Source organism: Dipodomys ordii, unplaced genomic scaffold (assembly GCF_000151885.1).
Source record: "Dipodomys ordii isolate 6190 unplaced genomic scaffold, Dord_2.0 Scaffold13, whole genome shotgun sequence".
Taxonomy (NCBI): domain Eukaryota; kingdom Metazoa; phylum Chordata; class Mammalia; order Rodentia; family Heteromyidae; genus Dipodomys; species Dipodomys ordii.
The window spans coordinates 16,139,819-16,275,548 of record NW_012267229.1 but is presented as its reverse complement, the minus strand read 5'-3'; the positions used below and the strand labels follow the sequence as shown (position 1 = coordinate 16,275,548).

The 135,730-nt window shown below is 46.6% G+C and overlaps 6 protein-coding genes across 12 annotated transcripts in view; 3 read left to right on the top strand and 3 right to left on the bottom strand.

Annotated features, from left to right (window-relative positions):
• The window catches only part of Nfs1 (NFS1 cysteine desulfurase), a 17,343-nt gene extending 9,617 nt beyond the window's left edge, over positions 1-7,726 (top strand). The window contains exons 8-13 of the mRNA XM_013011037.1: positions 785-942; positions 1,651-1,756; positions 1,838-1,919; positions 4,109-4,192; positions 6,259-6,348; positions 7,055-7,726. Of these exons, the coding sequence (XP_012866491.1) occupies positions 785-942; positions 1,651-1,756; positions 1,838-1,919; positions 4,109-4,192; positions 6,259-6,348; positions 7,055-7,118 (584 nt within the window). The 3' untranslated portion in view covers positions 7,119-7,726. The remainder of the gene's footprint in view (positions 1-784; positions 943-1,650; positions 1,757-1,837; positions 1,920-4,108; positions 4,193-6,258; positions 6,349-7,054) is intronic.
• Positions 7,727-14,565: 6,839 nt separating this feature from the next.
• On the top strand, positions 14,566-60,443 carry Cpne1 (copine I). 6 transcript variants are annotated; one of them, XM_013010880.1, is made up of 17 exons: positions 14,566-14,741; positions 20,128-20,212; positions 53,101-53,229; positions 53,327-53,506; positions 53,629-53,703; positions 53,786-53,857; positions 53,958-54,038; positions 54,170-54,259; positions 54,359-54,445; positions 54,746-54,832; positions 54,929-54,988; positions 55,068-55,201; positions 55,296-55,350; positions 55,861-55,912; positions 59,229-59,362; positions 59,723-59,959; positions 60,117-60,443. In XM_013010880.1, the coding sequence occupies exons 3-17, from the start codon at positions 53,101-53,103 to the stop codon at positions 60,258-60,260; spliced, it is 1,617 nt and encodes a 538-aa protein (XP_012866334.1). In that variant the 5' UTR covers positions 14,566-14,741; positions 20,128-20,212; the 3' UTR covers positions 60,261-60,443. The 6 variants fall into 6 exon arrangements, with proteins under 6 accessions (XP_012866334.1, XP_012866332.1, XP_012866335.1 ...); XM_013010881.1 differs by having other exon boundaries at positions 14,572-14,741; positions 20,160-20,212; XM_013010884.1 differs by lacking the exon at positions 20,128-20,212 and having other exon boundaries at positions 14,589-14,741; positions 60,117-60,134; positions 60,186-60,443.
• A 4,798-nt stretch (positions 60,444-65,241) lies between these two features.
• On the bottom strand, positions 65,242-69,346 carry Spag4 (sperm associated antigen 4). Of its 2 annotated transcripts, XM_013010786.1 has the most exons (12): positions 69,043-69,346; positions 68,448-68,558; positions 68,162-68,228; positions 67,927-67,988; positions 67,665-67,708; positions 67,452-67,477; positions 67,223-67,331; positions 66,963-67,038; positions 66,772-66,887; positions 66,209-66,376; positions 65,517-65,606; positions 65,242-65,406 (listed from the first exon to the last, which is right to left on the bottom strand). In XM_013010786.1, exons 1-12 carry the CDS (start codon positions 69,344-69,346, stop codon positions 65,248-65,250), a joined length of 1,332 nt encoding a protein of 443 aa, XP_012866240.1. In that variant the 3' UTR covers positions 65,242-65,247. The 2 variants fall into 2 exon arrangements, with proteins under 2 accessions (XP_012866240.1, XP_012866239.1); XM_013010785.1 differs by lacking the exon at positions 69,043-69,346 and having other exon boundaries at positions 67,927-68,068; positions 68,176-68,228; positions 68,448-68,848.
• An 8,391-nt stretch (positions 69,347-77,737) lies between these two features.
• LOC105981598 (fer-1-like protein 4) lies at positions 77,738-105,922 on the top strand. The gene is made up of 45 exons (XM_013010812.1): positions 77,738-77,816; positions 78,133-78,188; positions 78,770-78,858; positions 78,943-79,042; positions 80,633-80,724; positions 80,910-80,951; positions 81,222-81,386; positions 81,878-81,938; positions 82,051-82,182; positions 82,409-82,471; positions 82,570-82,654; positions 83,149-83,305; positions 83,398-83,581; positions 83,665-83,851; positions 84,613-84,983; positions 85,787-85,895; positions 86,073-86,250; positions 86,342-86,462; positions 86,883-86,983; positions 87,490-87,577; positions 87,650-87,766; positions 89,418-89,570; positions 91,150-91,303; positions 91,426-91,550; positions 92,240-92,374; positions 92,475-92,648; positions 93,374-93,490; positions 93,571-93,732; positions 95,652-95,850; positions 95,993-96,051; positions 96,128-96,259; positions 97,051-97,093; positions 97,186-97,286; positions 97,367-97,504; positions 97,583-97,699; positions 99,532-99,659; positions 99,815-99,985; positions 100,614-100,768; positions 101,320-101,480; positions 102,111-102,196; positions 104,198-104,296; positions 104,475-104,716; positions 105,158-105,426; positions 105,515-105,615; positions 105,702-105,922. Exons 1-45 carry the CDS (start codon positions 77,738-77,740, stop codon positions 105,904-105,906), a joined length of 6,003 nt encoding a protein of 2,000 aa, XP_012866266.1. The 3' UTR covers positions 105,907-105,922.
• A 1,735-nt stretch (positions 105,923-107,657) lies between these two features.
• On the bottom strand, positions 107,658-118,049 carry Ergic3 (ERGIC and golgi 3). Its single transcript, XM_013011083.1, has 13 exons — positions 117,894-118,049; positions 117,687-117,757; positions 117,489-117,576; positions 117,172-117,291; positions 114,898-114,991; positions 113,796-113,961; positions 113,603-113,660; positions 110,171-110,202; positions 109,072-109,168; positions 108,930-108,994; positions 108,212-108,348; positions 108,072-108,127; positions 107,658-107,879 (listed from the first exon to the last, which is right to left on the bottom strand). The coding sequence occupies exons 1-13, from the start codon at positions 117,979-117,981 to the stop codon at positions 107,800-107,802; spliced, it is 1,152 nt and encodes a 383-aa protein (XP_012866537.1). The 5' UTR covers positions 117,982-118,049; the 3' UTR covers positions 107,658-107,799.
• A 10,301-nt stretch (positions 118,050-128,350) lies between these two features.
• Positions 128,351-135,730, bottom strand: part of Cep250 (centrosomal protein 250kDa) — a 54,943-nt gene continuing 47,563 nt past the window's right edge. The window contains exons 25-30 of the mRNA XM_013010695.1: positions 135,502-135,730; positions 133,858-133,971; positions 133,534-133,689; positions 132,860-132,961; positions 131,265-131,327; positions 128,351-129,062 (exon numbers count right to left, since the gene is read on the bottom strand). The exon at positions 135,502-135,730 is cut by the window's right edge and continues 2,366 nt beyond it. Coding sequence (XP_012866149.1) covers positions 128,796-129,062; positions 131,265-131,327; positions 132,860-132,961; positions 133,534-133,689; positions 133,858-133,971; positions 135,502-135,730 — 931 coding nt within the window. The 3' untranslated portion in view covers positions 128,351-128,795. The remainder of the gene's footprint in view (positions 129,063-131,264; positions 131,328-132,859; positions 132,962-133,533; positions 133,690-133,857; positions 133,972-135,501) is intronic.

Below are 135,730 nucleotides of genomic sequence, written 5' to 3'. Positions count from 1 at the left end.
TCTCACGGTCTCTCCTGCCCGGGCTGGCTTTGAACCGCGATCCTCAGATCTCAGCCTCCTGAGTAGCTAGGATTACAGGCGTGAGCCACCAGCGCCGGCTTACTTCTGATTTTCTTGTAGTTAATTGGAGGTAAGAGTCTCACTGACACTCACAGACATTCCTGCCCAAGCTGACTTTGAACCGCAATCCTCAGATCTTAGCCTCCTAAGTTGCTAGGACTACAGGCGTGAGCCACCAGTGCCTGGCTTAAGCATTCATTTTTTTGTGACAGGGTTAAAATGGGGCAACCCCCCCATACATACATACATACATACATACATATATACATATATATATACATACACACACACACACACACACACATATGTAGAGAGAGAGAGAGAGAAACATTTCCTGTTCTCCATGCATGAAATGGGAGCTAAAGACTCTTGGAGCCAGGCACCAGTGGCTCACGCCTGTAATCCTAGCTACTCAGGAGGCTGAGATCTGAGGATCGCAGTTCAAAGCCAGCCTTGGTAGAAATGTCTAGCTCAAGGCTAGTGCTCTACCACTTGAGTCACAGCACCACTTCTGGCTTTTTCTGCTTATGTGGTGCTGAGGAATCAAATCCAGGGCCTCATGCATACAAGGCAAGCACTGTACTACTGAGCCACCTTCCCAGCCCCTCTCTCAGCTTTCTTTTATTCAACTTAGGCAGAAAATTTTAAATGCTATTTTGATTCTTTGGCAAGTGGTATCTTGTATTATCTGTGTTTCTCGTTTTTAACAAACTTTGCTTCCTAGGAGTTGGTGCCATCTACATCCGCCGCCGGCCCCGAGTTCGTGTGGAAGCCCTGCAGAGTGGAGGGGGGCAGGAGCGGGGTATGCGGTCTGGGACAGTGCCCACACCCTTGGTGGTGGGACTAGGGGCTGCATGTGAGGTGGCACAGCAAGAGATGGAGGTATGGGGAAAGCAATTCCCTTCCATACTTCTTACCCTGTGCCCAAGTTTCTTCTTTAGTTGCATTTCAACAGAGAGACCGTCAGATCTCTGTTGGAAGAGGAGGTTTAAGAAAAGCCTATTGCTGGGCACCAGTGGCTTATGCCTGTAATCCTAACTACTCAGGAGGCTAAGATCCAGAGGATCACAGTTTGAAGCCAGTCTGGGCAGAAAAGACTGAGATTTCATTTCCAAAATAACCAGCAAAAAATCAAGCTAGGATTGAGACTCAAGTGGTAGAGCTGCAGCCAAGCAAGCTAGCTGAGCAAGCATGAGGGCTTGAGCCCTATTACTGCTAAAAAGAAAAAGAAAGGAAGAGAGAAAGAAGAAAAAAGAGAAAGAAAAAACAAAGAAGTAAAGAAAGAAAAGAGAAAAAATCTTGACCTATCCAGGTGCTGCTGGCTCCTTATCCTGAGGGAGGTGTCAGGGGTTCTAAAACCTATACCCTGTTAGTAGTCATCACCTCATTTGTTTCTGGGCTGTTGCCAACTTGTGTTTAGTTAGTAAGCACACCAGACACTATTCAATTTTGGAGATGCAGTGGTCTTCACCAGAAATATATGATGGTGTTTGGGTCTGATTCCTGAGTAGAAGAGAAGAACTTTTTAAACTATTTGTTTCCAAGATGGTTGGTGTCACTAATGGTTGGTCCTCCCTTACTTCTCCTTAGTATGACCACAAGCGGATCTCAAAGTTATCAGAGCGGCTGATACAGAAGATAATGAAGAGCCTTCCAGATGTAGTGATGAATGGGGACCCTGAACAGCATTACCCAGGTATTGACATGCCCTCTCAACCTGCATTCTGGAATAGGCTGAGACTTTGAGTCCACTCTCATAAGTGTTTCTCTTCTCTAGGGTGTATCAACCTCTCCTTTGCATATGTGGAAGGAGAGAGTCTGCTGATGGCACTCAAGGATGTTGCTTTATCCTCAGGGAGGTGAGCCCAACAGATAGCCAGAGACTGTGGTGGAGATAAGTAGTCTGGCTTCTTAGTACTGAAGAGGTTAAGTTACTAAGACTACTGTTATGGAGAAGACAGATACAAGAGGTCTTTTTTTTTTTTTTTGCCAGTCCTGGGGCCTGAACTCTAGGCCTGGGTGCTATCCCTCAGCTCATCAGCTCTTCAGCTCAAGGCTAGTGCTCTTACCACCTGAGCCACAGGGCTACTTCCAGCTTTTTCTGTTTATGTGGTGCTCAGGAATCGAATTCAGGGCCTCATGCATACAAAGCAAGCACTCTACCACTGAACCACCTTCCCAGCCCCTTGTTTCCAGCTTTTTCTTAGTAGTATATTGGAGATAAGAGTCTTAAGGCTAAGTCTTGGTTCAGAGCCAGCCTAGCCAGGAAACTCCATGAGACTCTTATCTCCAATTAACCACCAGAAAACCAGAAGTGGCATTGTGGCTCAAGTGGTGGAGTGCTCTCCTTTAGGTGAAGAACTAAGGGACAGCACCCAGGCCCAGAGTTCAAGACCCATGATGACAAAAAAAAAAAAGTCTTGGGCTGGGAAGGTGGCTCAGTGGTAGAGCACTTGCCTTCCCTGCATGTGGCCCTAGGTTCAATTCCTTAGCACCATATAAACAGTAAAAGCTGGAAGTTGCTGGGCGCTGGTGGCTCACGCCTGTAATCCTAGCTACTCAGGAGGCTGAGATCTGAGGTTCAAAGCCAGCCGGGGCAGGAGAGACCATGAGACTCCTATCTCCAGTAAACCACCAGAAAATCGGAAGTGGCGCTGTAGCTCAAGTGGTAGAGCACTTGCCTTGAGCTGAAGAGCTGAGGGACAGCACCCAGGCCCAGAGTTCAAGATCCACAACCAACCAAAAAAAAAAAAAAAGTCTTAAGGCTTTTCTGCCTGGCTGGTATCAAACTGCAATCCTCAGATCTCAGCCTCCTGAGTAGCTAGGATTATAGGCCTGAGCCACCAGCGCAGGCTCTAAAAGTCTTGATTCATGGGAAAAGTTACCTTTTTCCTGTCAAGACACAGCCCAAGCTCACCTTAGAAGGGCTTTTCCTTGCAGAATTTATTTTATTTTATTTTGGTCATGAGGCTTGAACTAGGGCCTGGACACTGTCCTTGAGCTTTTGTGCTCAAGGCTAGTGCTCTACCACTTCAAGCCACAGTACACTTCCATTTTTCTGGTGATTAATTGGAGATAAGAGTCTCTCAGACTTTCCTTCCTGGGCTGGCTTTGAACTGCAATTTTCAGAGCTCAGCTTCCTGAGTCACTAGGATTACAGACCTGAGCCACTGGTACCCAGCTTCTTGGGGAAAATTTGATCCTTTTTGTGGTCCCAAAAGTTGTATCTATTCTAAAGTCATGCTAGGAGTTCTGTTGCCCTCTTCCACCAAGGGTTTAGTTGTGCTCTGGACTCATACACATAATCTCTTCTATGCTGGGGAGTGAAGACAGAGTTCTTTGCTTCCTCTTTTTTTTGCCGGTCCTGGGGCCTGAACTCTTGGCATGGGCGCTGTTCCTCATTTCAAGGCTCAAGAGGCAGAGCACCATTTCCTGCTTTTAATGCTTATGTGGTGCTGAGGAATTGAACCCAGGGCTTCATGAATGTAAGGCAAGTACTCTACCACTGAGCCACCTTCCCAGCACCCCCCCCTTTTTTTTTTGTCAGTCATGGGACTTGAACTCTGGGCCTAGACGTTGTCCTTGAGTTTTCCAGCTCAAGGCAAGCACTCTACCACTTGAGCAACAGTGCTACTTCCAGTTTTCCTCTAGTTAATTGGAGATAAGAATCTCCCAGACTTTCCTACCTGGGCTGGCTTTGAACCTTGATCCTCAGATCTCAGCTTCCTGAGTTGCTAGGATTACAGGCGTTATTCAACTGACCTGGCTTGACGCTTCTTTTTGTGAGATGAAAACATGGGGTATTATATGACTTGGTGGTATTATTCCTCAAGGAAGTTATCCACATAAGGGTTAGAGGAGGTAGGTGCACATCTTAGAATGTACAGGGCAGTATCAGGCCCTTTGGCCCTGGAAAATTAGATCTCTTTTGTTCCAGTGGTACAACTGAAGGTCACTGTCAGAAAAGAGGAAGACTTGGGGGTGGGAGTGATGTGCTGGCTGAAATCAGGTGTTGCTGATGAACTGAGAGGCTGGTGTCTCTCCTCAGTGCCTGCACCTCTGCCTCCCTGGAGCCTTCGTATGTCCTTAGAGCAATTGGCACTGATGAGGATCTAGCACATTCTTCTATAAGGTCAGTGAGTTCAGCTGCAACATTTTTCTTCCCAACTCCCCCCACCCTCTCTTGCAATTTTTTTTTAGTATATATTAGCTATCCAGAGGGATTCATTGTGACATTTCCATGCTTACATACAAGGTACTCCAATTAGTTACCTCCTTTCCTCTCCCTTAACTCCCTCTCTCCTTCCTAATACAATTCAGCAGTTTTCACCACTGTTCTATTTTCATATATGTTGACAGTCTGTTATAATCATATTCATCTTTTACCCTCCTTAGCCCAAGCACCCTCCCTTTCTTTTTGAGATAGCGTCTCCCTATGTAACAAGCTGTCCTTGCGCCAAAATCTCCCTAAGCCTCCCAAGTGCTAGGATTATGGGTGTGCTACACCACACTTTTTGAGCTGCATCATGGTTTTTTTTTTTTGTTTGTTTGTTTGTTTGTCGATTGTGGGGCTTGAACTCTGGGCTTGGGTGCTGTCCCTGCACTATTCAGCTCAAGGTGAGCACTCTTCCACTTGAACCACAGTGCCACTTCTGGTTTTCTGAGTGGTTTATTGGAGATTAGAGTCTCACAGACTTTGCTGCAGAGGCTGGCTTTGAACCATGATCCTTAGATCTCAGCCTCCTGAGTAGCTAGGATTACAGGCATGAGCCACTGGCGCCCAGCTGAGCTGCAACATTTCTTAGAAATGTCCTTTCTTTTTTCCTTTGATTTTTGAGATTGAACCTAGTGCCTCATGCGTTGCTAGGCAAACACTATACACTACACTACCAGCCCTAAAGACATTGCCTTTTTAGAATTTTCTTTTTTCTTTTCATTTTTTTTCTTTCTTTCTTTTTTTTTGTTTCTAGTACTGGAGTTTGAACTCAGGGCTTGAGCACTGTCATTTAGCTTTTCCAGTCTAGCCTGGTGCTATACCTCTTGCATTAGTGCTCTGCTTCTGGCTTTTTTTTGTTGTTTGTTTTTTGTTTTTTTTGTTTGTTTGTTTTGGTTTGGTTGGTCGTGGGGCTTGAACTCTGGGCCTGGGCGCTGTCCCTCAGCTCTTCAGCTCACTTGAGCTACAGCGCCACTTCCGGTTTTCTGGGGTTTATTGGAGATAGGAGTCTCACAGTCTCTCCTGCCTGGGCTGGCTTTGAACTGCGATCCTCAGATCTCAGCCTCCTGAGTAGCTAGGATTACAGGCATGAGCCACCAGCGCCTGGCTGTTGTTTGTTTTTTGTTTTTTTTTTTTGTTGTTAATTGGAGATAAGAATCTTACATACTTTCTACTTTCCTGCCCAAGCTGAGTTCAAACTGTAATCCTCAGATCACTGCCTCCTGAGTAGTAGCTAGGATTACAGGAATTAGCCACTGGTACCCAGTTGACATTACCTTTATTGTTCATCTTCTGTTTCTTTTTTTTTTTTTTCTGTTTTTCTCTATCTCTTCTGTTTTCCCTTTTTTTTTTTCCCTGCCAATCCTGGGGCTTGAACTCAGGCAAGCATTGTCCCTGAGCTTCTTTTTGCTCAAGGCTAACACTCTACTACTTGAACCACAGCACCACTTCTGGCTTGTTTTTTGTTTTTGTTTTTCTGTTTATGTGGTACTGAAGAATAGAACCCAGGGCTTCACGCATGCTAGGCAAGCACTCTACCACTGAGCCACCTTCCCAGTCTCCCCATTTTTCTTTTGTTGTTTTATTTTTGTGTTGGTGTGAGGAATTGAATCAAAGTCCTTGCATGTGCTAAGTTTGTGCTCTACCACTGAAATATACTCATTGTCCTTTCTTCTCTGTTCTTTATTTTTTTGGTGAAAGTTTTCAGTACAGAGGTTCTGAGACTTTACTGAGTATCACCTGGCAAGTTCATGAAAGATGATAATTTCTGAGTCCCCTTTCTCAGCCATTCTGCTTCAGTCTGTCTGCAGGAGTAGTAAGAAAGTTCTCAGGTGATTCTAATATCTTCACCTAGAGAACATGTTATGAAAAACTCTTTCCTAGACAAGTAGGACCCTGTTCTCTCTTTGAAGAACCTCAGGGAGTATTAAACAAGAACACTGCCCCAATGCCAGCTCTGACAGAGTTCTTCTGTGCCTCTTCAGGTTTGGGATTGGCCGCTTTACTACAGAGGAGGAAGTGGACTACACTGTGGAGAAATGTATTCAACATGTGAAGCGTCTTAGAGAAATGAGGTGTGCACAGATGAATCAGACTTTTTGGGAGAAATTGTAGTGCTTACTCTTCCTTGTCTTTAGACTGTGTGTTCACACTTTCAGAGACCAAAGAACTAAGCTGGGCACTGGTGGCTCATGCCAGTAAACCTAGCTACTCAGGAGGCTACCCAGGCGCTAAGTTCAAGCCTCAGTAACCCCCACTCCCATCCCTACCCCCAACTGAAATAGGTTTTAGCCTGGCGGCCAAACCACATGTGTTGTAGCTCTTAGTTCAGGAGCTGAAACTTGGTGCTTGAACCAGTCAAGAGTATTGGTTCCCCCAGGAAGACTGTCTTAGAAATGGGATGAAAATTTCAAGAATAATCTATACCTGATGAAATCTATTGTCTTAGGGTCTCCTTGATCTGAGGTACCTAGTTATTCCTGTTTGTCAGTAGAGGCTAGAACCAGGACTTTCAGGCAGTTGGGAAAGATTTAATTATTTATTTTCTTATTTTTATTGTTATCATTATTAAGCTGTTGTAAAAAGGGGTTATAATTCCATAAGTCAGGTTATGAGTACAATGCTTCTTGACAGTGTCACCCCTTTTTTAACTCTCTCCCATAGGGGTGCACAAGGGCAAAAGTTAGAGAAGAAAGTAAGTCATTGCTCAGGGCCTTAGAGCCAATATTGTCTATTTCCTATATAAGTCTTCACTCATTCAATGTCTCTTCTCTTTGGCAGCCCTCTGTGGGAGATGGTGCAGGATGGCATTGACCTCAAGAGCATCAAGTGGACTCAGCATTAGAAGTCTTTATGCTGGCTTGTCCTTCCTGCCTTATTGACCCATGAACAGCTTGGACCTTGCTAAACCCAGTGGATGCTCCATATTCAACCAATAGACTTCAACCAGTAGACTTCAGCACAGTGTACTTTCAAGTCAACCCATTTTTAGGGGCTGACTCCATTTTTCTTCAGCAGTCCTCTGATTATACAGGATATGGGCATTCTTATCCTGAAGCAGAAGATAAGCTTGCTATGATATTGCTGTTGGTATACCTCTCCTTTGTGGGGAAAGCAAGAGGTACCGGAGGAAGGCTCTTTGTTCAGGGATTGTGTTTTTCTATGTGGACATTCAAATCATCACTTTCTGCTGTCAGCTGGACTGGCTCCTTCAGCAACAAACATTTTTTTTTTGTCGTTCAAAGGACATCTCTTTATATTGACAATAGTCCAACAACAAGTTTATTAGAAGGCTTGTCTCCTTTTTGTTCTTATCCTTCCCTTTTTTGTTTAACTTACTAGAGATACCAATATCTTATCTGTGATACCACTCATTCTAATAATTTATGTTTCTTTTCTGAAAATTTGTTTAACTTAAACACTGGAGAAATAAATTTACTTTCTTTCATTTACTGTGTGATTGTACCAGAGCCTGAGCAACAAGTTGCAGCCACCCTTAGGAAGATTACTCCACCTGATGTCTATAAATTATTCAGCTTCAGATTTCTTCATTTAACAATTATTTCAAGGCCTGCCCTAACCCAGACTTGGTTCTGGGTATTGGAGTTATATTGTTTAATAAGGACCAAAAAGGATCCTACCTTCTTCAGTTTTCATACTAGTGAAAAGATGGAAAGTAATAATAAAGACTAATGTTGATTTTATTAAATGCTATGAGAAAAATTATATTGAGAAAAAAATCAGGTAGAAGCTATGAAGCTGGGTGTTTGAACAAAGACCACCCAGTGAAGGACCAGCCAATGATAGCTCACCTAAGAAGGAGTGAGACATAAGAGACCAAAAGAAAGAGCCTAGGGGCTGGGAAGGTGGCTCAGTGGTAGAGCACTTGCCTTGCATGCCAGAGGCCCTGGGTTCGATTCCTCAGCACCACATAAGAAAAAAGCTGGGGGGCTGGGAAGATGGCTCAGTGGTAGAGCGCTTGCGTTGCATGCCTGAGGCCCTGGGTTCCATTCCCCAGCACCACATAAGCAAAAAGAAAAAAAGCCGGAAGTGGCTCTGTGGCTCAAGTGGTAGAGCGCTAGCCTTGAGCTGAAGAGCTGAGGGACAGTGACCAGGCCCAGAGTTCAGGCCCCACGACCGGACCCAAAAAAAAGAAAAAAAAAAGCTGGAAGTGGCGCTGTGGCTAAAGTGGTAGAGCGCGAGCTGAAGAGCTGAGGGACAGCGCCCAAGCCTAGAGTTCAGGCCCCAAGACCGGACCAAAAAAAAAAAAAAAAAGAGCCTAGGGGTTGGGAAGATGGCTTAGTGGTAGAGAGCTTGCCTAGCATTCATGAAGCCCTGGTTTGGATTTCACAGTACCATACACAGAAAACTCCCGAAGTGGTGCTGTGGCTCAAGTGATAGAATGCTAGCCTTGAGCAGAGAGAGGCTCAGGGAAAGCATCCAGGCCCTGTGTTGAAGCCCCAGGACTGGCTGGGAAGGTGGCTCAGTTGTAGAGTGCTTGCCTACCATTCATGAAGCCTTGGGTTCAATTTCTCACACAGAAAAAGGCAGAAGTGGACTGGCTGGGAAGGTGGCTCAGTTGTAGAGTGCTTGCCTACCATTCATGAAGCCTTGGGTTCAATTTCTCACACAGAAAAAGGCAGAAGTGGTGCTGTGGCTCAAGTTGTAGAGCACCAGGGCTGGGAAGTTGGCTCAGAGGTAGAGTGCTTGCTTCGCATGCATGATTCCCTGGGTTTGATTCCTCAGCACCACGTACACAGAAGAAGCCAGAAATGGTACTGTGGCTCAAGTGGTAGAGCACTAGCCTTGAGCTGAAGAGCTGAGGGACAGTGCCCAGGCCCAGAGTTCAAGCCCCACAACGGACAAAAACAAACAAAATACCTGATAACATACATTGTATTTGAGAATTCATTTCTGGTAGTTAATAGCAGGTTTGGTTTGGTTTTGCTAGTCCTGGGGCTTGAATTCCAGGGCCTGGACACTGTCCCTGAGCTTTTGTGCTCAAGGCTAGCACTCTACCACTTTAGCTACAGAGCCAGTTCTTATCTTTTTTATTTATGTGTTACTGAGGAATCAAACCCAGGATTTCATGCATGCTAGGCAAGCACTCTACCACTAAGCCACATCCTCAGCCCCTAATAGCAGTTTTACAAAGGGAAAAAGGATGGGGATGTGGCTTAGTGGTAGAGTGCTTGTTTAGCATGCATGAAGCTCTGGGTTCGATTCCTCAGTAACACATAAACAAAAAAGGCTAGAAGTTAGCTGGGTGAGCCAGTGGCTTACACCTGTAATCATAGCTACTCAGGAGACTGAGATCTGAGGATCCTGGTTCAAAGCCAGCCTGGGCACGAAGTCCCTTATCTCCAATAAACCACTCAAAACCGGAAGTGGTGCTGTGGCTCAAGTGGCAGAATGCTAGCCTTGAGCTGAAGAGCTGAGGGACAACGTCCAGGCCCATAGTTCAAGCCCCACGACCAAAAAAAAAAAAAGGCCAAAAGTGTTACTGTGGCTCAAGTGGTAGAGGGCTAGCCTTGAGCACAGAGAAGCTTAGGAATGGAGCCCAGGACTGAGTTCAAGCTCCAAGACTGGCAAAAAATAAAAAGGGAAAATGTTAAGAGTTTATTGATTTAAAAAAAGAGTATATTAATCGTGTTTTTTGTTTTGTTTTGTTTTTTTGGTAGGTTGTGGGGGGCTTGAACTCTGGGCTTGGGCGCTGTCCCTGCGCTCTTCAGCTCAAGGTGAGCACTCTACCACTTGAGCCACAGAGCCACTTCCAGTTTTCTAGTAGTTTTTTGTTTGTTTGTTTTTTGTTTTGTTTTGTTTTTTGGGTCCAGTTGTGGGGCCTGTACTCTGGACCTGGGCGCTGTCCCTCAGCTCTTCAGCTCAAGGCTAGTGCTCTACACTTGAGCCATAGCACCACTTCCGGCTTTTTTTCTTTTTGCTTATCTGGTGCTGAGGAATTGAACCCAGGGCCTTGAGCATGCAAGGCAAGTGCTCTACCACTGAGTCATCTTCCCAGTCCTCTAGTGGTTTTTATTGGAGATAAGAGTCTCATGGACTTTCCTGCCTGGGCTGGCTTTCAACTGTGAACCTCAGATCTCAGCCTCCTGAGTAGCTAGGATTACAGGCGTGAGCCACGGACAATTATGGGGTTTGAATAGAGTCTTGGTTGTCTTTTTCCAAGCTGTCCTGGACCACCATTGTCTGTCTTTCCCCCATCCCACTGGTGCCAGTCCTGAGGCTTGAATTCAGGACCTAGGCACTATCCCTGAGTTTCTTTGGCTCAAGGCCAGCGCTCTACCATTTGAGCCACAGTACTACTTTCTGCTTTTTCTGGGTAGTTTACTGGAGATGAGTCCCACAGACTTTCCTGCCAGGGCCAGCTTCAAACTACCATCCTCAGATCTCAGCTCTTCAGTAGCTAGGATTATAGGCATGAGCCACCAGCACCTAGATTTCCTCCTATTTAAGCTTCCTGTGTAATAGGATGACAGGAGCATGCCACTGCACTTAGCTTTTTTTTTTTTTTTTTTTTTAAGTCGTGATGCTTGAACTCTAGGCCTGGGCACTGTCCCTCAGCTCTTTAGCTCAAGGCTAGCGCTCTACCACTTGAGCCACAGTGCCACTTCTGGCCTTTTTTTTTTTTTTTTTACTGTTTATGTTGTGCTGAGGAATCAAACCCAGGTCCTCATGCATGCAAGGCAAGCACTCTACCACTAAGCTACCTTCCCAGCCCCTGCACTTAGCTTTTTATTGATTGAGATGGAGTATTACAGACTTTTATCCTGTACTGGCCTTGAATGTCAGTCCTCCAATTTTCAATCTTCTGAGAAGTGGCTAAGTCTTAGGGTTTTCCTTCTTATTTATTTATTTATTGCCAGTCCTAGGGCTTGAACTCAGGGCCTGGACACTCTCCCTGAGCTGCTTTTGATCAAGGCTAGCATTCTACCACTTGAGTCACAGCACCATTTCTATCTTTTTCTGTGTATGTGGTGCTGAGGAATGAAACCCAGGGCTTCATGCATGCTAGCAAGCACTCTACCACTAAACCACATTCCTAGCCCTGTCTTAGGGTTTTCTACCCTTTGTTTTGTTTTGTTCTGATTGGTCTCACCCTATGTAAAAAGAGCACAAGACAATCAACTGGTCGGAGAAGACCTGTAATATCATTGTAGACCTAAACTGTAGTTTTCTATCAGATAGGTTCTATGTGTTCCCACAACTAGAATAACTGAACACAATGGAAAACTACCAGAAATGGAGGCAGAATTCTCAGCTATGGTTTTTGAAACAAATTTGCAAATTTCCAGGGTCTATCTAGTTGCTTGTCAGTTTGACATTGCTTTTCATGTTTACTGTTTTTTTCCCCTTTTATGTTGACTGTGTTTGAGTGTGAGAGAGTCACTTGGGATTGATAGAATTTAGGTTCTCAAGCACCACTTTCTTCTTCTTCTCCACCTTCCAGCTTTCTGAGTAGTTTATTGGAGATTAAGAGCCTTACATTTTTGCCTGAGGCTAGTGTTCTACCACTGGAGCCAGAACTCCACTTCCTGCTTTTTTGGTAGTTTATTGGATATATTAGTCTCAAGAACTTGCCCTGGGCTGGAATGTGGCTTAGTGGTAGAGTGCTTGCCTAGCATGGATGAAGCCATGGATTTGATTCCTTTGTACCACATAAACACAGAAAACCAAAAGTGGTGCTGGGGCTGAAGGTCAAGGGTCGAGGGCTGAGTTCAAGCCCCAGAAGATTCTTTTTTTTTGGGGGGGGAGGGGTCAGGTCATGGGACCTGAACTCTGGGCCTTGGCGCTGTCTCAGCTCTTCAGCTCAAGGCTAGCGCTCTACCACTTGAGCCACAGTGCCACTTCCAGCTTTTTTCTTTTTGCTTAGGTGGTGCTGAGGAATTGAACCCAGGGCCTCTGGCATGCAAGGCAAGTGCTCTACCACTGAGCCACCTTCCTAGTCACCCCTGCCCCCTTTTTTTTGTCATAGGGATTGAACTCTGGGCCTGGGCATTGTCATTCAGCTCTTCAGTTCAAGGTGAGAGAGCTCTACCACTTGAGCCACAATGCCACTTCTGGTTTTCTGAGTGGTTAATTGAAGATAAGAGTCTCACAGAGGGCCGGGAAGGTGGCCCAGTGGTAGAGCACTTGCCTCGCATGCCTGAGGCCCTGGGTTCGATTCCTCAGCACCACATAAGCAAAAGAAAGGAAAAAAGCCGGAAGTGGCGCTGTGGCTCAGGTGGTAGAGCGCTAGCCTTGAGCTGAAGAGCTGAAGGACAGTGCCCAGGCCCAGAGTTCAGGCCCCACGACCGGACCCAAAAAAAAAAAAAAAAGATTCTCACAGACTTTCCTGCCCAGGCTAGCTTTCAACTGCAATCCTCAGATCTCAGCTTCCAGTCCTGAGCCACTAGAATATTCTAGACCTAAAAAGCCCTAAGGCTAAGGTGGGGGGGAGGAGGATTCAGTAGAGGAAGGCAGGAGGGGGAAGGATGGGAAGGGATGGGAAGGGGAAACAAAGGAGGAGGCTACAATGCTTGATAAGAAATGTACTCATTATCTTGCCATGTAATTGTAACCCCTCTGTACAGTATTTTCACAATTTAAAAAAAAAAAAAGCCCTAGGCTGAAAGGACTGGACTGCCTTGATCGACGGGGAAGGGGGTTAGAGTATGAGCAGCAGCTCAGTGCAGTGTGTGTGTGGCTCCAGTGACCTGTATGCTGAGCTAGAGCATTTTGTGTTTGTTTTCCTGTCTTGCACTTACAAATATGGTCTATGAAGTGTCATGCAAAACATTTGCTGTTCCCCCTCTCCCCCATTTTTAAATTGCTTTTGTTTAAAATTTGATCACCTTAACTACTGTAAACATAGCCTATTTTTCGCTTAAGAATGGAAAACTCGGGCTGGGAAGGTGGCTCAGTGGTAGCGTGCTGTGAAAATAGTCTTGAAGCCTTTAGTTACTTGAGTTTCTAGTTTTTTTTTTAATAGTTTGTTAAAATAGCTTTTTTAAAAATTAATTTAGAGAAGACAATCAATGTCTGTGAGAAATCAGACTTTCTTTGGGATTTTCTTTTGTGGTCATTGTGAGCAATTGCTTTTTCAATTATTATTATTATTTTTTTGGGTCCAGTCATGGGGCCTGAACTCTGGGCCTGGGCGCTATCCCTCAGCTCTTCAGCTCAAGGCTAGTGCTCTACCACTTGAGCCACAGCGCCACTTCCGGCTTTTTTCTTTTTGCTTATGTGGTGCTGAGGAATCAAACCCAGGGCCTCAGGCATGCGAGGCAAGCGCTCTACCACTGAGCCACCTTCCCAGCCCCGAGCAATTGCTTTTTCTTGTATTTAAGTTGACATTCTTCCTCTATTCTGAAACTTAAGACTGACATCTAGCTTTGCAATCAGTATGTTTTATTTTCCTGAAGGAAGAATAACTAATTATGCTCTTTAGTTCTGTACTATTGGTGTATCGGTGAATTTTTAAATTGTGTGCTAACTGCAATAAATTATATGAACAGAAAACAAAACAGAAACTTCCCTGCTCGCGATTCTCCCATCTCAGTAGTGAAGATTACAGGAGTGAGCCACCGACCCTCCCTACTCTTTTTTTCCTCCCTCCCTCTCCTCCTCCTCCCTCCCTCTCCTCCTCCCCCCTTCCTCTCCCCCTCCTCCCTCTCCCTCTGTAACAGTGTAATACTGAAGTATTGCTGTGGTGGGGATAAGGTGGAGAAGCCCTCCTGAATTGAAATGTTTTTTGGAGTAAAAAATTGGTGTTGAGGGGCTGGGAAGGTGGCTCAGTGGTAGAGCGCTTGCCTTGCATGCATGAGGCCCGGGGTTCGATTCCTCAGCTCCACATAAGCAAAAAAGAAAAAAGCCGGAAGTGGCGCTTGGCTCAGGTGGTAGAGCACTAGCCTTGAGCTGAAGAGCTGAGGGACAGTGCCCAGGCCCCGAGTTCAGGCCCCACAACTGGACCCCCCCCCAAAAAAAAATTGGTGTTGACTCTCTTGTGAGGACAAGATTAATAACACAACTCCTGGGCCGTTTAATCCTCAGAACAATTCTGTCGGTAGGCTCTCTTTCCCTCCTTCCACAGCCGCTGGAAAGAAAAGCCGCAATCCGCTTCCAGTCCCGCCGCGGAGCAGGCTCAGCCACACATCCCCACCCAGCCCAACCTGGGCCCTAAGTCTAAGGAATTAAAAGGCCCTCACGGGCACTTCCGGTAACCCGCCCTAAACAATCAGTGCGCACGCGCCGCGCCGCCCACACAGTGACGCAAACGTTCCATCCCGCCCCTTTCTGGAACGCGGAGCGGCTGAACGGGCCGGCGGCCATTTTGTGAGGCAGCGGAGGAGGTGTTGGCTGCGGCGGTGGGCTCCGGGAAGCCGTTCGGGCTGGGGCTGTCGGCCGCGGGGCGGAGGCGCTCGCGCGGGGGGTAACTCAGGTCTGGGTTCTGGTGCCGCCCAAGCTCTCCCCGGTAAGACTCCCGCAGCCCCGGAACGGGCGGGGCTGTGCGGGGCTCGAGCCGCCCCTTGGTGGCCCGGGGCGGGGCCTTCGGAGGCCTCTGAGCCCGCCGCAGCGAGTGCCCCACACAAAGAGTCGGGGCAAGGGCTGCGGGGGTATTGGGGCGCCACTCGCGCCTCTGCGGCTGGAGAGGACGAGCCTGTGCTACGAAGTGGGGTTGAGGCCACGGCGAGGACGCCCCCGTGGTCGCAGAGAGGGAGGCGGCCCAAGCTGGATTGGCCCGCGGCCCGTGAGCTAACGGGGACTGCCGTGCAAACACACCTACACCCCGAACGGGCACGGCTTCCCTTGCCTCCAAATGGCCGCAGGCTGTAACTACACCTTTGCCTGGAAGTAGGGAGGAGCCCCCGAAATGGAAAGGCGGGCTCCGTGGCCTACTAACAAAAAGGGGACTCTAGTCTGGATACCTGGGGGGGACAGAAGGCTCTGGTTGGTACTCTGCTGTTAAGTCCCAAGAAAGAGGCCTGAGAACCGGCCGCCTTTTTGGCCTGCAGGCCGAAGGGGGTGTCAATGAATTTTCTTGAAGGCCCAGTGTTGGGAAGGGGTTTATCCTTGGGGATATAGATATAGACTAGTAGAGGAGCAAGTGGGGGTCAGTAGGCCTCCAGGTGCAGAGAATTTGCAAGGGTACTAAGCCCGTGGCCTCAAAGCAGCTTGGAGAAGGGGCTTTACTGCTCCCGTGCTATATGGAGGCTGGGTGTTTTCTGATGGAGTAAGTTTCCCAGAAGCTTGGCGGCGCTCGTTTGCAGCCACGTGAAATGGTGGAGGGCCTTAGAGGGATCTACAGGTTAGTGATGAGGATGGACATTTGTGCAGCAAGCTTAACGGCTAGTTAGTACGTGCCTGGACTTTGTGCCTTCAGCATGTGCTTCGTAGTGGAACGTCAGAGGGGCTCCTGTGTGGGCTTTACGCGGGTAGTGCTAACACGTTCATTTAGCTGGGTAGTTTGTATTGAGATTTGTAGGCATTGTGTTGAAGGTTCTGGGGCCTCGAAAAACTCATTTGCTCTTGGATTACAGAGGTGACTTGATGTAATTGGGGGCAGTTGGAAGGTACTGTTTTGTATTATACAGGAGTAGAATGATTCTAGTAAGTACATCCTCTGTGCCTTGTGGGGGAGGGGTTTGCTGAAAGGAGAGTTTTGTGAATATCTCTTGGAGCTTGTTGAATGGTGTAATTTTTGCAAGCTGCATTACTAGTGAAAATCAGAATTGCCTGGTGCCCTGTTAACTAGTGTGCGTTAATGTGTTTCAAAGCATTTGCAGTTGATAAAATCCCACAAGTCTAGACATGTAGAAAAATGACTGGTTTTGTTTTATATTACTTTCTTATGCTTGTTTGATGTTGATCACTTTGCTTATGGATTGTAATGCATAATTTCAGTTTATGTTCTAGTCTGTTAGATAAAAATATGAAGCTTTAGAAAACATGGTGTTAGTTAACTTATTGTTATCTGCTACTACCAGTACATTTTAGGCTTCTTTTACTTGGACATGACATGTCAAATGTTTTGCATTGAACGTCTGTGGGTTGTGTTGGTATGATTTAGAGGTTGTAAAAACTTGATTTTTTAGGCCAGTGTGTTCCAGCTGCTTGATTCCAATGACAATACTGATACTGCATTATTCTGTTTTGCAGAGATACATGCTGTTCTCATTCAGTTTTTTTTTTTTTTTTGTTTTTTTGGTCTATTTTTGAGAAGGAGTCTCTTGATGAAGCATACCTAGGCTGATGTCAAACTCAAGACTCTCCTGTCTCAGACTCCTGAGTTACAGGACTGTAGTCCTGTGTCACCATGTCAGGTCATCCTTCAGTTTGGATGAATGCCTGCTTCTGTAGGTGTTGTAGGTGTCTAATTGATTGCACAAAAAATGCTTTTAGATAACCCTCTGGAAAATGGAGTGGTTGTTCTGTTTTATATCTTCATGTGTGGTCTACAAGTTCTTTATAAATGTTTGTGGAAATGAATATTTTAGGTCAGTACACAGAAAAATCATCTAAACTCAATTGTAGTTTCATCTACTTTTTACTACCACCTATGATACTCTTCATTTTTTGGAGTAAAAGCCAACTTTTAAGTCTTAAAAGCATGGTGAATGGCGATGTGGTTGGTAGGTTAGAAGTAATATTTTTGCTTTGAAGTGAAATGAAGTCAGATAACATTTTTATTGGTGTCAAAATAATTGTTAAAGTTTTTGGCAGAAGAAATCTCTTTCTATTGAATGGGAATGTTGAGCAGTGATACATCTTCATCAATATCAGTAGAATTTTTTCATTAGGATTGATTCTAGAATATGAAATGTGTTCCATTTGGTCATGGGGGACAAAAATCAAGTGGATGATGCTGTAGTTTCATAATGCCTACCATGATGTGATTTTACTTCTTAATAGCATTGTGCCCATTGTAATTGATTTTCTCTGTTCAGATCTCTGATGTGATCTTTTGTAGGATTGCTGGTTTTTGTTCTTTGGGATCTAAAATACCTACTTCTCCTCTATCTTGGTTCTTGTTAAAGACTGATGACTGAACAGATTCACTTTGGGTGTTTATTACCAGATGAATAGTAGAAATAGTCAAGTTCAAGTTGTGCTTTAGCATCTTGATAATGTGGTTTGTTGTCAGACATTTTATCCTGAAATTCCTAGTAGTAAATAAGACTGCATTGTCCTAATGTGCTAAATTTTCTATAGCAGTATTTGTAATTTTTCTAGTGTATGGTTAGGTCTGAAATATACTGATGGATCAATACTAAACCATTTTCTCTTTGCCTATCTTTATAACTCTGTGTATAATGTATTTTTACATATTTTGATACATAGAATTGTTTGTCTTATCCTAAAGTTAATTAGAGCTTAAGATGATTGGGGTGGATTTTTTTTTTTCTTCCAATTTGGGATCCTACTTCCCGGTGGTTAACTGATATATAATATTATGAATAAGTGATTTCTTGGGAAACTGTGATACCACTGTGAAATTATGGTCTTTACAAAGTGAGTTGAGGGCTGGGAATGTAGGTTAGTGGTAAGAGTGCTTGCCTCACATACATGAATTCCTGTACCACATACACGAAAAGGCCAGAAGTGGTGCTGTGGCTCAGGGACAGCACCCAACCAGGCCCTGAGTTCAAGCCCCTGGACTAGCAAAACAAAGTAATTCAGTCCGGTTCTCATTTTCCATTTGCTTTCTTTTCCTTGTGAAAGAAGAGGTCTAGCACTGAGAGCAGTGAGGTTCTGACTTGTAGCTTTGACATTCTCAATCTTTCCCCCCTTGGTAGAATAGGCTTTCCCTTTTATGTTTGGATTGGTTTTGTGCTATAAATTGAACACAAAACTTTTGAGCAAAACATTTACCAAAATCACCCAGATGTTGAACCTTTGTGGAATAAGAATTTTCCTCCTTTCTGGCCATTTTGTTCAAGTTTTTGGGTAGAGCTTAGTGAGTTCCTTTAGGGTTTAAGTGGCTGACTTGAATTTATCCTCCCCATCAAGGGCATAGTATGTCTTAGGTTTGAAAGGAAAGAAAAGAAAGGAACCGGTTTGGTTTTCCCTTATATTCAGAGTATATGCCCTAGCCTCATACCAGACCTTTTGAATTAGAATGTGCAGTAGGTGTCAGATTTATTACAAAATTTAATTAGAAAATAACCCTGTTTTTGCAGTTTCTAGAATTGACACTGTACATTTAGAACTAAAAATTACAATAACACTTGACCTTTCTTATGGCTTTATTTGAAGCAAGTTTTTTTTTTTTCATTTCCCTTTGTGATCAGTTACAGAAACTGTTGGATTTGGCTTGTAAATGAAGAGTTTTAAAACTCTTTAGATTTAATTAGGATAAATTTGTATAAGTCAAAGATTAATTCAATGGTTTGGACTTTTGAAAATGTGTTTATAACATTTGTCTAACTTTTTTGGCAGTAGATAGGTTTGAAGTTAGGGCCTTGGCTTGGGTATACCACTTGACCCACACCCCCAGGCCATCATTTACAAAGCTTTTTGTGGCAAAACAGTCTCACTAATCAGTTTGAGTAAAGTACATAATAACACGATTCTTGAAATTTGCTTTACTTTTTGATGATGAATATTAAACTCATTTGTAACTTGATTTTTGAAAGACATTAAAACCATCATTCAGATAAGTAGTCTTCTATTGACATTTTATCCTTAATTATAGGACAGTGATCTGTTAAGCCAGATGTAGTAGTACATACCTGTCATCTATCCCAGCACTCTTGAGAGGCTGAGGCAGGAAGATCACCAGTTAAGATCCAGACAGAACATACTCTTTGATTAAAAATCTTTTTACTTATTAAAAAAGCTGGCATCAGTGGCTCACACGTGTAATCCTAGCTATTCAGGAGGCTGAGATCTAAGGATCAGGGTTTGAAACCAGCCTGGGCAGGAGAGTTCATGAGACTTTTTTTTTTCTTTTTTTTTCATGAGACTCATCTCCATTTAATCATCAGAAAGCCAGAATGGAGCTATGGTTCAAGTGGTAGAGGGTTAACCATGAAGAGCACTCAGGTCTGAGTTCAAGACCCAGGACTTGAACAAAAATAAATAAATAATCTTTTAAATATAATTGTTTAATCATTTGATTATGTATATTTTGAATTGCTTATCATCTCACCAATTTAGAGGAAATCCCAGTGAAAGATTGGTGGCTTTTACTTTTGGAAGTACCAGGCACTTAGGGAATTTTTCAAGCAGGATTTTTTTTTGGGGGGTGGGGGTGTTGTGGTATTAAAAGAACTTTACCTTAATGTGATGAATATAAGTGAAATTAGTTTATATACCCAAAACTTAAATATTTCAGTTACATTTTTTTTGTCATGATTGATGATGTTTTGTTGGAAAGGAAAATATGAGAGGAACTGCAGTAATTTCCATGAGTAACCTTGGTTGATGACTTACTTGTCCAGGAATTGTTATTATGTGAGCCTGTGCTTCTACTTTCACTAAAATTTGGTAGGAATCTGGGGACTAGGTTGAAGTTGGATTTGTGATTTATGAACTGGTATAATTATCAAGTGATAAAAATTACTATGAAGCTGAACTTTTATTGCTGTTTCAGTTTCAATTGATTTATTCTTGCATTGGTTTCTGACACTCTTTGCACATATGAAAATATTTTGAGTGACCTTCACATTTGAAAGCAATACCAAGTTAAAAGCATGTGTGGGATTTTGGTTTAGTCTTTTTATTTCTTTTCGATACGTGCATTCTAATGAAGTGCTTGTGGTTTCAGACTCGCCTTGGTAATGTACAGTTCAGTGTGGCCTGTGCGTGTTGTTTTGTTTCCTGAATTGATTTTTGCCTCCATTTATTCTCTATTGCAGTCTAAAAGTTGGTTTTAATTGGTTGCCCACAGGATTGACTTGGCCTCTTCTTCTTATTAAGAAAATACATCTCTTGTGTACTCAGGTAAGAGATTTTGAACAGGGGGCTTGTTTTTATACAAAATAAGATGAAAATAGCTTATTAAGAAACATACAAATAGGTGTAGTAACTATATTGTGTGTATACTTACAAGTTTATTATTATTAATCCTGAGGGGTGGGGCGGGATCATGAATTTTCCTATACTCTTTGAGGTCATGAATTTTCCTGCACTCTTACTGTTAAGTAGAAAGTAGCTGGTTGGTGTATGTTCTCCCTTAGAAGCTTTCTAGATGAATTATTAATATAGTTGGTTGTTATTGGTATGGTTATTTTAGAGTGTATTTTAGACTTCAGATGAAACCTTATAGTATAGTTGAATCTAACCTTTTCATTTAAGTATCTAAGCTAGGCTTAAGATAGATGGAAATGACTTGCCTCTTAAACAGGTACTTAACAGCAGGTAACAGATGCTATTTTATATTTTTCACAACCTAAAAATTGCTTTCTTCAGAAGGCTTTATCAATAAGTCAAGTGCTATACTTTGGTTTAATCTTTCGCCCTTTTGTAGTTGGTAATCTGAGGCAGATTTTTCAATATTGTGTTTTCAGCCTACCTTTGTACAGATTGTTTATTAAATATCAGTAAAAAAAGACTTCTATGACATTTAGCTTTCTGTTTAATTTTCTGTTCTTGAGACCATAATAAAGTTCTCATCTTAATGTTCATGTTTGAAGTAATGTATCTCGCTGTTTTGAGTACCTAGATTTTCTTTTATAGGAAGTTGTGTTTTTTAATTTGAACAGAAATGCTGTCTCAATTTTACATACAGCCATATATTCCAGATTCAGTAAAGAATGTAAACTTGGTTTGATTACCTGGAAATCTATTCATAAATTTCCTTTTAGGCTGCTACATAGTAAATAAGGGGAAAGTCCAAGTGATTTTTTTTTCTTTTCTTTTTCTTTTTTTTGTTCATGAACTCAAGGTCCGGATGCTATTTCTGAGCTCTTCAGCTTAAGGCTAGCACTCTGTCAACTTTGAGCCATAGTGCCACTTTTGGTTTTCTGGTGGTTAATTGGAGATACGAGTATCACAGACTTTCCTGCCTTTGCTGCCTTTGAACCATGATTCTCTGATCTCAGCCTCCTGAGTAGCTGGGATCACAGGTGTGAGCCATGGGTGCCCAACATATGTGATTTTTTAAAAATTTTTTCTTACTGACTTGCAACCAATACATCTTTATACACCCTCCCCAAATTTCTAGTGTGTTTATGATGGTCTTACATTTTCTGTTTGCTAGTTCATCTTTCCAGATTAAATTTGAAGATTGTTTATAACTTTAAGAAAACTATCAAAATCGAACAATATATTTGCTTTATGTGTGCTACAATGAGATATCGATATAGATTTTATTATTAAATTCGTTTGCATACAACACTTGACTTTGAAGAACTCCTTGCAAAGAGTTGCATAATTGTTTAAAGCTTTTGTAACAGGGAACAGTTTTTTTTTTTTTTTTTTGCCAGTCCTGGAGCTTGAACTAAGGGCTGCCTGGTCACTGTCCTTGAACCTCTCTGTGCCCAAGCCTAGTGCTCTACCACTTGAGCCATAGCACAATTTCTGGATTTTTCTGTTTATGTGGTATTGAGGGATGGAACCCAGGGCTTTATGCATGCTAGGCAAGCACTCTTACCGCGAAGCCACATTCTCAGCCCCAGGAAACAGGTTTTTTGTTTGCTTGTTTTGGTCAGTTGTTGGGCTTGAACTCTGGGCCTGGGTGCTGTCCCTCAGCTCTTCAGTTCAAAGCTAGCATTCTACCACTTGAGCCACTGTACCACTTCCAGTTTTCTGGTGGTTTATTCAAGATAAAGAGTCTGAGCTGCGCAGGGCGCTGGTGGCTCATGCCTGTAATCCTAGCTACTCAGGAGATTGAAATCTGAGGATTGAGGTTCAAAACCAGCCCAGGCAGGAAAGTCCTTGAAACTCTTATCTCCAATTAACGACCAGAAAACCGAAGTAGCGTCGTAGCTCAACTGGTAGAGCGCTAGCCTTGAACTGAAGAACTGAGGATAGTGCCCAGGCCCACTATCAACAACAACAAAAAAAGAGTCTCAGCCGGGTGCCAACAACAACAAAAAAGAGTCTCAGCGGAGTGCCGGTGACTCACGCTTGCAATCCTAGCTACTCAGAAGGCCGAGATCTCTGAGGATCATGGTTCAAGGCCAGCCTGGACAGGAAAGGCTGAAGAGCGCAGGGACAGCACCCTCGCCCCAGAGTTCAAGCTTCACAACCGACCAAAAAAAAAAAAAGAAAAAGAGTCTCACGGACTTTTGTAAAGCCCAAGCTGGCTTTGAACCACAATCCTCAGATCTTAGCTTCCTGAGTGGCTAGAATTACAGACATGAGCCACTAGTACCTGGCTGGAAAGAGTTTTTTAAGCAGTTATTATTATTATTTTTTGGTTGTTTTATTTTTGGTGCCGATCCTGAGGCTTGAATTCAGGGCCTAGGCATTGCCCTTCAGCTGTTTTGTTCAAGGCTAACACTCTACCACTTGAGCACAGCTCTACTTCTGGCTTTTTTTGGTGGTTAATTGGAAATCAGTCTCACAGACTTTTCTTTCCAGGCTGGCTTCAAACTGTGATCCTTGGATCTGAGTCTCTGGAGTATCTAGGATTGCTGGCACTCAGGAAAATTTACTCCTTCTAATATTTTTGCTTCAGAAGTGATGAAACTAGACTGTAATTTCGTTGAGGTCTTAAGCCAGTTTAAAAGACTTATATTTAAAAGTTGATTTGACCATATTAATTTCAAATTGATATGTTTTCTGTTCTCAAGAGTGTCAACTTAAAAAGTTCGATTAAAACTGAAATACTGGGCATTTGGAGACATGGCTCAGGTGGTAGAATGGGAGCCAATGAGTGAAAGCATCAGATAGTGAATTCAAGTCCTGGTCTCAACAAACCTGATATAATGAAATTGGTTTAAATTTGGGAGAAAATTTTCCTTTGACCAAGTCAAAGTAGGTGTTATCTAAGAAGATCAGAAAATAACCAGTGATCCCACAGAAGTTAGAATGGGCCAGAGTATGTAACAATCACTGAGGAAAGTTTAAACCTTAGGGTTTGTTCTCTCTCTCTCTCTTTCTCTCTTTCTTCCTTCCTTTCCTTCTTTCATTTATTTTTGGTCGGTTGTGGGTCTTGAACTCTGGGCCTGGGCTCTGTCCCTCAGCTCTTCAGCTCAAGGCTAGCACTCTACCACTTGAGCCACAGTGCCATTTCTTGTTTTCTGGTGGTTTATTGGAGATAAGAATCTCATGGACTTTCCTTCCCGGGCTGTCTTTGAACGGTGATCCTCAGATCTCTGCCTCCTGAGTAGCTAGGATTACAGGCGAGAGCCACCGGTGCAGAGCTCTTATCTTTTTATGAAGCCCAAGCTAGTCTTGATTGCAGATTCTTCTGCTTCAGCTTTCAGTTTACAGGTACACAATTGTAATCTTTGCTTTTTAGTTTGTTGGGTTTTTTTTTGGTGGTATTGTTGGTTGTGGGCCTGGGTACTGTCCCTCAGCTCTTCAGCTCAAGGCTAGTGCTCTACCAATTGAGCCACAGGGCCACTTCCAGATTTCTGGTGATTTATTAGAGATAAGAGTCTTGATTTTTTTTTTTTTGGGTCCAGTCCTTGGGCCTGAACTCTGGGCCTGGGCGCTGTCCCTCAGCTCTTCAGCTCAAGGCTAGCACTCTACTACTTGAGTTACAGCACCTACTACTTGAGCTACAGCACCACTTTCCGGCTTTTTTTTTTTGCTTATGTGGTGCTGAGGAATCGAACCCAGGGCCTCAGGTATGCAAGGCAAGCGCTCTACCACTGAGCCACCTTCCTAGTCCCATCATTGTGACAATTCCATACATGTATACAATGTACTTCAGTCAAACTCACCCTCTCAAGCTAGGTGTTGGTGGCTCACATTAAAATCCAAGCTACTGGGGCTGGGAAGTTGGCTCAGTGGTAGAGCGCTTGCCTTGTATGCCTGAGGTCCTGGGTTTGATTCCTCAGCACCACATAAGCAAAAAGAAAAAACCCGGAAGTGGAGCTGTGACTCAAGTGGTAGAGTGCTAGCCTTGAGCTGAAGAGCTGAGGGACAGCGCCCAGGCCCAGAGTTCAGGCCCCACCACCAGACCCCCCCCCCCAAAAAAAAAAAAATCCAAGCTACCCAGGAGACTGAGATCTGAGTGTGGTGGTTAATAGCCAACCAGGGCAAGAAAGTCTATGAGACTCTTATACCCAATTAACTACTGAAAAGCCAAAATGGAGCTGTAGCTCAGACGGTAGAGTGCTAACCTTGAGCACAAAAAGCTCAGGGACAGTGCCCAGGCCTTGAGTTCAAGCCCTAGGACTAGCATTCAAAACCCTTCACCCTTTCTGTCTCTCCCTCATTCTCTCTTCTTCATTCTTAAAACAATTTCAGCAGGTTTCATTGTTCTTTTTGACACATGTATATAAAGTATTTTGACCATCATTACTCATTTCTGTGCTTGTCTTGGGGCTTAAATTTAGAGCCTAAGTGCTGTTGATGAGCTTTTTCTCAAGGCCAGCAGCATTCTACCACTTGATTTACATCTCCACTTCCAGGTTTTGGTGGTTAGAGATAAGTGTTATGAACTTTTCTTGCCCAGACTGACTTCTATGATCCTTAAATCTCCGCTGAGTAGCACGGATTACAGGTGCAAGCTGCTACTCCTGCCAGCTGTTGTTTTTTTTTTTTTCCTCTAGGCTACTGCTCTACCTCTGAGCCACAGTTCCACTTCTGTGGTTTTTTTTTTTTTTTTTTGCCAGTCCTGGCAAAAGCTTCTTTTGCTCAAGCTAGCACTCTACCACTTCAGCCATACTTCTGGATGTGGTACTGAGGAATCAAAACCAGAGCTTTATGCATAGTAGGCAAGCACTCTGCCACTAAGCCACATTTCCAGTATCCATTCCAGTTTTCTGGTAATTAAGTGGAGATAAGAGTCTCATGTATTTAGCCAGGCGCTGGGGGCTCATGCCTGTAATCCTAGCTACTCAGGAGGCTGAGATCTGAGGATCACTGTTCAAAACCAGCCTGGGCAGGAGAGACCGTGAGACTCCTATCACCAATAAACTACCAGAAAACCAGAAGTGGCGCTGTAGCTCAAGTGGTAGAGCGCTCACCTTGAGCTGAAGAGCTGAGAGACAGCGCCCAGGCCCAGAGTTCAAGCCCCACGACTGACAAAAAAAAAAAAAGAGTCTCATGTATTTTCCTGCCCAGGCTAGGTTTAAACCTCAATTCTCAGATCTCAGCCTCATGAGTAGCTAGATTACAGGTGTGAGCCACTGGTACCTGGCCTGCCTGCATTTTTTTTTTTTAAGTCAAGAGTTTGGGAATAAGTATTTGACCTGCATTTTAATTAATTAGAACATCCACAGTAATCATACTGTAAACAGTTTCTACTTTTTAGACTAGTATTGGTTAAATTAGATTTTGGCTATCTTAGTATTTCTTTTAGATTCTTAGTATGAATTAACTTTGTTTATAGTGGTAATTCCATAGATAGGTTTAACTGGAGTTTAATTCATTCTTTTGTTCCCAACTTAGTTTTTTTCACTCAAGTGGCACTTTACCACCTGAGCCAAACCTCCACTTTTGACTTTTTCCTGGGAAATTGGGATTAAGATTCTCAGATTTGTCTGTTTGGGTCGGCTTCGAACCAGGATTCTCAGATCTCAGCTTCCTATTAGGTAGGATTACAGTATGAGCCCCACCAGCAGCCAGCACTCAGTAGTGAGTGTGTGTGCCACTCTTAGGGCTTAAACCCAGGGTAATGTCCTTGAGCTTTTGTTTTCAAGGCCAGTGCTCTACCACTTGAAGTCACAATGCCATTTCCAGCTCTTTTGTAGTTATTTAGAGGTAAGAGTCTCATGGACTCTACTCAGGCTGACATTGAACTGTGATTCTCCTAAGTAATTGGTATTACAGGTATGAGCTACCCATATCTACCTTTCCATAGGTAGTATTAATAATCATAGAAGGAAGATTAATTTCCCCGACTCCATAGGTATTTTAATAAAAATAGAAGATTGCAAACTTTTTTTTTTGGTCGTGGGGCTTGAACTCTGCTCCTGGGCGCTGTCCCTCAGCTCAAGTCTAGCACTCTACCACTTGAGCCACAGTTCCACTTCTACCTTTGGTTAATTAGAAATGAGAGTCTAATGAATTTTTCCTCTCTGGGCTGGCTTTGAATACTCAGATCTCAGTCTCCTGAGTGACTGGGCTCACAGGGGTGAGCCACTAGTTGCTTGAAAACTTTCAGGATGAAATAATGGAATTAGTTTTTATTTAGGTCTTTTTTTTTTTTTTTTTTGGGCTGGTCATGAGGCTTGAACTCAGGGCTTGGGTTCTGTCGCTGAACCTCTCTGTGCTCAAGGCTAGCGCTCTACTCTTGAGCCACAGCATCACTTCCACCTTTTTTTGCTCGTGTGGTACTGAGGAATGGAACCCAGGGCTTCATGGGTGCTAGGCAAGCACTCTACTATTAAGCCAATTCCCAGCCTTGTCCTTAAGCTCTTTACACTCTACCACTTTGAGCTACAGTGCTATTTCTAAGTTTTAAGTATTTAAAATTACGGTTTTCTGCTGCTTTTGGATTTTGAAACTGACCTCTATAAAACCGTCAAGCGTATAGGGAAGATACTAAATCAGTTTTAAATATTAACTTGGATACAGTCTTAGATTTTCATCCCAATAGATTGTTGAATGTGGTCTCCTGATTTGGCTTTACATTTCTTTCAAATCTTACTAAGTATAAATAATTAGTGGTCTGAGTGATATATTTTATGATTTTATTGTCTAGTTGTTTGTTTTTTCTCTGAAACTCATTAGTCTTGGATGGGAACTTCTAATTGCTTGTAGAATGAATGTCTATGGAAGTTGAAATTGTTCAGGTTTTACGCTGTAAATTACACTTCTCAGTTTTTAAACTAAATTAATGACATTGCCTGTGATAGCTTGTGGGCCTAATATGGTAGCTGGCCATTCTTGCAGTTAAAAAGTTGGTATAATGAACAGGAGTCTGACTTGGCCGTTGCCTTTTCTCATCTGCAGGTGTGTGTGGTTTCAGCGCAGCATGGCTGTGGTCATCCGTTTGCAAGGTCTCCCAATTGTGGCGGGGACCATGGACATTCGTCACTTCTTCTCTGGATTGACCATCCCTGATGGGGGCGTGCATATTGTAGGGGGTGAACTGGGTGAGGCTTTCATCGTTTTTGCCACTGATGAAGATGCAAGGCTTGGTATGATGCGCACAGGTGGTACAATTAAAGGGTCAAAAGTAACACTGTTGTTAAGTAGTAAAACGGAAATGCAGAATATGATTGAACTGAGTCGTAGGCGTTTTGAAACTGCCAACATAGATATACCACCAGCAAATGCTAGTAGATCAGGACCGCCACCTAGTTCGGGAATGAGTGGCAGGGTAAATTTACCTACAACAGTACCCAACTTTAATAATCCTTCACCAAGTGTAGTTACTGCTACAACTTCTGTTCATGAAAGCAACAAAAATATACAGACATTTTCTACAGCCAGCGTAGGAGCTGCTCCTCCAAATATGGGGGCTTCTTTTGGAAGCCCAACGTTCAGTTCCACTATTCCGAGTACAGCCTCTCCAATGAACACAGTCCCACCACCACCAATTCCTCCAATCCCAGCAATGCCATCTATGCCACCGATGCCATCCATTCCCCCAATACCAGTTCCTCCTCCAGTACCTACATTGCCTCCTGTGCCTCCTGTTCCTCCTATTCCCCCAGTCCCTTCTGTGCCACCTATGACCCCACTACCACCCATGTCAGGCATGCCACCCTTGAATCCTCCACCTGTGGCACCTCTACCTGCTGGAATGAATGGCTCTGGAGCACCTGTGAATCTGAACAATAACATGAACCCTATGTTTTTGGGTCCATTAAATCCTGTAAACCCTATCCAGATGAACTCTCAAAGCAGCGTGAAGCCACTTCCCATCAACCCTGATGATCTGTATGTTAGTGTGCATGGAATGCCCTTTTCTGCAATGGAAAATGATGTCAGAGATTTTTTCCATGGGCTCCGTGTTGATGCAGTGCATTTGTTAAAAGATCATGTAGGTCGAAATAATGGGAATGGATTGGTTAAGTTTCTCTCTCCTCAAGATACATTTGAAGCTTTGAAACGAAACAGAATGCTGATGATTCAACGCTATGTGGAAGTTAGCCCTGCCACAGAGAGACAGTGGGTGGCTGCTGGAGGCCACATCACTTTTAAACAAAGTATGACACCTTCTGGACAAGCCCATCCCCCTCCTCAAACACTTCCCAGGTCAAAATCGCCTGGTGGGCAGAAAAGGTCAAGGTCAAGGTCGCCACATGAGGCTGGTTTTTGTGTTTACTTGAAAGGACTACCATTTGAAGCAGAAAACAAACATGTCATTGATTTTTTTAAGAAGTTGGATATTGTGGAAGATAGTATTTATATAGCTTATGGACCCAATGGGAAAGCAACGGGTGAAGGCTTCGTAGAGTTCAGAAATGAGGCTGACTATAAAGCTGCTCTATGTCGTCATAAACAGTACATGGGCAATCGTTTTATTCAAGTTCATCCGATTACTAAGAAAGGTATGTTAGAAAAGATAGATACAATTCGAAAAAGACTTCAGAATTTCAGCTATGACCAGAGGGAAGTTATGTTAAATCAAGAGGGGGATGTCAACTCTGCCAAAGTCTGTGCCCACATAACAAATATTCCATTCAGCATTACGAAGATGGATGTTCTTCAGTTCCTAGAAGGAATCCCAGTGGATGAAAATGCTGTACATGTGCTTGTTGATAACAATGGGCAAGGTCTAGGACAGGCATTGGTTCAGTTTAAAAATGAAGAGGATGCACGTAAGTCTGAACACTTACACCGTAAAAAACTGAATGGGAGAGAAGCTTTTGTTCATGTAGTTACCCTAGAAGATATGAGGGAGATTGAGAAAAATCCCCCTGCCCAAGGAAAAAAGGGATTAAAGATGCCTGTGCCAGGTAATCCTTCAGTACCAGGAATGCCTGCTGCTGGAATGCCTGCTGCTGGAATGCCCACTGCGGGAATGCCCACTGCGGGAATGCCTGCTGCGGGAATCCCCGCTGCGGGAATCCCCGCTGCTGGAATCCCTGCTGCTGGAATCCCTGTTGCTGGAATGCCTAGTGCAGGAATGCCCACTGCTGGAATGCCTGGTGCACCACTGCCGAGTGCTGCACTGCCTGGTGCAGGACCTATACCTGGTGCAGGAATACCTGGTGCAGGAATACCTGGTGTGGGAATTCCTGGTGTGGGGATGCCCAGTGCAGGGATACCTGGTCCAGGGATGCCCGGTCCAGGGATGCCCGGTGCAGGAGGTGAAGAACATGCTTTCCTGACTGTAGGATCAAAGGAAGCCAATAACGGGCCTCCATTTAACTTCCCTGGTAATTTTGGTGGGTCAAATGCCTTTGCACCCCCACTCCCTCCTCCAGGATTAGGAGGGGCCTTTGGTGATATTAGGCCTGGTATGCCTTCAGTTGGAAGCAGTGGTTTGCCTGGTCTAGGACTGGAAGTTCCAGGATTTGGAGGTGGACCAAATAATTTAAGTGGGCCAGCAGGATTTGGAGGGGGGCCTCAGAATTTTGGAAATGGCCCTGGTAGTTTAGGTGGCCCCCCTGGCTTTGGAAGTGGTCCTCCTGGTCTTGGAAGTGCACCTGGGCATTTGAGTGGGCCTCCAGCCTTTGGACCTGGCCCTGGCCCTGGCCCTGGCCCTATCCATATTGGTGGTCCCCCTGGATTTGGATCTAATTCTGGAAAACCAGGACCTACAGTTATTAAAGTACAGAACATGCCCTTCACTGTGTCTATTGATGAGATTTTAGATTTCTTTTATGGTTATCAAGTAATCCCAGGCTCAGTGTGTTTAAAATACAATGAGAAAGGTATGCCTACAGGTGAAGCTATGGTAGCCTTCGAATCTCGAGATGAAGCCACAGCTGCTGTTATTGACTTAAATGATAGGCCTATAGGCTCAAGAAAAGTAAAACTTGTATTAGGTTAGCTGTTCACATCAGTTCTTTATGGGCAGATTTTCATATTCCTGTGATTAATGCATCCAGATTGTTTTCTTAGTATTTCCAGGTTAGAACCTGTGGATTGTCCCAATTGCATTTAGATTGGTTTTTATAACATAGAGCATTGGTTGACTGTTTACAATTCACTTCCAGGATCAATATTGCTGTATGTTACAGTAAATTATCTGGAAAGAACACAAAAAATGATTTTGGCTTACCATTAGGGAAACCATTTGTAAAATTCAACGACATATATAGTTTATCAAGGAGTCTAGATTGGTTTTGTTTTATACCATATGGGATTAAGATAACAGAAATGTCAGTGGAGCTCATCAAGGGTGCTCTTGAAAGCTGATAAAAAACAGAAATTGGCTACTCTTGGAATTTGATTTAAAGCTGGACAGATTTGCTTTGTTATAGGGTCAAAGCTTTGTCTAAAATCTTCATTTTCTTTTAAAATTGAATAAAATCTCTGTATACAGATTCATTGTATGTACCTTTATTGCTTCTTAAAGGTTCTTATGTATAGACAGCCCTGCTTCAGATGTTGCTGCTTTGTTTGCCTAATTGACTCATTTGTAAATGAGCAGAACTGTTTTGGTTTTATCTCTAAATATAAAACTCCACACTTGATTTGTGCTATAACCCTGAATTTTGATTTCTAATGTCACACTTAAAATTGTGTGGAATGATTTTTGCCATAAAAAATAAACTATGAAGTCCTCTACCTACCAGAGCCTTTTTGGTTTGACCGCCAAGTTTTAGTTTAGTAAGCTTAAAAACTGTATGTTGTTTGGCTGGCATTGCAAGCCAGAAGTCACTTTTAGTAATTAGTGTTTTAGGTCCTTGATTAGAAGTCCTGTCTGTTATGGACTAATTGTTTTAGCAATTTTCTTTTGTCCCAACTTACCTTTTAGTAAACAGAGGGGTCCACTCATAAGAAAGAGTATAATATCTTGGCTTTAAAACTAAAGTTGAAAGTCTTAGCTATATGATATATGTGCTGGTTCATGATATAGGTTGATAAGTATTAATCCTGTTAACTTGGAGGGTTTTTTATACTGTGCAATTTTGATACTGTTTAAAAGAAAAATTCTTTATGCAGATGACAAGTGCAGTTGTCAGAAAGGAACAATTGAGATTCCTTGAGCTTTAATATTCTTTAGCATTCAGGACACTAAAGTAGGAGGACCACATAGGTTCTGGTGGTTAAGTTTCTTTCCTTATAAAACATTTATCTTACAATGTCTTACTGACACATTAGACACTAGGGTTTCTTTAGTTAAAATGCTCTAAAGATGTGTCACATGATAAACAAAATAGGAGATTTGTGAATTATTATGGAAATGTTATTGTTTACATGGCCCTTTTGATTTGAAATATCCTAACATCTTGCAAACCAATATGTTTATGAAGAGATTAGACTTATAAAATAGTATTTCCTATTAAAATATGTAGTGCCTTTTGGATGTAAAAGTTTGTGGAGCATTTGAAATACAGTGGCTTGTAATTTAGGAGTGGAAAGTTTCATTTGTGTGGTGAGATTTGAAAAAGCCTTTTCATCACTTCAATAGAGGATTGACAGCCCAGGAGTTTTGTGTAAGGAAAGGATTGTTCAGACTTTCAAAATGGGAGTTGTGTTGTGGGTCTTTTGTTAAATCACAAATATAAATTGGCTTGGCAGATAATTAGGTACCGCCTAGGTATTATGATTTCACATATTATTAATGATTTCTAATCCCAAAGATAGTGCAAAACAAACAAAAAATCCCATATCAGTGCTGTTTGGGCATTTGTTTCTAAAACAGATTATTTTATACTTTGAAAAGTTATTTTCACTTTAGAAAAATGGGTCCTATTATCCTTTTCATAATTTATTTTGCTTTTATGATCATACATTCTTATTAAATAATCCATACACTTTATGGCATCTAGTTTCTACATTTTGGATAAATACTAAAAAGGATATCTTGATCTCATTGTCAAATAAATTCAGAAAATAGTGGTTTGTGTAGAAATTGGAGAGAAAGTGTGCTTCCTATTTTGTTGAATCACAACAGTGCTGGTTGTGAAATATAATTAAATGCTTTGCCCTCTGGAACTTGATTTCTGTATACCTGAGACTATTAACATAGTGCTAACTGCTAAGCATACTGTTTTATTTTTTTTTTCTGGGCATTAGAGTTTCAGGCTTTTTTGTTTTTTGTTCTCTAATAATGAAAATGTGTTTGTGAAACTATTCATACCGTTCTTACAAATTGTCTCTTAAGAACTAGGTTGGGGGTAGAATTGAATTTGCATGATTTTCTCATTTCTTTTGTATGGTATGAAGGATTTGTAAAGCTTTGCTCAACGTAGTGTGCATTTGTAAACACTATCACGGTATTCTAAATTTTATGTGTACATTTTATTGTCTGTTCTTGGTGACTTAGACATTTTAATGGAAGATATTTCCATTAGGCTTAATTTTTTTTCTCCTGAGTTTTGGTGGTTATTTTTCTTGGTTTAAAGGATTAGAGAAACCCACAAATGTATTTTATAAATAAGAAAATTTGTAAATGTTTTTGAACTTCCGTGAAAGATTTAGTGCAAGAATAACTTGGGAATATTCTGTGTTTTATGCTATAGTTTGGGTGTACGATTATTAGTGGCTGCATTCTGTTTTTTTGTTTTGTTTTAATGCAACACAGTAAAATGTAGTTGCTAATCTTGTATTCCAACTTGTCAAAGCATTGACAATTAAAACTTCATTACAGACTTTTAATTAAAAATTTGAGGTAGTAATATTCAATAAAGTTAAGGTCAGTTTCATCCACTAGATGGAAATTTAGGACTGTCTATGGAAGTAAGCAAACATGGGTGTTGTTAGGTGGTTATCATCACCTTGAATAAAAATAAGGAAACATAAAAGCTTTATTCAAATTACAACTGTTTTACTGGATTTTGTGATTATGTACAATTTTGGGACACATTTGTAAAAATCCACTCATAATTTTAAGAACACTTGAAAGCCAAGTAAAGAATATGTAAAATTGCTAGTTAAAGCTTTTGGAAGAAATTTTTGTAGTGATCACTTAAAAATTTTTATTTCCAGCTGGGTGCCAATGGCTTACACAGTTAATCCTAGCTACTTAGGGGACTGAAACCTAGAGGATTGCAGTTCAAAGCCAGCCTGGGCAGAAAAGTGTGTGAGACTCCATCTCCAATTAAACAGCAAAGAGCTGGCCTGGCTCACATGGTAGAGCACCAGCTATGAGCACCAGCTATGAGCAAGAGTGCTGCCAGGTTCTTGAGTTTAAGGTTCAATACTGGAACCAAATTACCACATTTAAATTATTTTGCTTAAATTGTTTTATTGGCAGTTCTGTAGTAATCGAAACTTTAAAACCCAAACTCAGTTAAATGGCTTGTTGAAAATATGGACTCAGCATTGCCATCAAACACTGCCTTGGCATTATTCAGCACTATTTTGTTTGTTTATAAAGATGAAGTCTTTGAATACTGTTTAATAAACTTGTCACAAAATAAAGGCTGATACTTTTAATGCTTTAACTACACAAACTTACTTCACTGAGCTATCACATTACTTTTTCCCCTCCTAAACTGAAATATTTTGTGCCTTTGGAAATGTGGACTTGGTGGTTTTGGACATAACAATTGTTGCTTATTTCTTGTCTGCTAGTGCTGAAGTGTGGAAAGAAGAGGATGCCTGGAACGGCAGGGAGGAAACTTGATTCTAGCTCAAATCCTGTCTTTTCAGAATTTTATTGTGGGTGTTTTGCTAGCAAACGACTTCATTTGTGGACTTGGAAAGAAATGGAAGTGAGAAAACAAATCTTTAGAGTAGATTCTCAATTTTACACATCTCTGAAGCTTTTTTAAATTTACTATGAGATACTTGAGTGGGGAAGGAAGAGGAATAAAAAATACTGCTTTCTGACATTGATCTGAGTTTTGTATTGTTAAAGCTTCTGAAAAATTAAGCAAATGAAGTTTTTTTTTTTAATCCCGCATTAAAGTTGCAGGATAACCAAAGCTCTTAAAATTTTTACTTGTATCATATAAGTGTTTAGTCTCTACAGGGATATTGTTTGTTTTATAGTTTTTAGACTATGAATATATAATTTCATTTATTTTTTGTTGAGATAAGTGAATCTTACTCGCTCAGGTTGGCCTTGAACTCCTGGCTCAAGCAATCTTTCTGCCTGAGCCTCCTGAGTAGCTAGCACTATAGAGGTATTCCACTATTCTCAGCAGCCCTTTTTAAGTGATTAAGGTCAACTAATAAGTTTTTGGAAAATAACTGAAATCAGTTGCCCCTCAAATACCATCTGTGAAGGGTGACTGAAAGATCACGTCTATCATTTACTGCTTTTTGCTTCGCAGTATTGATCAGTAAGAGAGTATCAGTTGTGCATCCATCACTGTGCTCCCCAGAGTAGAATTTTTTCTCTCTCTCTTTTATGGGGCCTGAACTCTGGGCCTGGGAACTTTCCCTGAGCTCTTCAGCTGTAGGGTAGTGCTCTACCACTTGAGCTACAATGCCACTTCCCGGTTTTCTGTGGTTAATTGTAGAAAAGAGTCTCATGGACTCTCCTGTCCAGGCTGGCTTTGAATAGTGATCCTCAGACCTCAGCCTCCTGAGTAGCTAGGATTACAGGCATGAGCCACCTGTGTCCAGATTCAAAGTAGAATTTTTATGAGATATGGTGGAATCTAGATGTGGTGTTGCTTTTTTATTAAAATTTCAGTTTTATCTTTTTAGTATAAAATCTTTTCTATTACTATAAAATCTTTTGGAAAGAGGGTACCATGGCCATAGTACAATTCTCTGATGTGACTTCCTGAGAAAACGCCTTTTGTTCAACACCATAAAGCAAGTTCCTCTATTGGTAAATGTTGATACTTTATTCTTCCTGGTGGTCTGAACTATTTTGTGTCTGAGAATCTCAAAAGCATCCTAAAATATGGTTCCTTTTCTGGATCAACATAACTAGCAATAAGCAACCAAGGTGGCACACTATTCTACATACTGATAAGTTACTGAAGAGTCCAGGAGGAGAAAAAAGCCAGCTGATAACAAACTTTTCAGCCCCATATACAATATTGGGTCAGTACATTGTGGTAGGGAAAAGTTCATTAACCATATCACTTGGTCTCTGTTTAGCCCGAGATGTCTGTCCAGTGAAAATGTTGATGGTTCAAACATACAGGAGAACGTGCATAGTGAGAAAGGGGGGAAAGGACAAAGCAGGTCATTAGAATTGGCACCCTAGCTATCAGACACTTGGTTTAGTAACATTCATTTTTCCTAATCAATTGATGACTTAATGATGAGCTCCTCTGCTCATCAACTGATGAGAAGGCTGGGGGAAATGGAAAAGTAGAACAGAATCATAACTTCCCAGGAGTGAGCTAAGCTATATATGCTACATTTAAATGGGCCTACCCCCATTGTGTTTCAGCCCATTGTGCCATTTCTCCTTTTGCCTGTTGATAACACTAAATCTGCTGTAACCAGGACTGAGCTTTATTTGAAGTGTCATCAATGAGACTAAAGCTTTTAATGAATAAGGGCAGTCATATATATGCCCTGTGTTTCATATTAAAAGTTCACCATATTGTGCTTCCACAAAGGACCTGTTAATCTTTACAAACTATGAAAGAAGGGTTAAGAAATTCAACTGCTGGAAGGATCAATTTTTAGGGGGCAGTACTGGGTTTTATTTAACTAAGTGCCTTATACTTGCCATGCTGGTGCTCTACCACTTGTGCCATACCTACAGCTGTTACTTTGGAGATAGTGTCTAGCCTCAGTCCTTTAGTACTCAACCTTCTGAGTGGCTAGGATTATAGGCATAAACCACCATGCCCATCTGTTTAGAGGATCTTCAGTTGTACCATCAGGTGTTGCTGCTGACTTCCTCTTGTTCCACTTTGAAGTTTGTACACCACCCTCCACTTAACACATTGGGTTGGAATGGGAGGGTGGCACAGTCTATATGTGTGTGTGTATCTATGTGTGTATACACTATATGTGTGTATCTGTGAGTATACACTCTATTATGTGGCCTTTGAGCCACTGCTGTAAATCTGGCTACAATATCAGGAATCATACAACTGCTAACTGACCATGAAATTAACAGGTTGTACCCAGCAACATTCATTGCCTTCACATTTAATGTTACCTACTATGAATGAACAGCTAGCCATAGTTGAAACCATGTATAATTTTACATGATAAAATTGTAAAAATAAAATTTTGAGAAGTGTTGCACATCTAGCACATAATGGAAAAGGAAACACACCTATTTCTCAAGAGATGAGTTTCACCAATCTGTGGCTATAATGTAGTTGCCTGTTGAACTCATTCCTTTATTTCTGTATTTTGAGGCATGGAAATTTTGAAGAATATTCTTAATATCTTCTAAGTATCTCAAATGAGTTACTCCAGTGAGGATAGACATTATGAAGAACAAATAGGTTATTTTCCATGAACTCTCTTGTCTGCTGCTTGGCACGCTTGTGTGTGATGCAGATCACTGCACATTGGCTATGCGAAGGTTTTAGACAATGCTTCTGCTCTGAGAATTTTTTTTTTTGTCATGGTTCTTGAACTTTGGGCCTGGGCACTGTCTCTTAGCTCTTCAGCTCAAGGCTAGTGCTCTACCACTTGAGCCACAGCACCACTTCTGGTTTTCTGGTGTTAATTGGAGATAAGAGTCTCATGGACTTTCTTGCCCAGGCTGGTTTTGAACTGTGATCATCAGATCTGGGCCTCCTTAGTAGCTAGGATTACAGGTGTGAGCCACCGGTGCCCGGCCCTGAGAATCTTTGAGAATGGGATTTGATATTGCCTCACACCTTGGTGATAGTCCTTAAAAGGATGTAAGTTACAGCAGGGATTATGTGGGAGAAATTGACTACCCAGTAGATACTCATAAGTTTTGGCAGACATCACTTTTCTGAGGTGAATTCTAGCATATTGGTACTGTTAAAATGTATTCCTTTGGTGAAGTCCTGTAAATGTGATTTCCAGCAATTTCTCCCTTCTTGACCCAGTAATCAGATGTATAGGGAGAGTGATGAATATAGATGACTTTTCCAACTGTGTGCATGGTTAGTATAGATCTGTAGGTCATGGAGGTAGGCTACATGATCTTTACTATTTTAGTGGCCAAGAGTACTTCAGATTGGCTGAATGATGGAATTTTGTGAGCTATTGCAGAAATGAGTAGCCAGAGAAATCACATTTTTAGGGAATGAAGTTGTGGCTCCCATCAGTCACCGTGATTTCCTCCTTTTGGTTTCTACAAAATAGAATTAAACTACATTATCCTCCTACCCACTGGTAAACTTATGTGATTCTGTGAACCTGTTCTATTTCTGAAAATCTATAGTGTATTTGGATCATTAACTACAGAGGACCAAGAGAATGGAACTTAAAATTTTGATTTGTGTACTGTTGTATTGCTTTTTAAGCTACTGATGCATTTCTGTACTGCAGCTTAAAAGAGGAAGAGATTTTATTCCTTTCAGAGGTAGTCTCTGTTCTGCTGTCTAGGTCATCTGGAACAAGTAGAGCAGAAGCATTCCTTCTTGGTGTCCACATGAACCAATAAGGAGCTAACAATACTGCTCAAGGACCCAAAGGTTCACTTGCCCCTTTGTGAACACTAAAAGAACAATTGGTGCACAGTAGTTACTCTGTGCCAAGCAGGGAGCACTTCACATCACATTAACCCTGTAAAGTTGGTATTATTGCCTCCATTTTATAGATGGGAAAATTCACACACAGAGAAGGAAAGTAACTTTACTAGGATCTCATTGATAGTATGGAGCACACAGAATTTTCCTAGATGCCTCCATGACTTACAAGTTGCAGACTACTATTCCTGACTGGGTAAAGCATAGGAAGCAAAACTGGCAGCAGTACTGTCAGCTGAATCAGTGCTGGGTAGGGTCTCTTGCCCAGGTCCATCCATGTCTATTCAGTTCCTCAGTTCCAAGTATACTGTGGAGAGACAGAAACATTCCTTGTTGGTAAGACTTCTCCAGGTCCACAGTCAGATACCACAGAGTAGTACCCAAACTTATTTTGAAATGAGCAGGTAGAGGCTTTGTGTAAGCATGTTCAGGACTTCTGGGTGGAGAAAACCTTGGTACTAATGAATCCTGCATTCCTTGTATTCAATTGTCTCCACAAGATAGCTTCTCTTATGAAGAGTTGTGCATCGGTTTATTCCACTTTGGATAAATTTGATGGTGATAGAATTGGATTAGTGTTTTTTTTTTTTTCCCATTCAGTACAGCTGGATGGGAAATCCTTTGTCTATTTTCCTTTTTTAATTCTCCCCACTTTTCACTTGTTAGGAGCATATGAACATTCTAAGCCTTATAATGTTGCCATATGCCGTGGAAGCTAAGCTTTTTAATATATGAATCTATACTTTATTAAAGTTTTACTATATGAATATAATTTTAGCCCTATGATATGTATGAATAAAGAATATTAAGGATTTGTAACAGTGTGTACACTTCTCTAATCCCAGATTTGGGAGGCTGAAACTTGAATTCCTTGGAAAGCAGGATTTGAATTCCAGGACAGCCTGGGCCACATAACAAGATTCCGTCTCAAAAAGAAAGTTTGTAGTTTTGGTTTAGTTTGAGAAATATATTTGATTTTAAGTTTGGAGAATATTAAGTTGAGAGGTTTTCATGGTTAAGAAAACGTACCTTCTCCATATTCCTTGAGGAGGTTGAAAAGGAGAGAAGTGTGGTTATGAATGTGTCTCCAGTCTTACCAGAAATTAGTGTGTGGTGTTCCATCCATGGGGAGCCTATGAAGGATTTCCTAACTGGCTTCCAAGACTTGACCAGGATCTGTGAGCTGCTCCATCATGCCAAGGTAGGCAACAGGTGTGAGCATAACTTTGGTTTGATGAAAGGGTGAGCCTGTCACCCAGACACTTAGATCCTATTTTCTCTCCCTTGAAGCCTCTCTTAAAAGTACACCATGACCTAGAGTTGATAAAAGGAATTAGAAATTGGAGCTCAGTGCTTTTCCTTGATAGGCTTTTGATAATAAAGAAAGTAAAACACCTGAGCTTGAAAGATTGATGAATAAATCTCAGGTCATCAGGCACTGAGTTGGATCCAATAAAACCCAGAGTTAGAACTTCCCAAGGCAGGGGAAAGAGTGCCATGAAAAATGAAGTGCAAGTTACACCCTATTGGTGGAGAATGAGATTCTTTCTTTTCTTTTTTTTTTTTTTGTCGGTCGTAGGACTTGAATTCTGGGCCTGGGCGCTGTCCCTCAGCTCTTCAGCTCAAGGCGAGCGCTCTACCACTTGAGCTACAGCGCCACTTCCTGCTTTTTTCTTTTTGCTTATGTGGTGCTGAGGAGTCGAACCCAGGGCCTCATGCACGCAAGGCAAGTGCTCTACCACTGAGCCAACTTCCCAGCCCGGTTATCATTTTTTTTCTTAGCATTCATTATTTCAACAAATATTAAGAATATCTGCTTTGTGTCAGTCACTAGTCACTAGTTAAATTCACTTCCAGGTTTTTTGTAAGTTAAATTCTCAGAATTTCCTGCCCAGCTACAATCTGTGTTTCTTGAATCTCAGCCTGAATAACTAGGATTGCAAGCAGGAGCCACTAGCTCTCTGTGTGTGTGTGTGTGTGTGTGTGTGTGTGTGTGTGTGTCTTGAATCTCAGCCTGAATAACTAGGATTGCAAGCAGGAGCCACTAGCTGTGTGTGTGTGTGTATCTGTGATCCTCGAATCTCAGCCTGAGTGAGTGTGTGTGTGTGTGTGTGTGTGTGAATCTGTGATCCTCGAATCTCAGCCTGAGTAGCTAGGATTGCAAGCAGGAGCCACTAGCTCTGTGTGTGTGTGTGTGTGTGTACACACGTGTGCATGTCCATCTATTGCCACCAGCTGTGTGTGTGTGTGCGCGCGCACATGTCCATCTGTCAGTCCATCCCTCTGTCCTGGGACTTGTACTCAGGCACTCAGACTCTGCTTTTTTTGCTCATGACTGGGGCTCTACTACTTAAGAAAATCTCTAGCTGGGGCTTTTTGCTGGTTAATTGGGGTAAGACTATCTTGGATTTAACTGCTATCTTCAGTTATTAGCCTCCTGAGTAGTTAGGATTCTAGGTGTGAGCCAATGACTCCTAGCAAAGGAAGATGACTTTTTTTTTTAGCTGGAGTCAAATTTATAGTTTGTAGTAAAAATAGAGAACAAATTGTAGGAGACAGTGTGGAAATGGCAAGACTGTTAGATATTTTTTGTGCTGGTAGTGGAGTTTGAACTCACAGACTCTTGCTCTTATTTAGCTTTTTTGTTCAAGTCTGGAACTCTCTCGAGCTTTTTTTTTTTTTTTTTTCTTTTTTGCCAGTCCTAGGACTTGAATTCAGGGCCTGGGTGCTGTCATTGTGATTCTTTCCCACAATGCGAGTGCTCTACTATTTGAGCCACAGCCCCACTTCTGGAGATAAGAGTCTCACAGACTTTACTGCCAGGGCTGGCTTCAAACTGCAATCCTCAGATCTTAAGCTCCTGAGTAGCTAAGATTACAGTCATGAGCCACCAGTGCCCGGCTCACTTTCAGGTTTGCTGGTTGATTAGGGTAGGAGTCTGATTTGTCTACCCAGGCTGTCTTGGAACCATAACCTCAGATCTCAGTCTCCAGAGTAGTTAGGATTATAGGTCTAACCCACCAGTGTCCCAGCTATTATAGACATCATAATAAAAAATGTTTGCTAGCAGAAGGGAGTACATAAAAATCTGGTGACTACTACATATAGCTAGACCACTTTGTTTTTTGGTCGGTCATGGCGCTTGAACTCTGGGCCTAGACGCTGTCTGTCAGCTCTTCAGCTCCAGGTGAGCACTCCACCACTTGAGCCACAGTGCCACTTCTGGTTTTTAGGTGGTTAATTGGATAAAAGAGTTTCATGGCCTTTCCTGCCTCGGCTGGCTTTGAACCGTGATCCTCAGATCTCAGCCTCCTGAGTAGCTAGGATTACAGGCGTGAACCACCAGTGCTTGACTAGACCTTTTCTTCTTCTTTTCCCCTCCAGTCCTGGGGCTTGAACTCACGGCCTGGACACTGTCCCTGAGTTGCTTTTGCTCAAAGCTAGCACTCTACCACTTGAGCTACAGCACCACTTCCAGCTTTTTATATTTATGTGGTACTGAGGAATCGAACCCAGGGCTTCATTCATGCTAGGTAAGCACTCCACCCTAAGTCACAATCCCAGCCCCAGTTAGACCTCTTTTAAAATAGTTTTGTTTTAAAAAAAAAAAAGAAATGTCAGTTACGGGGTTTGAACTAGAGGCCTGGGCACTGTCCCTGAGCTTTTTTGCTTCAGGCTAACACTCTACCACTTGAGCAGCTGCCCCACTTCCTGTTGTCTAGTGGGCGGGGGAAGGGCAACTTTTCACCACAGTTCTCAGATCTCAGCCTCTTGAGTAGCTAGAATTATAGGCATGAGCCACCAGTGCTCCACAGTTTTGTAAATCATTGATCCTAAAAAGGTAGAAAGCTCATGTAGCTTTTTTCTTTTTCTTTTCTTTTTTGTCGATTGTGGGGCCTGAACTCGGCCTGGGTGGTGTCCCTCAGTTCTTCAGCTCAAGGGTAGTGCTCTACCACTTGAGCCACAGCGCCACTTCTGGCCTTTTCTGCTTATGTGGTGCTGAGGAATCGAACCCAGGGCATCATGTTTGTGAGGCAAGCACTCTACCACTGAGCCACCTTCCTAGCCCTTATGTAGCTTTATAATAGCAATGTATTAAAGGTGATTCTGCTTTAGAAGGTGCACCTGTTCACAAAATACAGGACTGAGGAGTGCTCAGGAGTTTTAACCACATTTACAATAAGAGACTGGCTTGAAAGCAGATAAAAGATACACATGATTTGGAAAAGATGTGGCTCAAAGAATGAAAAACAGCAAATTATAGCTGGGTAGAGTGGCACATTCCTCTGATCCCAGCTTGAATGCAGGGAGGTTGTGAGTTCAAGGCCCATCTAATAAAACTAACAGCACTTTCCTAACATGAGCAAGACCAGGTTCCAACTGTAGCTATATACACAAACCCTCTAAATATTGTTTATAAAGGCTTGATGAATCCAGTGAGACAGTGGTTGCACAAAGCGCTGGCCTCTTGGATAGAAGCCACATCAATATGGTTGGCATTTGACTATAGGCCAGCTTTGGGGAAAAGTGGTATATTGGTAATGATTAGGAGAGAATTTTCTTTCTTTTTTTTGTCGGTTGTGGGGCTTGAACTCTGGGCCTGGGCGCTGTCCCTCGGCTCTTCAGCTCAAGGCGAGCGCTCTGCCACTTGAGCTATAGCGCCACTTCTGGTTTTCTGGTGGTTTATTGGAGATAGGAGTCTCACGGTCTTTCCTGCCCGGGCTGGCTTTGAACCGCGATCCTCAGGTCTCAGCCTCCTGAGTAGCTAGGATTACAGGTGTGAGCCACCAGTGCCCGGCTTAGGAGAAAATTTTCTAATCCACAATAAAATGAGTCCTATTACAGAAACTAATGGTCCATTGCATGTGTTTGGCCAGATCAAGTCTTTTGTTTAGATCTTTGAGAATCCAAAAAGCATGACAGTGACATCTCTAGTGATAATCACTGAATGTTTTTGTACTTTACAGTCTTAGCAGAGGAAGGGTCTATACAGCCCATTTAACTTTCCAATGTTTTATTATATAAACTTTCTTTCTTTCTTTTTTTTTTTTTGGTCCGGTCCTGGGGCCTGAACTCTGGGCCTGGGTGCTGTCCCTCAGCTCTTCAGCTCAAGGCCAGCACTCTTCCACTTGAGCCACAGCACCACTTCCGGCTTTTCTCTTTTTGCTTAAGTGGTGCTGAGGAATCGAACCCAGGGCCTCATGCATGCAAGGCAAGCACTCTACCACTGAGCCACCTTCCCAGCCCTTATATAAACTTTCAACATGCAGAAAAGCTGAAAATTTGTACAGTGAATACCTATATGTTCACCATTTAGATTCTGTGACTTCAGTTTTCCTGTTTTTTACATGTCTACCTGTTCAACCATTTTTTTTGGTATATTTTAAAAAGTTTCAGGTATCACTATACTGAAATATTTCAACATGTCTTAAGTTCAGTATTTCCAGGTATTTAAGTATACTGTTATGTGCAGACACTCAAGTGATTCACGTTCCTATTATGATAGAGAACTTTTCTCTTCCTAGAATTCTCTTCATTTTGGTCAATACCTGCTCCTCCTCTGCAGAAGTAAGGAGCACAAGCACTGTTCTTTTCCTTATGGATTAGTTTTTTTTTTCTTTTTTTTTTTTTTCCTTATGGATTAGTTTTTGCCTGTTCAAAACTTCATAAGTAGAGTCAGTAGGTTTTAGCTTCCAGATGTATCTTATTACATACAGTAACTTTCTAGCCTGGCACTGGTGGCTCATGCCTGTAATCCTAGCTACTAAGGAGACTAAGAACTGAGGATCACAGTTCAAAGCCAGCCTGGGCAGGAAAGTCCAGGAGACTCTCCAATATAGAAAACCAGAAGTGGTGCTGTGGCTCAAGTTTTAGTGTGCTAGCCTTGACCAAAAAGAGCTCAGGGACACACAGTGCCCAGGCTCGAGTTCAAGCCCCACAACTGACAGACAAATAAAAACAAAACTAAAAAAAACAGTAATTTTCTTTGGTTGCTTGTTTTCTCTGAACATGACTATTTAGCCATTCTTTTTTTTTTTTTTTTTTTAAATTGGTCTCAGGGTTGAACTCTGGGCCTGAGCACTGTCCCAGAGCTCTTTTTTTTTTGGTCCGGTCATAGGGCTTGAACTCTGGGCCTGGGCGCTGTCCCTCAGCTCTTCAGCTCAAGGCTAGTGCTCTACCACTTGAGCCACAGGTTACTTCTAATTATTGTCTCTAATTAAAGTCTCATGGACTTTCTTGCCTGGGTTGGCTTTGAACTGTGATCCTCAGAACTTGGCCTCCTGAGTAGCTAGGATTATAGGTGAGCCACAGGCACCAGCTGTTGAGCCATTTTATTGGTGGGTATTGGAAGTTTCAAGTTTTTGGCTATTATGAATAAAGCTATTCTGAGCATTCTTTGGCAAATCGTTATGGATATAATTTACTTTTGGATTAAAAAAAATCTACTAGTAGAAATTCTCTTTGGCTACATAGATGTTTAGTAGTTGTTATTTTGTTGGTCATGGGACTTGAACTCTTGCTGTCCCTCTGCTCTTCAGCTCAAAGGTAGTGCTCTACTACTTGAGCAACAGTGCCACTTCTAGTTTTCTTGTGGTTTATTGGAGATAAGAGTCTCATGGAGTTTCCTGCCCAGGCTGGCTTTGAACCGTGATCCTCAGATATTAGCCTTCTGAGTAGCTAGAGTACAGGCATGAGCCACCGGCGCCTGGCCTTCTTGTTTTGAAAATAGGGTTACCAGATTGTTTTTCAGAGCGTTAACATTTAATACCTTCATTAACCATGTTTAAGAGTTTCATATCCTTGCCAACATTTGGCATTGTTAATCTATTCATTCTTTGCCATTATGGTTTGTTTATTGGCAGTACTGGCACTTGAACTCAGGGCTTCATGCTTGCTAGCAGGTACTTTTAAACTCTAGTTGTTTATTTGTTTGTTTTGGTACTAGTCCTGGGGCTTGGACCTCGGTGCTGTCCCTGAACTTTTTTTGCTCAAGGTTAGCACTTTGCCACTTGAGCCACAATGCAACTTCTGGCTTTTTCTGAGTAGTTTGTTGACGATAAGAGTATCACGTCCTTTCCTGCCTGGGCTGGCTTTGAACAGTCTGCCTGCTGTCACTTAGCTCAAGGCTGGCACTCTATCATCATAGTTCCACTTCCAGCTCTTTAGTGGCTAATTGGAAATATGTCTCATGGACTCTCTTGCCTTGGCTGGCTTGGAACTGTGATCATCAGATCTCAGCTTCCTGAGGAGGTAGAAAGGTAGGATTACAAGCATAGCCACTAGTCCTGCCTTTCGTTATGGTTTTATTTTACATTTCTCTAAAGACTAATGTTATAATTACTCCATTTGCTTTCTAATGTTTTATTATAAAACATGTTGTCCCTTGTGATATAGCTGGTCAAATTTTTACCTTTTCTTTTCTGGTGGTACTAGGGTTTAAACTTAGGTCTTCACGTTTGCTATGAGGCACTCTGCTGATGAGGCAAGCCTTTTTTTTTTTGCTGGTCATGAGGCCTGAACTCTGGCCTGGGCGCTGTTCCTCAGCTCTTCAGCTCAAGGCTAGCACTCTACCATTTGAGCCACAGCACCACTTCTGGCTTTTTCTGCTTATGTGGTGCTGAGGAATCGAACCCCAGGCCTCATGCATGCAAGGCAAGCGCTCTACCACTGAGCTACCTTCCCAGCCCAGGCAAACCTTTTTGTTACTGGTTCTCTTTGAAGTATGGTTTCTTACCCCACTGCTCACCTAAACCATGATCCGCCTATTTTAGGCATTCCTTTGTAACCAGAACTTCCCAGGCACTAGTCACCTTGCCCAATTTCTTTCTATTCAGATGAAGCCTCTTTTCTGGCCTGGCGTAGTCTTTTCAATTACAGCCTCCCACAGAACTCAGATGACAGGTACATACCATTGTACCAAGATACTGGTTGAGAAAAAGTCTTACATGTGTGCCTAAACTGGCTTTGAACTGTGATCACAGCTTTTCTTTTCTTTTTTTTTTTTGCCGGTCATGGGGCCTGAACTCTGGGCCTGGGCGCTGTCCTCAGCTCTTCAGCTCAAGGCTAGTGCTCTACCACTGGAGCCACAGTGTCACTTCCGGCTTTTTCTGTTTATGTGGTGCTGAGGAATCGAACCCAGGGCCTCATGCTTGCAAGACATGCACTCTACCGCTGAGCTACCTTCCCAGCCCCATGATCACAGCTTTTCAAGTAGCTAAGATTATAGACATGAGCCTTATTTTGTGTGTTGGTTCCAAAGCCTGAACTCAGAGCCTTGTGCTTTCAGCTTTGTTGCTCACAACTGGTGCTCCATCATTTGAACCATCACTCCACTCCAGCATTTTGCTGGTTAATTCAAGTTGGTGTGTCTGACTTAAAAACTGTGTGATCCTCCAGGACACACACTCACTCTCTCTGTCTCTGTCTCTCTGTCTCTCTCTCTCTCGTCATTTGTGAACTCTGGGCCTGGGCACTGTTCTTCAGCTCAAGGCTAGCACTTGAGCCACAGCACCACTTCTGGCCTTTTCTGCTTATGTGGTGCTGAGGAATCGAACCCCAGGGCCTCATGTATGCAAAGCAAGCGCTCTACCACTGAGCCACCTTCTCTACCTACCCCCCCCCCTTTTTTTAATATGGAGTTATAGGATTTCTACATTTAAATATTATTAGGCTTTTACTTGCTTTGTTTTGTTTCTCATGCTGGGGATCAAATGTAGGGCTTGTGCCCGATAGGAAAGTGCTTTACAATTGAGCTACATTCCCAACCTTCTGCATTTACATTTCATTTCATTTTATTTTTGTCGGTTGTGGGGCTTGAACTCTGGGCTTGGGCACTGTCCCTGAGCTCTTCAGCTCAAGGTGAGTGTTTTACCACTTGAGCCACAGTGTCCACTTCCAGTTTTCTGGTAGTTAATTGGAGATAAGAGTCTCAAGCTGACTTTGAATTGTGAGCTTTAGATCTCAGCCTCTTGTGTAGCTAGGATTACAGATGTGAGCCACTGGCACCTGGCTTGTGTTTACATTTTAAAGTTCAATTGTATAAGATCAGGATAGGGGAGATTTACTACTTCATTAGTTTAGATGAAATAGGCCTGAAGGTAGGAATTGAGCAAAATCATCTTCACCATTTGTTCACTGAATTGTTATACTAACTAAATACCTAGTGCTAGTTCTAAGTAGCCCATTGTTATGGGGGAGGGGAGAGAGTTCAATTAATAATTCTGGTATAGTAATTTACTGTATGTTTACTGTAGAGTAAATGAGGATATAGACCCTCTAGACAGGGTATATTTATTTATTATGTGGTACCAAGGAATTGAAGCCAGGGCCTCTTGCTTGCTAGGCAATCACTCTATCTACCACTAAGCCATTCCTAGCCCTAGACAGGGTTTTATTCAATTATAGCTTGTTTTCTAGACTATTAAGGGGAGATAGCACAAAAGCCCTAAGTTGGAAGCAAGATTGACTTTGTGTGTATGTGCATAAACCTGGTAGGACACAGCTAGGAGGCTAAATGAGTAGTTATGCAAGGATTAGGTATTGCCAACTACAATAAGAACTTTGAATTTTTATTTTGGGTGTTTTCAAAGCTATTCCAGAACTTTAAGCAGAGAAATGACATGGTCTAGTTTCTGTTGGCTAATAGTCTCAGCAATCCATGTATGTGTAGTAAGAGAAGACTAAACAGGAAACCATTGCAATAAAATCTTTTTTTTTTTTTTGGTCAGTTGTGGGACTTGAACTCTGGGCTTGGGCTCTGTCCCTGTGCTCTTCAGCTCAAGGTGAGTGCTCTTCCGCTTGAGCCACAGCACCACTTCCAGTTTTCTAGTGGTTTATTGGAGATAAGAGTCTCACGGACTTTCCTGCCTGGACTGGCTTTGATCCGTGATCCTCAGATCTCAGCCTCCTGAGTAGCTAGGATTACAGGCATGAGCCACTAGCCTTGCAATAAAACCTTTAGAGAGGTATCAAAGATACCTCTCTATAATGTCATGCCAGAGCTTCAGATTACAACGCCTTTGCTACATAATGAAGTGTTTTGTGTGTGTGTGTGTGTGAGAGAGAGAGAGAGGAGAGGGAGAGAGAAAGAGAAAGATGAACTGGAAAATAACTGGATGACTAGCTAGATGAATGACTAGCAAGAGTTGGGGCAGGTGGACAATTAAGAACGAATGTAAAGATTGAACTAGGGAAGTTGCACTTTTATATTGCACAACTACTCAATGCTGCACAGACATGCCCTCAGGAGTAGGCCAATAAGATGGCTTGCTAGGAAGTTTGGCCCTAAATCTAAAGACCATTGGCAGCTAGCTATACAAGGCTTTTAATTAAGTTGAACGTTGATGCTAGCTCTGGAAGCTAGAATTAGGATACTAAGTGGGGCAGTGCTAACAAGGAGAAAACACAGGTGGCACTAGAGACAGACAGTAAAGTCTTATTAGGAGTTGTTGAACTGGAATAGCAGCCTTAGGCTTAGAATGAATAGATAAGAGAACTTGAGGTGTGGAACTGGGGGAAAAGTATAGGACAAGCTGGGTGCTGGTGGCTCATGCCTGTAATCCTAGCTACTCAGAAGGCTGAGATCTGAGGATCATGGTTCAAAACTAGCCTGGGCAGGAAAGTCTATGAGACTTTTTTTTTTTTTTTGGTCAGTGGTGGGGCTTGAACTCTGGGCCTGGGCGCTGTCCCTCAGCTCTCAAGGCAAGCGCTCTACCACTTGAGCTACAGCGCCACTTCCGGTTTTCTGGTGGTTTATTGGAGATAGGAGTCTCACAGTCTCTCCTGCCCGGGCTGGCTTTGAACCGCGATCCTCAGATCTCAGCCTCCTGAGTAGCTAGGATTACAGGCGTGAGCCACCAGCGCCCCGCTGTCTTATCTCCAGTTAACCACCAGAAAACTAGAAGTGGCACTGTGGCTCAAGTGGTATATAGTGCTAGCCTTGAGTTGAAGAGCTGAGGGACGTCGCCCAGGCCCAAAGTTCAGGCCCCATGACCAGAAAAGTACAGGACAATATGCTGAAAGTATAAAGTATATTGCTAGGCACTGGTAGCTCATGCCTATAATCCTAGCTACTCAGGGGACTGTGATCTGAAGATTGCAGTTCAAATCCAGTCCAAGCAAATCCAAGAGACTAATCATTAGTTAACAAGCTAGAAGTTGCTCAAGTTGTAGAGCCCAGCCTTGAGCAAAAGCTAAGCTCAAGCTTGAGAAACTAAGTTCAAGCTCTAATACCAGCAGACAAAAAAGAAGCAAGAGGAACTGGGAATGTGGCTTAGTGGTAGAGTGCTTGCCTTGCATGCATGAAGCCCTGGGTTTGATTCCTCAGTACCACATACACAGAAAAAACTGGAAGTGGTGCTGTGGCTCAAGTGGTAGAGTGAGTGCTAGCCTTGAGCAAAAGAAGCTCAGGGACAGTACAGTGCTCAGGCCCTGAGTTCAAGCCCCAGGACTGGCCCACACAAAGAAATTTCTCACTTTCATTCCACTCCTTCAGTTATGCCAAATTATGTTTATTTGGTGTATCTTCTGTTTTTCTGACTGTATTTGTATAGGTGCTCAAATATAGTGTATATATTATACATGCATATATAATAAGAACATGCTATGTTCTTAGTTTTCTTTCTTTTTTTGGTTGTGGGGTTTGAACTCTGGGCCTGGGTGCTATCCCTGAGCTCTTTATTCAGCTCAAGGCTAGTGCTCTTACCACTTTGTGCCACAGTGCCTCTTCTGGTTTTCTGGTGGTTAATTGGAAATAGTCTCACTGACTTTGCCACCTGGGCTGGCTTTGAACTACGATCCTAAGATCTTAGCCTCCTAAATACCTAGGATTACAAGTGTGAACCACCAGCGTCCAGCTTGTTCTTAGCATTTTTACAATTTATTTTTCAATATAAATTATTTTAATATATTTACTATATTGGATATTTAGCATATCTCAACACATTGACCAGTATGACACATTTCTAGCTTTTTTTTTTTTTAACTGATATTCTGGATTCCATTTTTTAAATGAGTCATCACCTATTTAACTTAGTTACCCGTCAAGTAGTTGACAGATGTTTAGGCTACCTCAGGTTTGTTGGTTGTTGCTTTTTTGTTGGTTATGGGAGCTTGAACTCTGGGCCTGGGGTGCTCTTCCTGAGCTTTTCAGCTTGAGGCTAGCGCTCTACCACTTGAGCCATAGCTCCACTCCCAGTTTTCTGGTGGTTAATTGGAGATCAGAGTCTTATGGACTTTTCTTGCGTAGGATGGCTTTGAATCGCAATCCTCAGATCTCAGCCCCCTGAGTTGCTAGGATTACAGATGTGAGCTACCAGCACCCAGCATATTTGTTTTTAGCAATATAAAATGAGCAGCAAACATTGCCTCAGAGAATATGTAAGGTACATGCATGAAGTTCTGATTATGACTTTTGAAAAGCTATCATCTGTTCTCTGATCTTCCTTGGGGAGCCTCCTGAGAAATGATCAGGATGTTCAAAAGTCTGGAGATGGGCTAGGAAGGTGGCTCAGTGGTAGAATGCTTGCCTTGCATGCATGAGGCCTGGGTTCAGTTCCTCGGCACCATGTAAGTGGAAAAAGCCAGAAGTGGTGCTGTGGCTTAAGTGGTATAGTGCTAGCCTTGAGGAAACACTGAGGGACATCGCCCAGGCCCAGAGTTCATGACCGACAAAAAAAAAAAAAAAAGTCTGGAGACCACAATAAAGGGCAACAATGGAAAGAACTGGGCATGTATTTCTAGTGTTAGATTACTATTAGATTCCCATAGGGTTATGGAATGAGGCTTTCCTGTGAAGCTACATACTAAGAAATAAGTAAGGCTGCTTGGTAGAAGTGACAACTCCACAGGCTTTACAACAGTTTAAGAACTTTTGTGCAGAACCTTCTCATAAATGGGTTGTAAGAGTAGTCAGGGTTTTTTGTTTTGTTTTGTTTTGATGTTGTGGCTGTTTTTACTTCATTTGTATATGCCAGTCCTAGGGCTTGAACTCAGGGCTTGAGTACTGTTCCTGAGCATTTTGCTCAAAGCTAGCACTCTACCACTTAAGCCATCATTCCACATCTGGCATTTAGGTGGTTAAATGGAGATAAGAGTCTCATAGACTTTCTGGTCCAGGCTGGCTTTGAGCCATGATTCTCAGATCTCAATCTTTTGAGTAGCTAGGAAAGGCATGAACCACTGGTACCAGGGCTGAATAGTCATTTTTGATTATTGGGTACATTCAACAGAGGCTGAAATTCCATGGAGGGGTAGTGTGTAAAGTGACTTGAACACAAAGAATTAACAATGTTGGTTAACAGCTTTTTCTCTGAAAAGTATAGGGTTCCAGTATAAGCGATTTGATCTGGATTAGTGAAGGGAATGACTGAGGGTCTGTCAGGTGCTTGAGGCTGGAGGAACACTGCTGGGGAACCTCTAATGCTGCCTTCCTGGTACTTACAGTCTTCAAGTGTATGGGCCAGAAAGGATAGCAAGGGATCTAATAGGATTATTATGGTGGCAATAGAAGAAACTACACTGGAGTCAACGTAGTGATATGTGTAAGAAGATAATATTTTAGCAAAGGAAATGAATCGATTGGAAAAGTTTGAGGCTTCTTGAATTTTGGGGCATGAGGCTAAGTCAGTTTGGATGTGGCTACGTTAGGTGTTTGGCTATAGATTTTATTCATATCGTTTATTGTTTAGATGCTTGGGATAGAACAATGAACAGAATAGATATAAAAATACTCCTTTCCTCCCACTTTATACTCCACTGGGGGAGACAAATTATATAAATAAAATGTATGCAATATATCAGACAATGATCAATGCTAAAGCCAAAGAAGCAAGTAAGAGGTATGTGTCAGTGATTGAAAATTTTAGAGTAGCTAGAAGAGACTTTTCCTATATTCTGGAGATGGTTTTGAATAAAGAAGAGAAAGTGGGAGTAACAAGCCATGTGGATAATATAAGGAAAGGGCACTGCAATTACTGAAGCTTTGGAGAAGTTGGCTTATTTGGGGAGTGGAAAGTCAGATGGCTGGAAGTGATCAAGAAAATTGGTAGCGTGTCAGAGCAACTGAGATCTTTCATAGCTGTGGTACAGTTTGGATATTTTCCAAGAAAAGTGAAAGGTTCAAGCAGAGATGAGACTTGACCTGACTAAGAATTGCTTTGGTCCTTATATTGAGAATAATAGCCCATTGAGGTAGAGATGTGGATGTGAGGTGGAGTGAAGATGGCATAATAAGATTAAAGGAGACCAGTTGAAGAAGTTACAAGCTAGGCAGGAAATGATGACTGCTTAGACAGAATTGGAGTTGAACTGCTGATTAGAGAGTAGGAGAATTGTTGGGAAGGTAAATCACAATTCTACTTCTGAGATGTAGGGTCACAGAGTTAGGAAGTTATTGAGGAAGAGACTTTTTGGGGAGTAGTATCTGGATCATAGTTTTACTGTTAGGTTTGGAACATAGCTTGGTGTCTGGGGCCAGTAAGAATTCAGACTGAATTCATTGAAAATTGAGATTCACATTTAGAATGAGATTCATTGGTTTTTGAAGAGATCAAGATTGCTGTTTGAATCTGCATAACACGATGGGAATTAGAATTGATTTTAGGGTAAGGATTACTTTGCGGGGGGGGCTAAGTTATAGATTTAGACTGGTATTCTTCTATTATTGTTCTAGGCCAGGATTGGTTGTAACTTCCATCTCCTGTGCCATTGAAATTAATAAAAGTGTTGAAAGTATTGAGGCTATATCTATGTATCTATATATGGGTGTCTTAAGAGTGAATTCAGGGCTGGGTAGGTGGCTCAGTGGTACAGTGCTTGCCTTGCGTGCATGAAGCCCTGGGTTTGATTCCTCAACACCACATAAGCTGAAAAAGCTGGAAGTGGCGCTGTGGCTCAAGTGATGGAGCGTTAGCCTTGAGCTGAAGAGCTGAGGGGCAGCGCCCAGGCCCAGAGATCAGGCCTGCGAATGGCAAAAAAGAAAAAAGTGAATTCAGACTTAGTCCTGCCTATACAAAGCATCTGGCCTTCTCAAACTGGGATCTATAGTTAAGGAAGGGTGGAAAAAAGTTCCTGGTCATTGACCCAACTCTTTCCCTCCAGATGGCCCACTGTGTGACCAGGGTTCATCTGTCCATTTCCTGTGACCACCTTATTGACAAGGACATCGGCTCCAAGTCTGACCCACTCTGCGTCCTTTTACAGGATGTGGGAGGAGGCACCTGGGTTGAGGTGAGGTGGATTTTGGAGGTTAAGGTCATGGAGGGAGACTGGGGCTAAGTTTTAGAGTGAAGTATGTGTGACTGATGGTTTTGGCCTCTGTCTACAGCTTGGTCGGACAGAGAGAGTACAGAACTGTTCAAGCCCTGAGTTTTCCAAGACTCTGCAGCTTGAGTACCACTTTGAGACAGTGCAGAAACTACGCTTTGGAATCTATGACATAGACAACAAGACCCCAGAGCTGGGGGATGATGACTTCCTAGGGGGAGCTGAGTGTTCTCTAGGACAGGTATGTAGGGCTAATGATTAAGGTTCTTCTATCAGATAATCCAGGCCTTCTGGCAGGGGGACAACAAGCAGGACCTAACATACCTGAGATACTGAGTTCTCCCCTACCTTTCTTTGCCCCAGATTGTGTCTAGCCAGATACTAACTCTTCCCTTGATGCTGAAGCCTGGAAAACCTGCTGGACGAGCTACCATTACAGTAAGAAAGAGCTCAGCAAGGGTCGGGGCAGGACCTTAGATCAATGAAGAATTCATGAGATGATACAGTCTTTCCTACCTAGGTCTCAGCTCAAGAGTTAAAGGACAGTCGTATAGTAACCATGGAGGTGGAGGCCAGAAACCTAGATAAGAAGGTACGTCTGGAAATACACTCTGGGAATGTAATAGTTAAGAGGAATTAGATGGTATATGTCTTCCCAAGTCTTGTAACTAGGATCTCTGTGGCACTGGCAGGACTTTCTGGGAAAATCGGATCCATTCCTGGAGTTCTTCCGCCAGGGTGATGGGAAGTGGCATCTGGCATACAGATCTGAGGTGTGAGACTCTTGGGATTGGGTGGGTTGGGCAGGAGACAATCTTGGGCTGTGACTAGCAAGTTGTAGAATACTGGAAAAAAGAATTTGCCAGGCCAGAACTTATTGAAAGACCTTGCTCTCCATGTCTAGGTAATTAAGAACAACCTGAACCCAACATGGAAACGCTTCTCAGTTCCACTTCAGCATTTCTGTGGTGGGGACCCCAATACACCCATCCAGGTGAGGAGCTTGCCTTCTGAGTAAATTGAGCAATGGGAAAGGGAGTTCTCACTTCTACATGCTTCATATGTACATAACACATATATTGCTTCCCTACAGGTGCGTTGCTCAGACTATGACAGTGATGGGTCACATGATCTCATTGGTACCTTCCATACCAGCTTGGCCCAGCTGCAAGCAGTACCAGTGAGTGTTAGGTCTGCTTGGGTATTGAGGTGGGCGAACATGGCTACCACCTTGGGGAAGATGTGAGGGTTGGAGGTGTGGCTCACATGGTAGCACTTTAGCCTTTAAGTGAAAGTGTCAGACCCTGAGTCTAGGGTCTTCCCTCCACCCCACTCCTACCCCCCCTACCCTCCTACCCTCCACTTCCCGCCCCATCTAGGAAGAAGGAAAAAAACCCTGTGCAGAGGGAGGAGAGGGAAATTCAAGGCCTTTGGCTTATGTTATGGAAGTTCCCTACACTAACTTTTCTCTCCTTACCAGGCCGAGTTTGAATGTATCCACCCTGAGAAGCAGCAAAAAAAGAAAAGCTATAAGAACTCTGGTACCATCTTGGTCAAGATTTGCAAGGTGACACAGTAACCTGTGATAACCCAGGCTTTCATTTCTGAGCTGTATAATTCCAATCCCCTGTCATCCGAGGCCTGACTGTGACTTCATCTGCAGGTAGAAACAGATGATTCCTTCCTGGACTATGTGATGGGAGGCTGCCAAATCAACTTCACTGTAAGTTCCTTACTCTAGGGCAAGGGATCAGGTGTGGGGCTCAAGGTGAGTTTCAGCTCCTGCTTTGTCCTCCTCCCAGGTGGGCATAGATTTCACTGGCTCCAATGGAGATCCCTCCTCACCTGATTCTCTGCACTATCTGAGTCCTACAGGAGTCAATGAGTACCTGACAGCATTGTGGAGTGTGGGCAGTGTCATTCAGGATTATGACTCGTGAGTAACTAGTCTCTTCAGCCGTCCCCACCTCTGCCTGTGGGCACACAATCCTCTCAACTGCCTCTTCCCTCAACTCATTCTCCTCCCACAGGGACAAGCTATTCCCAGCATTTGGATTTGGGGCTCAGGTACCCCCTGACTGGCAGGTGAGCTCTCTTTCCCTTCCTCATTCCTTTTTTCAGTTTCTGAATCTTGATTTTGGGGTCTTTGGTGAACTTACTCGCTGCCTGGTACCTACCTTGAAGGGGAGATGCAGGATTCATCCTTGCTGGGGATGTTTATATTTATAGCAAGCTCAGGACTAAATAGCTCCCATAAGAATCTTGGTATAGGGCTGGGAAGGTGGCTCAGTGGTAGCGCGCTTGCCTTGCATGCATGAGGCCCTGGGTTCGATTCCTCAGCACCACATAAGCAAAAAGAAAAAAGGCAGAAGTGGCGTTGTGGCTCAAGTGGTAGAGAGCTAGCCTTGAGCTGAAGAGCTGAGGGACAGTGCCCAGACCCAGAGTTCAGGCCCCACGACCGGACCCCCCCCCCAAAAAAAGAATCTTAGTATATGCCATAGTTTTTCTGAACTACTACAGAACCCCTGCAGTGCTTTTTTTTCTCAGCACAATAAAGTTCCCAGGGACGAATCTGATTTTTATTATTATCTTCAGGTCTCACATGAATTTGCCTTGAACTTCAATCCAAGTAATCCCTACTGCACTGGTAAGTTCTAATCCTCCTGCCTGAGGTCCAAGCCTGTACTGACAAAGAAGAGTTATGGAAGGATACCTGCCTCCTTCCTCCAGTGGAATGGACAATAGAACTAACCCTCTGGAGTCAGATCTTCATCTTGCTACTTGCTGCCTGCTTAGGCTTTCCTTTGTGTGCTTTGGTTTTGTAATAAAGCTAAAAATTACAAAGGACATTGAGTGTTCAAGTAGAATATGAGCAAAACAGTAAATGTGAAGCAATACTGGCATATAGTGCTTTCTAAAAAATAGCTGGGGCTGGGAATGTGGCTAGTGATAGAGTGCTTGCCTAGCATGATAGCCTTGAGCAAAAGCAGCTCAGGGATAGTGCCCAAGCCCTGAGTTCAAGCCAAGTACAGAAAAAATAATATGCTGTTAATTCTATTATCTATGCCTAAAAACTCAAGGGACTTATCTGAGCATCAGTGACAGTCTTGGTATCTCCCTGCAGGGAGCTTTCTTGCCAGCTACTCAATACTTTCTTTTTGGTTGGTTGTGGGGTTTAAAATCTGGGCCTGGTTGCTGGGAAGGTGGCTCAGTGATAGAGCGCTTGCCTTGCATGCATGAGGCCCTGGGTTCAATTCCTCAGCATCACATAAGCAGAAAAATCTGGAAGTGCCGCTGTGGCTCCAGTGGTAGAGTGCTAGCCTTGAGCTGAAGAGCTGAGGCAGAGCCCAGGCCCAGAGTTCAGCCCCACAACCGGACCCAAAAAAAAAAAAAAAAAAATCTGGGCCTGGGGAGCTGGGAAGGTGGCTCAGTGGTAGAGCGCTTGCCTTGCATGCATGAGGCCCTGGGTTCGATTCCTTAGCATCACATAAGCAAAAAGAAAAAAGCCGGAAGTGGCGCTGTGGCTCAAGTGGTAGGGCACTAGCCTTGAGCTGAAGAGCTGAGGGACAGCGCCCAGGCCCAGAGTTCAGGCCCCACTACCAGACCCCCCTCCCCCCCCACACAAAAAAATCTGGGTCTGAGTGCTATCTCTGAGCTCTTCAGCTCAAGGCTAGCTTAACCCACAGGGCAACTTCCAGTTTCCTGGACTTCCTGCCCAGGCTAGCTTTGAACTGCATTCCTCAGATTGCAGCCTCCTGAGTAGCTAGGATTACAGGCGTGAGCACTGGTGCTCGGCTTTCACCAACATTTTTGAAGAATTTATGCCAGATAATTTCTAGGGTGTCTCTTGGTTTGAAATATATTCTCACAAATATATTCTCTCCAATTAACCACTCAAAAACCAAAAGTGGCTCTGGCTCAAAGTGGTAGAGCTCAGAGATAGCACCCAGGCCCTGAGTTCAAGCCCTACAACTGAGAAAAAAAATTAAATATATTTTCAGGATTAGAGTTTTCATTTTTGTCAGTCTGTGTGTTCTTTTTTTTTTTTTTTTGCCAGTCATGGTACCTGAACTCTGGGCCTGGGCACTGTCCCTCAGCTCTTCAGCTCAAGGCTAGTGCTCTACCACTTGAGCCACAGCACCACTTCTAGCTTTTTCTGCTTATGTGGTGCTGAGGAATCGAACCCAGGGCCATGCATGCAAGGCAAGCACTCTACCACTGAGCCACCTTCCCAGCCCCAGTCTGTGTGTTCTCAAGCTATCATCAGGATATCATTTTTTCCCCCTCAGTTCATTGAACTAATTTGTACTATTATTATCAGTCATGTTAACCATCTGACTACTTGGTTATAATTAGGCCTACCAGATTTCTCTACAAGTATTCTTTTTCTCTTTATAATTAATACCTGTTGAGAACAAACTTTAAATCTATATGCATTATCAAATTATTTTCCTTTAGATTTTCTACCCTTTGATGATTTTTACCTGAATCAGTTATTTCTATGATTGCCAATTTTCTAATTTTTCCTTAAGGGCTTTCTCCTCTCCCTGTTTATTAACATCTGTATGGCTTCTTATTAAATGTATTATAATTCAGTATTTTAAGGATGTTATAATCGTGTGGCGTGTGTGTGTGTGTGTGTGTGTGTGTGTGTGTGTGTGTGTGTTTTGCTAATCCTGGGGCTTGAATTCAGGGCCTGGGCACTGTCCCTAAGCTTCTTTTGCTCAAGGCTAGCACTCTACCACTTGGGCCACAGCGCCACTTCTAGCTTTTCTTGTGTACATGATACTGAGGAATCGAACCCAGGGCTTCATGTATGCTAGGCAAGCAGTCTACCACTAAGCTACATTACCAGCCCCTTTATTGGGTATTTTATTGTATATGGGCACCAGTCTGGGGCTTGAACTCTGGGCATTATCCCTTAGCTTATGTGCTCAATAAGCCTACTGTTCTACCAAAAGCCATAGCTCCACTTCCAGCTTTTTGATATTTAATTGGAGATAAGAGTCTTATCGAAGCCAGGCACTGTGTCTCACGCCTGTAATCTTAGCTACTCAGGAGGCTAAGATTTGAGGATTGCGGTTCAAAGCCATGGTGGGCAGGAAAGTCTGTGAGACTCTCCAATAAGCCACCAGAAAACAAGAAGTGATGCTATAGCTGAAGTGGTAGAGCGCTAGCCTTGAGCTGAAGAGCTGAGGGACAGCGTCCAGGCCCAGAGTTCAAGCCCCGTGACTGACCAAAAAAAAAAAAAAGTCTCGACATTCCTGCCAGGCTAGCTGTAAACTACGATTCTTAGATCTTAGCCTTCTGAATAGCTAGGATTACAGGTAACTTTTTTTTATTTATTTATTGTTGTCAGTTGTGGGGCCTGAACTCTGGGCCTGGGCGTTGTCCCTCAGCTCTTCAGCTCAAGGCTAGCGCTCTACCACTTGAGCCACAGCACCACTTCCTTATGTTGTGCTGAGGAATCCAACCCAGGGCCTCATGTATGCAAGGCAAGCATTCTACCACTGAGCCACCTTCCCAGCTCTTTCAGTGGGGTTTTATTTCTGGCTTTTTTTGTTTGTTTGTTTGTTTTTGCTGGTCATGAGGCCTGAACTCTGGGTCTGGGCACTGTCCCTCAGCTCTTCAGCTCAAGGCTAGCACTCTACCACTGGAGCCACAGCGCCACTTCTGGCTTTTTCTGTTTATGTGGTGCTGAGGAATCGAACCCAGGGCCTCATGCTTGCAAGGCATGCACTCTACCGCTGAGCTACCTTCCCAGCCCCCCCTTTTTTGGGGGGGAAAGCACCTTTCTTCTCTGAGCTTTAGTTTCCTCAATTATAGTATAAAATATCCTGTGTTACAGAGGTGGCTGAATGAGATACAAGTTCCTAAACCCCTTTGGTCAAGTTGAGGTAATTTCAGATCTAGTCTAATCTTGAGGGATGCAGGATTTTATTTTTTTCCTTCCTCCTTTGCAGGTATACAGGGCATTGTGGATGCATACCGCCAAGCTCTGCCCCAAGTTCGCCTCTATGGCCCCACCAACTTTGCACCCATCATCAACCATGTGGCCAGGTTTGCAGCTCAGGCTGCGTATCAAGGCACTCCCTCGGTAAGACAATGGGGTGGGTGAGAACTGTTTAACAAAAGACCCCTTTCAGCAGCTGGAAAGGTGGCTAAGAGGTAGAATGCTTGCCTCAAATGTATGAGGCCCTGGGTTCAATTCCTAAGCACCATATAAACAGAAAATGCCAGACATTGTGCTGTGGCTCAAGTGGTAGAGCACTAGCCTTTAGCTGAAGAGCTGAGGGACAGTACCCAGGCCCAGAGTTCAAGTCCCATGACCCACTCTTCCCCTCCTCCCCCCCCAAAAAAAAATCGGACTTCATTTCAGTGTGAGAATGTATCTGGGGTAGGTGGTGGGGGTTGGGAAAGAGGATCTGGCTCAGTATATGAATGGCCTTGTCCCCAGCAATACTTCGTGCTGCTGCTGTTGACTGATGGTGCTGTGACAGATGTGGAGGCCACGCGTGAGGCTGTGGTGTGTGCTTCGAAGCTGCCCATGTCAGTGATCATTGTTGGTGTGGGTAGTGCTGACTTTCAGGCCATGGAGCAACTGGATGCAGATGGTGGACCTCTTCGTACACGCTCTGGGGAGGCAGCTGCCCGTGACATTGTACAGTTTGTGCCTTACCGCCAATTCCAGAATGTGAGTGGAGTCAAGTTTTAGGACAGATCTGAAGGTTTGCCCTTCTACCTCTCCCTGATGTGAGGAGGTTAAAACCCCAATGCTGGGCAGGTTTGAATGGGTTGTGGGTGCAGACCTTGTATGCAGAACACCACTGACCTTGCCCTTTTCCTGGCAGGCCCCACAGGAGGCATTAGCACAGACTGTGCTTGCAGAAGTGCCCACACAGCTGGTATCCTACTTCAAGGCCCAAGGTTGGGCCCCACTCAAAGTGCCACCTTCATCCCCAGCCAAAGGCCCAGAACAGGCCTCTCTGGCCTAGCCTCTCTGGAGGGTAAGCAGTAGCCAGTCTTCAACCTTCTGCCAAGATCCTCTGGGCCATGGACCAACCCTGCACTCTTCCCATTGCTAGCACTTTATATTTTGATACTTTTATACTTGCTTCTGCTATTGCTGCTCTTGATCCATATGCTTGTCATCCAGTAAAGACAAGTCTCTGACATCATTCTCTGTGTATTTTTGGGTGGGGAGTGTCACTTTTTTTTTTTTTTTTTGACGCTGTCCCTAAGCTTCGTTGCTCAAGGCTAGTACTCTACCACTTGAGCAATAGCTCCCCTTCTGACGTTTTGGAAACTCATTGAAGATTCCCATGACCCTAGGGTAACTTTGAACCACTCTCCTCAGATCTCAGCCTCCTGATTCGCTAGGATAACTGGTGTGAGCTACTGGCACCCAGCTTTAAAAGGAGATCAAATAAAATATTCCTACCCAAACAAATTGGGTATTCATTCATCTATTCAAATATTTATTGATTTTAGAGATACTCTTTTTGAAGATTCAGAATTTGGTTATACAGCAAACGTAGCCTTCCCTTCCTTACAACGGAGCTGAGCTTGGAACACAGCAAGGTAGAAAATGTTGCGCCCACCAAGAGGCTGCAAAGGGGAAGCAGAGCTAATTTAAAAAGTGGAACAGCTGGGTGTGGTGGCTCAGGCCTGTAATCCTAGCTACTCAAGAGGCTGAGATCTGAGGATTGCAGTTAGTAGCACCCAGGTCCAGAATTCAAGCCCCATGACTGACCAAAAAAATAAAATGGAGTAAAATAGATAATAGAGCATGAGGAAGTCACTGGGGATGTAGTTCAGTTATAAAGTGTTTCCCTGGCATTTGTGAAGCCCTGGGTTTAATCCCTAGCACTGCAAAAACAAAAAATAGAATATTTTGTCCTTATTTAATCTATTTTTGGTGTCTTATTAATCAGAACTTGCCATCTCACCTCCTTCTTTTTGTTGTTGTTGTTGGTCGTGGGGCTTGAACTCTGGGCTTGGGTGCTATCCTTCAGCTCTTCAGCTCAAGGGGAGTGCTCTACCACTTAAGCCACAGCACCACTTCCGGTTTTCTGGTGTTTTATTGGAGATAAGAGTCTCAGGAACTGGGTTTGAACTGTGATCCTCAGATCTCATCCTCCTGAGTAGCTAGGATTACAGGCGTGAGCCTCCCGTACCTCCTTCTTCTTAATGCCTACATATTATTTTCTCATGTGAGTGTGCCCAACTTTAGCTAATTCATTATAGGGATTTGTATTAAAAAGTGGGGGGGCTGGGGGTTTAGCCCAGCGGAAGCGCGCCCGCCTGGCGCGCGCAAGGCCGTGGGTTCGGTTCTCAGCCCTGGTTTAAAAAAAAAAAAGTGGGGATCGCCGGGCGCTGGTGGCTCACGCCTGTAATCCTAGCTACTCAGGAGGATGAGATCTGAGGATCGCGGTTCAAAGCCAGCCCCGGCAGGAGAGACCGTGAGACTCCTATCTCCAATAAACCACCAGGAAACCGGAAGTGGCGCTGTAGCTCAAGTGGTAGAGCACTCGCCTTGAGCTGAAGAGCTGAGGGACAGCGCCCAGGCCCAGAGTTCAAGCCCCACGACCGACAAAAAAAAAAAAAAAAAAGAAAGTGGGGATCCTTTTATACATTTATCTTTGTGTATTTACTGGGATATTTCCAAAGGATTTGTTCTTAGACATGTAAATTATTTGTGCTAGTAACTAGGGCTTGAATTCTGGACCTTGGGCTCTGAATTGCACTCTTCTCCCCCCCCCCCCCCCACACACACACACAGCTGGTGCTATATTACTTGCATCATACTTCCAGTTCCAGCTTTTTGCTGGTTAGAGATAAGAATAGCTGGGCTAGAAAAAAATCTGTGGTAGAGTGTTTGCCTAGCATGCATGAAACCCTGGGTTTGATTCCTTAGTACCACATAAACAGAAAAGACCAGAGTAGTTTATTGGCAATAAGAGTCTCATGGATTTTCCTGCCCAGGCCAGCTTCGAACTGTGAGCCTCAGATCTCAGCCTCCTGAATAGCTAGGATTACAGATGTAAACCAGTGGTACCTGGCTGTATATAGAACTCTATATGTAAAATTTACTTTTTTTTTTTTGGTTAGTACTAGAGTTTGACTCAGGACCTGGGCACTGTTCCTGAGCCACTTTTGTTCAAGACTAGCACTCTACCACTTGAGCCACAGCACTATTTCTGGCCTTTTCTGTTTATGTGGTACTGAGGAATCAAACCCAGGGCTACATGCATGCTAGGAAAGCACTCTACCACTAAGCCACATTCCCAGCCCAGTTGTAGCTTTTTTACTCAAGGCTGGTACTATACTATTTGAGCTCTACTTCTGGCTTTTTTGGTAGTTAAATGTAGATAAAAGTCTCATTGATTTTCCTGCCTACGTTGGCTTTGAACTTTGATATTTAGTCTCAGTCTCTTGAGAAGCTAGGATTATGGACACACCTGGCCTAACTTGCTTTTTAAAAAGCTATCTATATACCATTGTCTTGTTTTGTTTTTTCATTTTTTATTTTTTTTTCTTGTGCTATACCAGAGCTTGAACTCAGAACTTCATGCTCTTTCTCTCTGGTTCTAGCTAGCACTCTGCCCCTTGAGGCACGACTCCTGTCTGGCATTTTTACAGGTTACTAGAGATGGAATCTTGCCAACTTTGAACTCTTCCTCAGAAGTATTGCAGGCATGAGCCACTGGTTAAACTACAATTCTATTAAACTACAGTTCTTCTGCTTTTTATCATTACCACTATTGCTATTATCAATTATCCTGCATGCAAGATAAGCACTCTATACTACAGAGCTACATATGGAGTCTTGAATACTATATTTTATTAGTATTATATAGTATTTTTATGTTTTTGGAACTGGGATCAAAACTAGGATGTCAGAGAATTTTGTTTACATGATTTACCACTGATTTACACCTCTAGTCCTAATCTATTTCTAACCTTAGAGGGTTGGTAGGTATTTCATATTTTTGTTTTCCAGTACTGGGTATCACAGTCAGGGGGTCTCCTATACGCTAGGCAAGCACTCTTTCACTGAGCCATATCCCCTATCCCTAACCTTAAGTTTTCAATATGGTCTTTTTTTTTTTGTTTTATCTCCTAAGTTTAAAACAGATGGGTAGGTATTCCAATCCACCAAAACAGATTTGTATTAGATACTCCCAAGTTCTACTTTGTAGGGAACTGAATTCTTCCAAAACAGACACCGAGAAGGATTTTAACGTTCAAGATATCCCATTTTGCAGGTGGCTTGAACTCAGAGCCTGGGAACTGTCCCTGAGCTGCTTTTGCTTAAGGCTAGCACTCTACCACTTGAGCCACAGCTCTACTTCCAGCTTTTTCTGTTTATGTGGTACTGAGGAATTGAACCCAGGGCTTCATGCATGCTAGTCAAGCACTCTACCACTAAGCCCCATTCCCAGTGCTGTCTCACGTTTTTTGCTCAATGTTACCACTCTACCACTTGAGCCACAGCTCACAGCTTCACTTCCAAAATTTTGGTGGTTAATTGGAGATGTCATGGATTTCCCTGCCCAGGCTGGCTTCAAATCTTGGTCCTTAGATCTCAGCTTCCTAAAATAGCTGGGTTACAGGTGTGAGCCACTGATGCCTGGCTCCATATTTCTTGTGTGTGTGTGCACCAGTCATAAGGTGTGAATTCAGGACTTCAAGCTGTCACTTAGAGATAAGGATCTCTTAAAATTTTCTCCCATGCTGGCTTCAGACCTTGATCCTGGAATCTCAGCTTCCTGAATAAGACTATAGGCATAAGCCACTTGCATTCAGCCCATATTTCTCTCATGCAGCTCTCTTTTCCACCTCTAGGTAGAGCTTATTAATCCTTTGTGTCCTTCATGGTGTTTAATTTTCTCCTTTCATTCTACTTTTTTTTTGAGATTTGCTCAGATTGGCCTCAGATTTGAGATCCACTTGGCATGTCCAACTCTACTATGCTCATGTTCAATTTTACTTGTATCAGTGAGTGAATAATTCTGCTTCCCAGAGCATCTTCTTTCTCTTGACTCCCTGAGAACAGGGTCTGATGAACAGTCACCTCCACTATGTCTAGCACACAGCTAGACACTAAGGACTTTGTAGACAACCTATGTAAAGACTTCTAGGCCTGGGCTGGGAAGGTGGCTCAGTAGAGTGCTTGCCTTGCATGCATGAGGCCCTGGGTTCGATTCCTCAGCACCACATATGCAGAAAAAGCCATAAGTGGTGCTGTGGCTCAAGTGGTAGAGTGCTTGCCTGGAGCTAAAGAGCTGAGAGACAGTGCCTGGGGTCAGAGTTCAGACCCCATGATCAGCAAAAAAAAACAAAAACAAAACAAAAATCATGACTGCTAGGCCTGTATCAGTTCTGTGACTTCAAAAAAGTTTTCTAGGGCTTCTCATGTCTCCTTAATTTTGACTGCCTAAAGTTTCCCCTGTAGTCCTTGGAGCACTTCCCAGATATTTGGGATAGAAGTTGAGTGCAAGTGAGGTTTTAGCAATTCTACAGTTAAAGGGGTTATCCCTGGAGAAAGGTCCTATTCTGATGTCCTCTATTAGCAACACAACTTTGAACAAGTCTCTTGATCATTTTCCGTGTTCCTTAAGGGCTCTCTCCTCTCCCTGATTATTGATATGTCTTTATGGCTTCTTATTAAACAGATTATAATCCAGTATTTTAAGGATGTTATAATCTTGGGGGGGGGGAGTTTCTTTGCCAGTCTGGGGGCTTGAACTCAGTAGTGTTGAAAGCCCAACAAAACTGTTTCTTACTCTTGGCAAGCCCTCCATAAACATCATCATCTGCCTCTACATTGATCTGGGCTTCTCTAAGGAAAGAATGCGTTGAAAGGTAGGTCCTACCATACTTACATGCCAGCTAGGTACCTCCTCAACAGAACACCTCCAAGCACTCATTCAGCTTTCTTTGGCACAAAGCTCAATTCTATTCCAATCATCAGTATGTTTAATGGAGCCCCCCAGTGGCCCCTGAGACACTTTCCCCCATTCCCTCTGAGGTCCGCACACCATGGGCACGGACTCGATACAAGCATGTGAAACGTGGGTGGCCCCAGTTGCTTAGAATCTGGATCTTCACCTTAGGGAAGGCAGATGGAGGGTCATTCTGGGAAGACAAATGGATCATGCCAAGAATTGCTCTCTCAAGGTTGCCCTCCCCGGCCATCTTCTCAATGCCCATTGCCTTATCACCTTCGGCCCCAGAGATAAACACACCTGTAGATGGAAAGTCTGAATCTCAGATTTCTGCACATCAAAGGTGAATTTCCCCAAGAAAACTTCAGTTTCGTCATCAACCTGGAGGCCCTGGTGGGTGAAAGGTGAGGAGCAATGAGGCACAGGCAGAAGACAAAACGACTTTGTCCAGGATCTTCTGTGTTCAGTGGCTATATTTGTTCTCTCATGCATGTTCTGATGGAAGAATGTATAATGTAAAATGTGGGCTCTAAAAGACTAGATCAAAAGTCTGTCCCGTTGTTAGGTGTGTGACTGAGCAAATAATGTCTCCTTTTAGAGGTTACCTTAGTATTTCATAAGTTGTCATGTGCCCTGAGAGGCAAAAGATAGGATGTCCAGTTTACAGATGAGTAAATAAAGTTTCAAGTGCTGGGGCTAGTTCTGCTTTTTTTGTCATGGGGCTTGAACTATGGGTCTGGGCGCTGTCCCTCAACTCTTCAGCTCAAGGCAAGTGCTCTATTGCTTAAGCCACAGTGCCACTTCTGGTTTTCTGGTGGTTAATAGGAGATAAGAGTCTCATGGACTTTCCTGTTCCGACTGGCTTTGAACTATGATCTCAGATCTCAGCCTCCTGAGTAGCTAGGATTACAGGCGTGAGCCAACCATGTCTGGCAGTTCTGCTTTTTTTTTTTTTAATACCCCCCACCCCTTCCTGGTCTGTCTCTACTCACAAAGACTGAGAAGTCACGGGGAGCGCTGTTGGCTCCCCCAGTGTGTGCCACGCTGATTGGCGGATGCTGCAAGGTGATGTCGCTCAGCTGCACATGTCCTGGCAGCCGGATCACTACCTGGCCCTGGTCACCCTCAAAAGCCCAGCAATTTCCAGGGAACACATCTGGCTGCAAACAGGGGAAAGGGGGAAGAATATTAGAACCCATGGACACTCAAGAAGTTGAGACAGGAGGGTGGTGAGTTTGAAGGTAGCCTGAGCTACCTGGTAAGCCCCCGAGGCAAAGGCAAAAACAACAAAAACAGATCCAATACATCAGTGGGCTGACAGAGCATCCCTCTCAGCCCTGGGAGAGTCCACCAGCCCTAGTCCCTGCCTGCATAGATAGATATGTCAGTACTGTTTCACACTCTGCTAGATTGTTTAAGGAGCCGAGACTCTTAGGGAGCTATATCCTGGACACTAGCGATGCCCTCATCTCAACCAGGACTCTACCAAGTTCATTAAGGTCTTTTCCCTTGCTCCAGTTCTTGGTCCCATCCCAGATTCAGGTTACAGGCCCACCTCCAGGATGACTGAGGGTGGCCGTGCATAGTTCCAGAAACTGAAGCGATTCCAGAAGTAGGCAGTGTTCGTGTCCTCGTAGTCCTCGGATGTCTTCTCTAAGTCTATGGAGGCTCCTAAGGCAAAGAGAAGAACGCTCAGCCCGCCCCTAAGCCTAGCCCATGGCTGAGAGGGGTCAGTCCGCCTCTTACCCACTGAGCTCAGCGCATAGTCAGGTTTCCGCACGAAGTCCTCATTTAGCCTCTGGAACACCAGCTTGGCCACTCTCTGCAGGAGGTTGGGCCAAGTTGGTAGGGTGGTGTACAGGTGGTGGTGTACAGGTGGCCGCGCAGGCAACTTAGTGCTCCAGTGTGGACTTTGAGGGGGCCTCGGAGACCGGCGGTGAGGATCTGGGTTGGAGGTTGAAACCCCCTAGTGGGCACGACCCACCCGAGGTTTCCCAGGTGCTCACCTCGCTGTGGGCTGCGCGAACGCTGGACATCTCCTTGTGCAGCTTGTGCAGCTCCGCCTGGAGCTGCTGCAGCTGTTGACCCTGGGAGCGCACGCGCTCATGGTACTCGCTGGAGGGGAGAGTGGGGCGCTGTGCGATTGACTCCCTGTCCCCATGCACCCTCCCTATACCCCCCCCACCACAGAAGCACTTCCACACAGCTTACTTCCCACCCCAAGAGCCCTTTCACCTTAGCGTCAGCATCTCCTTAGGTTCCTGTCGGGAGTGAGGGAGAGGGGCACGTCAGCGCTGTGCAGCCCCCTCTCCCACTCTGCTTTCTGAGAATCTGCCCCATTCCTCCACACCTGGTCTCACCCATGCTTCCTAGGAATCTGTCCTAGCACTGCGCTCCCACGGACCTCCATCATTCCCTCACCCGCCCAGGACAGTCTCCCCAACTCACATTCTCCAAAGGAGGGACCAGATACAGGAGTCCCCACCAGAGTGCTGGAGAAAAGAGAGAGATCTCAGGGGAAGGGAGAAGACCTTGAAGATGGCCGAGGCCTGAGGGGCTGGGGCTGGGGCTGGGGACGGCCATGTAAGACCGGGGTAGCACTAAAGGATTTTGAAGGGGCTGAGAGAGCCAGTGACAAAGGGGAAGGCGGGGAGCTGGATTTGGCTGTGAAATTGTAGAGCTGGGGCCCCAGGGAATCGCCAACCCTCACCTGCCAGAAAGATGCCCAGCAGCGACACCGCCGTGAACAGGAAGCGGATGGAGCAGACCTCCCTGAGGAACCGCCGGGAGGCTGAGGCCCGAGGCCCTTGGCCAACCCCCATCCCCGACCCCAGGGGTCCTAGACCCAGCTCCTGCGAACACGACTCAAGCCTCAGCCGGGCCCGGCCCTGCTCCCCTCCCTTGCCAAAGAGCAGCCCTGGGCCGCCCCCGTCCCTCCCTCTGACCTGTACACACTGACCAGCGCGCCTCCTACCAGGGATAACAACACGCTCAGCACCTGGAAGAGGAGGCCTGGAGAAAGGAGGACCGGCTCAGAGAGGGCGAATCCCGGGGACCGGCTCCTAGAGCACGGTGGTCCAGTGTCAGGAGGCGGAGTGGACAGTAGGACGAGCTGAGACCCAGACAAGGGATTGGACACTCAAAGAAGGGGCCAGGGGCTCAGGCGGGGTAACCGGATTCTGAAAGCGGAGTTGGGGGGTCAGGGGGAGTCGGGATCGGCCTGGCCCGTACTCAGGAAACTCTTGGACACCCGCGGGGGAGGAATCTCCTGTCTCAGATCCAGAGTGGAGAGAAGGTCGAGCTGCTGCTGTTCCTCAGAGACTACAGGAGGCTCCGCAAGCTCTGTAGGAGCCCAAAGACTCCATTGAGGCCTTGTGTACCGCTGACTCATCCTTCCACCAGTGCCCAGTCGCAGGCTCCCGAGTCTAGCTCCAGACAGCCTCTCAAAAGGGCTTCCACCCCGATCCTAGGTTCCCACGCTCGCCGTGTGCCCACGTAGGACCAGCCGTAGTTGGTCCCGCCTCAAACAGAAGCCCCGCCCCAAGCTAAGGTTCTGGCTCTGGCCGCTTCCGCGGGCAGCCAACCACTCTCGCCAGCACTGAGGGCCTTCTCAGTGGTGACCAATCACAGGATTCCACGCCCCTTTCCAGGACCGTCCAGCAGACCGAGGCCCGCCCCCAGGGGATTTTTTTTTTTTTTTAAGCTATGTCTAGGGACTGCCCTCACTTTCCCCCGGGTGCCCGGACAGTCTTTCCCGATCCACGCCAGGCCCCGCCCCGCAGGGTCCAGCCCCGCCCTCTCCCCCCGGGTTCGACCCCGCCCGCACCCGAGGCCCCGCCCCTCACGGTTGCCGCGCCACGGGGGGTCTGCCCGTTGTGGCTCCGGGACGTCGGCTTCGGCCGGAGGCTTCCGGCTTTGGGGACTCCTGCAGGCATTCCTGGGGTCAAGGCCGGCTCTCCGCAGCTCGAGCCCTTGGTCCTTCTGCCCTCGAACTTCCCGGGCCCCAGACCAGCCGACCGGTGCCCGCTGCTGTCCCTCGAAGTCACGCTCTGTGAGCTGTTGTCGCTGTAGAAGTTGGGCGTGTGCTTGTGCGGGGACGCGGTCGAGCCTTGGCGGGGGCTCCGCCGCATCCTGGCCCGGGGCCGCCCCTCACGGACGTCAGAGTCGCTGTCGCAGCCGCCCAGGCCCTCGGCCCGCCCTCCGCCGCCGCCGCGCGCCGCCGGGACCCCGCGGACCCTGCGCGAGCCGGCGGGCCCCGCGGCCGCACTCAGCCCTCTCGCCCGCCAGAGGAGACCACGGGCCCTGGCGGCGCGTCACCGCGCTGCCTGTGACGTCACCGCGAGCCCTGGAAACGGCGGACTCGGGACACTCACCCAAGACTGCGCTCGCGTCGCGGCGCACGCCTGTAATCCTAGCTACTCAGAAGGCTGAGAGCTGAGGATCACGGTTCGAAACCAGCCCGGGGAAGGAAAGTCCGACAGACTCTTACCTCCAATAAACCATTAGACATCGGAAGTGGCGCTGTGGTTCAAGCGGTAGGGCGCTCGCCTTGAGCTGGAGAGCTGAGGGACAGCGCCCAGGCCCAGAGTTCAGGCCTAAACCGACTAAATAAATAAATTGCATTGGCAGTCAGTTTCCAATCTTTCCCTGTATTTCTCTGCTCAGCACTTGACACTGACGTGCTATAGATGTTTCTTACCATAGCTTTATCATGCGCACTAAGATGTAAACTTTCTGAGGATGGGCATTTTTGTTGGTTTTGCTCCCTATTGTCTCCTCCAGCACCAAGATGGGCTTATCCTGTAGTAGATGTTCAAACATTTGTGAGGGAATAAGTAAGAAGGAGCAGAGGATGCCTCAGCCTTCTCTCATCTAGTCTTCAGGCCAAAGAACCCTGTCTCAGGACATTCTTAGCCAGGTCTGGGAGCATGTGTGCGTGTACATGTGTGTATGTATGAATTCCACATTGATGGATTGTAGTATATCCACATTCAGAACACACACACCATCTCTGGGGAAGGGAATTATGAAGCACAAATAACCACAAATCAGAGGGTCCCAAAATCTACCATGCAACAGAATATCAACACATCTCAAAGAAATCCAGGGTTTTAGGTTGTCCAGGTAGTCCACACCTCTAATAACAGCATTCAGGAGCCTGAGGTGGGCAGATTCCAAGTTCAAGTCCAGCCTGAGCTACATAATTAAGATCCTGTCTCATAAAGAGTTGGTGGCTCAAGTTCAAGAGTGCCTGCTAAGCAAGCACAAGACCCTGACTTCAATCTAAAAAGTAAATTAGAAAAAAATTCAGATTCTCACAAATTGGGTGGGCTCAGGAATTTGCTCTGTGTGTGTGTGTGTGTGTGTGCGTGTGTACATGCATGGTAGTCATGAAGCTTGAACTCAGGGCCTGGGCACCGTTCCTGAGCTTTGTTGTTGTTCAATGCTAGCACTTTCAACTTTGCTTCTCGCTTTTTCCTGAATAATCGGAGATGAATCTCCCAGACTTTCCTGCCTGGACTGGCTTTGAATCAAGATTTTGAGATTTTAACCTCTTGAGTAGCTAAGATTATAAGTGTGAGCCCCTAGTACCTGGCCAGAATTTGCATTTGTTATTAGCTTACATTAATAGTACAGGGGGCTTTCATTGTGATAATTGCATAGACTTGTACAGTGTACTTTGAACAAGTTCAGTTCCTCTATTAAATTCTCAAACTTCCCTCCTCCCAGGGATTTGCATTTTTAAGAACTACATGCAGGGCTGGGAAGGTGGCTCAGTGGTAGAGTGCTTGCCTTGCATACTTAATGCCCTGGGTTCGATTCCTCAGCACCACATAAGCAAAAAAAAGAAAAAAAGCCGGAAGTGGCGCTGTGGCTCAAGTGGTAGAGCACTAGCCTTGAGCTGAAGAGCTGAGGGACAGCGCCCAGGCCTAGAGTTCAGGCCCCACGACCGGACCCAAAAAAAAAAGAACTACATGCACAATCCTGATTAAGGATCTGGTACAAATTACACTGTAAGCAAACAGGTCCAAAGAGGGAAAGAAACTTCCCTGAGAGCACTACACACAGGACAGATTAGAATTCCAAAGTCCTGCCCTCTAGCCTAACACTGTCGTCCAATCTCACCTTCCTTAAAAATGTTAGCTCAGAGGGGCGGTACCTGTGCCAGCCCTCATGTTGCTTGATTAGATTCCACAGAACCCAAGAGGAAGAAGGATAGGAAGGCCACAGTACTGCAAATTAAGAATTCTGGTCCAGGAAGTGGTGCTGTGGCTCAAGTCGTAGAGCACTTGCTTGAACTGAAGAGTGTAGGGACAGTGTCCAAGCCCAGAGTTCAAGACCCACAACCGACAAAAAAAAAAAAGAATTCTGGTCCATCTCATTACCTGACTTATGAAATGGTAACCCCTCTGTACAGCACCTTAATAGTAACAATAAAAGTATATATTAAAAAAAATTCTGATCCAAGCCAAGTGCCAGTGGCTTACACTTGTAATCTTCGCTTGTCAGTAGGCTGAGACCTGAAGATTGCAGTTGGAAGCCAGGCTGGGTAGAAAAGTCCATGAGATCTTCTCTCCAGTTAACAGGCAAAATATTAGACTGTCAGCATGGCTCAAGTGGTATAGTACCAACTGTGAGCAATCAAGCCAAGTAAGAGCACAAAGCTCTGAGTTCAAGCCTTAGTATTGGCTCAAAAAAAAAAAATGATGTTTCAGGGGCTGGGAAGGTGGCTCAGTGGTAGAGCGCTTGCCTTGCATGCATGAGGCCCTGGGTTCCATTCCTTAGCACCACATAAGCAAAAAGAAAAAAGCCGGAAGTGGCGCTGTGGCTCAAGTGGTAGAGCGCTAGCTTGAGCTGAAGAGCTGAGGGACAGTGCCCAGGCCCAGAGTTCAGGCCCCACAACCGGACCCCCCCCCAAAAAAAAATGATGTTTCATACCTATCCCCTCTGTTCTTACCTTGTGTCCTATTTGACTGTGAAGTCCCTTGGTTCACAGTGTCTCTCAAAAACAGATGTATTTAAAAAAAAAAAAAGAGCAGATATAACTTGGACTGGGCACCAGTGGCTCAGGCTTGTAATCCTAATTACTCAGGAGGCTGAGATCTGAGGTTTGGTGTTCAAACTCAACCCCAGAAGGAACATCCAAGAGACTCTTACTTCCAATTAACTACCGAAAAGTTGAAGTGGAGGTGTGGCACAAGTGGTAGAGCACTAGCCTTGAGCAAAAATGTTAAGGGACAGAGTCCAAGTCCTGAAATCAAGCCCCAGTACTGGTGCATGCTCACAGGTGCATGCACACAGAGAGTGGGGGAGATCTAATTTGAACCCTGCTTTAAAAAAGAAATATATATTGTTCATGGTGCTTGAACTCAGGGCTCAGGTGCTATCCCTGAGCTTTTTCACTCAAGGCTTAGTACTCTAGCACTTTGAGCCACAGCCCCACTTCTGGTTTTCTGGTGGTTAATTGGACATAGAATCTGAAAGGGAACTCACATACAGTTCAGGGGAAGAGGGTTGATTGAGAGAGAGAGGGAGAGAAGAGACAGAGACAGAGAGACCAAACTGCCAACCCCACAAGATGGAGGCAGCCAGAACAAAAGAGTTTATAGCAGGAGGAGAAAGGTTAAATGGGGAGGAGGTGTGACCACAGCAGAGGCCACAGTGACCTCAGAGGATAGAGAAATGAGAGCCTGGAGGCTCCCACTGCCCCCAGGCCTGCTAGTTGCCTGGGTTACTGGTGCTGAATGGGGACTTTTCAGGTGCTGGGGAGAGAACTAGGGAGGGAGCCATTTCTCCCCAGTAGGCCTAACATCATGGATTTTTTTGCCCGGGTTGGCTTCGAACTATGATCCTCAGACCTCAGCCTCCTGAGTAGCTAGGATTGCAGGCATAAGCCATCAGCTCCCAGCCTATACCTTTTTTGTGCTTTCTCTTCTTTCTTTTTGGCAGCACTGGGTCTTGAACTCAGGGCCTTGTGCTTTCTAGACAGGTACTCTGCCATTTGAGTCACATTTTCAGCCCTTATCTGGTGTTTTCATTTTATTTGTTTTTTAATTTTTTTTACTGGTCCTGGGGATCAAACTCTGGGTCTGGCCACTGTCCCTGAACTCCTTTTTGCTCAAGGCTAGCACTTACCACGTGAACCACAGTGCCACTTCCAGCTTTTTCTGAGATTGATTAGAGATAAGAATCTCACAGGCTTTCCTGCCTTGCCTGGCTTTGAACCTTAGTCCTCAGATCTCAGCCTGCTGAGTAGCTAGGATTGCAGGTACGAGCTGCCAGTGCCCAGCTAGTCTAATGTTTTATAGATTCCAAAATGCATTTGGTTATCTAATGACAGAAAGAGGCAGAATAGAGATGGAAAAGCTGAGGCCTGGAGGCAGACAGAAGCCTGTCTACCTCAACGTTGCATAGGAAGACCCACTTCCTCTCACCCCTGAATGCTGTGTGTTGCTGCTGCCCTATGTATTCCTTTTATTCAAGCCAAACAAATCACGGGTCCCAGAACAACTCTGCATTCCTTTCCACTGCTTGGATGCCCATCTCTTCTCCTAACTCTTGTTTTAGAAACTCATTTAAAACACTCACACTTGGGCTGCAAATGTGGCTTAGTGGTAGAGTGCTTGCCTCACATATATGAAGCCCTGGGTTTGATTCTTCAATATCACATACATGGAAAAAGCTGGAAATGGCACTATAGCTCAAGTGGTGGAGTGCTAGCCTTGAGCAAAAGAAGCACAAGGCCCAGAGTTCAAGCCCCAGGGCTGGCAAAACACAAACACACACACACACACACACACACACACACACAATCACTCTTCAGCAAAGTCCCTCTGCCTTCTCTTCTTACGGATGTCCAGTCAAATCTTTCTACTCTGTGTTGCTATACTTTGTTATTGAGACATAGTCCTACCATGTAGTCCAGGCTGGCCTAGAACTCAAAATCCTTCTGATTCATCCTTCCAAGTGCTTGGATTTCAGACATGTACTATCATGTCTGGCCCCATTCCTACTGTAATGGTAATTGTGGGATGTTGTTTCTAGGCTATGTTAGCTATCGGCACCTATGGTTCTCCTGAAAGATGTTCTCACACATCTGAGTCATCTCTCTGTGGTTACACCACGTATTGGGGCATCAGACAATCTCGCACATAGGAGATAGAATGCTTTTAAGAATAAGTGGCTGGGCGCCAGTAGATGACGCCTGTAATCCTAGCTATTCAGGAGGCTGAGATCTGAGGATCGCGGTTCAAAGCCACCCCGGGCAGGAAAGACCGTGAGACTCCCATCTCCAATAAACCACTAGAAAACTGGAAGTGGTGCGGTAGCTCAAGTGGTAGAGCACTTGCCTTGAGCTGAAGAGCTGAGGGACAGCACCCAGACCCAGAGTTCAAGCCCCATGACCGACAAAAAAAAGAAAAAAAGAATAAGTGGTTGGTAATGAAATACACTCACACATAATTACTGTCAGCAATTATGGGTCCAGACTGCTAAATATATTCACCCATAGCTGAGCTTAATTATTACATACCTGTTAAGGGTTATTAACCTGCCACGCCACATACACTTGGTTGAAACTTTTGGAATGAAAGGTTCTGGACAGGAGTGGAGTCTGGCATAGACTCAAGCCCCAGGCATCCCCCAGGAGTTGGTGGAGAACTGGATTCCCTAAAAAAGACAATCTGGTCAGACTTAACCCGTTGTTCTCTGAGAAAGAGAAGTTCCAGTGTGACTGCTGCTCACCACAGTGACCCAGGGCCCAGTGGCAGGATGCCTGCCCTGTGCCCTGACAAGTCCCACCTGGGAGAGCGTCTGTCCTGCCTCCAGGCCAGTTCAGGCCTGCCATTGTACACAACAACCCTTGTTTCCTCCTCTAACAAGCAGCTCAGTATCCAACCATCATGGGACCCAGTCCGAGAGGCACAATGGAGAGGAAAGCTGCCGAAGCAAGCATTTGGAAAGGAGCAGAGATCACAGCAGGCAAAGCAGCCATGAAGATGTGTCTGCAAGGAGTCCTTAGCTGGGTTCAGCGAAGAGAGGCCAGCGCAGGAGGGCGGAGCACTTCCATAAAGCTGCCTGTAGTGGATAGATGGCTTCTGATTTGACATTGGCAACAGAATAAGGGACTGCAAGTTCAATGAATAGTCTCTGGCCAGAGAAACAAGGTCAAATGCTTAAGTTTCTGCACTTCCAGTGGTTCCTGGTATTTCCAGCTGAGTGGACACCTTTCTGTGACCAGTGGGTGCCACCCCACCTTCTGCTCTGCGTGAGAGATTGTGTTGGACAAAGAGCTTCAAGGAAGCATGCCCCCAGGAAGGGGGTGTTGGTTCAAGGCTTCCCAAACACTTGGCTGCACCTTTATAGCCTCTACCTTTATTCTTACTATATTCTTCTTGGCTGTACATTCGTTGCCTTTATTCTCATTTTGGCTATTTTTCTATTGATCCGCGAACAGAGCATGTTGTATTTTTCCAGTCCAATAGAGATGGCTTCTCTAAGTAATAAAGACTAAGGCCAAAGATTAAATGTGGGCAATCCCCCAATCAATCTATCATCTGATGTGACGTTGCCTCCAGAAACTCCTACAACTTCACAAGCGGTTTTGCAGCTCACGCATAGTAAATGTAGAGACTTAAAATTTCTAGATATGTCCAATAGACAAAATCAATAATTTAAACTAAGTTAGAAAGAGCTATCCTAGTAGTTTAGAGAGTTCTAAAAAGAAGAGACCTCTGATTATAAAAGAAAAAGAAAGATTCTCCCAACAGTTATGATTAAGTTTAGTCCAACTTACGTTATAGGGAATAGATGGTGTTTTCACACAAAATATAAAGTTAGTAACATATGTCCTGAACCAACCAATAACCATTTCCTTATACAGGAGCTTATAAAGATGAAGTTAGTTGGATAAAAATAAAATTAAAAAGAGTACAATGTAAGTACAGCCCTGTTTTAGGTTTGTTAATTATTAAACATAAAAAAGTTGAATAGATGACATATTCTATTAAACAATATGCTAGACTTGTTTCGCACCACTTAGCTTAAACAGTTGGTGGGATAGTCATTAATTTTCATGTAATTCATCAATGCTTTGCCTTTAAAAAAAATTGATTACGTGCTTAAATAAACAAAGAATCTATGTCACAATCACACACTGTATAAAAATGTTAATTCTTCTCAATAAAGATACACTCAGATGCAACTCTTTTGAGTCTGTGTCTGTTTGTCACTTCGCCGACTCCTTTGCCCACCTATCCTGAGATCCCTGTCCCGTCGGTCCCAGTGCTCCGGCCGAGCTGGTCCGTCGCATTAACCTAAGCCAGGATCTTTATGTTTGGGAAAATGCACACATACTTGATATTTTCCAGACTAGTTCAAACGTTTGCAGACTCTTTTTTTCTTATTCTTTTCTTTTTTTCTTTTTCTTTTCTTCTCTTTCTCTCTTTCTCCCTTTCTTTCTTTCTCTCTTTCTCTTTCTCCCTTTCTTTCTCTCTCTCTTTCTTTCTCTCTTTCTTTCTCTTTCTCTCTCTCTTTCTCTCTTTCTTTCTTTTTCTCTTTCTTTCTTTCTCTCTCTCTCTCTTTCTTTCTTTCTTTCTTTCTTTCTTTCGGCTGTGGGGCTTAAACTCCAGGCCTGGGCACTGTCCCTGAGGCAATTTGTGCTCAAGGCTAGGGCTCTACCACTTGAGCCACAACTCTACTTCTGGGTTTTAAGTGGTTAATTGGAGATAAGAGTCTCATGGGGACTTTTCTGCCTAAGCTGGCTTTGAACTACAATCCTCAGATCTCAGCCTCCTAAATAGCTAGGATTACAGGCTTGAGTCACTGGTGCCCAGCCATTGAAGACTCCTTGAAGACTGTCTTTTGTCTCATTAGAGTTCTAGAAACCTAAGTTAAGTACCTTTGGTTCATGTGTTAAGAAGCCAAGAAAAAAAACCTATCATATGTGCAAGCTAGGGCTACATTCAACTACCTGTTAACTCAGTAGTTGTACTGAATGCCTAAACACTAACACAGGGCCTAGGGGATTCATTTGTTAATCCATCCATTTTCCTACCCAGGGTTTTTGTTTTGTTTTGTTATTGTTGTTTATTTGTTTTGAGATAGGATCTCCCTATGCAACCCAAATTGGTCTTGAATCGGTTATCTTCCTGCTTCAGCCTCCCAAGTGCTCCCAAGGCATGTATGCCCATATTGTGCTTTGGTCAGTGTTTTCAGGGTCTTACCATATGTCCCACCCTGACCTAAGCAGAGAACACAGAGGTGAGTAGGAAACAATATCCTAGCTCCCTGATCAAAGCATCTTCCAGCTTATAGCTGCTGCAGGCAGGAAGCACCACGCTGGTCTCAGGGGCCTTATTCTCCCTGTCCTCTCTCCCTCTCCACCCATGACCCCAGGCTTACCACCTGCGTGTTTGACTAGAGGGCAGGGATTGTGGAACCTGCTGGGTGAGCCCAGTGAGTCACAACTCAGGTGGGTAGGAGGGCAAGCGGGCAGAAGGAGAGCCAGTGGCTCTGAGACCATGGCTCTGACTGTATGTGTGAAGAGATTAACAGGGCTGCCCGGCACCCACGACCGACAAGTGAAGCTCAGCTTCCGAGGTGAGGTTGGTGATAAGAGTACTCTAAAGATGTTTTCCACTGGGGAGCTCTGGGTTTCTGTGGATAGACCTCTAACCCAAATCCTTGTTGTTGGCCCAGCCTGTCTCCATTCTCCCCTAACTGATCGCTCCATTCCTCTAAGGCCCTCCTTCTCTCCCTCTTTTACTTTTAAAATTAAGTGTGAATCAAGGGGAACTGGACAAGTGGGCCAGCGGTGGGAGGAGATATTTGTGTTTGCGTGTGTGTGTGTGTGTGTGTGTGTGTGTGTGTGTGTGTGTGTGTGGACAGATGAATGACCCATTTCAGTTCTGAGCAGGTTTTACCCAGAAAACAAGAAAAATTCACTGTGGTCAAGAAGCAGACATCGGCCAGGTCAGTACCACTGGTCCCTGGATGGAAAAAGATGGATCTTTCCAGGCCCATCCTGGGACCCTCCCATGGGCTCCTTCCTGGGTTTGGGAAGGAGTGGTCTCCAGAAGTGGGGTGAGTCTCAGGTTTGAGAGATCAGATATCAGATCCATTGGGGGACGTATCAGCCCCTTGAATAGAAAGATATTCACTTTAGCTGTGTATGTACAGTATATGCTAGTCCTGGAGCTTGAACTCAGAGCCTAGTTACTCTTTCTGAGCTTCTTTTGCTCAGAGCTAGTGTTTTACCACTTGAGCCACAGCTAGACTTCTGGCGCTTTTTTTTTTTTTCTTGTAGTTTATTGGAGATAAAAGTCTCACAGACTTTTCTGCCCAGGCTGACTTCAAACCATAATCCTCAGATCTCAGCCTCATGACTGGCTAGAATTACAGGCATGAACCACTGGCACCCACTGATATCAGTGTTAGGATATTAGCTCGGGTTTGGAGGGCTGGTTTCTATTTCAGGATCAGGAAGAGGTTCTGCTTTGGGGGGGGGGCGGTCAGCCCAGCATCGGGTGTCACAAGCTTTGTTCTATCTCCAGTTGTTCCGCTGGCCCCACTATGGGGCTCCATTGGCTGGGGAGAGTCTGTCTGTACAGGTGATCAACTGCAGCCATGTGTTCAGCCCCAGGTAAGTAGGCCTAGGTAATCTGGGGGGTGGCTTTGTATCATTGCTATAGATCAATTAATCTTCTGCTCCATGTCATTTCCCCAGGCCTCTGGGGACCCTGGTGATCTCCCTGCAGCAGCTACAGAGTGCTGGGCGATTAGTGCTTCGGGAGGCCCTGGTGGATGAGAAACTGAGAGTATCCCCGGTGAGTCTGCCAGCCATTCAACCCCAGGGAAAATTCAAGACCCAGACAAAGTGGTAACAACCATCCCCCCTTCTAGGGCTTCTTTGGTGGCAAGCCTGCTCGAGTAATATATGTGCCAGAACCCAATTTGCCTCTGAGGCCCAAGGGTGTGGCAGTGTAGGAGATCCAGCGTTCCCCATCACTCCCTGACTCTGGCATAAACTCACTTCTTGTGGGAGACACAGATGGACCTGGCTGGGTTTTCTTGGTATTTCATGGAAGGTTATGTGGCCCAAAGAAGTAGACCTGGCTTCACATCTATGACTTGTCAGAACATAGACAAGTTATTTAGCATTCTAAGTTGTTTCTTCAGTTACACAATATGCAGTCATAGCAAGTGTTGAGTTGTTTTTTTAAGTGTTGAGTCTTTTATTCAGTCCCTGGTTAGGCTCTTAGTATTATCTAACTGTGATGCTGAATGATGGGGATTCAGTGATTATAAAAACCAGGTTCAGCCAGGTGCTGGTGGCTCACACCTGTAATCCTAGCTACTCAGGAGGCTGAGATTTGAGGATCTCAGGTTGGAGGATCAGGCAGGGAAGTCCACAAGACTCTTATCTACAATTAAGAACAAAAATGTGGATGTGGAGTTGTGCTCAAGTGCTAGAGCGCTAGCCTTGAACATAAAATCTCAGAAACAGTGTTCAAGACCCAGGAGTGGCAAAAAGCAAACAAACAAAAAACTAGTGGGTACTTCCAAAGAGCTGGTTTACAGTGGCACCTGAACCATTTGGGGACCGGGTCTCTAAGGAAGTAGTGCTTGAATTTTGAATGGAAGCATTATAGTTTTAAGTGAGAGAGGACAGAGTTCCAAACAGAGGAACCTGAATACACTAAAATCCCAACACCCAGAAGGAGCGTAGCTGGGGTAGAGAACAGGAGCAGAAACCCAGAACGAGATGGAGCTGGAAAGGCTGGCAGGAAGTCGACCATACGGAGAAGTGAAGGCCATAGTGTCTTTCAATAACACGGAGGGAACCTCGGAGTTGTGGTTCATCCCACAAGGTTATCTTGTGCATTAAGATGTTTAGAAGATTGAGAATGCCGAAAGATGTATTGTATTCATAAACTGCTTTGTTTAATGGCAATTCCTTTGTACAACTATTGAAAGATAATAAATTAATTTTTTAAAAATTTGGAAAAAAAATTGAAGCTGGGCGCGGGTGGTTCATGCCTGTAATCCTAGCCACTCAGGAGGCTGAGATCTGAGGATTGTGGTTCAAAGCCAGCCTGAGCAAGAAACTCTGTGAGACTCTTATCTCCAGTAAAACACTCAGAAAACCAGAAGTGGAGCTGTGGCTCAAGTGGTAGAGCGCTAGCCTTGAGCTGAAGAGCTGAGGAACAGCGCCCAGGTTCAAGCCCAACGACTGACAATTAAAAAAAAAAAGAACATAGTTGATATTATTAATGATCAGAGGGCAAGTACAGCCCACTCCAGATGCCGGCCAGAAAGGTGTCTGTTTACAGATGGAGTAAAAGGCATCATCCTTGGGCCTCTCTTGGCCCCCAAACAATTTGAGGGGCACTAGAGGACACTGTATCTGGTTTCAGATCCAGGTGGAGCTTGACCTGAAGTATCAGCCCCCAGAGGGTGCTGCTGGAGCTTGGGCAGAGGAGGACTTTGGGACGCCCCTCAGGGACAGGTAATCCTTCCAGCAACCTGGGCAAGGCCTATCAATGCCAGTATAGATGGGTCATGGGAAGAGCCGTAGCATCCAGTACCACACTGGGTCTGATGGATCCCTGGACCCTCAGACTGAATATAATTGGGCTACAGCTTTGTAGCCAGGCTTGGCCTTCTCACTCCTTCCATTTCCCCTTCTCCTAGCTCAGAGTTGATCATCCCCAATGTGGGCTTCCAGGAGCTAGAGTAAGTACTGGGATGACATAAAGTCACCAGGGTCAGTCTTGGGGTTAGGGGCTAGTGCCACCAATGTTAGCCTAGGACCAAATGAACAGGGTCAGAAAGCTAGTCCTAGAATTAGATGTCAATTCTGGAATTAGAGGGGTAACAGGTTAAGACTCTGTCCTGAGATCAGTATAGGGGGTCAAACATCAGTCCTAGGATCAGTGAGGTCCAGTGATGTTCAGGGATGGGTGACAGGTCCTAAGTATGTCCTTTGAGATCCTCTCCTGTTAGGCGTGAGGAGGCTCGGCTAGAGCAACGGGCAGTAGCTCTGGGCCGCAGGCTCGCTCGAAGCCTAGGCACACAGGATGATGAGGAGAACGAACTGGAGCTGGAGCTGGAGTTGGAGGATGAACCAGATGTGGAGCCTTCTGGAGTGGTGTTCAGCCCCCTCAGGAGGTAACTTGCACCCAGAAGTACCTACTTCTCCACCCAGCCAGTGAGTCAGTCTCATGGGTCATGCACGTGGGCTCCCACCCTTCACAGGAATGGGAGGAGAATGGACAGCCTAGGACAAGAATCACTCGTTCATAGGCAGATACAGAATCTCATTTCAAGTCAGTGACATGACACACATACATAGTTGATGAAAATTAGATGTGGATGAGTTTTGCCTCTTCACTGAAGTGTTTCAGTGCTCAGAAAAGTGTTGGCACATAACAGATGCTCAATAAATATTCTGAGCAAATGAATGGTTTCAGGGCTTCAGGAATGAGTCAAATTCTGCGTGTAGACTTGAGGTAGAAGCAAGGCAAGACAAGCCCAGAAGGATTCAGAATCCGAAAGTTCAGAGGAGATCTCTTCCCCATCACCAAGCAAGTGTGTGTGTGTGTGTGTGTGTGTGTTGGTGAGGAGTGGAAAAACAGAGTTGACCCTAAGCGTCTCCACAGCCGAACCAGGAACCTGGCCCGTGGGGATCCCTTCCAGGTGTCCAGAACCCAGGACTTCCAGGTACTTTTCTCCTTCCAGGTTCTCTCCCTTAGAGTTCCCGCTCTGAGTACAAACTCCTTCCCCCCCTATCCTTGAAGATCTAGCTTCCTTTCTCCTTTTCTTCACCCCTCAGGTGGGGGTCACCGTGCTTGAGGCTCAGAAGCTGGTGGGAGTCAACATTAACCCTTACGTGGCTGTACGTGTCGGGGGACAGAGAAGAGTGACTGCCACACAGCGAGGGACGAACTGCCCCTTCTACAATGAAGTGCGTTCCACCAAGGAGGAGAGTGGGTCTGAGACAAAGATGCAAGTAGTCTCCAGAGGGGTCCTAACCTGGGTGCAGTATTGCAGGGGTGCGGGGCCTGTGGTTGACGATGGGGTGGGGGACTAATCCAGCAAATGGTTGCAAGAGGCATGGTGGGAGAAGGCATGGTGGGAGGCTGGCGCAAACTCACAGGAGACATCTAACCTCTCCCCCTACTTCAACCCAGTACTTCTTGTTCGAATTTCATGAGACCAAGCTTCACCTCCAAGACTTGCTGCTGGAGATCGCGGTAAAGAGGGGGGTGGGAAGGCAATTTCCCTTAGGGAAAAAAAAGAAAAGGTGGGAGGATTGGCAAACTCCATAACTAACACCAACTGCTTCCCCCAGGCTTTCCATTCGCAGACCCTTCCGTTTATGGCCACTCGGATAGGCACCTTCAGGATGGACCTTGGCATGGTCTTTGACCAGCCAGGTACTGAACCCTCCCCTTACTGAGACACAGCTGCACCGATAACGACACTGGTGACGGATTCCAAGGGTTTTGACCCCCCCACGACCCCTGTAAAATAACTTCTGAGACACTTTTTTGTTGTTCATGGGGCTTGAACTCTGGGTCTGGGTGCTGTCTCTCAGCTCTTCAGCTCAAGGCCAGTGCGCTCTACCACTTAAGCCACAGCACCACTTCCCAGTTTTCTGGTGGTTTATTGGAGATAAGAGTCTCATGGACTTACCTGACCCGGCTGGTTTCCAGCCATCATCCTCAGATATTAGCCTCCTGAGTAGCTAGGATTACTGGCGTGAGCCACCGGGGCTGGCCTTCTGAAACACTTTTATCCCTCCTGGAGGCTGACCCTCCCTGCATTCCTGCTGTTCCTGGCCAGAGCCAACCAGGACCCCTGCCTTAGGTGGCTGCTGGGTGAATCTCACACGTGTCTCCCTGCCCCAGCCTGTCCCTCTGCCCCTTAGATGGCCACTTCTACCAAAAGTGGGCCCCTCTGCATGACCCCCGGGACACCCGCGCCGGGACCAAGGGCTTCGTCAAGGTCACTGTGTCGGTGAGGACGCGCGGGGACCTGCCCCCTCCACTGCCCCCCCCCAGCCCCGGGGGTGCGGACATAGAGAAGTGAGCTGGGGCGACGTGGGCAGGGAGGATGAGATGGGGTGTGACCGGGGAGGGGGTGTCGCTGAGACCCCGTCTTCCCGGTGCTTCCCCAGGAACCTGCTCTTGCCGCGCGGGGTGCGGGCGGAGAGGCCGTGGGCGCGGCTGCGCGTGCGCGTGTACCGTGCGGAGGGGCTCCCCGCGCTGCGCCCCGGTCTGCTGGGCGGTCTGGCGCGGGCCCTGTACGACCAGCACGTGCTCCTGGACCCCTACGTGCGGGTGTCCTTCCTGGGGCAGCAGGTCAGTGGCCCCCGGGTCCCCTTTCTCCGTGGCTGGGCCCTCATCCCTTGACACCCCCCCCCACGGTCCGTGTCCGCCTTCAGGGTGAGACCTCCGTGCGCGCCGAGACCACGGCGCCCGAGTGGAACGAGCAGCTGAGCTTCGTGGAGCTCTTCCCGCCGCTCACGCGCGGCATTCGGCTGCAGCTGCGGGACGATGCGCCCCTGGAGGACGCGGGGCTCGCCACGCACGTGCTGGACCTCAGGCAGATCTCCAACGCCGGCCGCGCGGGTGAGCGCCTGCCCGGGCCGTCCTTCCCCGCCACCCAGTCCCCCCGGCCTGCCTCAATCGCTCCCGCCCCTCTGAGCCCTCGAGCCAAACCCCGTTATGGGGACCCAGGTGGATTTTTGGGGGGGGGGCGTTGATCTTGAACTCTGGGCCTGGGCGCTGTCCCTGGGCTCTGCAGCTCAAGACGAATGCTCTACCACTTGAGCCACACAGAGGTTTTCCGGTGGTTTATTTGGAGATAAAAGTCTCAGGGACTTTCCTGCCGGGCTGGCTTTGAACCGCGATCCTCAGATCTCAGCCTCCTGAGTAGCTAGGATGACAGGCGCCTGGCTCCAGGTCGATTTTAAGGAGAGTCCTCTCCACGAAACGAACTGCTCGGGGACAGGGGGCGCGAGGCTCTGCGTTCAAATACGGGCCTGCCCAATAAAACTGAACCGCTCCCAGCGTGCCCCGTCTGCACCTAACCCCGCCCCGCCCCCAAGATCAGCTCCGGCCTGGCCTTTCCCTTCCGCAGATCTGCACCCCTGCCAGCCCCTGCGCCCGCACCCCTCTCCCGGGATTTACCCGCGCGTAGCTCCGCCCTCAGGGCTAGCCTCCACCAATCAGCAGAGCTTTGGGGAGCTGAGCTTGCTTAGAGGTGTCTCAGGTGGTAGCCCCCAGCCGACCCTCCAAAACTTGGAGGCGAAAAGGATGTGGAGCACAGATTAATCTAGGAGCCATCTACCCTCAACTTACCCCCAAAACCTTGTTCTTGTTCTGCACAGCGGGGTTCAACCCCACCTTTGGCCCAGCTTGGGTGCCCCTCTATGGCTCGCTCCCCAGCAGGGGGCTCCGGGATAATCTTCAAAGGCTCAATGAAGGCCTGGGCCAAGGCGTTTGGTTCCGTGGCCGACTTCTCGTGGCTGTGTCCATGGAGGTATTCGAAGGGAGAGCTGAACCTGAGGCTCCCAAGACCCCCCAGGGGTCCAGATTGTCTCGGTTTACGGGAAAGAAGAAGAAGCAGAAGAAAGCCAAGCGAGGAGGCCAGACCTCAGCTGGAGTTTCACAGCCTATGAACACCAGCTCCAGTGCGGATGGGCCTGAGGTTCCTAGCGCGATGGAGGTGGAGGTGGAGGAGTTGCTGCCCTTGCCGGAGGTAGGGCTGGCTGGAGACACTCAGCTCTGGGGGTGTAATCCATTCTCAGGCACTAAACAACACTGGGGACGGTTCTCAAATAATAATAATAATAATGTGTGTGTGTGTGTGTGTGTGTGCCCATCCTGGGGCTTGAACTCCAGGCCTAGGAACTGTTCCTGAGCTTTTATGCTCAACGCTGGTGGTCTACCACTTGAGCCATAGCTCCACTTCCAGCTTTTTTTTTTTTTGTCCGCCGTGGGGCTTGAACTCTGGACCTAGGCACTGTCCCTCAGCTCTTCAGCTCAAGGCGAGCGCTCTACCACTTGAGCTACAGCGCCACTTCCGGTTTTCTGGTGGTTTATTGGAGATAGGAGTAGCTAGGATTACAGGCGTGAGCCACCAGCGCCCGGCCACTTCCAGCTTTTTTGGTAGTTTATTGGAGATAAGAACTTCATGGACTTTCCCAGCCTGGGCTGGCTTTGAACTTCAGTCCTCAGATCTCAGCCCTCTGAGTAGCTAGGATGACAGGCAGGTTCTCAATTTTGATGACTTGGATGAAGAGTATCATGTAGGTACATATGTGTGTGAGAGATTGTACACATGTCTGACTGATCATAGGTGAGTTAGAGAGATCCAGTCTTCAGAGCCAAAGTGTTAGAGCTGAGAGAGAGAGAGAGAGAGAAAGAGAGAGAGAATGGATACCACAGGATGTCTGGGTCTAGTTGTGATTTTTTTTTCCCCTATGGACATTGTGGTCAAGTATACTCCAAGCTGTTCCTTTGGAGGCCGGGGACTGACTCCAACCTGACTCCCTTCCCCAGAATGCCTTGGCGTCTTGTGAAGATTTCCTGCTTTTTGGAGTGCTCTTCGAGGCCACCATGATTGACCCTGCTGTAGGCCTGCAGCCCATCAGCTTTGAGATTTCCATTGGTGTGTGGCCTAACTGAATCCCACAGGGTCACGGGTTTGAAGGTAGCCACTCTTATTTCAGACGTGAGGCCCCTGGAAGGGGTTATTGGCCTTCAGTAAGGGTAAATTCTGACTTCTATTGAGAGAAGTGTCTGACTCTCAGTCTGTTGCCTTCTAATCTTTGTTGCTCTGGGGCAGGTTGTGCAGGCCGCCGAGAAGAGCAGCTGGGCCGAGGTTCCAGGGATGGGGAGAAAGCTGAGGGCACAGTGGTGGAAGCACAGCCTCTCCTAGAGTCTGACAACATGGGGGCTGAGTTGGAAGTAGAGAAGGCGCTGGGGACCCCTGCTGAGCGCCCTGAGCTGGTGGATGGTAGTGGGTGAGTACTCGTGGTGGTTGGAAGGAGGATATTGGGAGGTTCTTCGGGCACTCAAGACACCGGGAAACCTCCATTCCTCTGTCTGGCCCAGGTCCTACCTCTGCTTGCCGCTGCGTCACCGCAAGCCCTGTGTGCACGTGTGGAGCCGCTGGGAGGATTACACGTGGCGCCTGCAGAGCAGCAACTGCGTGTGCAAAGTGGCAGAGAGGCTGGTGAGGACAGGGCGGGTGCCCGTAGGGAAAGGCTGGTCACAAGACCCCAGGAAACTTTGGCCTTTGAGGGATCTCCAGAGCTGAGCTAATGGGGTAGGAGTGGGGGTGGGCAGGAGGGAGCTAGCAAGGCCCGAGGGGAGCAGGAGGCAAAAAGCATAGCTTCTGTTTCTCAAATTGTCGGAGGACAGAAATTCAGAACTGTGGGATCCAGGAAGGGGCTGGATGCAGAAGGTTGGTATGGCTACTGATGGCTGGGCCCCCCCGGGGTGGAATCAATAGACGCCTAAAACAATTGAGGCAGAATTGATGAAACCAAACAAGGGTAGACCAAGAGGTGAGGAATGGAGCTTTAGGGGAGAAGGGTGGGAAGGTGAGGATCAGGGACTTAAAGACTCCAACCCTCTCTTCCCCTGCCTACAGGACCAGGGGCTACAGGAAGTTGAGAAGATACAACGAAGGTCTGGGCTGGGTGCCTGTGACCGGCTCAAACAGGCTCTGGAAGAGCTGGTGGCTGGGAGCAGGTGAGCTGAGACCCAGCCCCAATAGTTGTCTTAGTTATGTCCTCTATCTCCCCAGTTCCCCAAAGCTCCAGGACTCACAGTGGCTATCTTGACCCAAATATGACTTTCAGCTTTATTTGCTCAAGCTTTTTTTTGGGGAGTGGGGTGGGGTGCCTGTCTTGGGACTTGAACTCAGGCCCTGGCACTGTCCCTGAGCATTTGTGCTAAAGTTAGCTCTCTACAACCTGATCCACAGCTCTATTTCTGACTTTTTGCTAGTTAATTGGAGATAAGTGTTTCACAGGCTTTCCAGCCTGGACTAGCTTCAAACTTCAATCCTCAGATCTCAACCTCCTGAATAGCTAGGATTACAGGCATGAGCCACAAGTGTCTGGCTCATTTGCGCAGCTTTTTTTTACAGAAGAATGAAAAAGAGATGTTTAATGGAAAGGAAGTTTAATGGAAATTATTGGAGATTAGACACTCCAAGATGTTCTCCTGTTCTCTCCTTTGATTGATTCCTGCAGACAATTTTGTCGGGATGCTAAGCACAGAACGATGACCCGACCCAATGCCCTGGATCGATGTCGAGGGAAACTGTTAATGCACAGCCTGGTATAGACGGAAGAGGGGAAGAAGGGCAACTAGTTGGGACCCTCCACTCATGCTCTCTTCTTGCCCTTCCAGAACCTGTTGGCAAAGCAAGGCCTGAGGCTTCTGCGGGGTCTGGGACAGGGGAATATGCAAAAGAAGATGGCACTGGCCAAGAAACTCTTGGCAAAACTGTACTTTCTGGCTCAGGAGGTAATGTCTTCCCACTTTTATTTCTCTTTCATTCTATGTCCTATATTCTGTCTGCATCTTTGGAGATTTTTTTTTTGTTGTTAGTCACGAGGCTTGAACTCTGAGCCTAGGTGCTGTCCCTCAGCTCTTCAGCTCAAAGCTAACATTCTACACTTGAGCCACAGCTCTACTTCTGGCTTTTTCTGCGTATGTGGTGCTGAGGAATTGAACCCAGGGCCTCATGCATGCAAGGCAAGCACTCTACCACTGAGCCACTTTCCCAGCTCCATTTGGAGATTTTTTGTTTGTTTGGTTGGTCGTGAGGCTTGAACTCTGGGCTTGGGCATTGTCCCTGAGCTCTTCAGCTCAAGGCAAGTGCTCTATTACTTGAGCCACAGTGCTACTTCTGGTTTTCTGGTGGTTAATTGGGGATAAGAGTCTCACGATGTTCCTGCCTGGGCTGGCTTAGAACTGAGATCCTCAGGTCTCAGCCTCCTGAGTAGCCAGGATTACAGGTGTGAGCCACCAGCGCCTGGCCTTTGAAGATCTTTAGTCTTGCTTTCCCTTTCCACCCTTTTTTTTTCAAGTTGTAAGAGTATTTATTATTGAAGCAGATAAAAATCTTTATTACTTAATACAGTTTATAATCCAGAGCAAATATTCATAAAACTGTAAACTTACTTTGAGAAAAGAACAAGTATTTTCTTTTCTGACATTGAGCTCATTAGTAGTTCTCATTTCAAGATTGTGAAGTTAAAATGGCTGAGTTTTTCAATGTGTTTCATTTTAGTGTTTCTAATGCTTAACTTGTGTTTGTCTTCATATTTTAAGAATGGCAATATAAGCAGGCACCCGTGGCTCATGCCTGTAATCCTAGCTACTCAGAAAGCTGAGATCTGAGGATCAGGGTTCAAAGCCAGCCCAAGCACGAAAGTCTGTGAGACTCTTATCTCCAATAAACCACTCAGAAAACCAGAAGTGGTGTTGTGGCTCAAGTGGTAGAGCTCTAGCCTTGAGCTGAGGAGCTGAGGAACAGCACCCATGCACATAGTTCAAGCCCATGACCAACAACAACAACAAAAAGAATGGCAATATAGAGTGGTCTGTGGATTCGGCCTGTGTGAGGTCTAGCCTTCTCTTTACTTAACTGACATGTAACATAGGACAGTGTCTTAGCTTCTTTTTGTGTGTATGCTTTCCACCCTTTTTTACTAATTTTTTTTTTGCTAGTCTGGGAGGAGACTTATCCTGAACCTATGAAAGGCAGAATGCTTTTAGGCCTTTCTGTGGACACTCCAGCTGTGTGTCAGCATTAGCTAGCTGGAAGCCCGGTGGGGGTCATTTCTTTCAGTCTTCAGAAGCTGAAACCCCATAGAGCCACTGGTGGATTTCTTTGAGCTCACATACTTTTCTGCTTCCTGCTTTCCTGCCCTTCAAGAACCCAGAAGGAGAATCTCTTTCCTTGCACCCAGTCTTTCGAAAACCTCAGGTCTGTAGGAGGAGCTGGAGAAAGACTTGTTCTGTGACCAGAGTCTTTGGGATTTATATATGGCAAGCTGCCTCATTCATGACCAATAAAGTTCTCTGTCTCTGTCTCTCTCTGTCTCTGCCTCTCTCCCTCTCCCTCTCGCAGTTGTAGGTCTTGAACTCAGATCCTGTTCTCTACCCACAGCCTCAGCCACCTCTGCCCGACGTGCTGGTCTGGATGCTCAGTGGACAGCGCCGTGTGGCCTGTGCTCGGATCCCTGCCCAGAACGTGCTGTTTTCTGTGGTTGAGGAAGAGCGAGGTCGAGACTGTGGGAAGATCCAGAGTCTACTGCTCACAGTGAGGGGGCCTGGTGTGGGGGTGCTGGGAACAGTGGGGCACGCATGAGGCAGTGGGGCACGAGGGGTAGAGTCCTGGGATTCCCAATCAGGAGTTTCCAGATTCTTTTCAACTGCCCTAAAAGCAAAAAACGAATGTGGCTTTGCCTAGAACCATTTGGAAATGCCAGCAAAGCTGTGAGCCCTGGGCCTGCACTGGCCTTAGACTGACAAGGCTGTCACACAGGCAGGGTAACAGAACAGAGACAGTCATTACTTAGCATCTAACAAGTGTAAATGGGGTGCAAGCAACATACTTCTTTTTTTTTCTTTTCTTTTCTTTTTTTGTCAGTCATGGGGCCTGAACTCTGGGACTGGGCGCTGTCCCTTAGCTCTTCAGCTCAAGGTTAGCACTCTACCACTTGAGTCACAGCGCCACTTCTGGCCTTTTCTGTTTATGTGGTGCTGAGGAATCAAATCTAGGGCCTCATGCATGCGAGGTAAGCATTCTACTACTGAGCTACCTTCCCAAGCCCATGCAACATACATCTAAATGAAGTGTCATCTCTAGTGCTGAGAAACTGTCCCTCTGGATAGAGGACAGAGAATGCATGTGTGTTGAAGATAGAGAGGACAAAGAAGGGAAGGCAGCAGCCACACGAGGTGGCTCACACCTGTAATTCTAGCTATTCAGGAGGCTGAGATCTGAGGATTGCAGTTTAAAGCTAGTCTCGGCAGACCGATCTGAAAGACTTTTGTCTACAATTAACCAGAAAAAAAAAAGCTAGAAGTAGAACTGTGATTCAAGCGGTAGAGTGCCATCCTTGGGGAGGGGGTGGTAAGCAGGCCTGGACTAGGAATGTGGTTTAGTGGTAGAATGTTTGCTTAGCATGTATGAAGCCCTGGGTTCAATTCCTCAGTACTAAGAAACAGAAAAAGCCGGAAGTGGTGCTGTGGCTCAAAAGTAAAGTGCTAGCTTTGAGCATAAAGAAGCCCAGGGACAGTGCCGAGGCCCTGAATTCAAGCCCCAGGACTGGCCAAAAAACAAAACAAAACAAAAAAACAAACAAACATCAGCTGGGCGCCGGTGGCTCATGCTTTTAATCCTAGCTACTCAGGAGGCTGAGATCTGAGGATCACGGTTCCAAGCCAGCCCGGGCAGGAAAGTCTGTGAGACTCTTTTTTTTTTTTTTTTTTGGGTCCGGTCATGGGGCCTGAACTCTGGGCCTGGGCACTGTCCCTCAGCTCTTCAGCTCAAGGCCAGCGCTCTACTACTTGAGCCACAGCGCCACCTCTGGCTTTTTTCTTTTTGCTTATGTGGTGCTGAGGAATCAAACCCAGGGCCTCTGGCATGCAAGGCATGCGCTCTACCACTGAGCCACCTTCCCAGCCCCTCTGTGAGACTCTTAACTCCAATAAACCACTAGAAAACTGGAAGTGGTTCTGTAGCTCAAGCGGTAGAGCGCTTGCCTTGAGCTGAAGAGCTCAGGGACAGTGCCCAAGCCCAGAGTTCAAGCCCCACGACCAACCAAAACGAACAAACAACAACAAAAAAAGAACCAGGAGGCACCTGGGGTCCCAGCATGCTGCTTCCCACACAGGTGCCTGGAGCAAATCCTGGGGATGTCTGTGCCAAGCTGGAGCTCTTCCTATGGCTGGGGCTGGGCAAACAAGCCAAGGCCTGCACCTCCGAGCTGCCTCCAGACCTGCTGCCTGAGCCCTCAGCTGGGCTGCCCCACAGCCTGTACCGGGATGGTGGGTACAAGCCCATGTAGGACCTGTCTCACCATTTGTCCAAGGTGGGCAAATAGCTCATGAGTCAGTGGAGCCTAAATGGCTGCTCAAGCAAGCCTGGCCCCTTCCTTCCCTCACCCCAGATTTTAGCTACTTCCAGCTTCGGGCTCACCTTTACCAGGCTCGAGGTGTGCTGGCTGCAGATGACAGTGGCCTCTCAGACCCGTTTGCTCGAGTTCTCATCTCTACCCACTGCCAGACCACCAAGGTGAGGACGGGTCTGGGATATGTGGAAGAGTTGGGAGACAAAGTAAGGTGGGACGGCACTGAGGCTCTGAGAGTGGATAGGACTGTTGTGACTTTGGGGCCAGTACAGAACCAGAGATTGCAGGGAAAAGAGTCATCTTGTTGGGCAGATTGTAAGGCTGGGCTCTAAGAATGGCAGATGACAGGAGGGAGACACAAGGGCAGCCTCACCCCCAAACTGAGGATGCTTTTCCTCTTCAGCCACTCCTGCTCCTTGAGGACATGCAGTTAAGAAAAGTTTCACATTGAAGCCGGGTGCCCAGTAGCTCACACCTGTAATACCAGCTTCTCAGGAAGCTGAGATCTGAGGATCACGATTTGAAGTCAGCCTGGGGAAGGAAAGTCCATGAGACTCTTATCTCCAATGATCGAGCAAAAACCTGGAAATGGTGACATGGTTCTAGTGGCAGAATATTTACCTTCAGCAAAAAGCAGCTCAGGGACAGTGCCCAAGCCTTGAGTTCAAGCCTGAGGATTGGCATATGCATGAGCTGTGCCCAAGCCTTGAGTTCAAGCCTGAGGATTGGCATATGCATGCACGTGCACACACACACACACACACACACACACACCAAGTCACTCTGGGTGAGAGTTGCTCACCTGGCACGTGCATGGGGAGTTGGTTTCTGACACCTGCTGGTGCTCCCCAAGGTCCTGGAGCAGACACTGAGCCCCCTGTGGGACGAACTCTTGGTGTTTGAGCAGCTCATTGTGGATGGCAGGCGGGAGCAGTTGCAGGAGGAGCTGCCCCTAGTGATCATCAATGTCTTTGACCACAACAAATTTGTGAGTGTGGCCAGGCCCCACCCTACAGATTGTCTTGATGCCCCTGCCCCTGGCTCCCGCGCACCTTCCTCTTATGTCTTTGCTGCTCTGCTCCCTGCAGGGTCCTCCAGTGTTCCTGGGCAGAGCACTGGCTGCTCCGAGGGTAAAGCTGATAGAGGACCCATACCAGCACCCCGAGCTGCAGTTCTTCTCCCTCAGGAAAGGACCCCGGGCAGCCGGAGAGCTCATTGCCACATTTGAACTCATTGAACTGGACTATGGTAGCGGACTGGAGGTTCGAATAGCCTGCCTTGGCCGGCATGGTCGGTGGGACCATCTTGTTACACATCAGCCATCCACCCTCAGGGAATAGAAAATAGGGGTTTGCACCAGAAGATCAGAACTGGTGCTGTGGCTCAATGTGGTAGAGTGCTAGCCTTCAGGGACAGCACCCAGACCCCCGATTCAAGCCCCATGACCGACAAAAAAGAAAAGAAAGAAAGCATGGGTTTGTCCAGGAACATTTCTGCAGGTGTTAAATGCAGGCTATGTAGGTCTTGTCCTGAGCTCACATCTTTGGATCACCTAGGTTAGATGTTATTTATTTATTTACCCATTCACTCCTTTATTCATTTAGTGCTACTGGAGTTTGAACCCAAGGCCTTGCCCTTGGTAGGCAGGCACTCTACCACTTGAGCCATGCCTCTAGTCCTTCATTTGTCATCCAGACTCCAGGGTGTGCTTTAAGGAGACAGACCCTAGGTTCACCTTGCCAGGCTTCTATCCACAGAGCAGCCAGGCTGTGAGTTCATCGTGGAGTCATCCTGTCTTGCAAGCCTCAGGCTCCTGCCCTTCTTCCTGTATTTGGCTGCTTCCTGAGACCCATCTCCTGCAACCTGGCCTTGCCTGATCTTCAGCATTTGTCCTTAACCAGCAACACCCCATGTCCCTTCTCCAAACCACAACTTTCCCTCCTTTCGCCTCATTCTTCTTTGACGTCTGACCTCTTTCCTGCTGCAGCCCTCAGTGCCCAGTGACGTGGAGCCTCAGGATCTGACATCCCTGCTTGAGCCCCTCTCTGGCCGCCTGTCCCTGCCACCCAGCGTGCGTCCAGTGCTGAGGGAGTTCCGAGTAGAGGTAGCCCCAAGAGCTCAATGTCCCCAATCCCTGACATTTGTCAGCTGCAGGCCTCTGAATCTCTCCCTTCCTGAACCTAGGTGCTGTTCTGGGGTCTGAGGGGTCTTGGTCGTGTGCACCTGTTTGAAGTGGAGCAGCCTCAGGTTGTGCTGGAAGTGGCAGGCCGACGGGTGGACTCTGAGGTCCTGGCCAACTACCGTGAAAGCCCCAACTTCACTGAGCTCGTCCGGCACCTGACTGTGGTGAGGTGGGGGTTGGGAGCAAGGAGTTGAGCAGTTTTGGGGGGCAATTTCCAGCTGGGGGTCTCTGTACTTTAATTAGTGTTCAATACAGTCATCACACTTATTTATTAGTGATATTAGGGTTTATATCTGCTGTTGCTGATACTCGTGTTCTATGTCCTGTGTACCTTTGTTCCCCTTCAATGCTTTCTCTGATGCTAAGTAGATGTTTATTAGTGTCCTACTTAAATTCCTTTGATGATGTTTACTTAGTTGTTGCTCTAAAGATATAATAGGAGGGCTGGGAATGTGTCTTAGCGGTAGAATGCTTGCCTAGCACGCATGAAGCCCTGGCTTTGATTCCTCAGTACCACTCACATACACAGAAAAAGCCAGAAGTGGCGCTGTGGCTCATGTGGTAGAGTGCTAGCCTTCAACAAAAAGAAGCTCAGGGACAGTGCTCAGGCCCTGAGTTTAAGCCCTAAAACTGGCCAAAAAAATAAAGATATAATAGGAATATAGACTTTTCATAACTATTTCATATTTGTGTTAATTTTTTGTTTTTGTGTCAGTATTAGGACTTGAACTCAGGGTGTGGGTGCTGTCCCTTAGCTTTTACATTTCAAGGCTGACATTCTGTCATTTGAGCCACAGCTCCACTTCCAGTTTTTTGAGGGTTAGTTGGAGATAAGAATCTTACAGACAGGGCTGGGAAGGTGGCTCAGTGGTAGAGCGCTTGCCTTGCATGCCTGAGGCCCTGGGTTCAATTCCTCAGCACCACATAAGCAAAAAGAAAAAAGCCAAAAGTGGTACTGTGGCTCAAGTGGTAGAGCGCTCGCCTTGAGCTGAAGAGCTGAGGGACAGCGCCCAGGCCCAGAGTTCAGGCCCCACGACTGGACCCAAAAAAAAAAAAAGAATCTTACAGACAGACATCTTCCAAGGCTGTTTTTGAACCATGATCCCCAGATCTCAGCTCTCTGAGTAGCTAGGATTACAGGCAGGAGCCGTCTGTGCCCAGCTTGATTAATAATAATTTAATTCCAGTGAATTATAGAAACTGTTTTTCAGTATAGCTCTGTTTTTCCTTTCTCATTTGTGTTATGTCAAATATATAAAAAGATAAATGCAGTAACATAGATATGTATACATATATGTATATACACACATGTATATATTATATATACATATATGTATGTATATAATTATATATATTAGTGTGTTTAAACTCTACATCTTGGGCTTGGTAAAAATGTTCTGCCAGCCGGGCACTGGTGGCTCACTTCTGTAATCCTAGCTACTCAGAGGCTGAGATCTGAGGATCTCGGTTCAAAGCCAGCCAGAGAAGGGATGTCCATGAGACTCTTATCTCCAGTAAACCACTCAGAAAACCGGAAGTGGCGCTGTGGCTCAAGTGGTAGAGCACTAGCCTTCAGCTGAAGAGCTGAGGCACAGTGCCCAGGCCCAGAGTTCACGACCCACAACTGACAAAACAAACAAACAAACAAACAAAAAATGTTCTGCCACTTGAGTTACAGCCTCAATCCTTTTTGCTATAGTTATTTTTCAAATAGTGTCTCTCAGTTTTGCCCTTGTCTAGCATGGACTGTGATCCTCTTATTTATGCTTCTGTTCATAGCTGTGATGATAAATGTACAACCACCACACTCAGATTTCATTGTTATTGATGAGGTCTTCCAAATGTTTTTGCCCAGGCTGACCTCAAAGCCCAATCTTCTGGATCTCTGTTCTAGGATTAGAAGTGTGACCCACTGTGCTGACTTGAAGCGATAATTTGAGTCTAGGCCCCAGGCAATGACATATCAGAGATGTCACTGAGGCTGCAGCAGAGCTGAGTGTAGAATGCTGGTCTAGATGTGTTGTTCTCCTACCTGTCCGTACTGCCTTCTAGCTCTGTGGAGACATCCTCTCTCCTTGCTCAGGACTTACCGGAACAGCCGTATCTGCAGCCCCCGCTCAGCATCCTGGTGATCGAGCGTCGGGCTTTTGGCCGCACAGTCCTAGTAGGTTCCCACATTGTCCCCCACATGCTGCGATTCACACTCCATGGTCATGAAGATCCCCCTGAAGAGGAAGGAGAGGAGGAAGAGACAGGGGACGCAATGCCAAAGAGACCTCAAGGTTAGGGGCTTTCTTCTGAGGTGTCACAAGACTGCAGCCCCTCTGGCTCTTGACAGAGATGGTTCCGGGGACGTTCCAATGGGGCATAGCGCCTGACTGAGACTCGCCTAAGCCCCTCATGGCTCCATTTCCTGCCTCCCAGGAAAGAAGTCTTTGGATCCTGCTCTGGATGAAGTGGGGAGATCCAGAGGGCTCCTGAAGGTGCTGTGCTGTGCAGGAAGGGCTGGCAGGGCTTGGGTTGTGCAGCCTTAGTGAGACTGTGACCTCTTTCCCTCAGACTCCTCTGAAGAAACTCGCCCTAGGAGGTCTCCTAGGTCAAGGTCCTGAGCTGGAAGAGGACATTCCAGACCCAGAAGAGCTTGACTGGTGGTCCAAGTACTATGCCTCGCTGCAGGAGCTCCAGAGGCAGGTGAGGGGGGCGGTGCCCAGAGTGGGAACTGAGGGTAGAAATGCAGGAAGAATAATCATTATCTTCAAGTATTGGAGCACTGAAGTTTCTCAAAGTTCCTTATTACAGTCCTCTTTATCACAATTTTTTTTTGGTCAGTCTGGGGCTTGAACTCAGAGCATGGACACTGTCCCTGAGTTCTTTCTGCTCTAGGCTAGCACTCTACCACTTTGAGCCACAGCATCACTTCCAGTTTTCTGGTGGTTCATTGGAGATAAGAGTCTCATGGGGTGGGGCTGGGAAGGTGGCTCAGTGGTAGAGTGCTTGCCTTGCATGCATGAACCCCTGGGTTCAATTCCTCAGTACCACAAATACAGAAAAAAATGGAAGGGGCAGTGTGGTTCAAGTGGTAGAGTGCTAGCCCTGAATAAAAGAAGCTCAGGGATAGTGCCCAGGCCCTGAGTTCAAGCCCCAGGTCTGGCAAAAAAACAACAACAAAGTTTCAGAGACTTTCCTGCCTAAGCTGGCTTTGAACCACGATCCTCAGTTCTCAGCTTCCTGAGTAGCTAGGGTTACAGACATGAGCCACTTCGGTGTGCATTTCATACTCACAACACATCTCAATTGAGACCAGCCATATTTTAACAGTTTCAAAACTACATGTATCAGTGATGACTGTCTTGGATAAGGCAAGGGTAGATGATGAATGAAGTCTTTGAAAAAGGGACTACACAGCTAGAACTCTATGCTGGGAAAGGAGTAGACTAAGGAAGATAGTGGAGATGAATCCCTGTCCTGACCTTTGGTTTTAGCCCAACTTGGATGAGGATGAAATGGACGATCCTGGGGATTCAGGTAGGAGATTTATTGTTGTTGTTGTTGCTCTTGTTCTTGATTCATTTTTTTACCCCTTCCCCACTGACCTGTGTCACTCCTGTTCTTCCCAGATGGGGCCAACCTCATTTCTATGGATGGGGAGGCCCAGGACCAGGGTGAAGCTGATGTCAAAGGCTTTACATCTCAGAAAAAATCCATTGCCACCCTGAAGGTGATGGGCTGCTGGGGAGAGGTGAGTGTCTCGGGATTCTAGATGTTGGGCTGTATCTGAGGCTGTCTGTCACCTTTCAGATCTACAATAGCACCCTGGAGGAAGAGTTCAACAACTTTGAAGACTGGCTGAATGTATTTCCCCTATACCGAGGGCATGGAGGCCAGGATGGTGATGGAGAGCAAGAGGGGTCTGGAAACCTAGTGGGCAAGTTCAAGGTGTGTTTGGGGAAGGCCAGGGAAACACAGGAGCACAGGCCAAGAGATTCAGTCCTTTTTTTTCTCCCTCCACTTTAGGGCTCCTTTCTCATTTACCCTGAGTCAGAGGCATTGACTTTCTCTGAGCCCCAGATATCCAGAGGGATCCCCCAGAACCGACCCATCAAGCTCCTGGTCAGAGTTTACATCGTAAAGGTGAGTGTTCATAGCCCTGACACACCTCCAGTGCTAGAAAAGGTGATGAACATGAAATCATGGATTGAAGACTTCTGAAGGAGCCTTGGGCATCAGCCTTCAATTTTTTCATGTATCAGTTCTGTGCGTGCGTGCGTGCGTGCGTGCATGTGTGTGTGTGTGTGTGTGTGTGTGTGTGTGTGTGTGTGTGTGTGTGTGTGCTGGTATTTGGGCTTGTATTCAGGGCCTGGGTGCTGTCCTTTAGTTTTTTTGGTCAAGGATAGTGTTTTACCACTTGAGCCATACTCTTACTTTCAGCTTTTTTTTTTTGTCGGTTGTAGGCCTGAATTCTGGGCCTGGGCGCTGTCCCTCAGCTCTTCAGCTCAAGGTTAGCCCTCTACCACTTGAGCCACAAAGCCACTTCCAGCTTTTTCTGCTTATGTGGCGCTGAAGAATCGAACCCAGGGCCTCATGCATGCAAGGCAAGCGCTCTACCACTGAGCCACCTTCCCAGCCCTGCTTTCAGCTTTTTTGAATGTGGTTAACTGAAGATAAGAATCTCACAGACTTTCCTGCCCAGGTTGGCTTTAAACTGTGAACCTTAGATCTCAGCTACCTGAGAAGCTAGGACTATAGGCATGAGCCACATGTGCCTGGCTACTTGTATGGCTACATAGAGATTCTGAAGAAGGGGCCATTTGAAGAGACATGTGTGTTCTACCCTATTCTAAGACTAGGTAATTGGGTCTTCTTCACCTGTTTCTAGCAATATGATAGGCTAGATGTTCTGAGAGAAATTTCTTGTATAATAAATGTAGAAGGGGCTGGGAAGGTAGCTCAGTGGTAGAGCTCTTGCCTTGCATGCATGAGGCCCTGGGTTCGATTCCTCAGCACCACATAAGCAAAAAGAAAAAAGCTGGAAGTGGCACTGTGGCTCAAGTGGTAGAGTGCTAGCCTTGAGCTGAAGAGCTGAGGGACAGTGCCCAGGCCCAGAGTTCAGGCCCCACGACCGGACCAAAAAAAAAATGTAGAAATGCCAGATTAAACTGTCTTTTAAATGAATGTTAGCTCATAAAAACAAAGCACAGCCAGGCTCACGCCTGTAATCCTAGCTACTCAGGAGGCTCAGAACTGAGGATCACAGTTCAAAGACAGCCTGGGCAGGAAAGTCCATCAGACTCTTATCTCCAATAAACCACCAGAAAACTGGAAGTGGCACTGTGGCTCAAGTGGTAGAGCACTTGCCTTGAGCTGAAGAGCTGAGGGACAGTACCCAGGCCCAGAGTTCAAGCCCCACAACCGACAAAACAAAAAAAGCTCAGGGACACTGCCCAGGCCCTAAGTTCAAGCACTACAACCAACAACAACAATAAAAAAGTACAATATAGCAATAATGCCAGGTGTTTTTAGGGCTAGGAATGTGGCTTAGTGGTAGAGTGCTTGCTTACCATGCACAAAGCCCTGGTTCAATTCATAAACAGAAAAAGCCAGAAGTGATTCAGGCTGTGACTCAAATGGTAGAGTGCTATCCTTGAGCAAAAAGAAGCCTTAGGGACAGTGCTCAGGCCCTGAGCTCAAGCCCTAGGCCTGGCACACACACACAAGTCTATCATGAGAGATTATTATGTTAAAGATCTACCTTTCCAAATATTTGGTTATGTTTTTTTCATTACACTTGTCTGTCTGTCTTACATATTTCCTAGGCAGTTTTGAAGAGAAAAGTTGTCTTGCTCACTCTCAATGTGAGACACCCCGTCGGGCCCTTTGTGTACACTTACCCTGAGATGCGGTTCAGCAAGGGTCAGGGCTGTGATGATGCTTTCTTCCAGATTCATTCCATATTGTTCTCCTAGGCTACAAACCTGGCTCCTGCTGACCCCAATGGCAAAGCAGACCCCTATGTTGTGGTTAGCGCTGGCAAGGAGCGGAAAGACACGAAGGAGCGCTACATCCCCAAGCAGCTCAACCCCATCTTTGGAGAGTGAGGCTGGGCCCGGTGGCTGGGGATGTGGGAGCCTTTGGGCCTAAGGGCTCTCACCAAGAGGCTGTCTTGGTGATGCTGAGGGAGTGGACTCCCAAACCCCAGCACCCTCTCAGGGCAGGGCCATGTCCTCAGCCTCTCTCTCACTTGGTCAGGGTCCTGGAGTTGAGCATCTCTCTCCCCGCTGAACCAGAGCTGACAGTGGCTGTATTTGATCACGACCTCGTGGGTTCTGATGACCTCATTGGGGAGACTCACATTGATCTGGAGAACCGGTTCTATAGCCACCACAGAGCAAATTGTGGGTTGGCCTCCCAGTATGACATGTGAGTCTGACAGAGCCTTCAGGAACTGCTCTTAATCTCTGACCAAGCACGTGCAAGCTCACATTTCCACTCCTGGACCCTAGGTCTTAGGATTTCATAGAAGAGAAACTGTCTACCTCTCTACTGAATTTAATGGCCAGAATTTGGACTTAGTTGTTAAGGTCCTGTAATGGATAAATTGCTCAGCCTCCTTGAGCTTCAGCATTCTCATCTGCCAAATAGAGATTATATCCTCATACCTTCCCAGAAGCACCTTTGATTTTCCACCATTTCTTTGAGGACTAACCTGTCTCTCTTTTTTTGGGGGGAGGGTCCGGTTGTGGGGTCTGAACTCTGGGCCTGGGCGCTGTCCCTCAGCTCTTCAGCTCAAGGCTAGCGCTCTACCACTTGAGCCACAGTGCCACTTCCGGCTTTTTTCTTTTTGCTTATGTGGTGCTGAGGAATCGAACCCAGGGCCTCAGGCATGCAAGGCAAGCGCTCTACCACTGAGCCACCTTCCCAGCCCCCTAACCTGTCTCTCATCGGAGTTCTAAACCTGGAGTCCTGTCTTCAAGGGTCTTCATTTCCCTGTGCCCACCTGTGTCCATGCACTGGTCCCAGATGAGGCATCTTCCTTTCCTACCTGCAGGGATGGGTACAACACCTGGAGGGATGCCTTCCGACCTTCGCAGATCCTGGCAGGGCTGTGCCAGCGGTGTGGCCTCCCTGCTCCTGAGTACAGAGTCCAGGCTGTCAAGGTGGGCAGCAAAGTATTTCTGACACCGCCTGAGACCCTGCCCCCAGGTACCAACCCCTCTCTGCTGGACAGATCAAAGGGAACAAGATGGAGGTAGAGATTCCCTGGTGCCAGTGTAGTGTGCTCCCCAAAATAACCTGCTGAAGGCAGCAGCCAGAGAACATATTTGGTTAAGGATAAGGTTCTTTGATAAGGTTCTGGGAAGAAAATGATCTTTCAGTGGACCTCTCAGAATCACAATTAATCAAGTTTCCAGGACACAGGGCAGCCCCACTGAGCATTCTGACAACAGCACAATTGAGCAGAATTGAGCTGCTGTCTCAAACATGGCTAGTGATGTTTTTGAATAGGATCTGAACAGAAGCTATAGGCTCTCCACTGTCCTGATGTCCATGACTGCTGGCTCTTCACTGGCAGAATTGTTGTAGTAGCAACCACATAATCACATCTCCTTTTGTGTGTATGGCAGACTTGCCCTCCCATTCTAAGCTTTTATCCAGTGTAGTGGCCTCAGCTTAGAGTTCCTGTGGAGGGGTAAAGAGAGGGGAGGGGAGTTGGGAACTGTGTGGAATCCAATCTCACACCCCTTTTGTTTCAGGTGATGTGGGTTCCAAGGTGGCTAGCGGGGTCTCTGAGGAGGCCCAGGCCTTGCTTGTGCTGCGGCGTTGGCAGGAGATGCCAGGGCTTGGGATCCAGCTGGTACCTGAGCATGTAGAAACACGGCCCCTCTACCATCCCCACAGCCCAGGACTGCTGCAGGTGAGGGGGACCCAGAGCTCTCAAAGCTCTCAGAATCCTGGGATTTCTCTTCGATTGTGGGCCTGAGTCTCAGGATGCCCCTTCCTCAAGACCTCTGCCTGGGTACCTCTCTACCTGCAGGTTGCCAGCATTCCTATGTCTTGGGGTCTTTGACCTCATGTCTTTCAATTTCAATCTTCTTTCACTTCTGGGACCTTTCCTTAACCTTTGACCTAAAAGCCGGGTGCCGCTGGCGCATGCCTGTAGTCCTAGCTACTCAGGAGGCTGAGATCTGAGGATTGAGGTTCAAAGCCAGCCCTGGCAGGAAAGTCTATGAAACTCATCTCCAATAAACCACCAGAAAACCGGAAGTGGCGCTGTAGCTCAAGTGGTAGAGTGCTAGCTTTAAGCTGAAGAGCTGAGGGACAGCGCTCAGGCCCAGAGTTCAAGCCCCATGACCGACAAAAAACAAACAAACAAACCCAAACAAACCTTCGACCTGACGTTGACACCGGAATCTTTACTTCAGTCTCCTCCTCCATCCTTCTCCCCCAAGATCCATCTGGGGCCAGGCACAGCCTCTGGGCCGCAGGTTGTCAAAGGAGGTGGGGACCCTGGTAAAACCCTCCAAGCCCAATCCTCTGCTCCTAGGGATCCCTTCATATGTGGATTGACATCTTCCCCAGCGATGTGCCTGCCCCACCTCCAGTTGACATCAAACCTCGGCAGCCAATCAGGTGAGAGAATTCTAGCCTTGCCTCCCAAGGAGGGGAGCATGTCTTGCTCTAGAGTACCAGGGTTCTCTGGAAATCCAAGCCCCCATTGAAGCAGGAGAAACTCCTGAAGGTAGGCTTATGGGTAATAGATGAGTCATTAGATGCCCCTTCTGCCCCACACAAGCCAGTGAGCCAGGTATCTGTCATTGGTAAACAGAGAATCCAAACACTTTAGTGTTCCCACCTCAGCTAATATGAGCAGAGCCCTGTTTGGACACTTCAGGGCTGGGTGTATCCATCTGGACAGATGGTGTCATCTATTTCTGGACTCTGCTTTCCTTAGTTCCTCTCTCAGGAAGACTTCTGTAGTTTTTTTTTTTTTGTGCCAATCCTGGGGCTTGAACTCAGGGCCTGAGCTTTTTTGTTTAAGGCCAGCATTCTACCTTATGAACCACAGTCTCCTTCCAGCTTTTTGGTGGTTCACCAAAGAGAAGAATCTCATGAATGGGGCTGGGAAGTTGGCTCAGTGGTAGAGCGCTTGTCTTGCATGCCTGAGGCCCTGGGTTCGATTCCTCAGCACCACATAAGCAAAAAGAAAAAAGCCGGAAGTGGTGCTGTGGCTCAAGTGGTAGAGCGCTAGCCTTGAGCTGAAGAGCTGAGGGACAGCGCCCAGGCCCAGAGTTCAGGCCCCACGACCGGACCCCCCCCCCAAAAAAAAAGAATCTCATGAACTTTCCTGCCTGGGTTGGCTTTGAACTGTGACCCTCAGATCTCAACCTCCTGGGTAGTTAGGATTATAGGTATGAGACTCCAATGCCCAACTTTTGTAGTGGCTTTAAACAATACAAGGCAAAAAATATGCTTTTTCCTAGGTAGAGCCAAATCTCTCATTAGACTAGCTTGGGTCAAATGCTGCTCCCTGGACCTCTTATTGTGCTCAGGGGCTGTAATGCACCGATCATCCAGCCCTAGCTGATGGCCCCAAGCCTATAGCCAGGTAGGATCCTATCTTACCAGAATCACATAGATAGATGATGTGACCCTAGTGAGGGTTATCAGCAGAAAATCAGGATATTTTTTAACAACATAGAGAGATTGATGCTGGGCAAGGAAAATGGATATCCAGGGAAAACAGCTGTTAGGCAATTCTGTGACAGCCACATGTGACAGGGCCACGTGAGGGTGGAGTCTAGAATGTTGTGCCCCTCTGTCCCTCATGGCTGCATGTGTTTATCCCCCACCTTCCTACTTCTCCTTGCAACACTGGCTTTCTCTGTTTACTCCTTACTCTTTCTTTCTCTTTCTCCTTCCTTCCTTCCTTCTTTCTCTCCTTCCTTCTTTCACTGGTCCTAGGGCTTGAACTCAGAGCCTAGGCACTGTCCTTGACTCTCTCTGTGCTCAAAGCAAGCACTCTACCACTAAGCCACATTCCCATTCCCTCACTCCTTACTTTCTTTTTTTTTTTTTTGTCGGTCGTGGGGCTTGAACTCTGGGCCTGGGCGCTGTCCTTCAGCTCTTCAGCTCAAGGCGAGCGCTCTACCACTTGAGCTACAGCACCACTTCCGGTTTTCTGGTGGTTTATTGGAGATAGGAGTCTCACGGTCTCTCCTGCCCGGGCTGGCTTTGAACCACGATCCTCAGATCTCAGCCTCCTGAGTAGCTAGGATTACAGGCGTGAGCCACCAGCGCCCGGCTTCACTCCTTACTTTCTGTACCACCAAACTTCAGCTCACCTCATTGGACCTGAGTGACCACCATACAGCACAACATAGGGGAAAGAGAACCTCACTGGACTGGCGTGGGTCAGGAGACCCTTCCTGGTGCCCTCGCCGTAGCTGGGGGTGGTCAGTGGTCATCTGGGCTAACCCTTCATGGAACCACAGATATCCTGATTACCTGGCCAGACCCAAACTGAGTGATCAGTGAATGTTAGTGGCCCTGGCCCAGGTCCTTCCCATTCTCACAGTCCCTCCCAGGACCCCTCTTTGCAGTCTGCTAACCATCCCCCAACCTGTCCCCCAGCTATGAGCTCAGAGTTGTCATCTGGAACACTGAAGATGTAGTTCTGGATGATGTGAATCCACTCACTGGAGAGATGTCAAGTGACATTTATGTAAAAAGGTAGGGCTGTAAGTGGGCTGGCCAAATGGGTGTCTGCTGTCTCCTAATGGGATTAAATCCAGAGCCCTGTCCTCCGGGCCTCTATTTAAGTCTAGATCTAGGTAAGATGCTAAGTTCTACGTTTGTCCCAGCTCTGACACCCATGGGCCCTGATTTGTCCCCTTCCTCTTGGTCCCAGCTGGGTGAAGGGGCTGGAGCATGACAAACAGGAGACAGATGTCCACTTCAATTCCCTGACTGGGGAGGGGAACTTCAACTGGCGCTTTGTATTTCGCTTTGACTACCTGCCCACCGAGCGGGAGGTGAGCGTCCGTGGCAAGGCTGGACCGTTCACCCTGGAGGAGGCTGAGTTCCGGCAGCCAGCCGTGCTGGTCCTGCAGGTCTGGGATTATGACCGCATCTCTGCCAACGACTTCCTTGGTACTGCCTGGCCTTTCCCAACCTCAAGTATCTATCCTCACTACCTCATTGTCTCCTTAACCCTTGGTCACCTATTTTAACTCCAAATCCTGGGCTCTCAGACTCCAGGCCTGAACCTTTGTTTTCTCATTAAGCCCTGACCACAGTCATCAACATTTAAGGAAGATCCCTGATTTGATCCTACTGAAGTCCCCCTAGACTCCCTGGGACCCTCCACATAGTAGCCTTTGGGCCTTGGTTTGGAAGTCTGATCCCGGCCCAAGGCCCTCTTTGGCAGGCAGCAGACCACGTGCTGGCAGCTGGGCTGTGGTCTGGTAGTGGGTGGCCTTATCCTGACCGGGGCATCCTCACTTTTGGTGTCCCAACTTCAGCCCAGGTGCGCTGCCTCTCCCCCCCTGGCCCGCCTGGATTTGCCTAACACAGTGAGCTCTGCTCTTCCAGGATCCCTGGAGCTGCAGTTACCTGACATGGTGCGGGGGTCCCGGACCCCGGAGCTCTGCTCCATTCAACTGGCCCGTGATGGGGCTGGACCCAGGTGCAACCTGTTCCGCTGCCGCCGCTTGCGGGGCTGGTGGCCAGTGGTGAAGCTGCGGGAGGCGGAGGATGAGGCCCGTGAGGCCAGCAGGAAGAGGAGGAGGAAGAAGAGAAGGAAGGGGCGCCCAGAGGACCTGGAATTCACAGACAGCGGCGGCCATGTCTATGCGCTCATGGTGCGAGCAGTGAGCGCAGCCCAGCAGTTACCGGGTCTGGCCAGGCCGGGCCTCAGCTCCCAGCGACGCAGTGTCTCTTCTTTCCCAGGGGAAGGTGGAGGCTGAGTTCGAGCTGCTCCCCGTGGAAGAGGCAGAGAAACGGCCAGTGGGGAAGGGGCGGAAGGAGCCGGAGCCCCTGGAGAAACCCAAGTGAGTGGAGCCCAGGCAGCCTGGTCCTTGTTGGGCCAGAGGGTTCGGGGCTTCTGATCACCCTGATTCCTCCCTTCTCCCAACAGCCGCCCCAAAACCTCCTTCAACTGGCTGGTGAATCCGCTGAAGACCTTCATCTTCTTCATCTGGTACCGGTACTGGCACATCCTGCTGCTGCTGCTCCTGTTGCTGCTCATCACCATCTTCCTCCTCCTCGTCTTCTACACCATTCCAGGACAGATCAGCAAGGTCATCTTTAGCCCTCTCCACAAATCCTCTGACTCTGACTGACCTTCAGCAACCCTTCAGCACCCCTCCCCTCTGAATTTCTTCAGCCTAATAAGAGTTATGCCAAAGTTCAGTGCTCTCAATAAACCCTATAGTACCAACGACCGTGAATTATATGTCTGCAGGACCAGCTCCAACAGGGAGTAAGGCAGAGATTTTTATTTTGACAGTCATGGGGTTTGAACTCTGGGCCTGGGCACTGTCCCTCAGCTCTTCAGCTCAAGGCCAGGGATCTACCACTTGAGCCACAGCACCACTTCTGGTTTTCTGGTGGTTAACTGGAGAGGAATCTCATGGATTTTCCACCCAGGGCTGGCTTTGAATTGTGATCCTCAGATCTCAGCCTCCTGAGTAGCCACCGATGCCTGGCTGCACAGATGTTCTTGAGTGGCTGCTACAGGTGTTGGGTGGGGGTTGCTAAACACACTGGGAGACTGCGCACACCCCTCTAATCAGATTGGAACCTTGGAGGGAGGCTGAGAGCCACTCAGTGGCTCTTTCCTCTAAACAGCCCACTTGCTGCTCCTATCCTTGCCAGTGGCTCAGTGGCTGGGGCCCTCCCACCGAAGTGGTTAGGGCATTCCATGACATTCTTAGATGTGAACTGGGAAATAAACCAGTTAACATGTCCCTCACCAGCCCTGAGGGCAAGCACACCTGTATGGAAGTTCTAGTGTCAGAACTTGGCAGCAGCGATGGAAATCCCAGCCCAAATTAAATCAGAAAGGTGCAGTTTGGTTGATGTAGTTTGTCACAGGGTGTGATGTCACCAGTATTGGTTGTCTCTGTCACTTGGCAACTGTGCTGTCCCACAGGGGAAGCTCATCTGTAGGCCGGCTCTCCCCCTTGGATCTGCAAGGTGACAGGCTTGGCTTGCCCTGGTTGCTGTGGCCAGGGAGGGGATGTGCAGGCTGTGAGCATCTCTGGTGAGTTTGGGGTGGGAGACCCACCCTCCTCTCAAGTCCTATAGCTGAGCAGATAGAGAGGGGTTCCCAGAGGAAATTCAGAATACTGGTAAGAAGAAGGGTCCCTGGGTGACAAAACACAAGGCTCATTGTAGCCAGTCCTGTCTTTTCTCCACTCCCATAGATTGGTATGCCTGAAGGGGGATTAAATCATGTCCAAGGAGGGGCAGGCAGGATGGTTCCTGCCTGTAATCTCAGGAGGCAGGGATTAGAGGACTGCAGTTCAAGGCCAGCCTGCAGAAAGGACTCTTAGTGGGAAGCCCTAGTTAGGTCCTGAGCCAGGGTCCTGGTGCTGGCCCTGCTCTATGATGGCACCTCTATCTTCCCTCATTTTTCAGTTTTGCTTCCATTCAGGAGCCTGAAAGGACCTACAAGGATTTTTCTCTCTGTGCCAAGAGCTAACTTGGGGCTTGGCTCAGGGCAGGGACAGTGAACAAGATGCCATCAGGGGGCTGAGTTGAGGTGGCTGATACTGAAGAAGTGACAAACCACAACTGCGCTAGGATCCCTGTACATGGCACTGGAGTTAGCTACTCCATCAGCCAGGGAGCCCCGTGGATCTAGCATGCTCACTTGGAAGGGTCCATCTGGTCCCTATGGAGAAACCGAGGGCAGAACCGTGGAGTGGACAGCAATCAGATGTGGAAAGAGTCCTATTTGCCAAGGGATGCCCATGGGGGGCTTCCAGAGGGCTGGGCTGTGACTTGTCAGTCATGACTGACTTCAGTACATGGCTAAGATGGGTGGCTGTTCCTAGGTTCTGGCCAATAATCACACAGAGACCAATAGTACTATCACAATCCATATTTATCAACCTTGGGCTGGGGTAGACTGAGGAGGCGGGAGGTGGGGCAGGTGGAAGAGGGTAGGGGATATAACCACAGGTCAAAGAGAAAGAAGAGAAAGGGGGAAGGGGGGAGGGGGAAGATGACTACGTTGTCTTCCCTAGATCAATTTTCTTCTGGATGGCTCGGGCAGAGTGGTAGATGAGTGAATCGATGAGTCCAGCCACTGGGGGGAGAGAGAAGGGCTGGCGCTGGCCCATTTGGGCCTTTGGTTTGACTTCCTGAGCCTCCTGGCCAGGCCAGCGTCTCCACCAGCTCTCAAGGTACCCCTTTCTTTTCCAACCCCAAATCTGGAACACCCCAGCTTCAGACTCCCACCACTCCCCAACTTCCAAACAGGTACCGTGGGGCTTCTTACCTGTGAACATGCCCCCAATGATGGCACACACGCCGGTCAGGAAGTGGGTGAAGGACCTGGCAGAGGGAGCAGGGGGGCTCAGTGGGCATCCTGTTCCTACAGACACAAGCCCTCGCCACCACCCCCACGCCACCCCTCACCTGTGCTTCTCTGTCAGTTTCACCATCATGGGTGAGAGCTCATACAGCACAAAGACTCCAGGAAGGCCCTGGTCACCCAGCAGCCCATTGGCTACCTTCTCATGTCTGGTCACAGAGAACTGATTAGTCCTCAGCACCTGGAGTGGAAAGGGAGCCGGGGCTAGAGTTAGGTCTAGGATCTGGCACCCGACCTTCCCCAGCACTGCCATTCCTGCCCCTTGTCTTGGTGTACACTGACTGTGTAAAGGGAGAAAATGAGGTGCTAGCTTGGTAACAGATCCCCTGGCCTATTGTTTTCATCCTGATTTCCACTCCAGTCACCAGCTCCTTATCATTTACCCATCCCAGTTACATCTGGTGCATGCTCTCACTGGAGGCCCAGGAACGAGAGGCAGGTCCCCTACAATGTACCCTAAGGCTGGACTGACTTTGTCACTCTCAGCCCCCTGCATTCTGCCACTCCGGAGAGGTTGCTCCACAGGCCACAGCAGGAATGGAACTGGCCCAGAATGCTCAGCCTGACTGCCCCCGCACTGGCAGCACCCCAGGCTTGACCTTGGCCTGTGAGAGTAAATCACCTACCCTCTGAACCTCAGTGTTTCATCCATTATATGGGGATAAGAGCAGCATTTACTCCCCAGGCTGAAGGGACTAAATGAAGGACCTCAAGTGCTTGGCACCAGGCAGGAGACTGACAGCTGCACTCCCTCAGACTCACCTCCCCATCTACTTTCATGTACACTGTGGGTACCACCTTCACAAAGTACTGGAACATCATGGAGGCTGTGGGGAGAAGACAGCACTGGGCATAGGTGCCAGGCAGGGCTTTGGTAGCAAGGGGCTACCTCCCAAGATGGTACCTTGGGGCGCAGTGACGTTGGTGTGGTCCAGGGGGTTCACGATGCCTGGATAGTCCTCCCCAAATGAAAGGTGCTGGATGTAGTGAGTCATGTTGATCTGCAAACAATGCCAGTGCCTGAGGCCTGAGTCCCCAACCCATGCAAAGCTCTACTACAGTAGCTGACAGGGATGCTTGGATTTGTCTGTGTGTGTGGAGGAAGAATGATGAAGGCAGGAGGTCCCGTCTGCAAGAAGCTATGGCTTTAAGGAGAAAACCTGCCTGTGAATTCCTCACAGTCTACACTCTTGACACTCCAGGGTTTAAGGCACTGGCTTCGCTCATCTGCGGTTGCACAGGCCAGCTGCTGACTTACATGGCGGGTGCTAGCTCTGCTGGGAGGGTCAAAGTCATAAAGGCTAGGCTAAAGGCCTCTGATCTCCAGCTTTTTTGCTTCTTTCTGGCTCTATTTTATAGCAAACTCAGTCACTGGAGGAATCTTTTTTTTTTTTTTTTGCTGGTCATGGGGTCTGAGCTCTGGGCCTGGGTGCTGTCCCTCAGCTCTTCAGCTCAAGGCTAGCGCTCTACCACTTGAACCACAGCGTCACTTCCAGCTTTTTCTGCTTATGTGGTGCTGAGGAATCGAACCCAGGGCCTCATGCATGCAAAGCAAGCACTACCACTGAGCTACCTTCATAGCCCCCTGGAGGAATCTTTAAAAAAAAAATGCTAATCTGATTAAGATCATGCCCTTGGTTAAGGTAGGCCAACAACGTCCCTCTGTTTTCAGAGGAAAGGCCAGACTCCTGAGTGTAGCCTGAGTCCTGTGTGCTCTGGCCCCATCAACCTCTCTCTCCATCCACACCTGTCGTGGCAGACCAGCACCACACTCCTTCAGACTTTGTCCCGAGGTTCCCTTTGTTGGGGCTGCTCCTGTCCAACTGCATCCCCTAGCCTGCTCTGATCTTAGTCCAGAAGACCCTCTCTCACCCAACCCACAGACTGGGCCCCCTGCAAGACAGGGTATATAGTGGTCTACATGCAACCCCACCTCAGAGAAATGAAGGAAGCAGCCCAGTCTCAACCCCACCTGACCTCCGTGGCTTCCACCTGGTACATACATTGTCAAGACCGAAGCTCTGCAAGTCATGGACTAGGAGAAAAGGGAGAAAGGGTCAGCATGGGTGTCTTCTTCCCTCTAGCCTCCTCCCTCTGCAGTAAGGTCTATCTGGCTCTCCGTTAACATCCCCCTTCCCCCCACCCCACTCACCCTCCGGCCTGATCCTACTTAAGGACAACCAGAAAGGGCCTGCCTGAGTCCATGTAAACTCAACACAGACCCGGTTTCTTAGCTCACATATACAGGGAAAATCAGGCCTTTGTTCCCACCAAATCCTGCCTGCGTCTAAGGAAACAAAACCCTGATTCTGATCTCACATGAACTGGATATGACAAATCACTTAACTCCAAAGTAAGGAGAGACCTAAGACTGCCATCTAAGCTCTCTCTGATTCTCCTCTCACAGCTCCCCAAAAGGAATCCCATGGACACCCTGTATCAACTGCTCCACAACAAGAGCTTCCTGTCTGCTAAACCCAACCCCCTCCTGCTACAAGGAACCCTACCTCCAAGATACATCCTGTGCTTCTTATGGCCACCTAGAGGCCAGGCCAAGAAGGCCCAATCCCAGACCCATGCAAACCTCTCCCCATCCTAGGACAGGCTGCCCCAGAAATAGGGGCTTGCCCTTCCTGGGGGGGCAGGACCACTTACTCTCCACAGCATGTACTGCAGCATGGGGGAGGGAGGAGAGGGAAGGGAGGAAGAGAACAAAGATTCAGAGGTTCACAATGAGATCTATGGAACACGATACATAGGATCGCACTATTTTTGCTTCAGCAACAGGGTCTGGCCCAGCCAACAGGCCTCTCTTTAGTTCCCTCCTAAAGGGAACTCTTCCTTGCATGAGGTCTTGGGGACAGAAGTCTGGTGGCCTAGTAAGAACAAAAGACCTAGAGCCCAGGAATCCCTTTCCTAGTTGTGTGACTTTGGGCAAAATCACTGCTCTTTCTGGGTCTATGTTCAAGTCCACAAGGAGCTATCCTAAGACTCTGATAGTATCTAAGAGAAGAAAGTATTTATCAATTTTGCAATGTAAGATTCTATTTTACCATGTAAGATTATACTGTACCCCTAGTCACAACAGGATGTCAGAAAGTCGGTCCCAGGTCTAAATTCAGGCAGATCACTGTTTACGACTTGCTCTGGGGTCCATGGCCTGATGACAGCCCCCGCAGAGAGGCAGAGAGGCAGAGAGGCTGCTTTCTCAGCCATACCTCTCATTCAATGTCTGCAAGTTTCAGAGTCAACAGCTTGCCCCTGAACACCTTCCCATAGTCTCAGTGAGACCGGATCTCCCTTGGCTTCCTCTGGACTAAGAGGGTCCTCCAGAACCACTCCTGCCCTCCCTATTCAACGGGCTTTCTGGAAGACAACACGGATATCACACAGGACCCCTCTTCCTGCCTGCTTCCTTTACCTGGAGTAGCTCAGGGCTGACACAGCCCTTGCTCATCCCCAGAGCTTTTCACCATGTGGCTTCACTTATCCTCAATGTAATTCTTTTTTTTTTTTTTTTTTTGGTCAGTCATGGGGCTTGAGCTCTGGGCCTGGGCACTGCCCCTCAGCTCTTCAGGTCAAGGCTAGTGCTCTACCACTTGAGCCACAGCACCATTTCCGGTTTTCTGGTGGCTATTTGGAGATAAGTCTCACGGACTTTCCTGCCTGGGCTGGCTTTGAACCATGATCCTCAGATCTCAGTCTCCTGAGTAGCTAGGATTACAGGCATGAGCCACTGGCGCCTGGCTCCTCAATGTAATTCTGACTCCTGTTCTCCCCAGCTGACCTCTCACTGGGGTGCGTGCTCAGTCATGGGTAACACCTGTCTTCAACCTATGATTAGCCCCTCCACTCTCCACAGCTGGCCATTTGGTCTCTCACACCCATCCCCTCTGGCCAAAAGGGAGGTCGCTGGCTCCTTACCGCCACTTTCACATCTATGACCTTTGATCTTCCCTTAAAGTCCCAGCTCCAAAGCTCACAGAGAACAGTCCTTACTTGTTTTAGTCAAGAAAGCCCACAGAGAACTCCTGGGACAATTCTTCCATACCTTTTCCCAAGGTTTTTAGCAACAGCCCATCCCTGAAGCTCCTCATGATTTCTATAGTCACGTCCACCAGTTTTCCAGTGTTCCCTGGTTTCTCAATTCCTACATATCCCCCTTCTTCTTGGATTTATCCTCTACCTACCTGAGCCACCAGCTCTGCTGGGTGGTTCCCTAAACTTTGACAATAACTACATGCCTCAGGTAACTTCAAGTACCTTATGCTCCAACTACCACTAATTTTCTCCCACTTCTCTCCAGTACCTCAAACCCAACGATTCTTTGGCCCCATACCAAGGGTGCATTGTTTCTTTTGCTTGTTCATTGGTGTCCTCCTTCACCCCAAGCCCCTACAGTCTCACTTCTGCCTTTACCATCTTATTGCCCACGATCTAGCACTAGAACACTTCTTTACGTATTTCTTTGACTCCCTTGCCTTTATAAGTGCCTAGAAACACTCACCGAGGTAATCCCAATGCTGTGTCACTCACTCTAAGCCACCCCAAACAGCTGCCTTGATGCTGATGGGGTCTCACTTTCCAATCATTGCTCTGGGTACCAGGGAGGCCCTTGGGTTGCCTAGCAACCCATTTCCACTTCATGGTCTATGTTCTCTCTCACTCTCACAGTACTACTTACATTTCCCTTATCGTCTTATCCTCAGCTGGTGACCTTGTGACTTACATCACAAAGAAAAAGAACAGCTTAGAAGAGACCATTCATGGGCTTTTTAGTGCTCTAGCTACTTCCCTGCCTGTGCCTAGAGTCTGCTTTCCTCTGACTGTGGAATCTGGTCTTTCTCCATGTCTGACGTCAGACTCTCTTTCTCTCTCCTTCTCAAGGACTTCACTCTAGGGATTTTTTTTTTCTTTCCTCTTTGGAGCATCACCTTTGCTCTCTTTACATGGTAATTTCTGACAGCATATTAACATTTTATGATACAACCTGCCCTGGCTCCAATAATTTGATTTGGGGAGCTACCATTGATACAAGTGCCTACGAAACCCAGGCTTGGTGCTATTCTCTTCTCTTTTCTTTCTTTTAATGCTAGGGATTGAACCCAGGGCCTTACATGTGCTAGGCAGGCACTCTACCATTGAGCTATACTTTTTAACCTGCACAAACTCCATGTAAGGTAAGTACTGTTAATCATCACCGTTTTATAAAGAAGGAAACTGAAACTAAAAAAAAAAATTAACAAACTTTCTTGGAGTCACACAGCCAGAAGTTTGAAATCTGAACCCAGCCAGTCTGGCTCTTCAGCGTCTGCTCTTAACTATGGGGCCAAGCTTCTGGCCCAGAGAAGGCAAAGACAAGAGCGTCAGGCAGGTTAGAGGCATACCAATTCATCTAGGGTCTATAATGCCCCAGCTGATGTGGGACTACTCACCATGCACATGGGATTGCTGGAAGCTCTTCCCAGGGGCAAAGTGGAAGTTGCCAGCCACCTGTGGGGGATATTTCCTCTCATTCTCCAGCCATGTCCTGCCTTCGCTTGAAGGCTGAGTGGTCTCTTGGTTCATGGTGGGAGCTCCAGCCCAGCGCAACCAGTTCCCCTGCCTTGCCTCAGTCCTTCCTGGTACCTTGTTGACTTCCAAGAAGCCATACACCTGGCAACCTTCATTCTTCTGCTCTTGCATCTTCTGGCTGAAGCCCTCTCGCCGGCACTGTTCAATAGTGTCTGGGTTTTTGAAGGCCCAGCCTCGACGGCGATATGCCTCCCGCACATCTTCACAGGTGTTGCAGCACCTGGCGGGGAGGGAGGGAAGGGCACCATCAGTTCTGTCTGCCATGGAGCCTCTGCTAGCCTCATCCCTGCCCACCACATGTTCTCAATGTTCCGCAGAGGTATCAGCGCTGCTCAAAACATGGGTTTCCATTCCATATACAACATTAATGTTTCTGCCACATGTATTTGACTACCAAAGAAATACAAAAACCTTTTTTTTTTTTGTGAGTGTGGTGATGGGATACAAACAGGGGTTGGGAAGTTAGCTCAGTGGTAGAGCGCTTGCCTCGCATGCATGAGGCCCTGAGTTTGATTCCTCAGCACCACATAAGCAGAAAAAAGCTGGAAGTGGCACTGTGGCTCAAGTGGTAGGGTGCTAGCCTTGAGCTGAAGAGCTGAGGGACAGCGCCCAGGCCCAGAGTTCAGCCCCCATGACTGACGAAAACAAACGAACAAACAAAAAACACAGGGGCCTTGTACAAGCAAATTATGGCCACACTCCGAACATCCTCCCCTTACAAATAAATGTTCTAAAATATGTATTTCCAGGTCCTACCCAGACCTGTTGCGTCAGCCTCTCAGGTCAGGGCATGGGTAACAAATAACACAACAGTTACGATATCTTGTAGTTTATTAATTTGGGCTAGACCTTCTACCTCAGAGCTTCACATACAATATAAGTAAAGGGGGGATGCAATTGTCCTTCTTCATATAGACAGGTGCTACTACTGGGACTGAGGATGCAAGGCAGAAGGACTCTAGAGAACACCACTGGAATATTTCTCTAGGCTGAAGAGCAGGGACCTCTTTAGCCTCACCCCTAGTTTGCAGTTTCCAGGCAGAGCTTGCTTAGCTTAGAAAGCCTTAGTCACTTGCACCATGATCCCTGATGGGGGCATGTACCCTAGTCCTCTAAATTTTTAGTCTATTCTCCCCACCCCCAGGGCCTGGCTCACTTGATGTCTTCCGATTCAGCTCCATAGCAGCTCTCACAGCGATCAGGGTCCAGGGAATCTGGATCAAACACTGTCACCTCCACTTTCCCAAGTTCTACGGGGAAGGCAGAAACATGAGCTGGGGACAGATAATAGTGGTACCTCTGTAGTCTTAGTTCGTGAGCAGGTCTTGGCCAATGAGTTGGGAATCAAAGTTAAAATAGTACCTAAATTTTATATGGTAGACACCATAGATCAGGGATTAGGTTTTTCTATATACATATTAAGTCTTTCAATACAATAGTAAGAAACAGTGACAGCTGGGTGTTAGTGGCTCACAGATATAATCCTAGCTATTTGGGAGGCTGAGAGCAGAAGGATCTTGGTTCAAGGACAGCTCAGGAAGAAAACACTGTAATACTCCATCTCAACAGAAGAAGCTGGGTGTGGTGGAACATGTCTGTCATCCTATTACAATGAGATGCCTAAAACAAGCATACTGCAGTCCAAGAATGTACCTGGACATAAAGTGAGAGTTTTTCTCAAAGATAACCAGCACAAAAAAGAGCTGGAGGCACCTACCTAATAAACATGAGGCCCTGAGTTCAAACACCAGTGTAGCAAAAAGGAAAAAATAAAACTGTAACCATGGACACTGTCACTGTAGTTTATGTACCTTGTCCCCATAATGACTGACTGACCTGAAGCTGGCTAACAGACATCTATTACAGGATACCACTAAGAGCATGAAAAATAAGTTAAAAATGAACACCCACCCTGTCTCAGATATTTTATACATAATTATAAATACTCTTCCATGTACAATGGTGTTACATATTAATAAACCACTGTGAAATATCACATCAAAAATGAACTTAAGGCTGGGTGCCAGTGGCTTATGCCTATAATCCTAGCTACTCAGGAGGCTGAGATATAAGGATCATGGTTCAAAGCCAGCTTGGGCAAGAAAGTCTGTGAGACTCATCTCCACAGAAAACCAGAAGTATCCCTGTGGCTCAAGTGGTAAAGTGCTCGCCTTGAGCTGAAGAGCTGAGGGACAATGCACAGGCCAAGAGTTCAAGCCCCATTACTGACAAAAAAAAAGAATTTAATATGCTTAACCTACTGAACATGATAGCTTAGCCTGCCCTACTTTAAGCATGTACAGAATACTTATAGTAGCCCCTACAGTTGGGGAAAATCATCCAATAGAAAGACTGTTTTGCTTGGTGCCCGTGGCTCATCCCTAGCTACTTAGGGGGCTGAGATCTGAGGATCTCAGTTCAAAGCCAGTCCAGGCAGCAAAGTGAGACTGTTATCTCCAATAAACTACCAGAACCACCAACGGGAAGTAGCACTGTGACTCAAGGGGTAGAGTGCTCGCTTTGAGCTGAAGCGCTGAGGGACAGCACCCAGGCCCAGAGTTCAAGCCCTATGACTGACAAAAAACACAAAAACAAAAAAACCTGTTTTATGATAAGGTTTAAATACTTTAGGTAACTGAATACTGAACTGAAAGAGGAAAACAATGTGTGTACTTTCATACCATCATAAAGTCGAAAATTCTTAAATTGAACAGCCTGAAGCTGGGAATCATCTGTATGGATTTCATTTGATCCTTCTATTCCAAAGTGATTGGTATTGTTCTTTAATCTCTGCTTTATAGTTGAGGCTCAGACTGCAAAAGGCAAAGCTAGCTAGGAACCCAGACAATTGGATTTGAGAATCTAAACTCTTGGAGACAAGCATCAAAGGCTGATTTCAGCCAATGGGGTGAAAAAGAGTTTGTTATCTAAAGAATTTCCACCAATACTATGACATATAAGACCCATCCTCAAGCTTTTGTTACTCAAATTAAGAAAGCATACAGAGTTACTGAACATACAGAGGCTAGAAGTCTGGATTTCAGTCCACTCTGACTCTTTTTTTTTGGGGGGTCCGGTGGTGGGGCCTGAACTCTGGGCCTGGGCACTGTCCCTCAGCTCTTCAGCTCAAGGCGAGCGCTCTACCACTTGAGCCACAGCACCACTTCCGGCTTTTTTCTTTTTTCTTATGTGGTGCTGAGGAATCGAACCCAGGGCTTCATGCATGCAAGGCAAGCGCTCTACCACTGAGCCACCTTCCCAGCCCTCCACTCTGACTCTTAATAGCTGAGGAGCCATAGGCAAGGCAGTTGACTGTCCTAGATGTTGACTGTTAATATGTCACTGTGCCTCCAACAGCTTATTTGCTGGAAGATAGGGATTGGGTACTTACAGCTCTGGGATCTAAGACCTGTCCCCCTCCCCTGGTTACCATGCCGCTCAGCCTCTGAGCTCACGGGGATGCCATCCTTGTCTAGACGTTGCTTGAACAGGTTGTGTTCCACGTCCAGCTGCTGTTCCCCCGCCACATCCATGGCATCAATGCTCAAATCTGGAAGTGTGAACTCAGGTTAAGGCGCTAGGACTCAGGAGGCATGGTGATCTGGGTCTTGGAGGGAAAGAAGTTGTCTTGTGGCAGAACTTGGCTAAGGGCAAGGAGGCTGTCCCTGGGTCCAGAACCTAAGGCTGGAGGTGTGAATCTGGGAACTTGGGACTACCAACTCCTCCCATCCATGGTGATGTACTCACAGGCACAAGGCATGTGTGGGAAGAGAACATCGATGTTGATCTTCAGTTTGTCTCCCCGTGACTTGTCCACGTAGAGCTCGGGATGCACCTGGGGCAGCGCTACCTCTGTAAGATCCGGCCCCCAGCCTCCTCTTCCCCACTCCCACTCGCGGCCCTTCCCCTAGGCGCCCCGCCCCTGCCCTAGGCCCCGCCCCTTACCTCCGTGGTGAGGTAATATTGCAGCTCGGACAGGAACAGTAGGAGCATGAGGAGGCCACTGACGATGGTCACTGCAGGGCGGAAAGCGAGGGTCAGAATGGCCTCTCTTCTACTCCCTCAGACTGTAGCGGGCCGGTCAGGGTCCAGGCGTCCGGGCCGAGCTCTAAGACACCCCCTCCCCGCAACCCCGGCCCCGCCGAGGCCTACCCGTGGCGCCCCCGCAGGTCTTGACCCGGAAGTCCTCCAGAGTCTTGGGGTAGGCATCGAACTGCTTCAGCTTCCCCAGCGCCTCCATGGGGACCTGCCGGAAAGGGGAATGCCAGTCGGCCCGCCCTTGCAATCTCCCGCTTCCGGCCCGGAGGCCGGGACCACGCCCCCTCGCTCCCTCACGCAGGCGCGCAGCGGTGCGCTCGCCCGCCTGCCCTCTACGACTCAATAAGCGAGGTGACAGGCGGCCGGCCCCTGGTGCCACGCCCCCTAGCTGGAACAGGGCGCTACCCGCGAGGCTCCCAGACTTGAGTTAGTGGAGCGACGGGGCTGCTAGAAGGAGATCTCTGCCAGCTAGAAACAAGGGACCATGTTGGCATTCACTTGCCTGTGTCAGAAACTGTGTCAAGTGTTTTCACTTTAAATTCTTGACCTCCTAGAACAGTGGTTTCAAAGTGTCCCCTGACCAGCGGCAAAGATGCCTGGGAACTAATTAGAAATGCAAATAATTGGTTCTCATCAACTAGTCAGAAAACCCAGGATGGCACCATGAAGATTCTGACGCAGTTAACCTGTGAGTTTCCCTCTTGGAAAGTGTTAACTTCACTTTCCCAAGAGCAAGCTGATTAATATCAGGACCGGATTCCAACCCAGTTCTGCACCTCAAAGAAATCTGGGAAGCAAGGCCTTTTGGGTTAATTTTACTCAAACATCATTCCAGTACCGCTGTTGAACGCTGCTTTCTTGATTACTCCAAATCGTTTTTCAGAACCTGGGCTCCTCACTGGCATACTCTACCCCTCCGGGCCTAGACCCAAGTGGTGTAGAGATTAAGCACCTCCACTGCTGCTTCCTATTGCAATCCATTGTCTCTAGGAAGGATTATGGGCCCTGGACTATAATCTAGCTATTTGGGTGCCTGAGACCCGAATGTATGAAGGTTGAAGATCTGGGGGATAAATCTGAGAGACTCTTATCTCTTAATTAACCAGCAAAAGTTGGAGCTGGAGTGAGGCTCAAGTGATAAAATGCTAGTCACAAATAGAAAAAAGCCAAATGAGAGCTAAGATCCTACGTTCAAACCACAAAAAAAAGGAATGTAAGAAAATAAAAACAGCTGTATAACTAAAAGTACACATAGAATTTTGTTTGTTGTTTTGATATAGGGTCTTGCTTGTTGCCTGGACTGGACACAAACTGCTGGACTCAAACTATCCTTGTATCTTAGAGGCCCACATAGCTGGGGTTACAAGTGCTAGCTGTTCAGGAATCTCATTCTAGGATATAAAATAAGTACCCCTTTATGAATTATATTTTAGCTGGGCACCAGTAGCTCATGCCTGTAATTCTAGCTACTCTGGAGGCTAAGATTTGAGGATCAAGGTTCAAAGTCAGCCTGGACAGGCTTGAGACTCTTATCTCTAATTAACCACCAAAAAGCCACAAGTGGTGCTATGGCTAAAGTAGTAAAGCCCTAGTTCTGAGCAAAAAAAAGCTCAGCAACAGTGCCCAGGCTCTGAGTTCTTTAAGCTCCAGTGCCATAAAACAAACACAGAAAAACGAAACTTTTCAGAAATCAACATCTGCAACAAAAACCCTTTCTGAACAATGTGACTTTTTTTTTTTTTTGTCGTGGGGCTTGAACTCTGGGCCTGGGCACTGTCCCTCAGCTTTTCAGCTCAAGGTGAGAGCCCTACCACTTGAGGCACAGCGCCACTTCCAGCTTTTTTTTTTGCTTATGTGGTGCCTCATGCATGCAAGGCAAACACTCTACCACTGAGCCACCTTCCCAGCCCCAACAATGTGATTTAAAAAAAATCACATGTATTTACCTTGGTAACAGTTGTCAAATGGAAAAGAAAGCCAGGTGTGGTAATACATATCTTTTTTTTTTTTTGGGTCCGGTCGTGGGGCCTGAACTCTGGGTCTGGGCGCTGTCCCTCAGCTCTTCAGCTCAAGACTAGCGCTTTACCACTTGAGCCACAACACCACTTCCAGCTTTTTTTTTGCTTATGTGGTGCTGAGGAATTGAACCCAGGGCCTCAGGCATGCAAGGCAAGCACTCTACCACTGAGCTACCTTCCCAGCCTGGTGATACATATCTTTAATCCCATAATTCAAGAGGCTGAAACAGGAAGATTTCAAGTTCAAGGTCAGTCTGGACTGCACAGACATCCTTTTTTTTTTTTCTTTCAGAACTGGTGTTTGGAAGGCAGCTACACCACTATATCACCAACGCGCCCCAGAATTGGGGTTTGATCTCAAGACCTTGCACTTGTTAGGCTGGTGCTCTGCTACTTGAGCCAGGCCTCCAGCCAACACACAGGTCTTATCTAATAACAACAACAATGAAAGATCCAAAAATAAATCAGAAAATAAAGTCAACCCTGGGAGGTTTTTTGTATTTTTTTAACACTTGATTCTAGTCCCTTTTATCAATATGATAAATTTTCTCTGTTCCAAGTAACCTCCCTTGTCCCTTTCTGCCTCCTACTCATCCAGTCCAGCCTTGACATGCATCCTCACGCTCTTTATCCTTCTGTTCCATGAAGCTCTGCCCCCAAGCCTTCCTTGTGCTCTGGTGTGAATGGTAAAGTGAAGGAGGAGGCCTTGCTTGTGAGTCTATAGAGAGGAAATCACAATGCAGCCTTTGTGAGGAGGTAGGACCCTGATATAGCTGGATTGGCTAGGAAGACCTCATTAGGTCTCAATGTCCTTGGGGGAGCCACTGGACACAAGGAGTACCACCTGCCCATTCTACCTCTCAGGCCTTGGTCACTATCTTGAGTGGTGATCTGGAGTAGGGAGGCCATAGTGAAGTGTTGGAAAGTGTGCTGTGGAGGACTAGGAGAAGAAAGAAGCCACCAGGACAAGGTTCACTAAGAATTACTGTGACCTTCAGTCTTCTTCCTTCCCTAGGCCAACTATCAAAGCAAATTCACTACTTGTCAGGGGCACTGTCATTGGGGTCAGAGATGACTCAATACTGGAATGTGGGTCTAGTAGCTGCCTGTATATTTTCATTGTGGCTGATGGCCTCCTTCCCGAACCAGAAGTTCAACCAGAACCATCTCCATCATATGAACAGAATATGGTCAAGGTCCTGCCACAGTTCCAAAAACTCTTCCAGAAAGTGCAGCTGCCTGTGTGAGGGCTGCGCGGGCACTGCCCGCCTCCAGGCTCCTGGAGAGTCTGATGGGATTGACAGAGTCTTCAGAAGGGTCATCCAGCTCCTGGACAGATCAAATTCCGTGTCCTATGATGCTCTGCTCTTATGGCCGGTCAGTACATTCTTGGTCTTGATCTGGCCCCTGCATCCCAACCTCAGGTTCTAACCTTCTACAAGGAGACATGGGCTGAACTCCTAAATTCCTTCCCCCACGGCTCCTTAGAATCTGCAGAGAGGCAAGTCTGAGAAGGAGGTGGAGAGCAGCCAGCTGGCAGATGTACCGCCCAAACGCCCCCTGCACCTTGTGGGATCTAGCTGCTGGACCTGTGCAGTAGTGGGAATCTCAAGATCCTTGTGGAGCTCGAGTTTCGGCTCCATGATCAACCAACACAAGTTGGTGCTCAGGTGAGTGCAGAGGAGGTAAAATCAGGCCAAGCCCTCCTCCACCTCCTATTTTTTCTTTTCCAAATGAACATCCTGCCCTTCCTTCCAGGAGAAATTGGGCACCTCCTGTCCAAGGCTTTGAGGCAGATGTGGGGAACGAGACCACTGCACATGATGCCCCCTGAGGTTACCAGTGCACAGGACCTTGGCACTCCGCCGCTGATGCTTCCACTGAATTCATCCAGAGTGGGTCATAAAAACACTATGGGAAAAGAGCTTTGCCTGGAAGTCAAGAGACTGTGGGGACTTGTGAGAGAGCCTTGTTGAATCCTGGGCACTTGAGCTTGGTGTGTCAAATGACTCTAATCTCTTCCTACTCCCCCCCTCCATGCCAATAATCCCTTTTTAACATTTTGGATAGTCAAGTTTCCTCTTGGAATCAGAGAACAAAGATGAGGTGAGGTCTCCAGGAAGGAAAAGGGAAAGGAGGATGTGACTGTGTAGGGTCACAGGGACAGGTGTCTAGTTAGCACTCTCCTCCATTTTCTCCAGATTCTGGTGATCCACCTCTCCTTCTTGTATAAATCCAGGAATATTGGCTGAGAAGCCAGGGTCAGTATCTGTCCTTGGGGTCTGAGGCTCTAGCTTATGCTTTGCACATTTGTGACCAGGGTAAGGCATCTGCCACTCACAGATCTTCATTCCATCCCAAATTTCTGTCTTCCCAGGGATTTTAAGTCAGATGCTTTCTGCCTGGCCTTCAAAGTCCTGTATGATCTGACTGCTCCTCTCCTCTCTTCCAGGCTTCCGCACAGGGTGCCTTGGAGTTTCTTTCACATCAGCTTTCTTTGTTTTGTTGGTCATGGGGATTGAATTTAGGGCCTGTGCTCTGTCCCTGAGCTCTTTTTGTTCAAGGCTAATATTCTACCATTTTGAGCCACAGTGCCACTTCTAGTCTTCTGGTCGATTGGAGATAAGAGTCTCAAAGAAGCTGGGTACTGGTGGCTCACACCTGTAATCCTAGCTACTCAGGAGGCTGAGATCTGAGGATTGCAGATCAAAGCCAGCCCAGGCAGGAAAGTCTGTGAGACTCTTATCTCCAATAAACCACCAGAGAAACCGGAAGTGGCACTGTGGCTCAAGTGGTAGAGCGCTAGCCTTGAGATGAAGAGCCGAGGGACAGTGCCCAGGCCCAGAATTCAAGCCCCACAACCAACAACAACAACAAAAAGGCCTTTCTTGCCTGGGCTGGCTTTGAACTGTGATCCTTAGATATCAGCCTCCTGAGTAGTTTGGGTTATAGGCGTGAGCCACCAGCACCAGAATTACACATCAGATTTCTTATGTGTTCTCACACATCTGGGAAATCCTGTATACCCTCAGTCTGATGGGTAATGATTGGCTCTGGGGTTACTCTGATTTTCAGAGTCTACTTTCCCTGAAGATGAATTCCTTCCCCAAGAAGAAAGCTGCACCTTCAGTGTTGGTGTGTGTTTCCTGGAGTGGCAAGGGTGAGGGCAGGATCCAGCCCGCCATGGCTATCTTCTGTCTTATCCCAGGTATCCCTGTTCAGTTTGGGGACTGATTATCTCAAAAGACAGTCCCATTACTGGGATGATGGCTATGTGTTGAAGGACATCATGCAAAGGTTCCCAAAAGAACAGGTCATCATTAAGCTGCAGTACTGAGGGGAAGGTAGCCATCTCCAGTGGAAACTGTTCCACTCGAGGCCCATGGAGGCAGGCAGGAAGCCAGAGGGACCTGGAGTGCGAGAGTGATGGAGCTGCAAGTGGACCTGCTGGAGATCGCTCTGCTACTGAGTAAAACCCCAGTCACTTCTCTCAGATTCCTGGTGGCATTCAAGGACTATATTCTATTATCAATTTTCAATAGCAAACATAGCAGCACCGCACAGCCTATCTTATGAAGTGAATGAGATAGGGGGTAAAGTTGAAAAAAAATCAAATGAACAGAACTGTGTATTAAACTGATATAGAAAACTGATCACAGAATCATCAAGAAAAGAGTTGTTTCAAGTTCCTTAAGAGTGCTATACATGGGCTGGGAAAGTGGCTCAGTGGTAGAGTGCTTGCCTTGCATGCATGAGGCCCTGGGTTCGATTCCTCAGCACCACATAAGCAGAAAAAACCAGAAATAGTGCTGTGGCTCAAATGGTAGAGCGCTAGCCTTGAGCTCAAGAGCTCAGAGGCAGTGCCCAAGCCCCATGACTGGCAAAAAAAGAAAAGAAAAGAAAAAGAGTGCTATACATAGGGCTGGGAAGGTGGTTCAGTGGTTGCCTCTCATTCATGAGGCCTTAGGTTTGATTCCTCAGCACCACACAAACAGAAAAAGCCAGAAGTGGCGCCGTGGCTCAAGGGGTAGAGTCCTAGCCTTGAGCACAAATCTCAGGGACAGTGCTCAGGACTTGAGTTCAAGCCCCATAACCAACAATAACAAAAAGAGTGCTATACATGACTAGGCATCTTTTGTAGGCTTATTTTCTGTAGATGAAAAAAATATATAAGAAATTTGAAACTTCACTTATTACATTTAATATAGTGTTGGTATTATTTATTGAAACTACATAATATGGAGTAAATTATGTTAACATTACTAGGAGCCAAATAGAAATTCAGACATATATAATATATATATACATAATACACACATATGTATGGAGAGAGAGAGAGAGAGAGAGAGGAGAGAGAGAGAGAGATCTGAGGATCATTGTTTAAAACCAGCCCTGGCAGGGAAGTCCATGAGACTCTTGTCTCCTGGAAGTGGTGCTGTGGCTCAAGTGGTAGCATACTAGCCTTGAGTCAAAAAGTTCAGGGAAAGTACCCAGGCCCTGAGTTCAAGCCCCATGACTAGACAAAAAAAAAAGCAAAACAAAACAAAAAAAAACAAAAAAAAACCCAGACCACAGCACACCACCAAATGCCACTTTCTTCTCCCTCCCCTAATCTTCCAGTAGAGCACCCTTTAGGACCTAACAGGTGGACAGCCAAGCAGTAAGGTGCTGGAAGGTTGAGAGGGATGGAAGTCAACTGGGCAGTGATATGCTGGTGGAGTTTGTAACCAGAGTTCCCTACATGTCCACTGCCAGTGTCACCCTCAGCCTGCACTAACCATGTGCCTTGCTGCACAGAACAAGAATGCAGGGTTTTATGTATATGTGTATGTATGTACATTTGCTGGTACCAGGGCACAGGGCTTGAACCCAGGCTTCATACTTTTGCTCAGCTTTTCTAATCATGGCTAGCAGTCTACCACTTGAACCATGCCTCCTCCAGCTTGGCATTTTGCCATTTAACTGGAGATGACATCTTGCAGACTTTTCTTGCTTGCTTCAAATTGCAATCTTCCCAGTCTCAGTCTCCTGAGAATCTAGGATTGCAGGCGTGAGCTGCTCATGCCTGGCCAAGAATATAGTTTTTTTTTTTTTGTCAGTCCTGGGGCTTGAATTCTGGGCTTGGGTGCTGTCCCTCAGCTCTTCAGCTCAAGATTAGCACTCTACCACTTGAGCCACAGCACCACTTCTGGTTTTCTGAGTGGTTTATTGGAGATAAGAGTCTTTCGTGCCCGGGCTGGCTTTGAACTGCGATCCTCAGATCTCAGCCTCCTGAGTAGCTAGGATTATAGGTGTGAGCCACTAGTGCCTGGCCCAAGAATGTAGTTTTAATGGGGGCTTTGAGGTTCCTGGGAAGTCTTGATGCTCACTTGTGGGGAATTCTACTTTTGGATCAGCGCTAAACTGAATGGGCTAGCTGATACTCCTTGACAGCCTGATATTGCTCCTGAACCAATAGATTCATCTTTTGACTCTACTCTTTTAGTTGGATTTTTTCTTTTTCTTTTTTGGCCAGTTGTGGGCCTGAACTGTGGGCCTGGGCACTGTCCCTCAGCTCTTTAGCTCAAGGCTAGCACTCTACCACTTGAGACACAGCACTACTTCCAGCTTTTTGTGCTTATGTGGTACTGAGGAATTGAACCCAGGGCCTCATGCATGCAAGGCAAGCACTCTACCACTGAGCCAACTCCCCAGTCCAGCTTTTTTATTTCTTTTTACTCAGGACCTTATGCTTGCTAGAACAATTGAGCAACCCCAACACCTCCTCCTTTTGTGTTATTTTTGAGTTTTTCAGTTTATGCTTGGGCCTGGACTGTGATCCTTCCATTTGTGCTACAGAATTAACAGGTGTGAGCCATCACACCCAGCCACTGGTTGAGATGAAACCTTGTAAACATTCTTTGCCAGGACTGGCCTCAAAGCACTATCCCTTAGTCTGCCAAGTGGCTAGGATTATAGGTTTGAGCTATCATGACTGATTCTAACTGGCTCTTGACAAGTACTAGGGAAGGGCCCTCCATCTCCTCTTCCTCCAGAATCTTCCATGGCCCTTTTCCTGGCCTCATTGGAACACCAATGTTGGCATGTAGGCTGTTGTGTCAGTGCTTGTCTGGGTACCGATTCTATTTCTCCTGGATCTAAGCTCTTCCTTTTCAGTATTCATTGTGGAGCTTTGTCAAAAGAATGAGGAGCTGGATTAGGGGCAGCAACAGCCCATCTTACCTGGGAGTGTCTCTATGTGGCAAGAGATTCCTAAGAATTCTCAGGTACACCCTTCTCAGCTGTATACACACTTTCTCCTGACTCCTGGGCCATTCAATATTTTACCTCAAGTCCTCCCGCCTGAGCAAGCTTCAGTCCCTATGAAGGCATCTAAAAGTCCAGTGGCATTGATAGCAAAGGGCTAAGGAAAAGAAGAGGCCATAAGACTCCCTCTGGAAATAGTCTACTGATGTAACTAAATAGATTGGGGACAGTGAGGCGGGAGCACGGTCCAGGGAAGCCTCACCTCTAGTCTTTACCTCTCTCTGTCCTGGCAAACCCTGGTCTCAGCAGGTGGAGGGAATAAAATCCCAGGGCCTTGGGAGTCTGTGTTGTGGTCCTTCTTCATTTGCCACTGTCTTAAGTGTAGTAAGCAGAATTGAGCTTGCCCTCCTTCACAATGTTCAGTCACAGGGAGCTCACTTTGTGGAGCACTCTGGAAGCTCCTGTTTCTTTCTGCCCTTTTCTTCTGAGTAGCGGGTCAGAGGCAGGATGTGAGAGCTGAAGGTGTTCTCTCTTCCCAAGTCAGACTTCAGCTAAGCAGGGGACTTGTCCCATGGGCCATGATGACACCTGCAAGCAGAGCTGAGCTGAGAGGTTGCCTTGACGCCTTTGAGGCTAAGATCCAACCAGCTCCACAGGAACTTCTTGAAGTCCTGCTGCTGGCCCAAGTGCTGTGGAGGCTCTGGCACCTTAACCTGGTAGGCCTGGCTACAAAACCGGCTTCAACCAGCAGGGGGTGTCAGCTTCCAAAAGTCCCTGAACCTTTGATAGAACTGGAGGCCATCTTGCCTTTAGAGGCTGGTGCAGGGTCAGTTTAGGGCTGAGCTGCACCTTGTCCTTGACTACTTTCTCTGCTCGATCAATGGGGCCTCCAAGTTTGGTGCTAGAACTCAGGAGTGAGTGATTAGAAGTCCATGCTCTTCATTTCTTAGTGGAAAGTGGACTGTGCCCTCACACTAGGCTGTGATCGAATGATCCCACCTGCCTCATCCCAACAGACAATGGTAGCTTCTCCTCTAGTATGCACTTCATGCTAGATAGCTTTTGGTGATCAAGATACTGGACATCTTGGATGGGAAACCAGAGAGTACAGGTGAGCATGGTACAAAGATTGTTGCTCCAACATACAAAGAATGGAGGCAGAAGAGGAGTTGTTCTTCAGCTTTGACAATGGTCTTAGGCCTGAGAGCTGGGTTCAGTATAATCTGTGTCTACCAGGTCATGTATAAATGACAAGTTCTGCCATAATCAATTTTCTTGACTGGCTGAATATATGGGTACCAGAGTCAATTCTAGTTGATGTACCCAGGAAGAGACACTTAAAGGTTTTTGTGAGCTGGGTGCCAGTGGCAGAAGGCTGAGATCTGAGGATCACAATTCAAAGCCACCTTGGGCAGAAAAGTTCCTGTGAGACTCTCATCTCCAATAAACTCCTCAAAAAAGCTGGAAGTGGCACTGTGGCAAATGGGAGAATGATAGTTTGAGCACAAAGAGGCTCAGGGACAGTGCCCAAGTCCTGAGTTCAAGCCGTAGGACCAGCACATACACACAATAAAGGTATTTGTGTACACAACCATGTATCAAGGGGAATGAGGACAGATGGAGACTCAACTCCATCTAACTTCAGCTAAGGACAAACGTCATATTTTCTTTTTGTCGGTCATGGGGCTTGAACTCTGGGCTGGTGCTGTCCCTCAGCTCTTCAGCTCAAGGTGAGCATGTACCACTTGAGCCACAGCACCACTTCCAGTTTTATGGTGGTTAATTGGAGATAAGAGTCTTACATACTTTCCTGCCCAAGTTGGCTCTGAATTGTGATCCTTAGATCTCAGCCTCCTGAATAGCTAAGATTACGGGTGTGAGCCACGAGCACCTGGAAAGGTCCAGAACTTTTAAGTCAAGATCATTTGGTAGTTTCTCATTGTCTAGGAGTTAGAACTGAAGGGCCTCCATAATCTACCTCTCCCAATCTCAGCCTCCATTCAGTGTCACAACCAGATCGATCTTCCCATCAGTGTGCTTAGCTCAGCTTCCCCCGTCCTTCAAGCACCGGAGAATGCCTCCTTTCCTCAGTCCCTAAAATTTCTTCTAGCCAGTGCACCTAATTCTCTGATTCACTTATGAGTGTTAATCTGGTCTTAATCAATTGGCCTCCAGGCTGTCAGTGGCTTTTCCAAATTACATCATCTCAGGCAGAAATTCCTGCAACCTGACAGGAATCTGTACATTTTCCTTAATTTCCCTGAAGAGCTTCTGCTGTCCAGGTACACAGAGAGATAGCAGCCAAGGACGAATGCACAGATCCAGGGTTTATTGTTGAAGTGCTGGGAAAATACATTCCAGACAGGAGGTAACTGGACCTCCCTGCACTTGATACACACAGAATGTTCACAACATACCATCCACAGGCTGTGTGTATCACTGGAGCCTCCAGGCCTAGTGTGGACTCTAGAAGGTTCATCAGGTGATAAGAAAGCAGGGCTGTCTTGTTGGTCAGGAGAAAGCACTCCCCAAGCACTGTATGTTAGCAGGCAAAGGTGACTTGCCTCATTCCCATATGAGCTGGGGCCTTCTCCAGCCTTGCAGGTTTCCATCCTCTTCCTAGGAATGGCAGCCGGGTTGGGGAACAATACCAGATCCTTTCTTATAGCTGTGCGAAGGGCCCATGAGCCATTTTACAGTCATCTGGGTGTAAGCCACCAAGCTAGACTGTATCCTTCCCTGGCTGTGGGTGCTACCTGGAGGTGACCTGGGAGGTGCTGGGGCTGGGGTGTAGCAGGACTGGTGGTCCGGGGGATGTCAGACTTTGAGTTAGGGACTCATCCAGCTTGCGGGTCTCAGCCTCTAGGACAGTGGCCTCTGGGGCCTGGGCTACAGTGAGAAGTGAGTGGGACAGGCTGTGGTGCAGGCCTGCTAGTTCACGACTGGTCTGCACTGAGCGAGCGATGTAATCCTGCCTCTGCTTCCGTTCCAAGGCCAGCTGGGACCGCAGCAGGGCCACCTAATGGGTAGGAAAACCAAGGACAGCAATTAAGGACTCTGAAGTAGTCCCAATTCTTCTGCTCTGTGTTCATGTGGCTCTTGGTACACCACTGGAATGCATCTACCATATAATGGATCTCCAAATCAGGCTTTAGAGTGTTTGGGGGAAAGTACACTATGAACTAAGAGAGAACATAGTGATTCTCACTACTGGCTGCACATGTACAATAAATCAAGAGCTTAAGACAGCAACAAAGCTGCTCATCAACTTTGCTACAGGAAAATATGCATGTAATAAAGTATCCAGGTTTTTTTGTTTTGTTTTGTTTTGATGCCAATCCTGGGACTTGAACTCAGGGCCTGAGCTTCTTTTGTTCAAGGCTAGCACTCTACCACTTGAGCCACAGCACCACTTCCAGCTTTTTCTGTTTATATGGTACTGAGGAATCAAACCCAAGGGGTTGTGCATGCTAGGTAAGCACTATACCACTAAGCCACATTCCCAGTCCATGTGTCTAGGTTTTTAAGTATACAATTTGATGATATATGTATATTTTGATGGATGTACTATCCTAACCAAGATTCAGAGCTGTGTGTGTGTGCGTGCACGCATGCGTGTGTGCACACGCATGCATGTGCCAGTCCTGGGCTTAAATTCAGGGTCCGGGCACTGTCCCTGAGCATTTTTGCTCAAGGCTAGCACTAGCACTTAAGCCACAGCTCTACATTTTTTTTTTTTTTTGGTTGGTTGTGGGGCTTGAACTCTGGGCCTGGGTGCTGTCCCTCAGCTCTTCAGATCAAAGTGAGTGCTCTACCACTTCAGTCACAGCACCACTTCTGGTTTTCTGAGTGGTTTTTATTGGAGCTAAGAGTCTCATGGACTTTCCTGCCTGAGCTGGCTTTCAAACGCGATCCTCAGATCTCAGCCTCCTGAGTAGCTAGGATTACAGGCATGAGCTTCCAGCAGCCGGCACCACAACTCTATGCTTGGACCACAGCTCTACTTTTAACTTTTTGGAAATTTATTGAAAATAACAGTCCCATGGACTTTCCTGCCTGTACTTTGAACAGAGATCCTCAGATCTCAGCCTCCTGAGTAGCTAGGATTACAATCATGAGCCATCAGTGCCTGGTTTGATACAGATTATTTTAATCTCTGTAGAAAATCTTATCATTCTCCTTTTGGAATATTTTAGAAAATAATCCAACTCAATTAGATTGAGGTAAGGCCTGATATTAGTACTTTTTCAAAGCTTCCCACATAGATCAAATGTACAGCCAGGGTTGAGAATCACTTCCAGCTTTTTCTGTTTATGTGGTACTGAGGAATCAAACCCAAGGCTTCACGTATGCTAGGTAAGCAGTCTACCACTAGGCCACATTCCCAGCCCTGTGACTGATTATTGAAAGAGGGCTAGAAATAAAAATTCCCCTGTCATCCCAACATTCAGGAGACAGAGGCAGGAGGATAGAGAACTGAGGTTAATCTGTGCTTGTCTCAAAAGAACAAAATAAAAACAAATCAAAATCCCACACTTATTACTCTCGGTCTTTGAAGAGAGATATGTGAGCCTTATGAGACAAGTAGGCATAGCTTCCCCAAGGCTGGTAGAGCTATCCCAGCCTGTTCCTGTTCTGCTGGTGACAGTTGTGCCTCCAGGGCACGGCTGAGGGCAGAGGCTATCACCAAACTGCTTGCTCTAGCCAGTTCTATGCTTCTTCTTCTTCTTTTATTTTTTTGGTTCCGGTCGTAGGGCCTGAACTCTGGGCCTGAGTGCTATCCCTCAGCAATTCAGCTCAAGGCTAGCACTCTACCACTTGAGCCACAGCGCCACTTCCAGCTTTTTTTTCTTTTTTTTTCTGCTTATGTGGTGCTGAGGAATCGAACCCAGGGCCTCATGTATGCAAGGCAAGCACTCTACCACTGAGCTACCTTCCCAGCCCCTGGTTCTATACTTCTGTGTTCCCCTCAGCTCCTTCCTTTTTCCTTATGCTTTCTGTGACTCTGTCCCCTTCCCATACAAAGTATATGCCAGGTGAAGTTGGCACTGGAGTCTTTCTTGTATCCATTGAAGACAAATTTCTCTAAAGGCAGGAGCTATAGCCCCTCTTCTTGCCAGTGACGCACAAAGGGCCTAACACACAATAGATACTAAACCCTTACTGCCTACATGTAAGGGAGAGAAAAGAGGCTTAGAAGGTGGATCCTTCCAACACCTACCTCTTTCTGCAGTTCAATCACATGCTTGGCATCTGAAGATACCCTCTGTACTTCTTTACCATCCTGAGGAAGACAAACATCTGTCTTGTTGCAATGGGCTGGGCATGGGCTATGGCCTAGAAGTACCTGAACTCAAGACTAAACCTCTACAGGGCATAGCCTGGGGGAAGGAGACAAGAGGGCCCACAGCAGTATAATGGGCACTGCCATGGGGGACTTGATGCTAAATGTCCAAAAAGCTTGAGTGGTATTTGCTTCTGTGAGGTCCTTTTGTGTTGTTTGTTTTTTGCCAGTCCTCGGTCTTGAACTCAGGCCCTGAGCACTGTCCCTGAGCTTCTTTTTGCTCAAAGCTAGCACTCTACCACTTCAGCCACTTCTGGCCTTTCTGTTTATGTGATACTGAGGAATTGAACCCAGGGCTTCATGCAAGCTAGGCAAGCACTCTACCACTAGGCCGCATGCCCAGCCCAAGAACTTATTTTATTTAATGGAAATATACCATGCATTTGCTTTGTACCAAGCCTGGGATGTGAGGTGAGGATGCCAGGGTGAAAAAAGATAAGGTGCCTGCCCTTGGGAAGCTTTCTCTATAAGAGAGCTGGGGAGCTAGAGACATATAATCATCAGAAATAGTCCCTCTCTGCCAGTCCCTCTTCAACAGGCCAAGCCTGTTGAGGTTTTTTTTGTTTTTTTTTTTGGGTCCGGTCATGGCCTGAACTCTGGGCTTGAGCACTGTCCCTAAGCTCTTCAGCTCAAGGCTAGTACTCTACCACTTGAGCCACAGCGCCACTTCCAGCTTTTTTCTTTTTGCTTATGTGGTGCTGAGGAATCGAACCCAGGCCTCGAGCATGCAAGGCAAGCGCTCTACCACTGAGCCACCTTCCCAGCCCCAGGAAATGAGTACATTTCTTTTTTTTTGGGGGTCCAGTTGTGGGGCCTGAACTCTGGGCCTGGGCACTGTCCCTCAGCTCTTCAGCTCAAGGCTAGTGCTCTACCACTTGAGCCACAGCGCCACTTCTGGCTTTTTTCTTTTTGCTTATGTGGTGCTGAGGAATCGAACCCAGGGCCTCAGGCATGCAAGGCAAGCGCCCTACCACTGAGCCACCTTCCCAGCCCGCCTGTTGAGGTTTGAAGGGCAAACCTCAGCTTAGTGAGGTTTGTGAGGTTTTAAGGAAGTCTCAAACCTCTTGATGAGAAAAAGGGATGCTGTTCCCTGAAATGACATAGACCTACATCTTATAAACTTAGTTCTATAAAGACATCTATGAAATCTCCAAAGCGGAGATCAATAATCCTATGCCCAAGATTCTGCCTAGCTCCCTTCTCATGCTCCCAAGGACTCCTCTGTTATTTCCCAGGTGAGCCAGAGATGCATGCCTGAGGATGTACAGATACAAATTCCTGTGGATGCAGGGCTACTAGCCTTCACCCACCAACTCATCTTGGGCCTCCTTTCTCAGGGCTAGGACAGACTTGTGGAATCCAATCAGGAGTGGCTACAATGGCTGTTTCTACATTGGAGGGTCGCTCGGAACATGCACTAGAGAGGGTTGAGTTTCTGATAGCTAGGGGTGCAGATGGGAAAAGAGATAAACCTGTTGTATGGGTGAAGAGGCCATGGCTTCACTGATCTCCTGGGACCCAGCTCGGGATGTGCGCATGGAATCCCTCTTCAGCTTCCTCCGCTCTCGCTCCACCTGCCCACATGCAAGTGAGAAATCAGATCTTGGCTTGGAGCCAGTGCATGTACAGTGGTGAGTATAAAGGGATAGCAATAGGGTTCAAGACTCCTAGGCTGGGGAGAGCAAAGACATGTTCCTGGGGCAGAGGAGGTAAGCCATATCTCAGGCTCTTAGAGAAAAGGTAAGCAAACATTTTCTGTAACAAGTATCTCAGGTTTTGTGGGCCATTCACAACTGACCATCTCCATGGGCAAACTGCCACAGACAACATATGGTTGTGATCCAATAAAATCGCATTTTAACTTTTTTTTTTTTTTTTTGCCAGTTCTGGGGCTTGAACTCAGGGCCTGAGCACTGTCCCTGAGCTTCTTTTTGCTCAAGGCTAGTACTCTACCACTTTGAGCCACAGTACCACTTCCAGCTTTTTCTGTTTATGTGGTGCTAAGGTGTCGACTTCAAGCATGCTAGGCTAACACTAAGCCACCTGCCCAGCCCTAAAATTGTATTTAAGAAATAGGTGGGTTTGTCCTACAGGTTGGGATGTGAGTAGACATACATACTCACTGAAGACAGCAGACATTACCGACCTGCTCCAAGGTGATCCGCAGCTGGACATTGTGGCGCTGTAACCTACTTCGGTCAATCTCTAGCCGTGCCACCGCTTGCTGTAGATGCTCAAGCCTTTGTTTCCATGACTGCTTCTCCTCCATACAAGGACTAGGCTCAGCCTCTGCTCCTAAGACCTGTGGAGAAGACTTGTGAATCTCACCTGGACAGCCCAACATGCAGCTACGGGGATCAAATGGAGAGCAAAAGAAACAGTATGCCAGGTTGGGCATCAGGGATCCAACCCCCAAGGAGGAGAAAAAGCCTTGACAGGAATGCTCTGTTAGGAGTTCCCAACAGCTCACCTCTTCAGGCTGTACTCCCTGTTCTGCTCGGGGCTCCTGCTCTGCTGGGTAGGCTGAGCAGGGGCTGTGTAGCCGCTCCTTCTCTAGAGTCTGTCTGGTGAGTGCCAGCTCCTCCTGGAATATGGAGGTAAGGGACAAAAATCACACCTTGCCAGTTTTTTAGTCAGATCTTCCTCTGCTCTCTCCATCCTCATAAAAACAAATTCCATTTCCTTACAGAGAGTAGACTTAGAATTCCTGGAACCTCTTAGCTATTCTAGAATCTTCATTTTCCAGATGAATGAAACGAGGAATATTCCTAAGATTTCAGGGTGAGCATTCAAGTGAACTAGGTTCAGAACTCCCATCTCGTCTTGGATCACAATAAAGCCAGGTGATGACCTGGGACATTGACATGTTACGGAAAGCAAAGACTTGAGTCATGCAGAGCGGGATGCAACATTACCACTTATTAACTAAATGACTCGGGTCAAAAAATGAGTTTGCTCCAAACTCCAAATTTCCCCTTTACAAGTGACTACAAGTTCCAAAAAATATGAGGTTAAATTTCTTTGGATGAATGGGGAAATGTAACTCATTTTTAGGCACCCTATGTTTTATAAACAGTAACAGTCAAGAAAGAGGTCAGAACAGAGGAAAGGAGTGTGGGTGTGGCAGTGTGTGAAAGGAAGAGCTTGAGGTTTTTTTTTTTTTTTTTGGGGGGGGGGACGGTCATGGGCCTGGGTGCTGTCCCTCAGCTCATTGGCTCAAGGCGAGCACTCTATCACTTGAGCCATGGCGCCACTTTCGGTTTTCTGGTGGTTTACTGGAGATGAGATTCTCATGGACTGGGCTGGCTTTGAACCGTGATCTTCAGATCTCAGCCTCCTGAGTAGCTAGGATTATAGGCGTGAGCCACCAGTGCCTGGCAAGAGCTTGAGTTTGAATCAGACTGTTAGATCCAATCTACTTTGGCCAGTTACCAGCTATGACTTGAAACAAGTTAACCTCTGATTGCCATATCTCAACTATAAAATGAGTAGTGTCAGTTCCTTTTTTTCCAGGACAGTGAAAGAAAGGGAAAGTGGGGCTGGCATGTAAAATGCTTTAAAGGATGAAGAGTTGTACCTAAAAGATGCCTTTGAGTATTTGAGGAAGAGTGGGTGAAATGCCCTACTCCAGTTATATCAGTGAGGGAACACTGTGCAGTAACTCATGAGCATGGCTAGGAAATGCCTTCCTCCCCAGCTACATGCTGTTTTTTCTTTTTTTGCCGTGTCTATGAGGATGGAAATAGACAAGGAATTTCACTGATGAGTGCCTTCTTCTTGTGGAGATATGCTCACTTTTTTTCCTTTTTTTTTTTTTTTGCCAGTCCTGGGGCCTGAACTCTGGGCCTGGTTATTGTCCCTCAGCTCTTCAGCTCAAGGACAGTGCTCTACCACTTGAGCCACAGTGCCACTTCTGGCTTTTTGTGCTTATGTGGTGCTGAGGAATCAAACCAAAGGCCTCATGAATGCAAGGCAAGTACTCTACTACTGAGCCACCTTCCCAACCCTGGTATGCTTACTTCTAAGGTGCCTTAAGTCCCAAGGTGGCAGACAGCCCCTGAGCTTAGCCAGATAGTCTCTGTCCTTGGTCCTTACTCCCCCTGGAGTGACTCACCTGCAGTCTTTGCTGTTCCGATTCCTGCTCCAGGACAGAAGCTTGTAGGAACATGGTTACTTCTTGCAGACTGCTGACACTGGCTTTGCTCTGAGCTAAGGACAGTGCCAAGTCCCGAGCCTTCTCTCTCCACTCAATCTCCCTGGCTTCTGTCTGTCTCAGGGCTACCTGTAGTCGCTCCAACTCCCGCTGCAGCTTGGGCCCTAAAGAATCTAGTTTTGAGGATGGT

Bases quoted from the DNA above. Each gene is read 5' to 3' on its own strand.
- Cpne1 (XM_013010878.1), top strand. From the start codon at position 27,309: ATGGCTGTGGTCATCCGTTTGCAAGGTCTCCCAATTGTGGCGGGGACC.
- Spag4 (XM_013010786.1), bottom strand. From the start codon at position 69,346: ATGCGGCGGAGCCCCCGCCAAGGCTCGACCGCGTCCCCGCACAAGCAC. The intron at 68,229-68,447 runs GTACGGGCCAGG...TCCTTTCTCCAG, and splicing joins GGTGTCCAAGAGTTTCCTGA to GCCTCCTCTTCCAGGTGCTG. The intron at 66,888-66,962 runs GTAAGAGGCGGA...TCTTTGCCTTAG, and splicing joins CTATGCGCTGAGCTCAGTGG to GAGCCTCCATAGACTTAGAG.
- LOC105981598 (XM_013010812.1), top strand. From the start codon at position 77,738: ATGGCTCTGACTGTATGTGTGAAGAGATTAACAGGGCTGCCCGGCACC. The intron at 92,375-92,474 runs GTGAGTGTGGCC...TGCTCCCTGCAG, and splicing joins TCTTTGACCACAACAAATTT to GGTCCTCCAGTGTTCCTGGG. The intron at 102,197-104,197 runs GTGAGAGAATTC...CCTGTCCCCCAG, and splicing joins AAACCTCGGCAGCCAATCAG to CTATGAGCTCAGAGTTGTCA.
- Ergic3 (XM_013011083.1), bottom strand. From the start codon at position 117,981: ATGGAGGCGCTGGGGAAGCTGAAGCAGTTCGATGCCTACCCCAAGACT. The intron at 110,203-113,602 runs GTGAGTAGTCCC...CTTTTCTCCTAG, and splicing joins CCAGCAATCCCATGTGCATG to TCCATGACTTGCAGAGCTTC. The intron at 108,995-109,071 runs GTACCATCTTGG...TTCTCCCCACAG, and splicing joins CAACGTCACTGCGCCCCAAG to CCTCCATGATGTTCCAGTAC.